The sequence below is a fragment of the Rutidosis leptorrhynchoides genome, chromosome 1 (genome assembly GCF_046630445.1).
Source record: "Rutidosis leptorrhynchoides isolate AG116_Rl617_1_P2 chromosome 1, CSIRO_AGI_Rlap_v1, whole genome shotgun sequence".
In the NCBI taxonomy this organism is placed as follows: domain Eukaryota; kingdom Viridiplantae; phylum Streptophyta; class Magnoliopsida; order Asterales; family Asteraceae; genus Rutidosis; species Rutidosis leptorrhynchoides.
In genome coordinates this window covers 202,873,039-203,017,217 of record NC_092333.1, presented here as the reverse complement: position 1 = coordinate 203,017,217, position 144,179 = coordinate 202,873,039, and the positions used below count along the sequence as shown (strand labels likewise).

General features: G+C 34.0%; 1 protein-coding gene across 1 annotated transcript; it reads left to right on the top strand.

Annotated features, from left to right (window-relative positions):
- The first annotated feature begins 62,056 nt into the window (after window positions 1–62,056).
- Window positions 62,057–63,213, top strand: LOC139867903 (uncharacterized). The gene is made up of 2 exons (XM_071856252.1): window positions 62,057–62,272; window positions 62,680–63,213. The coding sequence occupies exon 2, from the start codon at window positions 62,709–62,711 to the stop codon at window positions 63,057–63,059; it is 351 nt and encodes a 116-aa protein (XP_071712353.1). The 5' UTR covers window positions 62,057–62,272; window positions 62,680–62,708; the 3' UTR covers window positions 63,060–63,213.
- Window positions 63,214–144,179: the final 80,966 nt, after the last annotated feature.

Below are 144,179 nucleotides of genomic sequence, written 5' to 3'. Positions count from 1 at the left end.
CGGGAAGAGGAAAACAACAGCATCGAGCTCTGAAATATAAGGGAGAATATAAATCCCGATAACCACACATAAATTACAAACCGTGTATATCAATGTTTATTGCAACATAAAGATACGGGAAAATTAAAAACACTATAACTCCAAGGGCGAAATAGAAGTATACAGATTCCTCCGGTGGAAGTTGGAAAAGGAGAATGATTGTTGCGATAGTCATGATAAGGACAAGGATCAGAACTGGATTAAGCATTTTCACAATCTTTTGAATTTGGGAATTGGTTATAGGAGCGGTAAAAGTAATGGAACGGAAGAAGTTAATTTATAGTGAAATATCTGAAAAAGAAATCAAGGCAGATTTTCGCATTTAATTAGAGAGATCCTAATTTCCTTAATTACCGAAGAACCAAATCTTATTACGAATATTTCCTCTAAATCCCTTGAATTACGGAATTCAACAGTGACTACGTCAAAAGATATAATGAAACTTTATTTTCTAATTTCACTCTTTTACGATAGCTTCACTCGTATTCATCGAGTAATCGAATTATCTTACCCATATTACTCAACAGTAATAAAACTCTATTTATCAGCTCATATTCGTCATGAAAACATTTTTATTGTTAGCCATGACGACCTCAATCAAATTTCGGGGACAAAATTTCTTTAACGGGTAGGTACTGTGACGACCCAGAAATTTCCGACCAAATTCAAACTTAATCTTATTATGATTCCGACACGATAAGCAAAGTCTGTAATGTTGAGTCTCAGAATTTGTGAACTATTTACATGGATATCATTTAACCTTTGACCAATCCCGACGATTCACGAACACTAGTTTGTAAATAAATATGTACATATAAATATAAATATATGTATATATACAATATTTTGAATTAATAAAGTATACTTTAAACATTAGAATCAAAAATGTAAAGTATGATACAAAAACAATTATGCTGTTATTATAATGAATCTATGTATATATATATATATATATATATATATATATATATATATATATATATATATATATATATATATATATATATATATATATATATATATATATATATATATATATATATATATATATATATATGTATATGTATATATGATTTTTATACAGAATTAAGATACTATATATATTGTATTAAATATTTGAACATGTTATATGAATATTACATAATTAATAATAGGTAATGTAATATATTAAATGTAATTACAAGTTAAACATATAATATTAATATTGTTACTTCCATTACTATCAGTAATATCAATATGAATATTAAAATCAGCGTTAGTCATATTATTATTTTCAATAGATAATATAGGAAAGTTGATACATATAAATTGTTATGATATTATTGTTATCATTAATAATATCATTATTATATTATAATGAGTAATAAAAGTTTGATTAAGATTATTATTATTTTTTTATTTATCAGTATCATTAAAATCATTACTATCATTATGGATATTATTAGAAAATAATACAATTTATTATTTGTATCATTAATATTATTAATATTATTATTTTTATTATTATTATTATTATTATTATTATTATTATTATTATTTTTATTATTATTATTATTATTATTATTATTATTATTATTATTATTATTATTATTATTATTATTATTATTATTATTATTATTTACTCATTACACTTATTATATTATTATTAATACTTTTATTATTAATATTAATTAAATAAATTAACAATCTGATGGAATCAAATAATCGTACGATTTTGTTATACATCACAATCAAATTCTATATCTTCTGTCACTGATTTGGATTACATGAAAAATTCGATTCATTACAAACAAATTCTGTTAGCCATCCTTTTCTGTTCTATTCTTGATTGGTACTTCCTGTCGATAACCATCATCACTTTTCTCTTCATATATGAATATACATACATGTTACATTGGGGAGAGAGAGATAGATCACCATGGACTAATACAACTTCATCCATCTTTATCATCGAAAAACCAACTTCCATCTTCAAATAAACATCATCGTTCTCTTCTTTTCTTCAACACCAACATATAAACGTTATCGAGAGATTCCCCACGTCAATCAAACAACATATCATCACCACCCTCACTATTGTAACCGATCACCAACCAAGATCATTACGAACTACTGCATAATCATGTGTTAATGCGAGACACAATCATGTTAAACCACCACATGTAGTTGATCACAAACCACCTCACCATTATCATTAATAATTGAGAACTGCTACATGGTTTTACTTCTGTTTCCACAGCCATCCACCATCAACCATCGTCTGCATCTCTCTCTTCTCTCTCTCATCCAATCTTGTTTGAAACCCATAACTATCCACTTTCTTCTTTGATAAAAAAATCACCTTTACCAAAAAAGACCGCAACCACCATCGTATGACTGCTATACATGACCTTTATGTTCCCGTTCAAACACCATGAAAGCTACAACCATTGAGCACCTCTACGCCTGCTGTTATTATTATTTTTTTTCTTTGAACGAACACTCTAAAAACCGGAGGCTAGGAAAACCCTCGTTTGATTTTATTACTAAGTATATTTTTCTGTAATCAATTATATACAACGCTGATTGCTTCCTTTTGAACCAAAAGTCACCCTCATGACCCACTTAAAGAGATAAAGAATTAATAAAGGTTGAAAATTGAATAATTCGGTTCATGTACCAAATCAAACACCGACAGTTTTGTTTCTTTTTATTTATTGGGTTGTTTTCTCTATATTGGGCTCGTATGGTAATGGGGAGGTCTAAATGTGTTGGGCTTCCAAATTGGTCCGTTAGTATCACTGTTTTCCCATCTTTCCACTCGAGTAAAAGGCTGATATGGCAGCTGTATTTGCATCGATGAAATACGGTGACAAGGGATGAGATGATACGATGAAGAATTATGAAAATAGAAACAAAACATGTATGATAAAGATGATACACGATCATGGATATGATGTTGATAATTAATCATGATGATGTGTGATGTTAGACAATGATGATGATCATGATACAGTGATTGATGATGATCGAGAAAACCATGATTGTGTTAGGATTATGATACATGTACGTGATTAGTATTATTGCAATTTACAAACGATTATGAGTGATGACGAATTAAGATGATGATTAAGCTGTAGTAAATGAAGATGAGGATCGTTGATGGTGATGTACTAATGATAATGATAAGGATGATGGTGATGATTAATGATAAAGATGATGATTGTGATCCTGTGATGGAGAATAATGATGATGATTAAGATGATGCCCGATGATGATGTATTAAGGATATGATGATGATTGATATATAATGATGTCGTTTTGTTTTTAAAACAAATACTGGAGGAAAGTGTTAGCGAGAACAGAAGTTGGAAGTTGGATTTTGGGCCTTGTCCTATTTTTCTGTTGGGCCGAGAAGTGTGTTCGGCCGAGAAGTGTGTTGGGCTGTGGTTGTTTTGCTGTTGGGCTAAGATAAAAGAGTTATATGGACTTAGTTAAGGCATAATTCAGAAAAAAACTGAATTGGTTAATTGGTGTTGAGTGTTTGTGTGCTATAGAGAGGTCGCGGGTTCGAGCCCGGGCGATGGCATTTTCTTTTTAAGAGCTTGTTTTAAGGTAGAATTCCATTTTTATTATTATTATTATTATTATTATTATTATTATTATTATTATTATTATTATTATTATTATTATTATTATTATTATTATTATTATTATTATTATTATTATTATTATTATTATTATTATTATTATTATTATTATTATTGTTATTGTTATTATTATTATTATTATTATTATTATTATCATTATTATTATTATTATCATATCATTATTAGGAAAATAAGTATTATTATTATCGTTTTTATTAATTAAAATTACCATGTTATTAAGATTAACATTATTAGTTAAATTATTATTTTTATCATTATTATCATAATTAGTATTATTATTACTCATTATTAGTATTAGGTATTATTATCAATATTATTGTTTTCATTATAAAAATAAAATAACTTATTATTATTATCAAAGATTATCATTATTAATAAAGTTGTTATTATTATTATTAGTAAACCATTATTTTCCAAAACTATCATTTTAATGAATAAATATATATAACATATGATTAAAGATATAATATAAGTATTCGTATTTTTAAATGGAATTTAGTAAAAATTCTATATAACCACAAAAATATAAATAATATATATATTAATAAATGAAATTATGTGATTTCCATTATATGTTTTAATATATATACAAATAATATAGGTTCCTGAATCCTAGGCCAACCCTGCATTGTTCAATGCCATCATATGCTTAATTACTACAAAATACAGTATTGTGAGTTTCATTTGCTCCCTTTTTAAATGCTTTTGCAATATATATTTTTGGGACTGAGAATACTTGCGCTGCTTTTATAAATGTTTTATGATATAGACACAAGTAATCGAAACTACATTCTATGGTTGGATTATCGAAATCGAATATCACCCCTTTATAGCTTGGTAACCTGAGAATTAGGGAACAATACCCCTAATTGACGCGAATCCTAAAGATAGATCTATAGACCTAACAAACCCCATCCGAGGTACGGATGCTTTAGTACTTCGATTTTTATACAGACGAGAGGATTATGTTATACAGACGAGAGGATTCTATTTTGGAGATATTCTATATGCATTATGTTAATGTCGGTTACCAGGTGTTCACCATATGAATGATTTTACCTATAATCAGACGAGAGGATTCTGCTATGGGAATTATATTTATAAAATGAAAATCTTGTGGTCTATTATATTATTGGAAATGATTGAATATGATAAACTAATGAACTCACCAACCTTTTGGTTGACACTTTAAAGCATGTTTATTCTCAGGTATGAAAGAAATCTTCCGCTGTGCATTTGCTCATTTTAGAGATATTACTTGGAGTCATTCATGGCATATTTCAAAAGACGTTGCATTCGAGTCGTTGGGTTCATCAAGATTGATAATAAACCATTCATAGTTGGATATATTATGAGATAGTATGCATGCCTGTCAACTTTTGTTGAAATGAAAGTTTGTCTTTTAAAAACGAATGCAATATTTGTAAAGTATATCATTTAGAGGTCAAATACCTCGCAATGTAATCATATGTTATTGTATTCGTCCTTATGGATTAGGACGGGTCGCTTCACCCAGGAGCCTGATCAAACACTAAAAACAGAAAGAAATTGCTCCGGTAGGTTTCTTAGTGTTTGATGCTCATCACGGTTCTCATCCTTGATGCGTGTAAGCCTCAAGTGTACAACTCTTGATGTTTTATCAGCACTTTAACCAAGGTTTAACCATCAACTCACAAAGTTAAGACTAGAAAACAAAGTATAACTCATGTAAGAGTTTGAGCAAGATGATGAACCAAAGTTACATCAATTTCCTAGTTTCAATACAATCACAAGTTCTATTAAGGTATAAACTTTGAATCAAACTAAATAAGCAAGACCTTAAGCTATAGAACTTAGATCTTAGCTAAAAATTAAAGACCTTAGACTAAAAAGTCTAGATCTCATATCCTTGGTGAAACCCTAAGTCATAATACTTAGAACCTTCATCTTTTACACAATCATAAGTTATGAAACTTAGATCTTGTAAGTGAACATAAGCTAGTGAGTTTGTTTGGACAAAGTAGAAGACCATAAGTTACATAACTTAGATCAAACACAATAATGAAACCCTAAGCTAAAGAGCTTAGATTACTAACAATAATTATGAGATCTCAAGCTAGTAAGCTTGTATCTTTTGTTTCATACAAACACAAGTCACAAATCTAAGCTACAACAAACTAAAGAAGATCATAAGTTAGTAGACTTTTGATCTTAAATAACTTTTGGTAGAAACATCAAGCTAGTACGCTTGTATTTCAAACTTTCTTGAAGATCCATAAAGTAAAATGTTGGATCTTACAAGTTATATGAAGATCATGAACATAGGTTTTGATCTTTAAACATAAATAAAGAGATCTTAAGTTTTAAACTTAGATCTTTCATAAGTAAAGAAGATTAAAAGCTAAAAATCTTTAATCCTCCATGTTCTTGCACTTTATTTAAATTAAAGTTTAAAGTCACAAGATATATAATGATTCACGTTACAAAATATGAATCTTGAATTATGATGATGATGATGATGATTCATGAATTAAAGTAAGAAAAGAAAAAAAAAGTTAAGAACTTACAAGTTCTTCAAAGTTTGAGAGAAAACTTTAGAGTGAGAAAGTAGAGAGAAGTGTGTGTGTTTGAATGAAATGAAATGAGAGAATGAAGTGAGATTTAAAATAAATGAAGTGGTGGTGTGGGTGGTGGGTTGGCAGACGGTTTCAAGGGGTGGGGGGACCATTTTGGCCTTATGTGGTGGTGGCATGGTGTGGTCTATGGTGGTGGTACAAAGTGGTGTTGGGATGTTGGGTGGTTTGTGTGAAGAACCGTCCTAATCCATCCGGACGAAGTCCATATCGATTATAAACGATTCACAACAGTTGATTACATCGCGAGGTACTTGACCTCTATATGATACATTTTACAAACATTGCATTCGTTTTTGAAAAGACAAACTTTCATTACATCGAAAGTTGACAGCAGGCATACTATTTCATAATATATGTAACTATAATTGACTTTAAATAATCTTGATGAACTCAACGACTCGAATGCAACGTCTTTTAAAATATGTCATGAATGACTCCAAGTAATGTCTCTAATATGAGCAAATGCACAGCGGAAGATTTCTTTTCTAACCTGAGAATAAACATGCTTTAAAGTGTCAACCAAAAGGTTGGTGAGTTCATTCGTTTAACATAAATAATCATTTCATAATTTTAATAGACCACAAGATTTCATATTTCCATTTCTCATAAACACACGTCCCATGCATAGAGACAAAAATATCATTCATATGGATTGAACACCTGGTAACCGCCATTCACAATATGCATATAAGAATATCCCAATCATTGCGGGATCCTCCTTCGAACATGATATAAATTTCAAAGTACTAAAGCATCCGGTACTTTGGATGGGGCTTGTTGAGTCCGATAGATCTATCTTTAGAGTTCGCGTCAATTAGGGTGTATGTTCCCTAATTCTTAGATTACCAGACTTAATAAAAAGGGGCATATTCGATTTCGATAATTCAACCATAGAATGTAGTTTTGATCACTTGTGTCTATTCCGTAAAGCATTTATAAAAGCAGCGCATGTATTCTCAGTCCCAAAAATATATATAAAAAGGGAGTAATGAAAACTCACATACTGTATTTTGTAGTAAAAATACATATGACGTCATTTAACAAGTGTAGGGTTGACCTCGGATTCACGAACCTATATCAAGTACACATATAATTAACATGTAATAATAATCAAACTTGTTTATATATATATATATATATATATATATATATATATATATATATATATATATATATATATATATATATATATATATATATATATTCCTTATTTAATTTAGTACTGTATTTGCTATTTAAAAAGTTGTATATATTTAGGGTTGTAATTATATAAAATTTATTTTAGATTGCAATTAGAATATATATTTTATTTATTATATCTTAACTTATGTTTTATTTACATTTATTCTGTATATACAATTAAAGTAATTAAGGTTTATAGTAATACCAATGTATATATACATATATAATTAGTATTATATCAATAATTTGTTATATGTATCAATTTATATAAAACTATGTTTTTTTATATATATAATTATATAATATATAATAAAAATATGTGTTTATATGTATAATATTTATTTGTCATAAAAATAATGATAATAATAATAAGTTTTAATAAAATGATAGTTTTAATAATATACTCAATTTTATTAAAAATGATAATTTTTAATGATAATAATAATAGTAATAACAATAATAATAATAATAATAATAATAATAATAATAATAATAATAATAATAATAATAATAATAATAATAATATTTTAATTCAAATTCTATATAAATAAAAGAAAACCTACGCGTGCCTTTTGATGTCTCCCCCAAATCAGATCGATGAAACCCTAGCCCAAAACAATTCGCAGAAAGAAAAAAAAATGGCATCACCATCGCACAATCACTCATCAATCATCATCTTCATCAACAGATAAATCGAACGGTAATCGTCCCTAGATAGCAGATCAATCGATTCGCCATCATCCTTGTTCAACTTCATCATCGATCTTCTTCACCATCGTTCTTCATCACTCTTCTTCAATCGATCAAGTAACTGGTATTGATTGATCAAATAGGTGATTAATTCATTTATATTTTCTTAATTCATTATCTCACTATATATATCTATACTTATATATATTCTGTAAATGTATAAATCTTTATTTTTATTTTTATTTCTCTTATATATAAAACATAAACGATTGTGTTCCTGATGGGTTTTGATTTAGTGTATTAACACCAAAGGGCTCGATTTTTCCTCATTCTAACAGGATTAAAAAAATGAGTAGCAATATTTTGTTATAAATTAGAGGTGACTGTGATAAATTATTTCTTGTTTGTTCTTGTTATTAATAATAGATATAGGTGTTAGGGAAAAGGGTGTTTTGATGTTTTGTTTCAAATTAGAAGTAGAAATGTACCACAATAGTTGGAATGTTTTTCGTTGATGTTGCAGGTTATACAGGAGTCTGAATGATGGTAGCAGCAGCAATATTTATTTCACCAGGAATTTATGGTTGCATCCATATTAGATTCTCGAATTAGAACAGAAATATGGAGTACAAGTGTAGCAGTATTCAGTGTGGTTAAGTTGAGAAGGATGGTGGTTTTAATTTGATGATAGAAGGTGATCATGGTTTGATCAAAACTGAAAACAGAAAGGTATTGTAGTGGTTGCAGCAGTTTGAATTGGGTTTGGGTAATTGTTTATAGCGATAGCAGCAGATTATATATCTCACGTACTTGGTGGTTTAGGTGATGGTTTGGTGATCAAAAGATTGTGGTTCGAGGTGGTTTCAAGGTGGTTTCGAGGGGTGGTTTTAGGCTGCAAATTAGAAGCAATAGCAACCCCCATTTAGTCTGGTTTTGATTGCTGTTTGTCGAGAAAGAAACTATAAAGAAAATAGAAGGATGGATCGAGCTGCAGTAATGGTTTGATAATGACAAGGTTATGATGGCTCTTCAGCTCGTAAATGGAGCTAAAACGGACTGCAGTAGCAGGTAAGTTTAATCTTTGTTGGTATTGTCTGTTGCAAAAATAATTAGCAACTCACTTGATTTATATATCGTGTTTGAATGAGGTTGTTGATTATCAAAATAGAAAGGTTCAAACTTGATAGCAGCAGCATGAATGGTGATGGTTGTCGGTTTGAATCAGAAACAGAAAGGAGAGTGCAACAGCAGTAGTTTAGGAAAGTTTGCAGATTGGTTCGAAGTTTAATTGTAAAACAGAAAAAGAATTGTAGAAGTATGAATTTATCAGTCCTTGATTCCAGTAATGAGATTGCAGGTTGTAAGTGAAAGTGTTTATGTGATACTGGATAATATTTGCTGAGACAGGAACATATTAAATTTTATGTTATTGTGAAGATTTTAGTCGTCAACAATAATGAATAAAGGAAGAAAAAGGTAGAAACAAAAGGAAGAATACAAATTTTGATTCTGCTTTAAAACAGATTTTGTAACTTACCTAATTGATTAATTCGTAATTGGTACAAGTTTCTCAATCTACTACAGTACGAAAACAACATCAAACTAAATTGATTCCTAATCTTTACTTACTTCAAATATAATAGATTTTAATAATTAATAATTATAATTTGATTAATAAAAATTAACATACTAATAATAATAATTATTATACTAATATTGATATTATTAGTAGTAATAATATTGAAAGAAATAATATTACTAATACATCTATACTTTTAACTTGTTATTACATTCAATATATTATCACTTCTTTTTATTAATTATATCATATAATATCATATAATATCTAACATATAACAACATGTATTGAATATTTAATTTATTATAACAAACATACAATTAATAAATATGTATATCCATCATATATATATTTCAACTACTACGTATTTAATTATATTTTAATATCAATATATCAATTATAAATAATCTTAGAGTTTAATATTGATATAGTATAACAAGTTTTAGTTATTTTAAATTACATTTCATAATAACTAAATTTCATATTATTTCATTAATATATTTAATTTATCATATATATTTATTTGTATATAATTATTTATATTCTTGTTTACAACTAAAGGTTTGTGAATCGTCGAAACTAGTCGAAGGTTAAATGAATGTACGAAACTGTTCAAAATTTTTGGGATTCAACATTACAGACTTGCTTATCGTGTCGAAATCATATTAAGATCAAGTTTAAATTTGGTCGGAAATTCCCGGGTCATCACAGTTTGAGACAAAATGCAAGTATTAGTACATAAGCATGCATGATACTTATCTCATTATTTACATGGACTAAATTATAATTACATGGGCTAATTAACCCATTAAGTGGTCCACTAAGTTAAGTAGGTTGGGCCATGGAAGTCCATTAAGGTGTTAAGTCCATTAAGGTAACTAGTGAGTCTTAGTAAACACTAAGCATAATTAAGGAACTATAAAGCCAAGTAATTGTCATTAATAAATAACAATTATGTTTACGTAGTCATGATGTTCCAATTATGATGAAAGTTTAACGTGTACCAAATATGTAGCTCGTTTTAAACAATAAGTGGCACTAACGCTCGTAAATGTATTCAAGGATCATGTTAAGCAATTAAGCACTTAAAACACATTGTAAGGCATTAACGAAAGTAATTAACATGATTAATGATCCCAGAATAAGATTTTAATCAATACGCAAAAATACGCAGTTTCGTGAAAGTAATAAATGTAATTAAAAGTCAAAAAAGTCGGGTCGTTACATTACCCACCTGTTAAAGAAATTTTCTTCCCGAAATTTAAGCCGAAGTAGATGGTGAAGTTGGGAAAAGGTGAGGATACTTCTGTATCATTTGATCCTCTCGTTCCCAAGTAAACTCGGGTCCTCGTTTTGCATTCCATTGGACTCGGACGATAGGAATCTTATTGCATTTCAAGGTCTTGACCTCACGGTCCATAATTTCAATGGGTTCTTCCATAAAGTGGAGTTTGTCATCAATCGTAAGCTCTTCTAGTGGTATGACAAGTTCTGGTTCAGCAAGACATTTCTTTAGATTCGACACGTGAAAAGTAGGATGAACGAAGCTCAATTGTGTCGAAAGATCCAGAAGGTAAGCAACGGGTCCAATACGCTCCAAGATTTCAAAAGGACCAATGTATCGCGGGTTTAACTTCCCACGCTTTTCGAAACAAATTACACCTTTTCAAGGTGCGACTTTCAACATCACAAGGTCACACACTTGGAATTCAAAATCCTTACGTTTAAGGTCGGCATAGCTCTTTTGACGATCACGGGCCGTCTTGAGCCTCGCTTAAAACACTCTTCTCGATTGTTTCATGAACAAGTTCGGGTCTGGTGATTTGCTTTTCGCCTACTTCGGCCCAACAAATAGGAGAACGGCACTTGCGGCCATACAACGCTTCGAAAGGTGTGGCATTAATACTCGAATGATAGCTGTTGTTATAAGAAAATTCGGCTAGCGGCAAATGCTTTTCCCAAGCCTTTCCGAAATCAATAACACATGCTCGCAACATGTCCTCCAAAGTTTGAATCATGCATTCGCTTTGTCCGTCGGTCTGCGGGTGATATGCGGTACTCATGTCGAGACATGTTCCCAAGGCTTCTTGCAAAGAACGCCAAAATCTAGAAGCAAAACGGGTATCTCGGTCTGAAATAATCGATAAGGGTACACCATGACGAGATATAATTTCTTTATGTTTAATTGGGTGAGTTTGTCCATCGTATCAGTTTCCTTCATGGCTAGGAAGTGAGCAGATTTGATAAGATGGTCGATAATAACCCAGATGGTATCATATCCGTCTACCGTCTTCAGTAGTTTCGTAATGAGTTCCATCGTTATCCTTTCCCACTTCCATTGCGGGATTTCTGGTTGATGAAGTAACCCAGATGATCTTTGATGTTCGGCCTTAACCTTCGAACAAGTCAAACACTTCTCAACGTAAGTAGCAACATCCTTCTTAAGATTAGGCCACCAATACCGTTCCTTGAGATCATGGTACATCTTATCGGCTCCTGGATGAATCGAATATCTTGACTTGTGGGCTTCGTCTAGAATAAGGCTTCGTAAATCCCCATAACTAGGCACCCAAATCCTTCCGGCAAAATATCGGAGTCCAGTCTCCTTGACTTCGAATCAAGAGAAAAGAATGTTCAAGTGCTCATGAGAAATATTCTCCTCCTTGAGAGCCTCATCTTGAGCTACGCGGATCTGGCTATTGAGATTCGAATGGAGGGTGATGTTCAAGGCTCGGACACGAAGATGTACCATTCTCTCCTTTCGGCTTAAGGCATCGGCTACAACATTTGCCTTGCCAGGATGGTAACGAAGTTCATAATCATAATCGTTCAACGTATCGATCCACCGTTGCTGTCTCATGTTCAGTTGCTTCTGATCGAATATGTGTTGGAGGCTTTTATGGTCAGTGAAGATAGTGCTCTTAGTTCCATACATGTAGTGTCTCCACAGTTTAAGTGCGACGAAAACAGCTCCAAGTTCAAGATCGTGTGTTGTGTAATTTCGCTCGTGAATCTTCAGTTGTCGGGAAGCGTAAGCAATAATCTTTGTTCGTTGCATCAATACACAACCAAAGCCATGTTTCGAGGCGTCGCAATACACAATGAAGTCATCACTCCCTTCGGGAAGGGACAAGATAGGTGCGGTGGTTAACTTCTGCTTCAGGGTTTGGAATGCCAACTCTTGTTCGGTTGCCCAAACTAACTTCTTACCCTTGTGAGTCAAAGGAGTTAATGGTCGTGCAATCAGAGAGAAACCTTCAATGAACCTTCGGTAATAAACGGCGAGGCCTAAAAATTGGCGAATATGAGTAGGAGTAGTGGGGGTTTCCCACTTGCTGATGACTTCTATCTTTGCGGGGTCGACTTTGATACCTTGGTCGCTTACAACATGGCCCAGAAATTGAACTTCCTTCAACCAAAATTCACACTTGGAGAATTTGGCGTAGAGTTACTCTTGTCTCAAGAGTTCAAACACAAGTCGAAGATGTTGTTCGTGTTCTTCTTCACTTCTGGAATAGATGAGGATATCATCTATGAAGACGATAACGAATTTCTCCAGGTACGGCTTGCATACGCGATTCATGAGATCCATAAACATGGCAGGTGCGTTGGTTAAACCAAATGGCATCACAAGAAACTTATAATGACCATAACGAGTTTGGAATGCAGTCTTAAGTACATCGCTCTCCTTCACCCTCAGCTGGTGATAACCTAATCGCAAATCGAACTTAGAGTAAACGCTTGATCCTTGCAGCTGATCGAAAAGATCGTCAATCCTGGGAAGGGGATACCGGTTCTTGATTGTCAACTTGTTGAGTTCACGGTAATCAATACACATGCGGAATGATCCGTCCTTCTTCTTTACAAACAAAATAGGTGCGCCCCAAGGCGAAGAGCTTGGTTGGATGAATCCGCGGTCTAATAGATCTTGTAGTTGGCTCTGCAATTCTTGCATTTCGGAAGGTGCGAGTCGATAAGGTGCGCGAGCTACAGGTGCAGCTCCCGGTACTAGATCGATCTGAAATTCTACTGATCTTGGTGGGGGTAATCCTGGAAGTTCTTCTAGAAAGACGTCGGGAAATTCTTTCCCAATTCGTACATCATCTACGCTTTTCCCCTCGGTTTCTAACTTCTTCACATGCGCTAAAATAGCAAAACGCCCTTTTCTTAAGAACTTCTGCGCTTTCATACAACTAATAAGTTTCAGCTTCGGGCTACACCTCTCTCCGTAAACAATCAATGGCACACCGTCTTCACGGGGTATACGAAGAATCTTTTCTCCACAGATAACTTCGGCTTTTACTTTGGACAACCAGTCCATACCAACTATCACATCAAGACTTTCCAACTTAATGGGTATCAAATCAATCTCAAAATCTACGCCAGCTAAGTTTATTATACCTCCTCGACCAATTTGGTCAACTTTCTCAAGTTTCCCATTGGCTACCTCAACAAGCATACTCTCGTCCAAAGGAACTAATGACCAATCTATCTTAGAGCAAAAGTGTCTACATACATAACACCTATCCGCACCAGTATCAAACAAGAGAGAAGCTAATAGTTTATTGACAGTGAATGTACCTGTAACCAAGTCAGGATCCTCGCGGGCATCTCTGTCGTTCATGTTGAAGACTCTTCCACGTGCTAGCCCGCCATCCTTCTTCTTGTTAGGACATTCATTCTTAAAGTGACCTTGCTGGCCACATTCAAAGCACTTCTTTGGCCCGTTCGGATTTGTTCTCACAGCTGGGGTGGTGATCTTACAATCTTTGCCGATGTGTCCAGTCCTCTTACACTTTTCACATACCACGTTGCAGTACCCAGTATGATGCTTATAGCATCCCTTGCACTGCGGGAGGTTACCTTTGTAGTTAGGGTTTGAGCTAGGGTTCGGTTTTGGGTTCCTTCAGTCGTTGTTTCCCTTAAATTTCTCATACCTCTTAGCTGGGTTTTGATCGAAGACTTTTCCCTTGTTTCTGTCCCACTTACGTTTCCCATTACTAGCTCCTGATTCCGATCTCACCTTTTCTGGCTCTTGTTGGGTAATTTGAGTCATTAGGGTGTGCGCCATGCGCATAGCTTCCGGGACATTTGCTGGTTTCGAGGAGGTGACATTTCCCTGAATGGTCTTGGGAAGTTCCCACAAATACCATTCCATTCGCTTAAATTCAGGAGTAACCATCGTGGGGCACATCAAAGCCAACTCCAAGTACCTTCAGTTATAGCCATCAAGGTCAGTTCCTACAACCTTCAATTCCAAAAACTCCGCTTCCATCTTCTGAATTTTGGTTCTGGGGCAGTATTCCTCCATCATAGCATTCTTAAACTCCGCCCATGGTGTAGCATAAGCCTCGTCAATTCCATGATCCTGGGCGAGTATGTTCCACCAGGTTAAAGCACCATCCGACAGCGTGCAGGAGGCGTACTTAGTTTTGTTCACTTCGGAGCAGTTACTCACACGGAACACAGACTCCAATTTCTCAAACCATCTCGTCAGCCCAACTGGCCCTTCAGTACCACTAAAATTGTGCAGCTTGCAGCTCTGAAATTCCTTATAAGTGCACCCGTTCTGAATGTTCTGGTTAGCCAGTGGAGCTTAGGGGTTGGCATCTGCCATAGCTGCGGCTACTCGAGCAGCTATCATCTCCTCAATATGTGCTACTGTGGGCAAGTCCCTTGGAACTCTTCCATTTGCCATTGATCTTCTAAACAAAAATTTTGACTTAAGTCAAAATCCAGCATTCAATATTTCATAATGCTATAGTATAAGGTAATCGATATGGAAATAACACAATACACGTTAACTAAGCATGGCAACCTAGTTGCAGATAGCATGAAAACCGTCATGTAATAACTTAAATAGAACATCGTATAATAATTAAACAACAATAAGTTCCATTCATTACTTGGCTTTATTTATTGAGGCAACACCAAACATCGATTAAGTGGCGTCTTAACTGCCGCTTAGAGCCTAAATTGATTTTCAGGCAGGCTTCTAAACCCATGAAAATTTGATTCTACCATTTTCATGGCGTCTCAATTTTTATGTATTTATTTATTTATTTATTTATTATTTTATTTTACTATTTTTTTTTAAAAAGGCCGGAGGTCCACTCGGAAGCAATCTCTTTATCCGCCGAATAAAGAGAGGGATGACTTTCTCTACTTTTCTGGGTGGATAAATGACTTGTTTTTATTCTCGGATAAAGGAAGGATTGTTTACATCTCACCTCCCCTATACACCACTCAAGTGGTATTGGGTACTGTTGTTGTTGTTGTTGTTGTTGTTGTTGTTGTAATAAGTTCCATTCATTAATAAGAAAGTTGCATACATCTTCATAAGGTTCGTACAATACTTGAATAAAACATGAAACTACTAACGGAATTACATAATGAAATCTAATACAATAGCCCTATGGTGATGGTGGGTAAATGATGTCCATTATGTGGGACATCTGGTCCTCGAGCTCAGTCACTCGAGCACGGAGGGTATGCACTTCTCTCGTCAGCTCCTCGACGGTGGGAGATGCTGGTGGGGCAGGTGGTGCAGACGGTGCAGACGGTCCAGCACCAGAAGTAGATGGCACATAACGGTCAACCTTACGCACGAATGGATCAGTGAGATAGGGCACAACCCGCTTGCGGGCGATGACCCTAACCAACAGTCCACGTGCGTTCATGAATTGCTTACCTCCGTTAACCCCTGAAATAATAGTACCATCGAAGTGGTACCGCTTCTTCGACGGGGTAGAGGGTGGCTGAACGGGCTCCTCCTCGGAGTCCTCCTTAGAATCCTCCTCGGGATCCTCCTCGCTGAAGTCGTCGGATGATGAATCGCCTAAATCATCTGAGGGTGGATGTGCCTGGCCAGTGGTTGTAAGTCGATATTTGAAAGGTGGAATCGGCACGACTTGCCCATCAGCAAGGCGTCTGACCTAATGTCTACGCTCATTAAGGAAAGGACCATCCCCATTTCCCTCAGGAATCACAGCATCACCGGAATGGTGCTGTGCTCCCAGGAGTCCAGCGCTGGGTGGAGCTAGAATCTCCTCTGGATCCTCATCTCCGTCTGAGATGATCATCAGGTCAGGTGTGTGACTACTGTCCCTAGAGGGCAAATTGTAAGAGTCGTCGGAGGGTAGCGGTGACGGGATCTGTGTGTCAGCAACAATAGTAGGCGAAGTAGCAGATGAATCTGAGTCACTCTCCAAATCAATGATAATGGGCGGTATGTCTGACATCTGAAAAAGGAAAAATAACTTTTTCCATGTCAGTAAGACATATAGCAAGCACATAATAAGGCAAAATATCTACAGCAGCCTAGATCGTCTACAGCAGTATATAGCATGGCAATAAAAACAATATCATACCGAAGTAACATGCAATCAAAAGCAGATAGTAGCATGTAGTAACGAGAATAAACTGTAGCATACAGTGAGTTCATATAGCAGTAAAAGTAAGCAGTAGCATGCAGCAAGTTTCGCAGAAACTAGTAAACAAGCAAGTTGTAGATTAGTCCTATTAGCGAATCCTACTCGGCTTGGTCAAGACTCACTAATGCAACCTAATTCCCTACAACCAATGCTCTGATACCAAATGTGATGCCCCGTACAAAATCAACATGTACGGATCATCAACAACAGGATCATTACACAGTTACAATACTATATGCTGTTTTAAAACAAGTTTGCATTCATGAAAAGATAACGTTTTACAAAAGATAGAGCGCTTCTACGAATAGAAAGCATTAACATAAGTACGTGACACAAGGTCATTACAAAGCCATTGTTCAAATGTAACATAAGTTATGAATGCAAGATAAAAGTTTCATAATTGAGACATCTCTAAGCAAAGCAGCGGAAGTCTAACACCGAGAGTCTAATACAGCGGAACCAACATACGTCTAAGCACCTGAGAAATAACATGCTTTAAAATGTCAACACGAATGTTGGTTAGCTATAGTTTAGTTGTAACAGTAATGTAATGTAGGCCACGAGGTTTCATATTCAAAACAGTATGAAAAGTATATTCTTAACTCTGGGCACTTGGTAACTAACTTAACGTAAATATCACCCCCTAAAAGTACACTTGGCGAGTGCGTATGTTCTCAAAGTATTAAACACCCGTTAAATGCTAGCGCGACTAGCCCGAGTGGGGATGTCAAACCCTATGGATCCATATCTAAGATTCGCGTTCACAGGTTCAAAAACCAATGACTAAATGTTACCAAGCTAAGGGGAAAGTTTATGCCGTTATATCACCCACACATACATAAAGTTTAAGTACTCGTGCCTAGTAAGTAAAACATAAAAAGCGCATGTATTATCTGTAACACCCTGTTTTCTTCATATGTGTCTTAAGGTACTTATTTAATCGTTAGAACATTTATATTTCACTTGTTTATGTGATTAAACGATATAAAGTGTTAACTCGATGTATACGAGATATATTCATATATTACGTTTGAGATTGGATGCATGTATAAGTATATGCATAGGTTTTGATAGCGTTAGGTCATGTGAGACTTAAAGACGAAGTTTAAACGAATATAGGAAGCATAAACGAGGTGTACAAGTCGAATAAATCATTGTTGATTTAAAATAGTCGAAATGACCAGTTACAGGCCATTGCCGTGCCGCGACAAACAAAGAAAATCAAAGTCAGGAGTGGATTAAGACAGCTTGAAAATCTAGTGTATTGCCGCACTGCGACAATTTAGGCCGCGACGCGACAAAGCTGCAGATCTGATCCGTTTTTCCTATTTAAAAAGGGGTGGTTCAAGGGTATTTTCATCTTTTCGCATATGGATCTGATTGGAGCTTTAAACGTCAACCACTTATCTCATTTATTCAATTTCTTTTCTCTTTTCTTCTTCTAATTACTCTCAAAACATAAAACCCATTTAAATTAAAAGTAAGATTCGAGAGTGAAGAATTGTGAATCGATCTTTGGAGCAAGAAGTAAAGTTGTTCTCCTTGTTCTTAGCTACGACCCAATAGTGTTGGTAAGACTTAACTCCATGTTTTAAGTTTTAGTTAATTTATGGCTAGGGTTTGGGCCATTTAAGACTTGTAAGACCCATTTGGGGGTTAAATGGGTGAATTTGGGTTATATTGACGAAAGGAAACCCTAAATAGCTATAATCTTGGGTTTGGTCTTATGATTTGAGGTTGTAAGTGTTAGATGGTGTTGTTAGTCACTAATACACTTGTAAATGATGAAAGAATTGTTAATGGGTCATGTTTGACTAAAATTTCAAGTGTAAGTGTCAAAATGAGTCAAATGAGTAATAGTTGATCTAATTGGGTGAAATGGGTATGAAATGCCCATAGTTTGGGTTAGTTGGTGTTAGTAGACTTACATCACTTGTTCTTAGTGATTTATGACAAGTCTTGGAAATTAATGGGCGGTTTTGGTGTAGTTGAGCCATTTAATGCAAATTGGGTCATTAAATGCTCAAGAGTGAGTATTGTGGTTAATTCCACTAGTTGTGTATTGAATGTGTACTTATTGTATTAGGTACTTCACTTCGAAGCTTGCGGAGTTGTTAATTCATTACCTAGCCTATAAGGTGAGTGGAATAATTATATGCGTAAGTATATAATGTATTTATTTGTTGTAGCGTGATATGTAAAGTGTCGAAGTATTAAGACACCACGTTTCATGTGACGAGTGAAGCGTCGAGGTGTTAAGATGCCACTCAGGGTGAAGCATCGAGGTGTTAAGATGCCACCTAGGAGAGAAGTGCCGAGGTGTTAAGGCACCGCTCCATAAGGTAAAGGGTGAAGCGTCGAGGTGTTAAGATTCCACCCGAGGGTTTAGTGATACGAGGTGTTAAGTACACTAACGGATGTTATGAACACCGATGGCCTTTCGTGAGTGCCATTCCCTTGTACGATTGGTTAACCATGGTTATTGCGTTGTAGCGTAAGCATATTACATTGTTCGAGTATATATATGCTATTGTTATGCTAGCTTGGGGCATTGGAGGTTAATAGTTTTGTATTGAGGTGATAAGCTAATTGTATTGCTAGTATGTATGCGGTATGTGTGTAAGTGTTTGCAAGTAGGTATATTATATATGTATGTGTATAATTATTGCATTCACTAAGCATTTTGCTTACCCTCTCGTTGTTTACCTTTTTAGGCTCCAGCTTGGATAAAGGAAAGGGTATTCGGTTGGATTAGTGGCGTTCCGCTTTGTTTTGATAGGGGATGCTTTGGATGAAGCTTTTGGGAAGTTGACCTAGTGTTACGGGTAGTTTAGCCTCAAACCATGCTCAAGTGTCGTTTGGATTAAAACTATCATTTTGAATGGGTCGAACTTGTGTTACATTTGTTAAGGGCCTTTGTGCCGTTTGTAAACATTAAACTTGTGATATTGTTTAAATGGGTTATATGTAACCATTTAATTCGGCCCTAATGGTTAGTTAATTTTAAAAAAAAAATGTCGTACTGATTACGGGTTGGGTTGTTTCAAGTGGTATCAGAGCATGGTCTAAGGGATTTAGGCGACTTGAGATAGATGCCTAGACTTAGACTTTATTGTGTATGCACTTAACGCGGGACTTGTAGGAGACGGGTCGGACCAGGTGTGGTTAGTGCTTAGGTTATGTGATCTAACCTGATACTAATTGTTTTGTGTTGTGTCTTGAAATCATCAAGCGAGATAGACGTTGTACTAGTGAGTTAATGCGACGTGCTCGCGTAACAATGATTAGCTACCACTGTTACGGGTTCAAGTCGTGTCAAGCAAGCGATGTACGACGATTGTTGAGCAAGATGGAGCGGTGTGGTATATTTATGACTTGTCCTTTGTTTCATTGTTTAACCTATTCCGTTTTGTAGAATGAAGATGAGAAATGGTCATGATACAAATGAGGGAGGCACGAGCGAGAACGTTGAACTCACGGCCAAGGTAGAGGCCATCTTTAAAAAGCTAAAAGCAGAATTTCTCGATGATGTCTGAAAGGTTTTCCAAGAATCGGTTGATGGGCAAGTAACCGAAATGATCAATGAGCGAATGAATGCCGCGATCGAAGAGGCATTAGAAGCTAGAAATATTCATCCTCGGGGCGAAGGGGGTGATGGTAATGGTGGTTATGGGAGGCGAGACTTCCACTACAAAAATTTCAAGGATGCTCAACCTCCTATGTTTAATGGAGTGAGAGATCCATTGAAAAGTACATGTTGGATCTCCGACATCAAGGGGGCTTTCCGTACCGCGGAATATCCTCCCGAGAAGAAAGCGAGGTACGGTTCTAGCATGTTGCGTGAAGAGGCGAAGATGTCGTGGGATGATAAAATCCAATTATATGGGGAAGAGCAATGCATGAGCTTGACGTGGGAAGAGTTTAAAAAGGAATTTTACAAAGAATACCGAACTCCTTCCGACCTTGATAAAATTCGGGACAAGTTGCACAATTTTCCACAAGGTTCAATGGACTTGGTTACTCTCAAGTCTACTTTCTTGGCAAAGACTCGTTTTTATCCGGAGTATATTGGTGATGATCACAAGTTGAAGCAAGATTTCTACCGTACCATGAACGATGAGTTGAAGGGTAAGATTATTCGGGGAATGGCTAAGTCTTTTGACGAATTATTCGAATTGGCTCGGGGTTTCGAACCGAAAGTTCCAAAAAGAAGTGATTTCTCTTTTTCCAAGAGAAAGTTTGAAGGTTCTAGTCATTCTAACTTTCCGAACAAAAAGAACAAGAACAAGAAAGGTTTCGAAAGTGTTAATAGCGTGAAGAAGGGCGCTTCCGGGGATTTTTCTTATACGTGTTACAACTTTCAAAAACAAGCCCACTTGTTTCAATTGTAATAAAGAAGGGAATCGAAAGTGGGAGTGTCTCGATTTGCACAATGATAATGTTAAGCGGCTAGAGAAGGCGGCAGGTACGGCTAGGGGTCGCAACTACCTAATGACTAATGATGAGGCCAAGCAATCCAACGAAGTTGTCTCAGGTACTTTTATGGTTAACTCTAATCCGGCAAGGATACTTTTTGATAGTGGAGCTAATTTGTCGTTTGTGTCTCCAAGATTTGTGCCTAAGTTAGATAAACCACTAGCTAAGCTAAGTCATCCGGTAGAAGTCGAAATAGCGGATGGTAAGACGGTGCTAGGGGTTGATGTTTGTAAAGATTGTGATATTGTGTTTAGTTCCAAAATGCTTAAAATTGATCTTATCCCGATGACGTTGGGTGAATTTGATATTGTCATTAGCATAGATTGGCTCGATCGTTATAGAGCCGATATTGCATGCCATGAAAAATTTATCTGTGTGAAGACCCCAAGTGGGGGAGAGTTAATTATTCATGGCGAGAGATGGATAAGACTTGTGCCACTATGCACTATTGCTCGGGCACGTCGTTTTCTTACTAGTGGGGGCATGGCTTTTCTTGCTCATGTAGTTGATACTCGCGATGAACCACCATCCATTTGCGAAATTCTGGTAGTTAATGAATTCGAAGATGTTTTTTCGGATGAATTACCGGGTGTTCCAGCGCAAAGGCAAATTGAATTTCGCATTGAGTTGGTTCCGGGTGCTACTCCCATTGCTAAAACTCCTTATCGTTTAGCGCCGACCGAAATGCAAGAATTGTTAAATCAAACCCAAGAGTTGCTCGAGAAGGGTTTTATTCGACCGAGTTCTTCGCCATGGGGCGCTCCGGTTTTATTCGTGAAGAAGAAGGATGGTAGTATACGGATGTGCATCGATTATCGGGAGTTGAACAAAGTGACGATCAAAAATCGTTATCCATTACCTCGGATTGACGATTTGTTTGACCAACTCTAAGGTGCAACGTATTTCTCTAAGATTGACCTATGATCCGGCTATCACCAAATGCGGGTCCGTGAGGAAGACATTGAGAAAACGGCTTTCCGAACGCGTTACGGGCATTTTGAGTTTGTAATTGAAATGTCCCGTTCTTATTGATTAAAAACGTTCCATATTAATTGATTTCGTTGCGAGGTTTTGACCTCTATATGAGACGTTTTTCAAAGACTGCATTCATTTTTAAAACAAACCATAACCTTTATTTCATAAATAAAGGTTTAAAAAGCTTTACGTAGATTATCAAATAATGATAATCTAAAATATCCTGTTTACACACGACCATTACATAATGGTTTACAATACAAATATGTTACATCGAAATCAGTTTCTTGAATGCAGTTTTTACACAATATCATACAAACATGGACTCCAAATCTTGTCCTTATTTTAGTATGCAACAGCGGAAGCTCTTAATATTCACCTGAGAATAAACATGCTTTAAACGTCAACAAAAATGTTGGTGAGTTATAGGTTTAACCTATATATATCAAATCGTAACAATAGACCACAAGATTTCATATTTCAATACACATCCCATACATAGAGATAAAAATCATTCATATGGTGAACACCTGGTAACCGACATTAACAAGATGCATATATAAGAATATCCCCATCATTCCGGGACACCCTTCGGATATGATATAAATTTCGAAGTACTAAAGCATCCGGTACTTTGGATGGGGTTTGTTAGGCCCAATAGATCTATCTTTAGGATTCGCGTCAATTAGGGTGTCTGTTCCCTAATTCTTAGATTACCAGACTTAATAAAAAGGGGCATATTCGATTTCGATAATTCAACCATAGAATGTAGTTTCACATACTTGTGTCTATTTTGTAAATCATTTATAAAACCTGCATGTATTCTCATCCCAAAAATATTAGATTTTAAAAGTGGGACTATAACTCACTTTCACAGATTTTTACTTCGTCGGGAAGTAAGACTTGGCCACTGGTTGATTCACGAACCTATAACAATATATACATATATATCAAAGTATGTTCAAAATATTTTTACAACACTTTTAATATATTTTGATGTTTTAAGTTTATTAAGTCAGCTGTCCTCGTTAGTAACCTACAACTAGTTGTCCACAGTTAGATGTACAGAAATAAATCGATAAATATTATCTTGAATCAATCCATGACCCAGTGTATACGTATCTCAGTATTGATCACAACTCAAACTATATATATTTTGGAATCAACCTCAACCCTGTATAGCTAACTCCAACATTCACATATAGAGTGTCTATGGTTGTTCCGAAATATATATAGATGTGTCGACATGATAGGTCAAAACATTGTATACGTGTCTATGGTATCTCAAGATTACATAATATACAATACAAGTTGATTAAGTTATGGTTGGAATAGATTTGTTACCAATTTTCACGTAGCTAAAATGAGAAAAATTATCCAATCTTGTTTTACCCATAACTTCTTCATTTTAAATCCGTTTTGAGTGAATCAAATTGCTATGGTTTCATATTGAACTCTATTTTATGAATCTAAACAGAAAAGTATAGGTTTATAGTCGGAAAAATAAGTTACAAGTCATTTTTGTAAAGGTAGTCATTTCAGTCGAAAGAACGACGTCTAGATGACCATTTTAGAAAACATACTTCCACTTTGAGTTTAATCATAATTTTTGGATATAGTTTCATGTTCATAATAAAAATCATTTTCTCAGAATAACAACTTTAAAATCAAAGTTTATCATAGTTTTTAATTAACTAACCCAAAACAGCCCGCGGTGTTACTACGACGGCGTAAATCCGGTTTTACGGTGTTTTTCGTGTTTCCAGGTTTTAAATCATTAAGTTAGCATATCATATAGATATAGAACATGTGTTTAGTTGATTTTAAAATTCAAGTTAGAAGGATTAACTTTTGTTTGCGAACAAGTTTAGAATTAACTAAACTATGTTCTAGTGATTACAAGTTTAAACCTTCGAATAAGATAGCTTTATATGTATGAATCGAATGATGTTATGAACATCATTACTACCTTAAGTTCCTTGGATAAATCTACTGGAAAATATAAAAATGGATCTAGCTTCAATGGATCCTTGGATGGCTCGAAGTTCTTGAAGCAGAATCATGACACGAAAACAAGTTCAAGTAAGATCATCACTTGAAATAAGATTGTTATAGTTATAGAAATTGAACCAAATTTTGAATATGATTATTACCTTGTATTAGAATGATAACCTACTGTAAAAAACAAAGATTTCTTGAGGTTGGATGATCACCTTACAAGATTGGAAGTGAGCTAGCAAACTTGAAAGTATTCTTGATTTTATGAAACTAGAACTTTTGGAATTTATGAAGAACACTTAGAACTTGAAGATAGAACTTGAGAGAGATCAATTAGATGAAGAAAATTGAAGAATGAAAGTGTTTGTAGGTGTTTTTGGTCGTTGGTGTATGGATTAGATATAAAGGATATGTAATTTTATTTTCATGTAAATAAGTCATGAATGATTACTCATATTTTTGTAATTTTATGAGATATTTCATGCTAGTTGCCAAATGATGGTTCCCACATGTGTTAGTTGACTCACATGGGCTGCTAAGAGCTGATCATTGGAGTGTATATACCAATAGTACATACATCTAAAAGCTGTGTATTGTACGAGTACGAATACGGGTGCATACGAGTAGAATTGTTGATGAAACTGAACGAGGATGTAATTGTAAGCATTTTTGTTAAGTAGAAGTATTTTGATAAGTGTATTGAAGTCTTTCAAAAGTGTATAAATACATATTAAAACACTACATGTATATACATTTTAACTGAGTCGTTAAGTCATCGTTAGTCGTTACATGTAAGTGTTGTTTTGAAACCTTTAGGTTAACGATCTTGTTAAATGTTGTTAACCCAATGTTTATAATATCAAATGAGATTTTAAATTATTATATTATCATGATATTATCATGTATGAATATCTCTTAATATGATATATATACATTAAATGTCTTTACAACGATAATCGTTACATATATGTCTCGTTTAAAAATCATTAAGTTAGTAGTCTTGTTTTTACATATGTAGTTCATTGTTAATATACTTAATGATATGTTTACTTATCATAGTATCATGTTAACTATATATATATCCATATATATGTCATCATATAGTTTTTACAAGTTTTAACGTTCGTGAATCACCGGTCAACTTGGGTGGTCAATTGTCTATATGAAACATATTTCAATTAATCAAGTCTTAAAAAGTTTGATTGCTTAACATGTTAGAAACATTTAATCATGTAAATATCAATCTCAATTAATATATATAAACATGGAAAAGTTCGGGTCACTACAGTACCTACCCGTTAAATAAATTTCGTCCCGAAATTTTAAGCTGTTGAAGGTGTTGATGAATCTTCTGGAAATAAATGCGGGTATTTCTTCTTCATCTGATCTTCACGCTCCCAGGTGAACTCGGGTCCTCTACGAGCATTCCATCGAACCTTAACAATTGGTATCTTGTTTTGCTTAAGTCTTTTAACCTCACGATCCATTATTTCGACGGGTTCTTCGATGAATTGAAGTTTTTCGTTGATTTGGATTTCATCTAACGGAATAGTGAGATCTTCTTTAGCAAAACATTTCTTTAAATTCGAGACGTGGAAAGTGTTATGTACAGCTGCGAGTTGTTGAGGTAACTCTAGTCGGTAAGCTACTGGTCCGATACGATCAATAATCTTGAATGGTCCAATATACCTTGGATTTAATTTCCCTCGTTTACCAAATCGAACAACGCCTTTCCAAGGTGCAACTTTAAGCATGACCATCTCTCCAATTTCAAATTCTATATCTTTTCTTTTAATGTCAGCGTAGCTCTTTTGTCGACTTTGGGCGGTTTTCAACCGTTGTTGAATTTGGATGATCTTCTCGGTAGTTTCTTGTATCATCTCCGGACCCGTAATCTGTCTATCCCCCACTTCACTCCAACAAATCGGAGACCTGCACTTTCTACCATAAAGTGCTTCAAACGGCGCCATCTCAATGCTTGAATGGTAGCTGTTGTTGTAGGAAAATTCTGCTAACGGTAGATGTCGATCCCAACTGTTTCCGAAATCAATAACACATGCTCGTAGCATGTCTTCAAGCGTTTGTATCGTCCTTTCGCTCTGCCCATCAGTTTGTGGATGATAGGCAGTACTCATGTCTAGACGAGTTCCTAATGCTTGCTGTAATGTCTGCCAGAATCTTGAAATAAATCTGCCATCCCTATCAGAGATAATAGAGATTGGTATTCCATGTCTGGAGATGACTTCCTTCAAATACAGTCGTGCTAACTTCTCCATCTTGTCATCTTCTCTTATTGGCAAGAAGTGTGCTGATTTGGTGAGACGGTCAACTATTACCCAAATAGTATCAAAACCACTTGCAGTCCTTGGCAATTTAGTGATGAAATCCATGGTAATGTTTTCCCATTTCCATTCCGGGATTTTGAGTTGTTGAAGTAGACCTGATGGTTTCTGATGCTCAGCTTTGACCTTAGAACACGTCAAACATTCTCCTACGTATTTAGCAACATCGGCTTTCATACCCGGCCACCAAAAATGTTTCTTGAGATCCTTGTACATCTTCCCCGTTCCAGGATGTATTGAGTATCTGGTTTTATGAGCTTCTCTAAGTACCATTTCTCTCATATCTCCAAATTTTGGTACCCAAATCCTTTCAGCCCTATACCGGGTTCCGTCTTCCCGAATATTAAGATGCTTCTCCGATCCTTTGGGTATTTCATCCTTTAAATTTCCCTCTTTTAAAACTCCTTGTTGCACCTCCTTTATTTGAGTAGTAATGTTATTATGAATCATTATATTCATAGATTTTACTCGAATGGGTTCTCTGTCCTTCCTGCTCAAGGCATCGGCTACCACATTTGCCTTCCCCGGGTGGTAACGAATCTCAAAGTCGTAATCATTCAATAATTCAATCCACCTACGCTGCCTCATATTCAGTTGTTTCTGATTAAATATGTGTTGAAGACTTTTGTGGTCGGTATATATAATACTTTTGACCCCATATAAGTAGTGCCTCCAAGTCTTTAATGCAAAAAAAAAACGCGCCTAATTCCAAATCATGCGTCGTATAATTTTGTTCGTGAATCTTCAATTGTCTAGACGCATAAGCAATCACCTTCGTTCGTTGCATTAATACACAACCGAGACCTTGCTTTGATGCATCACAATAAATCACAAAATCATCATTCCCTTCAGGCAATGACAATATAGGTGCCGTAGTTAGCTTTTTCTTCAATAACTGAAACGCTTTCTCTTGTTCATCATTCCATTCAAATTTCTTCCCTTTATGCGTTAATGCAGTCAAGGGTTTTGCTATTCTGGAAAAGTCTTGGATGAACCTTCTGTAGTAACCAGCTAGTCCTAAAAACTGGCGTATGTGTTTCGGAGTTTTCGGGGTTTCCCACTTTTCAACAGTTTCTATCTTTGCCGGATCCACCTTAATACCTTCTTTGTTCACTATGTGACCGAGGAATTGAACTTCTTCCAACCAAAATGCACACTTTGAAAACTTAGCGTACAATTCTTCCTTCCTCAATACTTCTAACACCTTTCTCAAATGTTCACCGTGTTCTTGGTCATTCTTTGAGTAAATAAGTATGTCATCAATGAAAACAATGACAAACTTGTCAAGGTATGGTCCACACACTCGGTTCATAAGGTCCATGAACACAGCTGGTGCATTAGTTAAACCAAACGGCATGACCATAAACTCGTAATGACCGTAACGTGTTCTGAAAGCAGTCTTTGGAATATCATCTTCTTTCACCCGCATTTGATGATACCCGGAACGTAAGTCAATCTTTGAATAAACAGACGAGCCTTGTAGTTGATCAAATAAGTCATCGATTCTCGGTAGTGGGTAGCGGTTCTTGATGGTAAGTTTGTTCAACTCTCGGTAGTCGATACACAACCTGAATGTACCATCTTTCTTCTTGACAAACAAAACAGGAGCTCCCCACGGTGATGTGCTTGGTCGAATGAAACCACGCTCTAAAAGTTCTTGTAATTGGCTTTGTAGTTCTTTCATCTCGCTGGGTGCGAGTCTGTAAGGAGCACGAGCTATTGGTGCAGCTCCTGGTACAAGATCTATTTGAAATTCAATGGATCGATGTGGGGGTAATCCCGGTAATTCTTTCGGAAATACATCAGGAAATTCTTTTGCGACGGGAACATCGTTGATGCTCTTTTCTTCAGTTTGTACTTTCTCGACGTGTGCTAGAACAGCATAGCAACCTTTTCTTATTAGTTTTTGTGCCTTCAAATTACTAATAAGATGTAGCTTCGTGTTGCCCTTTTCTCCGTACACCATTAAGGGTTTTCCTTTTTCTCGTATAATGCGAATTGCATTTTTGTAACAAACGATCTCCGCTTTCACTTCTTTCAACCAGTCCATACCGATTATCACATCAAAACTCCCTAACTCTACTGGTATCAAATCAATCTTAAATGTTTCGCTAACCAGTTTAATTTCTCGATTCCGACATATATTATCTGCTGAAATTAATTTACCATTTGCTAATTCGAGTAAAAATTTACTATCCAAAGGCGTCAATGGACAACTTAATTTAGCACAAAAATCTCTACTCATATAGCTTCTATCCGCACCCGAATCAAATAAAACGTAAGCAGATTTATTGTCAATAAGAAACGTACCCGTAACAAGCTCCGGGTCTTCCTGTGCCTCTGCCGCATTAATATTGAAAACTCTTCCACGGCCTTGTCCATTCGTGTTCTCCTGGTTCGGGTAATTTCTAATAATGTGGCCCGGTTTTCCACATTTATAACAAACTACATTGGCATAACTTGCTCCGACACTACTTGCACCGCCATTACTCGTTCCGACACCATTTGTTCCTTTCGTTCTATTAACCCCTGGTCCATAGACCTCACACTTCGCCGCGCTATGACCATTTCTTTTACACTTGTTGCAAAATTTGGTGCAGAACCCCGAGTGATTCTTTTCACACCTTTGGCATAGCTGCTTCTGATTGTTGTTGTTGTTGCGGTTATTATTGTTGTTGGGATGATTGTTGTAGTTGCTGTTGTTGTTGTTATTGTTGTTGTTGGGCCGTTTGTTGTAGTTGCGATTGATGTTGCGATTGTTGGGATAATTGTTGCGATTATTGTTGTAATTGCTGTTGTTGTTGTATTGGTGATTCTTATCACCGTTTTCCTCCCACTTTCTTTTGACTTGCTTCACATTGGCCTCTTCAGCAGTCTGTTCTTTAATTCTTTCTTCAATTTGGTTCACGAGTTTGTGAGCCATTCTACATGCCTGTTGTATGGAGGCGGGCTCGTGTGAACTTATATCTTCTTGGATTCTTTCCGGTAATCCTTTCACAAACGCGTCGATCTTCTCTTCCTCATCTTCGAATGCTCCCGGACACAATAGGCACAATTCTGTGAATCGTCTTTCGTACGTGGTAATATCAAATCCTTGGGTTCGTAACCCTCTAAGTTCTGTCTTGAGCTTATTGACCTCGGTTCTGGGACGGTACTTCTCGTTCATCAAGTGCTTGAATGCTGACCACGGTAGTGCGTACGCATCGTCTTGTCCCACTTGCTCTAGATAGGTATTCCACCATGTTAACGCAGAACCTGTGAAGGTATGCGTAGCGTACTTTACTTTGTCCTCTTCAGTACACTTACTTATGGCAAACACCGATTCGACCTTCTCGGTCCACCGTTTCAATCCGATCGGTCCTTCGGTTCCATCAAATTCCAAAGGTTTGCAGGCAGTGAATTCTTTGTAGGTGCATCCTACACGATTTCCTGTACTGCTAGATCCAAGGTTATTGTTGGTATGTAGCGCAGCCTGTACTGCGGCTATGTTTGAAGCTAGAAAAGTACGGAATTCCTCTTCATTCATATTCACGGTGTGTCGAGTAGTCGGTGCCATTTCCTTCAAAATAGTTAAATGGAACAAGTTAATCATACAGAATATTAAGAGTAGTTAATAGTATTTCGTAGCATAATATGAACTCATTTATAAAAGCTTTTTCTTCATATTAGCGTTTTATAAGTTTAAATTCGGGTAGTACCTACCCGTTAAGTTCATACTTAGTAGCTAATATACAATTCAACTACTACAATTCTATATGAAAAACTGATTATAATAATATTTCGCGTTCAAACTTTTATACAATATTTTACAAACTTACAATACCGCTTATTTTACATAAAGCATGAAATATAGCACACAATAACTTTGATACAAGATAGTTGTGAAGATAATTCTAGCTAGTACACAAGTCGTTCAGCAAAGGCAATAAAGACACGTAATTCATACGTCCAGAAACAAGTCATGCATTCTGGTTTTACTAGGACTACTTCCCATCCTTGGTCTTGTGCAACATAACCGTTATGGCCGTTGATAAGACAGCGTGTTGTAACGTCGTCAAAGGGACGAGGGTTACGTAATGTCCAACAGTCCCGTAATAATCTAAAAACCTCATTTCTTACCCCAATTACCGACTCCGTCACTTGTGGAAACGTTTTGTTTAATAGTTGTAGCCCGATGTTCTTGTTCTCACTTTGGTGAGAAGCGAACATTACTAATCCGTAAGCATAACATGCTTCTTTATGTTGCATGTTAGCTGCTTTTTCTAAATCACGAAGTCCAATATTCGGATATATTGAGTCAAAATAATTTCTTAACCCGTTGCGTAAAATAGCATTTGGGTTCCCCGCAATATATGCGTCAAAGTAAACACATCATAACTTATGGGTTTCCCAATGTGATATCCCCCATCTTTCAAACGAAAGTCTCTTATAAACCAAGACATTCTTGGAACGTTCTTCGAATGTCTTACAAACTGATCTCGCCTTAAATAGTTGTGCCGAGGAATTCTGGCCGACTCTAGACAAGATTTCATCAATCATGTCTCCGGGTAGGTCTCTTAAAATATTGGGTTGTCTATCCATTTTGTGTTTTTAAACTGTAAAATAGACAAGAGTTAGATTCATAAAAAAATACTTATTAATATAAGCAATTTTTACATATATCATAAAGCATAAGAACACTATATTACATATATTACACCACAAGAATACAACTATCTTATTCCGACTCGCTCGTTTCTTCTTCTTCGGTTTTGGTTCGTTTTGCCAAGTTTCTAGGGATATATGATGTTCCCCTAATACGAGCCGTCGTTGTCCACATTGGTTTAGAAAAACCTGGTGGTTTAGAGGTTCCCGGGTCATTGTTACAACTTAAGGACTTCGGGCGTTGACGATACATATAAAGTTCATCGGGGTTGGAATTAGATTTCTCTATTTTTATGCCCTTTCCCTTATTATTTTCTTTTGCCTTTTTAAATTCAGTTGGGGTAATTTCTATAACATCATCGGAATTCTCGTCGGAATCCGATTCATCGGAGAATTGGTAATCCTCCCAATATTTTGCTTCCTTGGCGGAAACACCATTGACCATAATTAACCTTGGTCGGTTGGTTGAGGATTTTCTTTTACTTAACCGTTTTATTATTTCCCCCACCGGTTCTATTTCTTCATCCGGTTCCGATTCTTCTTCCGGTTCCGATTCTTCTTCCGGTTCCGACTCTTCTTCCGGTTCCTCTTCGGGAACTTGTGAATCAGTCCACGAATCATTCCAATTTACATTTGACTCTTCATTATTATTAGGTGAGTCAATGGGACTTGTTCTAGAGGTAGACATCTATCACATAATATCAAACGCGTTAAGAGATTAATATATCACATAATATTCACATGTTAAAAATATATAGTTTCCAACAAAATTTGTTAAGCAATCATTTTTCAAGTAAACACGGTCGAAGTCCAGACTCACTAATGCATCCTAACAAACTCGATAAGACACACTAATGAAAAATTTTGGTTCTCTAAGACCAACGCTCGGATACCAACTGAAATGTCCCGTTCTTATTGATTAAAAACGTTCCATATTAATTGATTTCGTTGCGAGGTTTTGACCTCTATATGAGACGTTTTTCAAAGACTGCATTCATTTTTAAAACAAACCATAACCTTTATTTCATAAATAAAGGTTTAAAAAGCTTTACGTAGATTATCAAATAATGATAATCTAAAATATCCTGTTTACACACGACCATTACATAATGGTTTACAATACAAATATGTTACATCAAAATCAGTTTCTTGAATGCAGTTTTTACACAATATCATACAAACATGGACTCCAAATCTTGTCCTTATTTTAGTATGCAACAGCGGAAGCTCTTAATATTCACCTGAGAATAAACATGCTTTAAACGTCAACAAAAATGTTGGTGAGTTATAGGTTTAACCTATATATATCAAATCGTAACAATAGACCACAAGATTTCATATTTCAATACACATCCCATACATAGAGATAAAAATCATTCATATGGTGAACACCTGGTAACCGACATTAACAAGATGCATATATAAGAATATCCCCATCATTCCGGGACACCCTTCGGATATGATATAAATTTCGAAGTACTAAAGCATCCGGTACTTTGGATGGGGTTTGTTAGGCCCAATAGATCTATCTTTAGGATTCGCGTCAATTAGGGTGTCTGTTCCCTAATTCTTAGATTACCAGACTTAATAAAAAGGGGCATATTCGATTTCGATAATTCAACCATAGAATGTAGTTTCACGTACTTGTGTCTATTTTGTAAATCATTTATAAAACCTGCATGTATTCTCATCCCAAAAATATTAGATTTTAAAAGTGGGACTATAACTCACTTTCACAGATTTTTACTTCGTCGGGAAGTAAGACTTGGCCACTGGTTGATTCACTAACCTATAACAATATATACATATATATCAAAGTATGTTCAAAATATTTTTACAACACTTTTAATATATTTTGATGTTTTAAGTTTATTAAGTCAGCTGTCCTCGTTAGTAACCTACAACTAGTTGTCCACGGTTAGATGTACAGAAATAAATCGATAAATATTATCTTGAATCAATCCATGACCCAGCGTATACGTATCTCAGTATTGATCACAACTCAAACTATATATATTTTGGAATCAACCTCAACCCTGTATAGCTAACTCCAACATTCACATATAGAGTGTCTATGGTTGTTCCGAAATATATATAGATGTGTCGACATGATAGGTCGAAACATTGTATACGTGTCTATGGTATCTCAAGATTACATAATATACAATACAAGTTGATTAAGTTATGGTTGGAATAGATTTGTTACCAATTTTCACGTAGCTAAAATGAGAAAAATTATCCAATCTTGTTTTACCCATAACTTCTTCATTTTAAATCCGTTTTGAGTGAATCAAATTGCTATGGTTTCATATTGAACTCTATTTTATGAATCTAAACAGAAAAGTATAGGTTTATAGTCGGAAAAATAAGTTACAAGTCGTTTTTGTAAAGGTAGTCATTTCAGTCGAAAGAACGACGTCTAGATGACCATTTTAGAAAACATACTTCCACTTTGAGTTTAATCATAATTTTTTGATATAGTTTCATGTTCATAATAAAAATCATTTTCTCAGAATAACAACTTTAAAATCAAAGTTTATCATAGTTTTTAATTAACTAACCCAAAACAGCCCGCGGTGTTACTACGACGGCGTAAATCCGGTTTTACGGTGTTTTTCGTGTTTCCAGGTTTTAAATCATTAAGTTAGCATATCATATAGATATAGAACATGTGTTTAGTTGATTTTAAAAGTCAAGTTAGAAGGATTAACTTTTGTTTGCGAACAAGTTTAGAATTAACTAAACTATGTTCTAGTGATTACAAGTTTAAACCTTCGAATAAGATAGCTTTATATGTATGAATCGAATGATGTTATGAACATCATTACTACCTTAAGTTCCTTGGATAAATCTACTGGAAAAGATAAAAATGGATCTAGCTTCAATGGATCCTTGGATGGCTCGAAGTTCTTGAAGCAGAATCATGACACGAAAACAAGTTCAAGTAAGATCATCACTTGAAATAAGATTGTTATAGTTATAGAAATTGAACCAAATTTTGAATATGATTATTACCTTGTATTAGAATGATAACCTACTGTAAGAAACAAAGATTTCTTGAGGTTGGATGATCACCTTACAAGATTGGAAGTGAGCTAGCAAACTTGAAAGTATTCTTGATTTTATGAAACTAGAACTTTTGGAATTTATGAAGAACACTTAGAACTTGAAGATAGAACTTGAGAGAGATCAATTAGATGAAGAAAATTGAAGAATGAAAGTGTTTGTAGGTGTTTTTGGTCGTTGGTGTATGGATTAGATATAAAGGATATGTAATTTTGTTTTCATGTAAATAAGTCATGAATGATTACTCATATTTTTGTAATTTTATGAGATATTTCATGCTAGTTGCCAAATGATGGTTCCCACATGTGTTAGGTGACTCAAATGGGCTGCTAAGAGCTGATCATTGGAGTGTATATACCAATAGTACATACATCTAAAAGCTGTGTATTGTACGAGTACGAATACGGGTGCATACGAGTAGAATTGTTGATGAAACTGAACGAGGATGTAATTGTAAGCATTTTTGTTAAGTAGAAGTATTTTGATAAGTGTATTGAAGTCTTTCAAAAGTGTATAAATACATATTAAAACACTACATGTATATACATTTTAACTGAGTCGTTAAGTCATCGTTAGTCGTTACATGTAAGTGTTGTTTTGAAACCTTTAGGTTAACGATCTTGTTAAATGTTGTTAACCCAATGTTTATAATATCAAATGATATTTTAAATTATTATATTATCATGATATTATCATGTATGAATATCTCTTAATATGATATATATACATTAAATGTCTTTACAACGATAATCGTTACATATATGTCTCGTTTAAAAATCATTAAGTTAGTAGTCTTGTTTTTACATATGTAGTTCATTGTTAATATACTTAATGATATGTTTACTTATCATAGTATCATGTTAACTATATATATATCCATATATATGTCATCATATAGTTTTTACAAGTTTTAACGTTCGTGAATCACCGGTCAACTTGGGTGGTCAATTGTCTATATGAAACATATTTCAATTAATCAAGTCTTAACAAGTTTGATTGCTTAACATGTTAGAAACATTTAATCATGTAAATATCAATCTCAATTAATATATATAAACATGGAAAAGTTCGGGTCACTACAGTAATTATGCCTTTTAGTTTTACGAATGCACCGGCGGCATTCATGGATCTTATGAACCGAGTGTGCCAACCTATGTTGGACAAGTCGGTAATCGTGTTCATTGACGACATACTTGTCTATTCGAAGAGTATGAAGGAACATGAACCCCATTTGCACGGTGTGTTGAAGATGTTGCGGAAGGAGAAGTTGTATGCTAAACTCTCCAAATGTGAATTTTGGCTAAGGGAAGTTCAATTCCTTGGTCATATTGTGAATAAAGAAGGTATACAAGTAGATCCGGGGAAGATAGAGACGGTGAAGAGTTGGGGAAAACCGACTATGCCTACGAAAATCCGGAGTTTTCTCAGATTGGCCGGTTATTATCGTCGGTTTATCCAAGACTTTTCTAAGATTGCTTCTCCATTGACGAAATTGACGAGAAAGAATGCTAGATTTAATTGGAAGAATGAGAAAGAAATTGCTTTTTAATTGTTAAAAGAGAAGTTATGCCAAGCTCCAGTGTTAGTATTGCCGGAAGGTGTAGAAGACATGATGGTTTATTGTGATGCGTCTTTAAATGGGCTCGGGTGTGTTCTAATGCAAAGAGGTAAAGTCATCGCTTATGCCTCTCGACAATTAAAGGAACACAAAACGAGATATCTGACTCATGATCTATAGTTGGCGGCGATTGTGCATGCGTTGAAAATTTGGCGCCATTACTTGTATGGTGTTAAGTGTACGATTTATTCGAATCATAAGAGTTTGAAGCATCTTTTTGATCAAAGAGATTTGAATTATAGTCAACGTAGATGGATGGACGTAGTAAAAGATTATGATTGTGAAATACTTTATCATCCGGGCAAGGCAAATGTGGTCGCGGATGCGTTGAGTCGAAAGAGTCAACATCCGGCGATACGAGTAGGATCGTTACGCATGATTATTACTAACGATTTTCTTATGAAGCGTGGTGAGATTCAAATCGAAGCTTTTGTTAATAACAAACATGAGGAGCGAATCGTGGGCCAAACGGAGTTCATTACCTTAGGCCCGCATGTTTTGTTATCCTTTCAAGGACGAGTGTGGGTGCCTAAAATGGGTGAAAACCGTCGAGTGCTACTTGATGAAGCGCATAAGTCAAAGTATTCCATTCACCCGGGAGCAACAAAAATGTATCTTGATTTAAGAAAGGAGTATTGGTGGTCGGGCATGAAACGTGATGTTGTTAAGTATGTTGAACAATGCGTCACGTGTTTACAAGTTAAGGCCGAACACCAAAATCCGTATGGTATGTTACAATCGTTAGAAATCCCGAAATGCAAATGGGAGCACATTACCATGGATTTCATTACAAAGTTACCAAGGACGGCGAGAACCCAATTTGATTCTATTTGGGTGATAGTTGATCGGTTGACAAAGAGTGCCTTGTTTCTTCCCATTCGGGAAGCGATATCATCGGAGACTTTGGCTAATTTGTTCATCAAGGAAGTGATATCAAGGTATGAGGTTCCTATATCTATTATTTCTGATCGAGATACCCGTTTCACATCTCGGTTTTGGGAAAAGTTTCATGAAGATATGGGTACACAATTGAAATTGAGCACGGCGTATCATCCTCAAATGGACGGTCAAACCGAACGTACGAATCAAACATTGGAGGATATGTTAGGGGCGTGTATTATCGATTTTGGTGGAAGTTGGGATGAGCACTTGCCTTTGGTGGAATTCTCGTACAATAATAGTTATCATACTAGTATTGGAATGCCACCGTATGAGATGATTTATGGGCGAAGGTGTCGAACTACCATTTGTTGGGGTGATGTGGGTCAAAAAGAAATCGGGAGTACTGATTTGGTTTTAGAGACGAATAGCAATATCGATATGATTCGGGCTCATTTGAAAAAGGCTCAAGATAGACAAAATTCGTATGCCGACAAACGAAGGAGACCGATCGAATTCCAAGAAGGCGACATGGTGATGCTTAAAGTTTCGCCATGGAAAGGTGTTATTCGGTTTCGAAAACGAGGAAAGTTAGCTCCTCAGTTTATTGGCCCGTTTAAGATTTTAGCTCGTGTTGGTGAAGTTGCGTATCATTTGGAATTACCCGAAGAGCTTGCGGGGATCCATAATACATTTCATGTTTCCCATCTCCGTAAGTGTCTTGCGGATGATTCTTCATGGGTACCATTAGACGAGATTGAGCTAAACAACAAGTTAGAGTATGTTGAGAAGCCGATTGCTATACTCGATGAAAAAGTAAAAGGGTTGAGACATAAAGAGGTGAGAACTTTTAAAGTTCAATGGAGTCGTAATAAAGGTTCCGAGTTTACATGGGAACCCGAAGAGTTTGTATTGGTGTATCTTTCGGCTTGTCATGCGGCTTGGATCGCGAGGACGCACTCCGATTCAAGTGGGGGAGAGTTGTAACACCCCATTTTCTTCATACATGTCTTAAGGTACTTATTTAATCGTTAGAATGTTTATATTTCGCTTGTTTATGTGATTAAACGATATAAAGTGTTAACTCGACGTATACGAGATATATTCATATATTACGTTTGAGATTGGATGCATGTATAAGTATATGCATAGGTTTTGATCGCGTTAGGTCATGTGAGACTTAAAGATGAAGTTTAAACGAATATAGGAAGCATGAACGAGGTGTACAAGTCGAATAAATCATTGTTGATTTAAAATAGTCGAAATGGCCAGTCACAGGCCATTGCCGCGCCGCAAGGATTTTGGGCGCGCCGCGACAAACAAAGCAAATCAAAGTTAGGAGTGGATTAAGACAGCTCGAAAATCCAGTGTATTGCCGCGCCGCGACAATTTAGGCCGTGACGCGACAAAGCTGCAGATCTGATCCGTTTTTCCTATTTAAAAAGGGGTGGTCCAAGGGTATTTTCGTCTTTTCGCGTATGGATCTGATTGGAGCTTTAAACCTCAACCACTAAGCGTATGGTCCAAGTAGGTATATTATATATGTATGTGTATAATTATTGCATTCACTAAACGTTTTGCTTACCCTCTCGTTGTTTACCTTTTTAGGCTCCGGCTTGGATAAAGGCAAGGGTATTTGGTTGGATTAGTGGCGTTCCACTTTGTTTTGATAGGGGATGCTTTGGATGAAGCTTTTGGGAAGTCGACCTAGTGTTACGGGTAGTTTAGCCCCAAACCATGCTCAAGTGTCGTTTGGATTAAAACTATCATTTTGAATGGGTCGAACTTGTGTTACATTTGTTAAGGGCCTTTGTGCCGTTTATAAACATTAAACTTGTGATATCATTTAAATGGGTTATATGTAACCGTTTAATTGGGCACTAATGGTTAATTAATTTTTTTAAAAAAAATTATCGTACTGATTACGGGTTGGGTTGTTTCATTATCAGTCCTGTGACGACCCGAAAATTTCCGACCAAATTTAAACTTGATCTATATTTGATTTCGACACAAGAAGCAAAGTCTATTTAATTCAATCTCAAAAACTTTGAACTGTTCCATATATTCATTTGACCTTTGACTGTTCCTACGATTCATGAACGTTTATTTGTAAATAGCAATGTATGTACTTAAATATATATTATATATATATAATGGTAAATGGTAATATGACAAAAATTAGTTATTTGAATTAATTATGTAAATAAAGTAATAGTATATGATATCATAATTTAAAATGCATCTATATATGTAAATAAATTTTATTGAATATATATATATATTTGATTTTGAATTTATTTAGTAAACAATAGTAGCACTCATTTATCATTCAATTGATAGTAAACCAGTTAAAAACAAACTTATGTGATTTAAAAGAAACAGTGGTACGAAAATGAGTTCTATAAATTTTAGGCTTATTAAAAATGTATTTAGGAACTATTTGTTAAGTTTTAACATTTTTTATATTTTATCCATAAATGAGAGGGACAGTTGATGTAATTTTTATTTAAAAAATTAAGGATCAAATTTTATACCATAATGACCAAAATAAATAAATATATTTAATTTAAAATTTTGGAATTTTTCTGAGAACTTTTAGTCCACCACTGAGTAACCACGGAGTACGAAATAATAGTCCGTTAAAACTGTCGGTAAGATATTTAAATTAGAAGCACGTTTATTACTATTAATATTATTATATTATATTTATTGAATCCGTGAATCAAATTAATTGAATTAGGATTACTGTATTTGATTGAATGCGTAACTGAATTGAAATATTTAAATTAAGTTTACTGTTACTGATTGCCAGTTACACATTTTGATCTTGGAATTTAGTATCTTATTAAAATTATTAATTCCTTTATGCGCTGTAAAGTTTCTTCTTATGAGTTGGATAATGGATTCCTTGAATCGGATGTTAGTAGTATTACTATTATTTGACCTTATGCACATATATATCTTACACTTACCAACAAAAACCCATGTAACCTTCCTCAATTTAACATTAACAAATTGCTTCACAAAAACATATATGTTTCTTCTATATTATCCTATTAGTTTGATCATTCGTTGAAGTTATAAACCCAAGTTAACCATCGACTTCTAATGAGTCACAACGCTAATCGATCCAGCCATCATCTATCACATTCGATAAACCCATCTCAACTCAAATACCATCAACACTACCACCTCGGCTCACCTTCACGATCAACAAACCATCGATATAACCTCATCAAATTAAACCCACTCGGATTACAACCACCTTAAACCAACTTAACCTCCATCTTCTTATTTTTTCTTTGTATACAACGGAACACCCATCAACATCCATCACCCTCTCATCGTTGAACCCTCATCACCCTTCTTTTTATTCGACCACCATCTTTACACAAACCTAAAGCTAGCTGCTCTTGCTTTAGTTATTGGTTGAACAGACACCATCATCATCTATCCGGTTTCTATTTTGATCACCCTAAAACTATCTTAAACGAAAACCACTCCACAAACGCCACCAAGAAAATCACCAACACTTTTTATTTTCCTGCTATAGCACCGTAAACCATCACCCAAAACCACCATCATCATCATTAACGCTGCTGTATACTACTGATGTGACTCTTTATCAATTTCTAATTCGAACCAAACAAAACACCATCGACCTTGATAACTTTCTTGAACAACCACCATCGAACCTCACTTCACTTACTGCTGTATATTCTGTGTTGTAACCCATGAAACCACCCAAAACACCACTGCCAATTCTGCTGTATATTATCTGTTTCTTTTCAATCATGAACGACCCAAACAACCCACCAAAACAACCCTCAAACCGCCATCTTTTTCACTGTGTTGCTGCCATACGATCCCTTTTCTGTTTATGTTTTAAACGAGACAGTGATGGTGAAGTTTTACTACGAATAGAATGATGATCGTAATGATGATTGTGAGGTTGTTCCTATTACCTTTCGGTTTCAAACTACACACGCATATTATTACTATTACTATTAAACGGACCAATTGTGTTTCCCCTTTTGAGCTATTTCAGTGACTGGGATATGTGTTGGGTCATCTCACATTTATTTAAGAGGGATTAAGTTATTAAATAAGAAAATAATGATAATAAAGTGAACTCATCTGTCCTACAATGCATGCTTCTGTTCCTGTTACTTTTCGCGTAAAAAAAATAATAATAAAAGAAGAAGAACCGTGAGTTTACTGCAATCCGAACCCCAAACCACGATATGTACAGCTGATGTTTCATATGACTGGCTTGTACAACATGTTCCTGGATTGATCAAATGCTGTTACGTACAACTACAGCTTGTTCTATTCGTTTAAAAAAATAATAATAATAAGAAACGAAACCCTTTTAATAATCGATTAATTCAACTGGTTCATTTACACTGATATGGGATTGGGCCGTTATTGGTCTGAGATCCAACCATTATGTTCTGTGGGCTGGACTTTCAAGTAATCTAATTGTATAAGATATAGAAGATGATGGATAGAATCAAGGGTTAAAAAGAATTAACCTGTGGGTAATTTCAGAAAAACGAAACAGCCTAGATGGTTAGGGGTATGGTTGAGGAACGAGAGGTCGCGGGTTCGAGCCCGGTCTGAGGCATTTTATTTTTAGGAAAAGCTTGAAGGTAGTTTACTCATTTTAATTATTATTATTATTACAATTATTATTATTATTATCATTATTGATATTATTATTATGATTAAGATTACATGACTAAAATATAAAAAGATGACTAAAAGATACTATATAATATGTTTATGAAATGATAAATTTAAGTATTATGATTTAGATAAAATATTATTATTATTATTTATTATTATTATTATTATTATTATTATTATTATTATTATTATTATTATTATTACTATCATTATATTTATTATTATTAGTGTTATCATCATTAGTAAAATAATTATTATTATAACTATTATTATTATTATTATTAACATTAATGATATAACTATTACATATAACAAATTATTGATTTTTGATATAATACCAACTACAAATTTTATATATATATATATATATATATATATATATATATATATATATATATATATATATATATATATATATATATATATATATATATATATATGTATGAATATTGATTATTTTATAAAATAACTGTATATAAAATATAACTGAAGATATAAAATATAAAGAAAGTATATATATATTTATATAACTACAACATTTAATATATATAAATATTATATAGAAAGAATTATGTGACTATATGTGTTAATATATATACTTGATATAAGTTCGTGAATCTAAGGTCAACCATGCATTGTTCAGTTCGTCGTATGAATATTTTTACTACAAAATATTGTATCGTGAGTTCATTTGCTCCCTTTTACTCTTTACATTTTTGGGACTGAGAATACATGCGCCGTTTTTATAAATGCTTTATTTAAATGCTTTTGAAATATATTTCGAACTGCGGATACATGAAATGCTTTTATAAATGTTTGACGAGATAGACACAAGCAAAACATTCCTCGAATGAATTATTATACAGACAGAAGTTCTGTGGATTATTATTGAATTATGTGAACATGATAATTGCCACCAATTGATGTGAATATTTTCCCCTGATTTATATTGCTTGGTAACCTAAGAATTAGAAACGGGTATGACCCTAATTCACGCGAATCCTAAAGGTAGCTACCTGATTTAACACCCCACCCAGAATGTTCACTAGACGGAAGAGCTAGTGGGCGTGGTGTTTAGTACTTCGAAGTTTATATATTATACAGACGAGATGTTCTATTTTGAGGATATTATTGATGCGCATTATATGTTAAGGTCGGTTACCAAGACAAGCAATGAAAGTAAAGTGAATGTTATGTATCGAGAGAATGATTTTATACACATGTTATGTAGTGACCCGAACTTTTCTATGTTTATATATATTAATTGAGATTGATATTTACATGATTAAATGTTTCCAACATGTTAAGCAATCAAACTTGTTAAGACTTGATTAATTGAAATATGTTTCATATAGACAATTGACCACCCAAGTTGACCGGTGATTCACGAACGTTAAAACTTGTAAAAACTATATGATGACATATATATGGATATATATATAGTTAACATGATACTATGATAAGTAAACATATCATTAAGTATATTAACAATGAACTACATATGTAAAAACAAGACTACTAACTTAATGATTTTTAAACGAGACATATATGTAACGATTATCGTTGTAAAGACATTTAATGTATATATATCATATTAAGAGATATTCATACATGATAATATCATGATAATATAATAATTTAAAATCTCATTTGATATTATAAACATTGGGTTAACAACATTTAACAAGATCGTTAACCTAAAGGTTTCAAAACAACACTTACATGTAACGACTAACGATGACTTAACGACTCAGTTAAAATGTATATACATGTAGTGTTTTAATATGTATTTATACACTTTTGAAAGACTTCAATACACTTATCAAAATACTTCTACTTAACAAAAATTCTTACAATTACATCCTCGTTCAGTTTCATCAACAATTCTACTCGTATGCACCCGTATTCATACTCGTACAATACACAGCTTTTAGATGTATGTAATATTGGTATATACACTCCAATGATCAGCTCTTAGCAGCCCATGTGAGTCACCTAACACATGTGGGAACCATCATTTGGCAACTAGCATGAAATATCTCATAAAATTACAAAAAATATGAGTAATCATTCATGACTTATTTATATGAAAACAAAATTACATATCCTTTATATCTAATCCATACACCAACGACCAAAAACACCTACAAACACTTTCATTCTTCAATTTTCTTCATCTAATTGATCTCTCTCAAGTTCTATCTTCAAGTTCTAAGTGTTCTTCATATATTCTACAAGTTCTAGTTACATAAAATCAAGAATACTTTCAAGTTTGCTAGCTCACTTCCAATCTTGTAAGGTGATCATCTAACCTCAAGAAATCTTTATTTCTTACAGTAGGTTATCATTCTAATACAAGGTAATAATCATATTCAAACTTTGGTTCAATTTCTATAACTATAACAATCTTATTTCAAGTGATGATCTTACTTGAACTTGTTTTCGTGTCATGATTCTGCTTCAAGAACTTCGAGCCATCCAAGGATCCGTTGAAGCTAGATCCATTTTTCTCTTTTCCAGTAGGTTTATCCAAGGAACTTAAGGTAGTAATGATGTTCATAACATCATTCGATTCATATATATAAAGCTATCTTATTCGAAGGTTTAAACTTGTAATCACTAGAACATAGTTTAGTTAATTCTAAACTTGTTCGCAAACAAAAGTTAATCCTTCTAACTTGACTTTTAAAATCAACTAAACACATGTTCTATATCTATATGATATTCTAACTTAATGATTTAAAACCTGGAAACACGAAAAACACCGTAAAACCGGATTTACGCCGTCGTAGTAACACCGCAGGCTGTTTTGGGTTAGTTAATTAAAAACTATGATAAACTTTGATTTAAAAGTTGTTATTCTGAGAAAATGATTTTTATTATGAACATGAAACTATATCCAAAAATTATGGTTAAACTCAAAGTGGAAGTATGTTTTCTAAAATGGTCATCTAGACGTCGTTCTTTCGACTGAAATGACTACCTTTACAAAAACTACTTGTAACTTATTTTTCCGACTATAAACCTATACTTTTTCTGTTTAGATTCATAAAATAGAGTTCAATATGAAACCATAGCAATTTTATTCACTCAAAACGGATTTAAAATGAAGAAGTTATGGGTAAAACAAGATTAGATAATTTTTCTCATTTTAGCTACGTGAAAATTGGTAACAAATCTATTCCAACCATAACTTAATCAACTTGTATTATATATTATGTAATCTTGAGATACCATAGACACGTATACAATGTTTTGACCTATCATGTCGACACATCTATATATATTTCAGAACAACCATAGACACTCTATATGTGAATGTTGGAGTTAGCTATACAGGGTTGAGGTTGATTCCAAAATATATATAGTTTGAGTTGTGATCAATACTGAGATGCGTATACACTGGGTCGTGGATTGATTCAAGATAATATTTATCGATTTATTTCTGTACATCTAACTGTGGACAACTAGTTGTAGGTTACTAACGAGGACAGCTGACTTAATAAACTTAAAACATCAAAATATATTAAAAGTGTTGTAAATATATTTTGAACATACTTTGATATATATGTATATATTGTTATAGGTTCGTGAATCAACCAGTGGCCAAGTCTTACTTCCCGACGAAGTAAAAATCTGTGAAAGTGAGTTATAGTCCCACTTTTAAAATATAATATTTTTGGGATGAGAATACATGCAGGTTTTATAAATGATTTACAAAATAGACACAAGTACGTGAAACTACATTCTATGGTTGAATTTTCGAAATCGAATATGCCCCTTTTTATTAAGTTTGGTAATCTAAGAATTAGGGAACAGACACCCTAATTGACGCGAATCCTAAAGATAGATCTATTGGGCCTAACAAACCCCATCCAAAGTACCGGATGCTTTAGTACTTCGAAATTTATATCATATCCGAAGGGTGTCCCGAAATGATGGGGATATTCTTATATATGCATCTTGTTAATGTCGGTTACCAGGTGTTCACCATATGAATGATTTTTATCTCTATGTATGGGATGTGTATTGAAATATGAAATCTTGTGGTCTATTATTATGATTTGATATATATAGGTTAAACCTATAACTCACCAACATTTTTGTTGACGTTTTAAGCATGTTTATTCTCAGGTGATTATTAAGAGCTTCCGCTGTCGCATACTTAAATAAGGACGAGATTTGGAGTCCATGCTTGTATGATATTGTGTAAAAACTGCATTCAAGAAACTTATTTTGTTGTAACATATTTGTATTGTAAACCATTATGTAATGGTCGTGTATAAACAGGATATTTTAGTTATCATTATTTGATAATCTACGTAAAGCTTTTTAAATCTTTATTGATGAAATAAAGGTTATGGTTTGTTTTAAAATGAATGCAGTCTTTGAAAAACGTCTCATATAGAGGTCAAAATCTCGCAACGAAATCAATTAATATGGAACGTTTTTAATCAATAAGAACGGGACATTTCAGTTGGTATTTTTAGCGTTGGTCTTAGAGAACCAGAATTTTGCATTAGTGTGTCTTATCGAATTTGTTAGGATGCATTAGTGAGTCTGGACTTCGACCGTGTTTACTTGAAAAATGATTGCTTAACAAATTTTGTTGGAAACTATATATTTTTAACATGTGAATATTATGTGATATATTAATCTCTTAACGCGTTTGATATTATGTGATAGATGTCTACCTCTAGAACAAGTCCCATTGACTCACCTAATAATAATGAAGAGTCAAATGTAAATTGGAATGATTCGTGGACTGATTCACAAGTTCCCGAAGAGGAACCGGAAGAAGAGTCGAAACCGGAAGAAGAATCGGAACCGGATGAAGAAATAGAACCGGTGGGGGAAATAATAAAACGGTTAAGTAAAAGAAAATCCTCAACCAACCGACCAAGGTTAATTATGGTCAATGGTGTTTCCGCCAAGGAAGCAAAATATTGGGAGGATTACCAATTCTCCGATGAATCGGATTCCGACGAGAATTCCGATGATGTTATAGAAATTACCCCAACTGAATTTAAAAAGGCAAAAGAAAATAATAAGGGAAAGGGCATAAAAATAGAGAAATTTAATTCCAACCCCGATGAACTTTATATGTATCGTCAACCCCCGAAGTCCTTAAGTTGTAACAATGACCCGGGAACCTCTAAACCACCAGGTTTTTCTAAACCAATGTGGAAAACGACGGCTCGTATTAGGAGAACATCATATATCCCTAGAAACTTGGCAAAACGATCCAAAACCGAAGAAGAAGAAACAAGCAAGTCGGAATAAGATAGTTGTATTCGTGTGGTGTAATATATGTAATATAGTGTGCTTATGCTTTATGATATATGTAAAAATTGCTTGTATTAATAAGTATTTTTTTTATGAATCTAACTCTTGTCTATTTTACAGTATAAAAACACAAAATGGATAGATAACCCAATATTTTAAGAGACCTACCCGGAGACATGATTGATGAAATCTTGTCTAGAGTCGGTCAGAATTCTTCAGCACAACTATTTAAGGCGAGATCAGTTTGTAAGACATTCGAAGAACGTTCCAAGAATGCCTTGGTTTATAAAAGGCTTTCGTTCGAAAGATGGGGGATATCACATTGGGAAATCCATAAGTTACGATGTGTTTACTTTGATGCATATATTGCGGGGAACCCAAATGCTATTTTACGCAATGGGTTAAGAAATTATTTTGACTCAATATATCCGAATATTGGACTTCGTGATTTAGAAAAAGCGGCTAACATGCAACATAAAGAAGCATGTTATGCTTACGGATTAGTAATGTTCGCTTCTCACCAAAGTGAGAACAAGAACATCGGGCTACAACTATTAAACAAAACGTTCCCACAAGTGACGGAGTCGGTAATTGGGGTAAGAAATGAGGTTTTTAGATTGTTACGGGACTGTTGGACATTACGTAACCCTCGTCCCTTTGATGACGTTACAACACGCTGTCTTATCAACGGCCATAACGGTTATGTTCCACAAGACCAAGGATGGTAAGTAATCTTAGTAAAACCAGAATGCATGACTTGTTTCTGGACGTATGAACTACGTGTCTTTATTGCCTTTGCTGAACGACTTGTGTACTAGCTAGAATTATCTTCACAACCATCTTGTATCAAATTTATTGTGTGCTATATTTCATGTTATATGTAAAATAAGCGGTATTGTAAGTTTGTAAAATATTGTGTAAAAGTTTGAACGCGAAATATTATTATAATCAGTTTTTCATATATAATTGTAGTAGTTGAATTGTATATTAGCTACTAAGTATGAACTTAACGGGTAGATACTACCCAAATTTAAACTTATAAAACGCTAATATGAAGAAAAAGCTTTTATAAATGAGTTCATATTATGCTATGAAATACTATTAACTACTCTTAATATTCTGTATGATTAACTTATTCCATTTGACTATTTTGAAGGAAATGGCACCGACTACTCGACACACCGTGAATATGAATGAAGAGGAATTCTGTACTTTTCTAGCTTCAAACATAGCCGCAGTACAGGCTGCACTACATACCAACAATAACCTTGGGTCTAGCAGTACAGGAAATCATGTAGGATACACCTACAAAGAATTCACTGCCTGCAAACCTTTGGAATTTGATGGAACCGAAGGACCGATCGGATTGAAACGGTGGACAGAGAAGGTCGAATCGGTGTTTGCCATAAGTAAGTGTACTGAAGAGGACAAAGTGAAGTACGCTACGCATACCTTCACAAGTTCTGCGTTAACATGGTGGAATACCTATCTAGAGCAAGTGGGATAAGACGATGCGTACGCACTACCGTGGTCAGCATTCAAGCACTTGATGAACGAGAAGTACCGTCCCAGAACTGAGGTCAATAAGCTCAAGACAGAACTTAGAGGGTTACGAACCCAAGGATTTGATATTACCACGTACGAAAGACGATTCACAGAATTGTGTCTATTGTGTCCGGGAGCATTCGAAGATGAGGAAGAGAAGATCGACGCGTTTGTGAAAGGATTACCGGAAAGAATCCAAGAAGATATAAGTTCACACGAGCCCGCCTCCATACAACAGGCATGTAGAATGGCTCACAAACTAGTGAACCAGATTGAAGAAAGAATTAAAGAACAGACTGCTGAAGAGGCCAATGTGAAGCAAGTTAAGAGAAAGTGGGAGGAAAACGGTGATAAGAATCACCAATAAAACAACAACAGCAATTACAACAATAATCGCAACAATTATCCCAACAATCGCAACATCAATCGCAACTACAACAAACGGCCCAACAACAACAGCAACAACAACAACAACAACAACAACAACAGCAACTACAACAATCATCCCAACAACAATAATAACCGCAACAACAACAACAATCAGAAGCAGCTATGCCAAAGGTGTGAAAAGTATCACTCGGGGTTCTGCACCAAATTTTACAACAAGTGTAAAAGAAATGGTCATAGCGCGGTGAAGTGTGAGGTCTACGGACTAGGGGTTAATAGAACGAAAGGAACAAAGGGTGTCGAAACGACTAATGGCGGAGCAAGTAGTGTCGGAGCAAGTTATGCCAATGTAGTTTGTTATAAATGTGAAAAACCGGGCCACATTATTAGAAATTGCCCGAACCAGGAGAACACGAATGGATAAGGCCGCGAAAGAGTTTTTAATATTAATGCGGTAGAGGCACAGGAAGACCCGGAGCTTGTTACGGGTACGTTTCTTATTGACAATAAATCTGCTTACGTTTTATTTGATTCGGGTGCGGATAGAAGCTATATGAGTAGAGATTTTTGTGCTAAATTAAGTTGTCCATTGACGCCTTTGGATAGTAAATTTTTACTCGAATTAGCAAATGGTAAATTAATTTCAGCAGATAATATATGTCGGAATCGAGAAATTAAACTGGTTAGCGAAACATTTAAGATTGATTTGATACCAGTAGAGTTAGGGAGTTTTGATGTGATAATCGGTATGGACTGGTTGAAAGAAGTGAAAGCAGAGATCGTTTGTTACAAAAATGCAATTCGCATTATACGAGAAAAAGGAAAACCCTTAATGGTGTACGGAGAAAAGGGCAACACGAAGCTACATCTTATTAGTAATTTGAAGGCACAAAAACTAATAAGAAAAGGTTGCTATGCTGTTCTAGCACACGTCGAGAAAGTACAAACTGAAGAAAAGAGCATCAATGATGTTCCCATTGCAACAGAATTTCTCGATGTATTTCCGAAAGAATTACCGGGATTACCCCCACATCGATCCGTTGAATTTCAAATAGATCTTGTACCAGGAGCTGCACCAATAGCTCGTGCTCCTTACAGACTCGTACCCAGCGAGATGAAAGAACTGCAAAGCCAATTACAAGAACTTTTAGAGCGTGGTTTCATTCGACCAAGCACATCACCGTGGGGAGCTCCTGTTTTGTTTGTCAAGAAGAAAGATGGTACATTCAGGTTGTGTATCGACTACCGAGAGTTGAACAAACTTACCATCAAGAACCGCTACCCACTACCGAGAATCGACGACTTATTTGATCAACTACAAGGCTCATCTGTTTATTCGAAGATTGACTTACGTTTCGGGTATCATCAATTGCGGGTGAAAGAAGATGATATTCCATAGACTGCTTTCAGAACACGTTACGGTCATTACGAGTTTTTGGTCATGCCGTTTGGTTTAACTAATGCACCAGCTGTGTTCATGGACCTTATGAACCGAGTGTGTGGACCATACCTTGACAAGTTTGTCATTGTTTTCATTGATGACATACTTATTTACTCAAAGAATGACCAAGAACACGGTGAACATTTGAGAAAGGTGTTAGAAGTATTGAGGAAGGAAGAACTGTACGCTAAGTTTTCAAAGTGTGCATTTTGGTTGGAAGAAGTTCAATTCCTCGGTCACATAGTGAACAAAGAAGGTATTAAGGTGGATCCGGCAAAGATAGAAATTGTTGAAAAGTGGGAAACCCCGAAAACTCCGAAACACATACGCCAGTTTTTAGGACTAGCTGGTTACTACAGAAGGTTCATCCAAGACTTTTCCAGAATAGCAAAACCCTTGACTGCATTAACGCATAAAGGGAAGAAATTTGAATGGAATGATGAACAAGAGAAAGCGTTTCAGTTATTGAAGAAAAAGCTAACTACGACACCTATATTGTCATTGCCTGAAGGGAATGATGATTTTGTGATTTATTGTGACGCATCAAAGCAAGGTCTCGGTTGTGTATTAATGCAACGAACGAAGGTGATTGCTTATGCGTCTAGACAATTGAAGATTCACGAACAAAATTATACGACGCATGATTTGGAATTAGGCGCGGTTGTTTTTGCATTAAAGACTTGGAGGCACTACTTATATGGGGTCAAAAGTATTATATATACCGACCACAAAAGTCTTCAACACATATTTAATCAGAAACAACTGAATATGAGGCAGCGTAGGTGGATTGAATTATTGAATGATTACGACTTTGAGATTCATTACCACCCGGGGAAGGCAAATGTGGTAGCCGATGCCTTGAGCAGGAAGGACAGAGAACCCATTCGAGTAAAATCTATGAATATAATGATTCATAATAACCTTACTACTCAAATAAAGGAGGCGCAACAAGGAGTTTTAAAATAGGGAAATTTAAAGGATGAAATACCTAAAGGATTGGAGAAGCATCTTAATATTCGGGAAGACGGAACCCGGTATAGGGCTAAAATGATTTGGGTACCAAAATTTGGAGATATGAGAGAAATGGTACTTAAAGAAGCTCATAAAACCAGACACTCAATACATCCTGGAACGGGGAAGATGTACAAGGATCTCAAGAAACATTTTTGGTGGCCGGGTATGAATGCCGATGTTGCTAAATACGTAGGAGAATGTTTGACGTGTTCTAAGGTCTAAGCTGAGCATCAGAAACCATCAGGTCTACTTCAACAACCCGAAATCCCGGAATGGAAATGGGAAAACATTACCATGGATTTCATCACTAAATTGCCAAGGACTGCAAGTGGTTTTGATACTATTTGGGTAATAGTTGATCGTCTCACCAAATCAGCACACTTCCTGTCAATAAGAGAAGATGACAAGATGGAGAAGTTAGCACGACTGTATTTGAAGGAAGTCATCTCCAGACATGGAATACCAATCTCTATTATCTCTGATAGGGATGGCAGATTTATTTCAAGATTCTGGCAGACATTACAGCAAGCATTAGGAACTCGTCTAGACATGAGTACTTCCTATCATCCACAAACTGATGGGCAGAGCGAAAGGACGATACAAACGCTTGAAGATATGCTACGAGTATGTGTTATTGATTTCGGAAACAGTTGGGATCGACATCTACCGTTAGCAGAATTTTCCTACAACAACAGCTACCATTCAAGCATTGAGATGGCGCCGTTTGAAGCACTTTATGGTAGAAAGTGCAGGTCTCCAATTTTTTGGAGTGAAGTGGGGGATAGACAGATTACGGGTCCGGAGATTATACAAGAAACTACTGAGAAGATCATCCAAATTCAACAACGGTTGAAAACCGCCCAAAGTCGACAAAAGAGCTATGCTGACATTAAAAGAAAAGATATAGAATTTGAAATTGGAGAGATGGTCATGCTTAAAGTTGCACCTTGGAAAGGCGTTGTTCGATTTGGTAAATGAGGGAAATTAAATCCAAGGTATATTGGACCATTCAAGATTATTGATCGTGTCGGACCAGTAGCTTACCGACTTGAGTTACCTCAACAACTCGCGGCTGTACATAACACTTTCCACGTCTCGAATTTGAAGAAATGTTTTACTAAAGAAGATCTCACTATTCCGTTAGATGAAATCCAAATCAACAAAAAACTTCAATTCATCGAAGAACCCGTCGAAATAATGGATCGTGAGGTTAAAAGATTTAAGCAAAACAAGATACCAATTGTTAAGGTTCTATGGAATGCTCGTAGAGGACCCGAGTTCACCTGGGAGTGTGAAGATCAGATGAAGAAGAAATACCCGCATCTATTTCCAGAAGATTCGTCAACACCTTCAACAGCTTAAAATTTTGGGACGAAATTTATTTAACGGGTAGGTACTATAGTGACCCGAACTTTTCCATGTTTATATATATTAATTGAGATTGATATTTACATAATTAAATGTTTCCAACATGTTAAGCAATCAAACTTGTTAAGACTTGATTAATTGAAATATATTTCATATAGATAATTGACCACCCAAGTTGACCGGTGATTCACGAACGTTAAAACTTGTAAAAACTATATGATGACATATATATGGATATATATATAGTTAACATGATACTATGATAAGTAAACATATCATTAAGTATATTAACAATGAACTACATATGTAAAAACAAGACTACTAACTTAATGATTTTTAAACGAGACATATATGTAACGATTATCGTTGTAAAGACATTTAATGTATATATATCATATTAAGAGATATTCATACATGATAATATCATGATAATATAATAATTTAAAATCTCATTTGATATTATAAACATTGGGTTAACAACATTTAACAAGATCGTTAACCTAAAGGTTTCAAAACAACACTTACATGTAACGACTAACGATGACTTAACGACTCAGTTAAAATGTATATACATGTAGTGTTTTAATATGTATTTATACACTTTTGAAAGACTTTAATACACTTATCAAAATACTTCTACTTAACAAAAATGCTTACAATTACATCCTCGTTCAGTTTCATCAACAATTCTACTCGTATGCACCCGTATTCGTACTCGTACAATGCACAACTTTTAGATGTATGTACTATTGGTATATACACTCCAATGATCAGCTCTTAGCAGCCCATGTGAGTCACCTAACACATGTGGGAACCATCATTTGGCAACTAGCATGAAATATCTCATAAAATTACAAAAATATGAGTAATCATTCATGACTTATTTACATGAAAACAAAATTACATATCCTTTATATCTAATCCATACACCAACGACCAAAAACACCTACAAACACTTTAATTCTTCAATTTTCTTCATCTAATTGATCTCTCTCAAGTTCTATCTTCAAGTTCTAAGTGTTCTTCATATATTCTACAAGTTCTAGTTACATAAAATCAAGAATACTTTCAAGTTTGCTAGCTCACTTCCAATCTTGTAAGGTGATCATCCAACCTCAAGAAATCTTTGTTTCTTACAGTAGTTTATCATTCTAACACAAGATAATAATCATATTCAAACTTTGGTTCAATTTCTATAACTATAACAATCTTATTTCAAGTGATGATCTTACTTGAACTTGTTTTTGTGTCATGATTCTGCTTCAAGAACTTCGAGCCATCCAAGGATCCGTTGAAGCTAGATCCATTTTTCTATTTTCTAGTAAGTTTATACAAGGAACTTAAGGTAGTAATGATGTTCATAACATCATTTGATTCATATATATAAAGCTATCTTATTCGAAGGTTTAAACTTGTAATCACTAGAACATAGTTTAGTTAATTCTAAACTTGTTCGCAAACAAAAGTTAATCCTTCTATCTTGACTTTTAAAATCAACTAAACACATGTTCTATATCTATATGATATGCTAACTTAATGATTTAAAACCTGGAAACACGAAAAATACCGTAAAACCGGATTTACGCCGTCGTAGTAACACCGCGGGCTGTTTTGGGTTAGTTAATTAAAAACTATGATAAACTTTGATTTAAAAGTTGTTATTCTGAGAAAATGATTTTTATTATGAACATGAAACTATATCCAAAAATTATGGTTAAACTCAAAGTGGAAGTATGTTTTCTAAAATTGTCATCTAGACGTCGTTCTTTCGACTGAAATGACTACCTTTACAAAAACGACTTATAACTTATTTTTCTGACTATAAACCTATACTTTTTCTGTTTAGATTCATAAAATAGAGTTCAATATGAAACCATAGCAATTTGATTCACTCAAAACGGATTTAAAATGAAGAAGTTATGGGTAAAACAAGATTGGATAATTTTTCTCATTTTAGCTACGTGAAAATTGTTAACAAATTTATTCCAACCATAACTTAATCAACTTGTATTGTATATTATGTAATCTTGAGATACCATAGACACGTATACAATGTTTCGACCTATCATGTCGACACATCTATATATATTTCGGAACAACCATAGACACTCTATATGTGAATGTTGGAGTTAGCTATACAGGGTTGAGGTTGATTCCAAAATATATATAGTTTGAGTTGTGATCAATACTGAGATACGTATACACTGGGTCGTGGATTGATTCAAGATAATATTTATCGATTTATTTCTGTACATCTAACTGTGGACAACTAGTTGTAGGTTACTAACGAGGACAGCTGACTTAATAAACTTAAAACATCAAAATATATTAAAAGTGTTGTAAATATATTTTGAACATACTTTGATATATATGTATATATTGTTATAGGTTCGTGAATCAACCAGTGGCCAAGTCTTACTTCCCGACGAAGTAAAAATCTGTGAAAGTGAGTTATAGTCCCACTTTTAAAATATAATATTTTTGGGATGAGAATACATGCAGGTTTTATAAATGATTTACAAAATAGACACAAGTACGTGAAACTACATTCTATGGTTGAATTATCGAAATCGAATATGCCCCTTTTTATTAAGTCTGGTAATCTAAGAATTAGGGAACAGACACCCTAATTGACGCGAATCCTAAAGATAGATCTATTGGGCCTAACAAACCCCATCCAAAGTACCGGATGCTTTAGTACTTCGAAATTTATATCATATCCGAAGGGTGTCCCGGAATGATGGGGATATTCTAATATATGCATCTTGTTAATGTCGGTTACCAGGTGTTCACCATATGAATGATTTTTATCTCTATGTATGGGATGTGTATTGAAATATGAAATCTTGTGGTCTATTATTATGATTTGATATATATAGGTTAAACCTATAACTCACCAACATTTTTGTTGACATTTTAAGCATGTGTTATTCTCAGGTGATTATTAAGAGCTTCCGCTGTCGCATAGTTAAATAAGGACGAGATTTGGAGTCCATGCTTGTATGATATTGTGTAAAAACTGCATTCAAGAAATTTATTTTGTTGTAACATATTTGTATTGTAAACTATTATGTAATGGTCGTGTGTAAACAGGATATTTTAGATTATCATTATTTGATAATCTCAGTAAAGCTTTTTAAACCTTTATTGATGAAATAAAGGTTATGGTTTGTTTTAAAATGAATGCAGTCTTTGAAAAACGTCTCATATAGAGGTCAAAACCTCGCAACGAAATCAATTAATATGGAACGTTTTTAATCAATAAGAACGGGACATTTCATGTTATGTGTATGTTATTTTCGTGCACGAGATATGTGTACGATTATTTAAAAATCGCGAGGTAACCTACGGGGGAGAAAAGGATACGAACCTACTCTGCTAAGCATTATGAAAAATGTTTTTGTACACGAGATAGGTGTACTGTATTTAAATTTTGTGGTCTATCAAAATGATGAATTTTATTATTTTATGATAAACTTATGAACTTACCAACCTTTTGGTTGACACTTGAAAGCATGTTTATTCTCAGGTATGAAAGAAACCTTCCGTTGTGCATTTGCCCATTTTAAAGACATTACATGGAGTCGTTCATGGCATATAGAGTTCAGTACCTCGCAATGGGACCATATGTTAAAGACTTCTTCCAGGTGGATTAGGACGGGTCACTACAAGTCCCAAAAATAGTAAGGTAAAAAGGGAGCTATAACTCACAGTGAAAATGCGGTAAAAGTCGATACGAGGTAAGTAAGCAAGTAAGTCGGTCCAAAATATCCTCAACCTAAGTCAAAAGTTACTAAGTCAGTAAGTCATCCCAAAAGGGTTTAAAATTACGTAAGTTAAGTCTTAAATATAATCATCATCAACATCATACGTAAAAAGTAAAGTAAGTTTTCAATCAAGAATAGAGATCGAAACAAAGGCTGACTTCGTTCAGCTGCTATGACCTCTATACAAACTGAAATTACGTGAGACCAGTGGCCAAGGCTACGTATGTGAGTCCTCTAACCGCTGACCAATTTTCAGAACCTAACTCATCTTCGTTTGACCGAGGTGACGGTTTAAGTGCGAGTAGGTCAGTATTTTCAGCACAACGTTACAAAGGCGTAGTGACTTTCGGAAGGCTATAAATCCTAAACCTTAAATCGGATTAAGACGAGTCTTAAACGAAAAGTCATCTACTCGAACCGAGATATCTAGAAATTAAATTTTCCAGAAGCCCAGGTGCCTGATCAGACCCTGAAAACAGAAAGAAAGTGCTCCGGTGGGTTTCTTGGTGTTTGATGCTCATCACGGTTCTCATCCTTGATGCGTGTAAGCCTCAAGTGTACAATTCTTGATGTTTTAGCATCACTTTAACCAAGGTTTAACCATCAATACACAAAGTTAAGACTAGGAAATAAAGTACAACTCATGTAAGAGTTTGAGCAAGATGATGAACCAAAGTTACATCAATTTCCTAGTTTCAATACAATCACAAGTTCTATTAAGTTATAAACTTTGAATCAAACTAAATAAGCAAGACCTTAAGCTATAGAACTTAGATCTTAGCTAAATATTAAAGACCTTAGACTAAAAGGTCTGGATCTCATGTCCTTGGTGAAACCCTAAGTCATAATACTTAGACCTTCATCTTTTACACAATCATAAGTTATGAAACTTAGATCTTGTAAGTGAACATAAGCTAGTGAGTTTGTTTGGACAAAGTAGAAGACCATAAGTTACACAACTTAGATCAAACACAATAATAAAACCCTAAGCTAAAGAGCTTGGATTCCTAACAATAATTATGAGATCTCAAGCTAGTAAGCTTGTATCTTTTGTTTCATGCAAACACAAGTCACAAATCTAAGCTACAACAAACTAAAGAAGATCATAAGTTAGTAGACTTTTTATCTTAACTAACTTTTGGTAGAAACATCAAGCTAGTAAGCTTGTATTTTAAACTTTCTTGAAGATCCATAAAGTAAAGTGTTGGATCTTACAAGTTACATGAAGATCATGAACATAGGTTTTGATCTTTAAACATAAATAAAGAGATCTTAAGTTTTAAACTTAGATCTTTCATAAGTAAAGAAGATTAAAAGCTAAAAAGCTTTAATCCTCCATGTTCTTGCACTTTCTTCAAATTAAAGTTTAAAGTCACAAGATATATAATGATTCAAGTTACAAAACATGAATCTTGAATTATGATGATGATGATGATGATTCATGAATTAAAGTAAAAAAAGAAAAAAAAGTTAAGAACTTACAAGTTCTTCAAAGTTTGAGACAAAACTTTAGAGTGAGAAACTAGAGAGAAGTGTGTGTGTTTGAATGAAATAAAATGAGAGAATGAAGTGAGATTTAAAAAAAATGAAGTGGTGGTGTGGGTGGTGGGTTGGCCGACGGTTTCAATGGGTGGGGGGGGACCATTTTGGCCTCATGTGGTGGTGGCATGGTGTGGTCCATGGTGGTGGTACAAAGTGGTGTCGGGATGTTGGGTGGTTTGAGACAAAATGCAAGTATTAGTATATAAGCATGCATGATACTTGTCTCATTATTTACATGGACTAAATTGTAATTACATGGGCTAATTAACCCATTAAGTGGTCCACTAAGTTAAGTAGGTTGGGCCATAGAAGTCCATTAAGGTGTTAAGTCCATTAAGGTAACTAGTGAGCCTTAGTAAACACTAAGCATAATTAAGGAACCATAAAGCCAAGTAATTGTCATTAATAAATAACAATTATGTTTACGTAGTCATAATGTTCCAATTATGACGAAAGTTTAACGTGTACCAAGTATGTAGCTCGTTTTAAAAAATAAGTAAGGATCATGTTAAGTAATTAAGCACTTAAAACACATTATAAGGCATTAATGAAAGTAATTAACATGATTAATGATCCCAGAATAAGATCTAAATCAATACGCACAAATACGCAGTTTCGTAAAAGTAATAAATGTAATTAAAAGTCAAAAAAGTTGGGTCGTTACACAAACCGGACTCGAACCCGTGACCTCTCAAAACCCGATAAACATCCTAACCATTCCTCTGTCACGTATCATCTATCTATACCCAGATCCGAATTTAATTAAACCTACTTTTCTGTTTCCCCTTTTTCCTTCTTCTTCATTAACCCGTCGACCGGGATCCTCACTCTTATAACCATAAATTTATGTTCGATTAAGACTCGTAATATGATGTATAAATGAAACAGAAAATGATTTGTGTGATAGTTGTTTGATTACCAGAAAACGAAAAAATAAAAAAATAAAAAGGATCATAACAGACCTGTCGAACATCTTAATGAATTCAAATTCCAATTTCAAATTCTAGGACATTTTAGATCATGATTTCTAAATGAAATTAATTCTAAATCATTCCTTGAAACTTTCTAAATCATTCATTTTAACATAAACACTAAAACCAATACGAATTTTGTGATGAACACATAGTTTATCTTTTTGGATTTAAAGTTTGACTCGAAAATTCAGGTTTGATAGGACGAATTGGAATACGAAATTTTGCAGAAAGATTGACTAGTTGAAACCTAACTTAACTGCATTCTTAGATTTTGAAATTGTATTTGAAATCAAGGTTTTGGTACTTTGAGTTCAAGCACAGTGTCGACTTCTTTAATTTCTATTTTTTCTGTTTTAAATGATGAATTACAGTAGTGCACTAGCTGTATATAAGATGATGTTCGAGTAAATGGATCTAGTGAAAATAATAGGATCAATTTTGTTTTATACCAATTGAAATCGACAAAAAAAAAAATTCAATCAGGAAGAAACAAATAAAAAAATAGATAAATAAAGTGGATATCGACCTACAACTGATTTTGTTGCATTCTGTTATTTTAATTCGATTTGCTACTAATCTAGAGACAGAAAACAAAATCCAATACAGGACGATCGTGACATAAAATGGAATCTGTATGTATATGTATTATTTTTCAAATAAATAATAAATATAAATATTATATTAATAATACTTTTAATATTAATAATAATAATTAACAATGTTAATAATAATATAAAGAATAAATAATTTCAGTTAATAAAAATAATATTAAAAATAATAAAAATATTCATAATAATAATAATACCAAAATAATACTAAAAAATGTTACTAACAATAATGATATTTAATAATAATAAAAATGATAATAATAATATTATTGATAATAATCATAATACTAATTATAATAATATTAATATTATTAAATGTAATAATAATACTATAACAATTTATATATATCAAATTCATATTTATAGATTATATATTTAAGGTAATAATATTAATAACACTAGTATTGATATTAACTTTGAAAGTAATAACAATATTATTACAATAAATATAATTAAATTTAATATATTAGTATTACATATCATTGATTATGTAATATAACTATATAATATATTATATAATAATGAGTATTAAATTTTTATATAATAATATCTAATAATAATATAAATCATTATAATTTTACTACTAGTTATAATAATAATGATATTAACAATGATAATAATAATATTAGTAACAAATCAAATGCATCAAATTTCATATATGTAATATTATTAATAATACTGATATTAATATTAATGTTAATATTTATAATGATAATGAAAGTAATAATATCAATATAATAACTATATTTTAACTTGTATTATATATATTTTTAACTAGGTAATATTTAATAATCATATATTATATGATAATCTTTATTGAATATTTATTATTTATAAATTTTATATGTTACAATATACATAAATAGAGATCATATATATATATATATATATATATATATATATATATATATATATATATATATATTCATTTTAAATTACACTTAATTATTTTGCATCCTATTTTAAATATTTAATTCTAATTCTAATGTTAACATTATATTTTATAATTTCAAATTATTATATATCCTTACATTTATATATATATATATATATATATATATATATATATATATATATATATATATATATATATATACATACATATTTATTTACAAACAATTGTTCGTGAATCGTCGGGAATAGTCAAAGATCATATGATTTAATAAAATAGTTCAACCATTTTGAGCCTCGATTTAATAGACTTTGCTTATCGTGTCAGAATCTTATAAAGATAAAGTTTAAATTTGGTCGAAAATTTCCGGGTTGTCACAGTATCCTAAAATACGAATTCAAGGAACTTTCTCAATCGTATCATCACTCATGTATCCGTCATCGGAACTACTCAGGTTCTTGTAAAAAGGATGGAAATTTTCATCTAAGAATTCAAGATACAACTCAATTTTGTTTTCATGTATCTTGACTTTTCCTACGATTTCATACTATTTTTGCGGATATTCACGAAATTCAAATTTTTTTGAGTAGTCACTGAAATACAAAACTTTCATGTGGAGGAAAGGTATTTCTTCTTCAAGAAATGCACACAATGTCGATAAATCAAAGCAATGGACGTTTAAATCATTAAACGGTCGTTTCGATCCATATGCGTACATTTATATCTCGGAGTCAAATTCACCCCAAAAATAAACTTCGATTGCAATGATATCGTTGTTTGATTGAGACAAATTTTTTTTTATAATCAAAGGAAATTGTTGAAGTTCGGAATGTGTATTTGGAGAGAAATGATATATAAGTGTTTGAAATGGTGGGTAAAAATGTTAATAAGTTGGTAGTATTTTATTTATAAAAAAAACAGAATAAAAGTAAAAATAAAATATGTGAACGAATATAAATTTTAAAAATTTGAGCCCACTCAAATGGATCAAACCAACGTTGCTTGCTAGACTGTGAAGACCAAAACGCCGAATAGACGCTAGTGCGATGTCGGTCGCCCGTCGGTCATTGCCGATGCCAGCACCGGAGCCGACCCTCAGTACCGCGTGCTCATAATTTAAGACGACACAAAATAAAATTGGGTCTATTAATACATGACTGAGAGAGTAAATAAACATAAATGGAAAACATGAGATACCTTTTTCCAAAATTTTACCAAATCTACCCTTAAACCATGTCTTTGATTTGGATTATATTTTAGATTTTAGATATCTTCGCTCTTAACAAACACAGATCCCTTTCACTTTCCATACTAAATTCCCATCTACATTAACCAATCAAACTACCAATTTCTCCTTCTTTTTGTTACTTTCATTTCTTCATCATCTTCTTTTTCAGCTACTTTCCTTGTATGGACCATTTTCTCCTTTTATCCCCAAATCACCATCTTTCTTGATCTGTGTTTTCTGTTTCTTGTTATTCAATAAAAAAAGAGATTATTTTCTTCCTTTTTTCATATCAAGATGTTGCTTTACAACCGAATCACTGCAGAGGCTTTTTTAATACTTCACATGGTAATTTAATGCTATTTTTTACTACATTTAATCTGATAATGTTTTCTTTGACTACTATTAGTTGTTTGAACATAAATTTAGTGTTATGTTTTGTATACAAATTCTTTGTTGTTCAAGTTATGTTTTTTATGGATCTAGTCTTTTAGCTGGTTTATGCTTCTTTTATGGATCTTATGCATAACTTTAGTGCCAATTATATACTCTCTAGGGTTACTACACCTAATTTTGGTCAATCTTTATCTGGGTTGTTATAAAGTTTTCATCTTTAGGGTTCTTAGTGTGTTATATTCAAATGTAGTCAATACCCACGATCCGTTTATGTATTACTTTTGCCTTTTATGTTTATTTCTAGAAAAAAGGATTTAGGTACTCCTTATTTATTGATTAAATTAAAATTAAATTGGCAGAGTTTGTAAGATTCTTGATTGGTGCAAGCATGGGTAAGAGTAAAGGAAAAGGGAAGAAATTTACTTTAACAAACAACAATGATGATGTTGCAAATGGCGAAGAAGAAAAAATCCCTGTTCAGAAACGAAGGGGTAGGCCTCAAAAGCCATTAACCGATGAAATCGATGAAGGTTTTGAAAAGATTAAAGATGATGATGAGAATGCAAGTTCTGATGTTGAAGGGAAAAAAAGGAGAAGAAACAAAGAGACAAAGGAAAACGGTACTTTACTAAAAGAGGACAGCTCAAATGGAACCCGGTCTAATGGATTTCGTCATATCGGGAGTAGGAGGAAAAACAAACCTCATCGAGCGGCTGAAGCTGGTGTTGAATGCAAGTAGGAAGTGAGAAATTTGCAGTCCATTTGAGTGATAATCTGTCGTTTTCTAGTCCGTTTGGTGTTAATGTTTTTTATTCGGTTTGATCATTTAAAAGGCTGTTAATCAAAACATTTTGAGCCTCGAATTGGCTTCTTGTATTATATAGTGGTATCAAAATGTGTTTGCTCTTATGTTAATGGGAACAATGTGAATCTCTCATTATCTATTTTGGATTCTTTACCATTTTTATTCAAAACGTCCCATGACGGTACTACCGGATATGGGTATTGAGTATGTGTAAGATGTGCACTTGCTCCTAGTCCTTAATCTAAAATGGTCTATAAGTTATTTTAGTTGTATGTAACCTTTGTTTAAAACTAGAAAAAGAGCTCGCGCGATGCCGCGGGGCCTTTGGGTTGCGTGCGTATTCATAATTAACGGAGCGTATTATAGGTGTGTATATGTATTGAATATAGTCCGAGGTATTGAGCGCTTTTTTTTGAAGTGTTCGTTTCGCGTATAGTTAGTCCCGTTGTATTCGTAAGTTTTTTTTGAGTTGAACGGTGGGCTCGGAAAAATTTAACTCGCACCGAGCTAGAAGATAGGACCCTCTTCTTTTATTTTAATAAAATTGTATATATACATTCTTTACCCCTGGAAAAATGTAAATTTGAGAGGTCGTTGTGTAAATTAAGGCAAATGTGAGGGGCCGATTGTAGTGTAAGCAAAAACTCAAAATTACAATCCAAAACCATTGAAACTACAAAAACATCGGCGATTTTTAGTAGATAAGGATAATAATAATAATAATAATAATAATAATGATGATGATGATGATGATGATGATGATGATGATGATGATGATGATGATGATGATGATGATGATGATGATGATGATGATGCTCATAATCCAATATATAAGTAAAGTTTTTGTATACAAAAGACTACTTTTTGTCTATTGCAAATGACCCACAATACTTTCATATAGAAAATAGACGGTTATATTTGGTGAATGACCCACAATACTTTCACCCAGCGAATATGTTGCTAATTATTTTAGTCCAACCACATGAGAATTTCAAGAGTTATGAGATAAGAATTATAACATTTAAATGAGTTATTTTGGTGTAAATTAGGCGAGTAGATACAAAACTATTCATAGTGGTGACGATGACATGATAAGTGATGGAGGTTTTATGGATTGATGGTTGTGACGTGGAAAAGGTGAAGGAAAAAATTGGAAGTAGTGAAGATTGTGTTGGGGGATGCTAATTGGTGATATGCCCATATATAATTGGAAGTTGATTGAAAATATAATGATAAAAAGTTGAAAAAATGATGAAATAATATTTAAAAAATAAACACGACCGTGATTTACCCGAGCTTCCATCCAACGTGCCTCAACAAGTGCTCCCAGCAGTCCATAACTTTCTAGTAAGCCACCGAGGCATTTTCTGAGTGGTAGAGGGGGGGGGGGGGGGGGGGGGGGGGGGGGGGGGGTTTGTCCTCAACGAGTAGGCGAATGTTCGATTTCAAGGGCAGAGATTCAATTGGTACTACCAGCAATTAGGCTTTTTGGAGGGGGTTTTCCAAACCTTCAACCATACTGTCAGGGTTGTTGCGATTTGAGTTTCCTTCTAATACGTGTGTGTGTGTTGCATATGATCGCGAAGGTGGTTAAGTCCTTCTGGGTGATGACGATACTGCCGTTTAAAAATAGAAAAGAAAAAACTTTCTAGTAATTTCATGTTTCATAAACTTGATTTTTTTTTTTGCTCTCATAAGCTATTTTAAGTAGCTTATATTGGTAGAGGTTGTGTATTCAATAACTTCTTAACAAGTTTTTATGATTTTGTGTACCAAAGCTAGCTTTTGAGCTTATGAATATAAGCATAAATTATACTAAGCTTCTATAAGTTTGTCATCTAAACACGCTATCAATATGACCCAAACTAGTTGTGGTGAGACCCTTTTATTTTACTAATTGAACTATTGTGGTGGAACACTATGTAGTACTTAAGGTAGCCCAACCCATTGTACTTGATGCTCAAACTCAATAGCAATTACAGAGCCATTTAAAGTTTCATAATAAATAATGAGAGGTCTATTATGATATGATATGATATTACATGTTTTAAAATTTTAGTATTGTATGTCTTGTCAATTTTAAGTAAGAGACTTCTTTATGTTGGGGTGTCTGCATAGTGGACCGATTACGTGAGCTATTTTTTTCTTTCTTCCATTGCAAAACACGAAAACAATATGTAACCTAGGATCTTTCAACAAAAGAAAAATTCTTTCAAAACGAGGCAGACTCCGCAACTAGAAAGCATACAAACAACCGAAATAAACCTAGCTAACTGTTTGTACAATAACCGGCGATTAGTATTGATATGGGGATATACAAGTCACAAAGATTGAGATTGAGTGATTGTGGTTTTGGATATATTCGCTGGCGATTCCCCGAAGGTAACAGTCAGGAGACTGTTTTACGCCACCGAAGCAAATGGTATAACATGATTGTGTTATTATGTGTGTATGGATTGAATGTGGAATGTTTCCTGCATTCTATACCATTTATAAATGGGATGGAACGGCTTTCCATACCAGTTCGCTAGTTCCCAATGATTTTGGATCACTAGTTGACTTTCCCTTTTGGTAAACCTGCAGAGGAAAGTGAGTTTGTCCCATTTCCTTTTGTGGTACAGGCTTGCACCGAGCTAGGAATAGATTCGCTAGTCATGACTTTGTAATTGACCGAGGTTTTATGGGCTCTAAGCTCACTGTTGTTGCTCTGATTCCATGACCTCGTTCACCGTAGCTGAAGTTTCCTTCGTTCCATATATTGTAGCCGTATCCTCCGAAGCAAACTTTGAAGCTGATAAATGGGCCGGAGGTGGGGTACACTATCAAGCCCCCCAGTTTAATTTTACGAAGCGTTAATATCGACATATGAGCTTCGTTAAGTTAAACTTAGTAATAATTACTTTTGCTGCATTGATTTGACAATTAACTGCGCCGTTTAATACTCTTGCCCCCGAAATTACCTTTTTACCCTTAATGGGAGAATCTTGTCTGTTTTGGAGTTGAGGGTACGATCGTCCAAAGGCTTGCGGTTACCGAGGGTACCCTGCAGCTTGATTTGACAGCCAACCTTCTCTTTTGAAACGACCCGTCCTAATCCATCTGGACAAAGTCTTCAACAGTTGGTCCCATTGCGAGGTTCTGACCTCTATATGCCATGAACGACTCCATGTAATATGAGCAAATGCACTGCTGAAGATTTCTTTCATACCTGAGAATAAACATGCTTTAAAGTGTCAACCAAAAGGTTGGTGAGTTCATAAGTTTATCATAAAACAATAAAATTCATCATTTTGATATACCACAAGATTTAAATTCTGCATTGTAACGACCCTGACTTTTCCATCTTTAATTAATAATGGATATTATTAATACTTGTGATTAAACGAATGTATTGTTATATACATTTACTTGTTACCATACTTGACTTTTAAATGCCCGAAACGTCTTTGTGACACACGAACTTTCACGAATAATATTTTCAGATATTATTTACATTCATGATTAATTTTTATTAATCATTTTAATTAACTATGGTTACTAGTTAATTACTTGGGCTTTGTTGGATTAATTTGTCAATTAATGGAACTTGGGCCTTTATTAGTGTTAATGGACTTAAGAAGCCCACCCTACTTCTTTAATGGACTTATTAGCCCATTACACATGTAAGTATTATTTTAGAAATAAACTAGATGGATTAACTTGTAAGAATCTAGTTACTTGTACCTTTCCCATGTAAACACCTTTATTAACCATCTTTTTAGTCAAATACATGAAGTAACCTTGTGGACTTTTCTCTCCTCCTTTCCCCTTGTAGAAACCAACGGCCATAGTGCCTTGGAGGATGTTTTTGTTTTCAAATTTTGTCAACTTATTCTACTAGTATTATCTTGCATATTTCATTCACTTCACACATACTTACACACACTTCATTTACTACCTTTCTTTCTCTCTTTTTTTTCTCTCAAATACTTGTAAGTAGCAAGCTTCATATATTTTTTTTATTAAACCGTAGCCCAAGTCACTCTTCATCATTATCTTTGCTTGTTGTTTATTACTAGTTCTTTGTTGTAGTTACTTACTTGTTGTTATTACTTACTAATTATCAAGAATCAAACTTGCTAGTATGTTCTTCATTTATCTTGTATTTACAAGAACACTCAAGAACATAAACTTACTAGTTTATGTTCTACCTTTAAAGTCTTAAAGATTGTAAGTTCATGGTTGTAAAAATCATACTTGTGAATCATGTTTGTAAACTTAAAAGTTTACTTTCTTAAAGATCAAGACTTAGGCTTGAATCTTTAAAGTATGAAATCCATGAACTTATTTACTTGGTTACTTAGTTTATTTCTTTATATTATATACTTTAATTTCATGTTTGTAGGTTTAAATGGTCAAGTATTACAAGTTAGTCTTGATCTCATACTTCTTGAAACTAAAAGTTAACTTTAAGATTTCAAGAACATGGAAGTGTAACTCTTTAGTTATGACTTCATACACTTGTGTTAGATTTAACTTAATAACTTTAGATCTAGACTTTTGGGTCTTGGATCTTCAAGATCTAACTAAGAACTATGTTCTACATCTTAAAATCTTGATTAGTTAGTTTAGTTTCTAGTTTGTAGTTCAATATTACTTTTATAGTTCATGTATGTGTTAAATCTAAGACTTTGATGTAACTTTGGTTCATCAAAACACTTGCAACACTTAAGTGAGTTGTGCTTCATGTCTTAGACTTACACTTGGGTTATGATGGTCAAACCTTGGTAAAAATGATGCAAACACATCAACGAGTTGTACACTTGAAGCTATATTGTGATGACCCGGAGAATTTCGACTTATTTAAACCAATTCTCTATATGATTTAATATTTTCGACATGATAAGCAATGAATTTTGAAACTTTTGAAAATGATTTTTTATATATAACGGTTGACCACCCTGTTTGTCCAACGATTCACGAACGTCATAACATGTATTATATACATATTTTAATAAATATAAGAGTTTTCGATATATATGGAATCATGCGAATAATATTTATATACGAAATGATTAAAAATTTACTATTAAACGATGCTATTTCAAATAAAATTTTTTACGTATTAAGTCATTTTATTTTTATGATATAATTTTTGTATTTTTTTTAAGAAACAAAGTTAAATTAATAATGTACAATTTGTAAAGCACAACGTACAACGTGTAGCTTAAATAGTTGAATTTAAATTAATTCATTTACTATTCACATGAAAACGACATGATAGAAATTATTAATTATAAATTACATAGAATACCCCTGAAGTATTTAATAAATACGACTTTTTAAAATTTTAAATTCAATTTACGATTATAATATATGTCGACGAGTTACACGATAAAACATTATGAGCTGTAAAACCAATCCATGCGATCGCATGGGAATTGGTCATGGGAGCCATGCGATCGCATGGTGACAGATCCCAGCAAACATCTATAAATTTCGACGATTTTTGTTCATTTGTTGCACAATTACTCCCTCTGTTATATTATTATTATTATTATTATTATTATTATTATTATTATTATTATTATTATTATTATTATTATTATTATTATTATTATTATTATTATTATTATTATTATTATTATTATTATTATTATTAAGATTAATATTATTATTAATCTTATTATTATTAGTATTATTAATAATTAGTATTATACATAAAATACTACGACGAGGTTATGAGCGTGTCACTTTCAAAAATGGGTTTTCGAGAGGGATAGAGCTAAGGAAAATATGGGTTATTACTAAGGAGGTTATGGGTATTGTTCAAGGGTTTTGTTTGCAAGTCAAAACTAGTGTTTATCATCTCCGTTACGTCTACGTACTTTCCTACAATATTGAATCTCAATATTGATATGTAAGTACTTATATTTTATCTTTTACATAATAATTGTGTATCCATGTCTAGTGCTCGAGTATATATATATTTATACATGCTTGTATGCTAAATTTCGTCGCTAAACAGTTTATAATGAATCACGAATTAAATACATATATTACTGGTAAAAGGTATATGATATACATATTTTTGGAAAGCTAGCGAAAAATCAATAACTTTTCATTTAGATATCGAATAGTTTCGATGAACGGATTAAAAGATATAAGCAACTGAATTTTGATTGACGTTAATTGAAATTGCTTTTGAATCTACAATTATGATTTAAACAACTTGTTTACGAGATTGATAAAATGGATTTTTAAATATTACCAACCGAGTAAATGAATCCTTATATAAGGCACGTCTCGTTTTGTTGAACTAAAGTCAGAATGACTTTTTGAAATGACTTTTGATAAACTTTTGTATGTCGATCTCGAGCATTAGGGTTGTGATACACTATGACCAGACCTAGCTTGATAGACATTTATTGACCAACATATGTTCTCTAGGTTGAGATCTACGATTATTTGATATTCCGGGTTTCGGTCACATTACGATGAACAACTTTATGTGCTGCTAAGGTGAGTTTCATTTGCTCCCTTTTACTCTTTATGTTTTTGGACTGAGAACACATGCAAATGATTTAATAACTGTTTTACAATATCTATATGCGTGAGTTTCATTGATCCCTTTTTAATTGCTTTTGCAATATATATTTTTGGGCTGAGAATACATGCACTTTATTTAAAACACAATGGATACAAGTACATACTAAATTCTACACTGAGTTTGAACCGAAAATCCCTTAGCTTTGGTAACTGTTAACTACCAGTTATAAGAACTGGTGGGCGCGAGTAGTAGTATATGGATCCATAGGGCTTGATATCCCCGTCCGAGCTAGAGCACTAGCCTTTTAACGGACGTATGCTATTTGAGAAGCGTACACGTTGGTTTGCGTGTATTATTAGGATGATTATACAAAGGGTACAAATTATATATACGTTAAGTTTAGTTACCAGGGTGCTCAATTTCGTAGAATATTTTGATAAACGTTTCTGGATTGAACAACTGAAATCTTGTGATCCACCTTTATATACAGATTATGCGCAACATTAAAACTATGAACTCACCAACCTTTGTGTTGACACTTGTTAGCATGTTTATTCTCAGGTTCCCTAGAAGTCTTCCGTTGTTTGCTATTATGATATACAAGTTATGTGCATGGAGTCTTACATGGCATATTTTTCAAGAAAACGTTGCATTCACCAATTCATCACCATGTACCTTATTTTGACTGCATTGTCAACGAAAGTACTATTGTAAACTATTATATACGGTGATTGTCTATATGTAGAAATCATCAGATGTCGAAAACCTTTGATTTAAATATACATTTATGGTGTGCCTTTTCAAAAGAATGCAATGTTTACAAAACGTATCATATAGAGGTCAAATACCTCGCAATGAAATCAATGAATGACGTGTTCGTCCATATGGATTTGGAGCGATCGTCACCGTTGGTATCAGAGCGTTGGTCCTAGTGAACCAGGTCTTGCATGAGTGTGTCTAACTGATAGTTGTTAGAATGCATTAGTAAGTCTGGACTTCGACTGTGTCTACATGTCAAAAGTTTTACTTATCATTTCTTGTCAGAAATTACATGCTTATCATTCTTAAGTCTAGACACGTTTACCTGCAGTTATTGCATGAATAGTGTGTAGATAAAATTCATATCTCAGCGTATCTGCTAATACATATCTTAGCATATCGGATACTGTAAACTTTTCCTGACATCTTCCGAAAATTTCTCCGTGATTTATGGAATTTGATATTATATATACATATGTAAATTATGTATTGAAGAATACCAAACTAAATTCTATAATCTAATTCATATCAAAAATAATCTCCCTAATTATACAAGATGGATCCCGTATCTAGTTCAAATTCCTTAAATTCCGACAGCTATTCCGATATGGATATTCACCTGAACTCCGAAGACAGTGTAACCGGAATGGATCAACCAATTAGCCATCATCTATTCTGGATGAATTGGGGATGGGTTCGTAGCCTCCTCAATCATTGGAGACAAGAAGAAGGTGATCCCTTTCATCCACCACATTGCCCTCTTGGCGAAGAACCTGAAGCACTTACCGGCGAACCTGTTCGAGACACCATTTTCTCTCTCATTTCCAGAGTGTCTCGTCACGATTATATATTATCTCAAATTCTAGATCTTATTCGTCCACTCGTCCGAACCGACAATCACCCCGGTGTAATAGAAGAAGTCAACGAGCTTCGCACTCGGGTAGTGGCTTTGGAGAATGTGGTGCAAAGGTTACAAGCACCACCAGCAGCACCGACAGCAACAGTACCACCATCAGCAACACCAACAGTACCATCACCACCACCAACAACAACATCCGCATCCCACACATTAACATCACAATCTGTACCTCGAACATCAACGTCATACGCACCATAGATACCAAGGAATACCAACAACAACAAACGATGAAGTATTGATTCATAACTTCATCGAAGAAATATTCTGCAGAGAATATGTAGCTTCTAAAAGTTTTAGAGATTATATATTCTAGTCCTAGTCAAAAACCAGATGAGATTAATATTATGTTAACTCATTAAATCCATGATTACATCTAAAGAAAATATATATGTAGGTATATTTTCATAAAGATTGTAATTAAGAAAATTCTTTTGTATAAACTGTTAATGGTGAGAATATTTTAACGGGTAGGTAATACCAGAGAGATATATAAATTCACAATTAACACGTTATATTTTTCGATTCTGATTCATCCAATCATCAACTACTTTCATAACGAGAAACATTCTTTCATAGAAATCAAAACAACCATACTCATTCAAAATCAATTACATATTCTGATTTTAACATATCAGAATCCAAGTAGAGATATACCCGATATCATCACTTTTAGATCCCTACATCTTTCAAAGCTATACTTTGATTTCAAAACTGTGCTAGAACATCATATGTATATTAACGATTACAATATGTGTTCAAACCATCCGAAATTTCTGAAAAACACTTCAAACAATGAACCATCGAGATGATGATCCAACCACATGTTACTCACAGTTATGCACCTGAAAAACTCTCGAAACCAAGGTCATAGTTTAACACGTAATCGTGTCAGACCATTTGGCATTTATTAGCAAAAATAACTTTTCAAACCCTTTTCAACATAGACAGTTTTGTCACAGCTCCAACAAATCAACTTCAATTATTCATTCGAATAAGCCTTATTATAACTTTGATATATAAGTTCGCAATTAATATGTTACACTGTACATTCTTCAACTTTGATTCAAAAATTATTAACAATGCTCACAACGATATACAATCGTTTTCATACAAATTTACATATTGACGGATCAGAATCCAAGTCATAACTCTGAACCGGTGACATCATTCTTAGATCTCGATATCTTTCAAAGCTATATTTTGACTTCATAAATGTGCAAGATCCTTTAGCGTTGTTTTTACCGAAAATAATCTTGCAATCCTTTTCAAAGTATCCAGTTTTATAACACTTCCAACCAACTTCGACTTTTCATATTAGCCTTATTGTGACTTTGATATATACGTTCTTGTTACTGGGAAACCTTTCATGTTCCACCACATTAGCAGTAAATTTACTAACAACTCCATTGATCATTGACCTTCCGAAAAATCATAATATTCATTGAAACCCTATCATGTACTCATCCACATTTTGTAACAATAATTTCCATATCAACTACTGGGAATTAGCAATCAGTATTTCGAATATCGCAGCAATTCTACGTCAACAGTTATATATACATATAATGTCTATCTTTTAGACTTACATACTTCGAATGTGAAGTTTCTAAAAAAAAACATCCCAAACTATGAACTAGTTCGCTGAAATTGGAACAATGCTGATGAAGCAGCAAAAACTGTAAACGACCTTAACAGTCAAAAGTTTAATGATAAAGAATAGTATGGTGGTAAAGCTGAGAAAAAGATAAGGTTTGGAACTGGAAAACGGATTGAGCAAAGTATGAAGGAGGCTGTGGATAAATCACAAAGACTGAACCTGCCTTCAAAGAATCCAAATGATTCAGTGTCTGCTGAAACCATTAGTAAGAACCTTACTTCTTATTCTAAACCTTCACAGACAGATTTTTTGCATCATCCTCTGATATTAGAAATTCTAAGATATCATTGTATCTTCCATTATAAATATCCTCCATATTTCTGAAGATATTTTTTTATAACCATTCTTATCTGAAATCATTCATCTCTTCGCTCTATCTGTTTTACATCATAAAAGAAACTATTTTAGTTTCTAAAATCTGAAAAATTCGAAAAATAGATGTTTTGAAGTAATGTTAGGAATTGAAGCATGCGTTAGTATAATATAATGACACTTGATCAACGTGATTATATTACAGTAAGTCATGCTGAGTTTCTAGTGGAATGCGATAAAGGTTCACAGATCACACCCTCATCATGAACCATGTTACATAACTCTTTCATTCTATTTAACCTCTAAACATATCAAGAAAATATTTTTCTTGATTATTCGGTTTTTTCGAGGTATTCTGGTAATTTGACAAGTCAGATTGTGCCATTACCGTTTCTTTCTTATAATATTAATTATGTTCATTTCAAAATCTATACCTACGAATTTTGGACTATTATTCGCTTGACTTAAAGTCGGGAAGAGAAAACGAAAGCATGAAGTTCCGAAATATAAAGGAGAATATAAGCCCGATAACAACCCCGAAATTACAAACCGTGTATATCAATACGTATAGCAATATAAATACACGGGAGAATGAAAAACACTATAACCCCAAGGTAATAGTAGAAGAAAATAACTTCCTCTGGTGGCAGATGAAAAAGAAGAATGAAGGATACGATAGCCAGGAAAATATCAAGAATCAGAACTGGATTAAGCATTTTCACAATCTATTGGGATGTATGAAATAAGAAAGAAGATTATAGGAGTGGTGAAAATAAATGAAACGGAAGAGGTCAATTTATAGCGAAATATCAGACATAGCAATCGAGGCAGATTGCGCATTTAATCAAAAAAAAAAAATCTTAATTTCCGCAAATTCCGAAGAATCAAATCTTATTTAGATTAAGAAGATTTTCTATTCTTTAAATTCCGGAAATCAATCGTTACTATGTCAAGAGATAAGATGCATCTCTATTCTTCATTTCACTCTTTTACGATAACTTCCCTCATACGCTTCGAGTAATTGGATTGTTTTATCCATATTATTCAACGATGATAGAAATTCTATTTATCAACTCATATTCGTCATGAAAACATTTTTATTGTTAGCCATGACGACCTCACTCAAATTTCGGGACGAAATTTCTTTAACGGGGAGGTACTGTGATGACCCGGAGAATTTCGACTTATTTAAACCAATTCTCTATATGATTTAATATTTTCGACATGATAAGCAATGAATTTTGAAACTTTTGAAAATGATTTTTTATATATAACGGTTGACCACCCTGTTTGTCCAACGATTCACGAACGTCATAACATGTATTATATACATATTTTAATAAATATAAGAGTTTTCGATATATATGGAATCATGCGAATAATATTTATATACGAAATGATTAAAAATTTACTATTAAACGATGCTATTTCAAATAAAATTTTTTACGTATTAAGTCATTTTATTTTTATGATATAATTTTTGTATTTTTTTTAAGAAACAAAGTTAAATTAATAATGTACAATTTGTAAAGCACAACGTACAACGTGTAGCTTAAATAGTTGAATTTAAATTAATTCATTTACTATTCACATGAAAACGACATGATAGAAATTATTAATTATAAGTTACATAGAATACCCCTGAAGTATTTAATAAATACGACTTTTTAAAATTTTAAATTCAATTTACGATTATAATATATGTCGACGAGTTACACGATAAAACATTATGAGCTGTAAAACCAATCCATGCGATCGCATGGGAATTGGTCATGGGAGCCATGCGATCGCATGGTGACAGATCCCAGCAAACATCTATAAATTTCGACGATTTTTGTTCATTTGTTGCACAATTACTCCCTTTGTTATATTATTATTATTATTATTATTATTATTATTATTATTATTATTATTATTATTATTATTATTATTATTATTATTATTATTATTATTATTATTATTATTATTATTAATATTATTATTAATCTTATTATTATTATTAGTATTATTAATAATTAGTATTATACATAAAATACTACGACGAGGTTATGAGCGTGTCACTTTCAAAAATGGGTTTTCGAGAGGGATAGAGCTAAGGAAAATATGGGTTATTACTAAGGAGGTTATGGGTATTGTTCAAGGGTTTTGTTTGCAAGTCAAAACTAGTGTTTATCATCTCCGTTACGTCTACGTACTTTCCTACAATATTGAATCTCAATGTTGATATGTAAGTACTTATATTTTATCTTTTACATAATAATTGTGTATCCATGTCTAGTGCTCGAGTATATATATATTTATACATGCTTGTATGCTAAATTTCGTCGCTAAACAGTTTATAATGAATCACGAATTAAATACATATATTACTGGTAAAAGGTATATGATATACATATTTTTGGAAAGCTAGCGAAAAATCAATAACTTTTCATTTAGATATCGAATAGTTTCGATGAACGGATTAAAAGATATAAGCAACTGAATTTTGATTGACGTTAATTGAAATTGCTTTTGAATCTACAATTATGATTTAAACAACTTGTTTACGAGATTGATAAAATGGATTTTTAAATATTACCAACCGAGTAAATGAATCCTTATATAAGGCACGTCTCGTTTTGTTGAACTAAAGTCAGAATGACTTTTTGAAATGACTTTTGATAAACTTTTGTATGTCGATCTCGAGCATTAGGGTTGTGATACACTATGACCAGACCTAGCTTGATAGACATTTATTGACCAACATATGTTCTCTAGGTTGAGATCTACGATTATTTGATATTCCGGGTTTCGGTCACATTACGATGAACAACTTTATGTGCTGCTAAGGTGAGTTTCATTTGCTCCCTTTTACTCTTTATGTTTTTGGACTGAGAACACATGCAAATGATTTAATAACTGTTTTACAATATCTATATGCGTGAGTTTCATTGATCCCTTTTTAATTGTTTTTGCAATATATATTTTTGGGCTGAGAATACATGCACTTTATTTAAAACACAATGGATACAAGTACATACTAAATTCTACACTGAGTTTGAACCGAAAATCCCTTAGCTTTGGTAACTGTTAACTGCCAGTTATAAGAACTGGTGGGCGCGAGTAGTAGTATATGGATCCATAGGGCTTGATATCCCCGTCCGAGCTAGAGCACTAGCCTTTTAACGGACGTATGCTATTTGAGAAGCGTACACGTTGGTTTGCGTGTATTATTAGGATGATTATACAAAGGGTACAAATTATATATACGTTAAGTTTAGTTACCAGGGTGCTCAATTTCGTAGAATATTTTGATAAACGTTTCTGGATTGAACAACTGAAATCTTGTGATCCACCTTTATATACAGATTATGCGCAACATTAAAACTATGAACTCACCAACCTTTGTGTTGACACTTGTTAGCATGTTTATTCTCAGGTTCCCTAGAAGTCTTCCGTTGTTTGCTATTATGATATACAAGTTATGTGCATGGAGTCTTACATGGCATATTTTTCAAGAAAACGTTGCATTCACCAATTCATCACCATGTACCTTATTTTGACTGCATTGTCAACGAAAGTACTATTGTAAACTATTATATACGGTGATTGTCTATATGTAGAAATCATCAGATGTCGAAAACCTTTGATTTAAATATACATTTATGGTGTGCCTTTTCAAAAGAATGCAATGTTTACAAAACGTATCATATAGAGGTCAAATACCTCGCAATGAAATCAATGAATGACGTGTTCGTCCATATGGATTTGGAGCGATCGTCACATATATGCATCAAGGATGAGAACCATGATAAACATCGAGCACCAAGAACCACCGGAACCTACTGACCCTACTGTTTTACTGTTTCTGTGTCTGACCCGTATGACCTGGGCTGCTGTAACCTTGATTTTCAGTTAGCTCAGTTCGAGTAGATAACTTTTCATTTAGGACTCGTCTTAATCCGAGTTACGGTTTAGGATTTATGGCCCTCCGATCGTCACTATGTCCTTTTAACGTTGTGCAGAAAATTCTGACCTACTCGCACTTAAACCGTCGCCACGGTCAAACGAAGACGAGTTTGCTTCTGGAATTTTTACCACAACTAAAGGAATCATATACGGAGCCATGTCCACTAGTATCACCTTATTTCAGTAAGGTTAGAGGCCGTGGTGACTGACCGAAGTCAGCCTTTGTTTTAAACTACTTTCATAAATGAAACTTACTTTACGCCTTTTGTTGATGATGAATGATGATGACCTTTAAGACCTTATTTACATAATTTTAAACCTATTCGGACGATTTACTGACTTAATACTATTTTACTTAGGTTGAGGACTTCCCGGACCTACACACTTGCTTATTTCCCGAGCCATACTTTACCGCTACTTATCATTGTGAGTTATAGCATTCCCTTTTTACTTTAACTATTTTGGGAACTGAGAATACATGCGTTTTTTATGTTTTACATACTAGACACGAGTACTTAAACTTATATATGTGTGGGTTATACAGCGGCATAAACATTCCCTTTAGCTCGGTAACGTTTAATCATTGGTTTTTGAACCGTGAACGCGAATCTTAGATATGGATCCATAGGGTTTGACATCCCCACTCGAGCTAGTCGCGCTAGCTTTTAACGAGTGTTTAATACTTCGTAAACATACGCACTTTCCAAGTGTACTTTCAAGTGTAACATCCCGCCTTTTTCCGTTTACTTTTCCGTTATACTATTTTAAACTCCGTTATATGTTTATAACATCTCCCGTTAATACGCGTTTTAAATTATCTTATTTAGGTAATTCATGCACCCGCAACCGAACTAGAGGGACCATTGTTGCCAAGAGAGCAAAGAGGTGACTAGGTCAACTAGTCAACCCTTCACTCTCATCAATTCATTAATCCCTTTTCTTTTTCCATTTTCTCTAATACTTTCACCAAATCTCTCAAACACCACTTCAAGGATTCATCATCCAAATCAAATCGAGCAAGCATCCATCTAAACAAATTGCATATTCGGAATCCTCTCATCTTCACCTTCGATTCCATACCGATTTCATCAAGTTTGGGTAACTTTCTAAAATCACTAGATTTTGTGTTCTTGATGTTTTTAACTTATAAAGTTGTTAATTAGTGTCTATGGCTCAAGTCTAACATGATTATATGATTTATATGCTCGATTTCGTTATTTGAAGTAACTAGCTTGAATATGAACTTTGGTGTGTTTGATTTGGTAAGTTGGTTGCTTAAATGTTGTTGTTATGGTAAAGTGCAAGTATTAAATGTGTTACTAGTAGCACTAGCTTCAATTTGATGTGTAGGTTGTTTTAGAAAACTTCATAAACTTGATTATTGGTTTTGGTGGATTTGGGTTAGGGTTTGATGAACTTGAAATGAACTTTTGATGCTTTGAATGACATGAAATGTTATTTGTAAGTGTTAGGTTGTATTGTATGCTTGATCACCTTCGAAACAGCATGTCATTCATGTAAATTGGTTGCCGAATCATCGAATTTCATTTATGAACTTGCGTGCATTTAATGAGGAGCTTTGAATGTGATTTTGGTTGTTGTAAAAGTAAATGTGATGGATGAAATGTGTTTAGTTGTTTTCCTTGTCAAAATACCTTTCCGATGATATAAGATACATGCTTTGGTTGTTTGCGGGTCATAAATGGTGATTGGTTGAAGTTAGGTTCGTGCATAAAACATAAAAACTGCCAGAATTCTCTGCACAGGTAATGGCGCGGCGCGCCATATACCCGCGCGGCGTGCCAAAGTGGTCTGTCCAACTTTGTCGATTTTCGAATAATGTTTGCTATGCTACGCACCTCCGATTCACATGTAACTTGTTCTAACATGCTCATATATGATTAAAAACCACAGAAAAATAGTTCGGGACCCGACCCGAACGTGTTGACTTTTTCGTTGACTTTGACCGACCAAAGTTTGACTTTTTGTCAAACTTAACCAAATGATTATGCAACCTTCCTAACTTGTTTCTATACTTGTATCTTGCATGAAACTTGACAATTTGATTTCACATGCTACATAATCGAGTCGTAACGAGCCATAGGACTAATTGAACATCTTTGACCTATCGTGTTTACCGTTATTGATACGACCTATTTGTTTAGGTCAAGACTAGCTCTATTCTTTGCACACGTTATTTTGTGAAGTACTCTTCGTACGTGCACTCAAGGTGAGATCATAGTCCCACTTTTACTCTTTTGCACTTACATTCGGGATGAGAAAACACAAACGTTTCTTTTTACTAAGTGAACACAAGTACAGGAAAACAAACATTCTACATACGAGTTTGAAGAAAAATCCTCAATTCGATTATCATTAGTTACACTTGCCGAGTGTAAGCAAGAACTTATGTTATATGGCCATATGGGTTTGACAAACCCTCATTCAAACGGTTCGCTACCGTTTACGAATGAAATGTATTTTCGAGAAACAGTGTATGTTCTAACACTATTGTGATGGGGTTCTATGGAAGGAATATTAAGCATTGATAATTGGGTGCTCGTGAAACAAACTTTTGGAATGTATTACTATTATATCGATGTTACAAATCTTGTGGTTCATTTGTACTTACTTACTCAAACCTATGATTTCACCAACGTTTTCGTTGACAGATTTCTATGTTTTTCTCAGGTCCTTGAACATTTGTGTGATACATGCTTCCGCTCATTACTTTTGATACTTGCTTGGATGTCGAGTATACATGCATAGTTGGAGCGCCTTTTGGCTACTTTAAATTGTGTCGCATAGGTTTCATTCGTACGTTAAACATTGTAATGTAACTAGTCTTTTGAACTACATTTGTAAACTTGAAACATCCTTTTACTTATGAAATAAATGCGACATATTTTGGTCAAACGTCATGATAAAGACTTATGACCACGTAACGGGACCTAAGTAGTCGGCGCCGTCAAACATGTTTTGGTCGGGTCGCTACAGATGGTATCAGAGCTTTGGTTGTAGGGATTTAGAGTTCATTTGTGTCTACCCCGCGTCATAGGGTACATTAGTGAATCTAGACTACAACCGGCATATAGACTTGAAGTAGGAATTATTTGACTACTTGTGCATCATACTCGAATTCTCCTATCATATCTAACTCTTGTTCGATCTTTATCTTACGCTGATAAATTTTGTTGACGCGCCACCTTGACCTTATGAAGTAATGTTAAATGCACATGTGAACCAGGGTAGTATAATTTCCGGGATTATATTACGGTGATTCCCATGGACGTTCCGACATTTCGACATAAAGAATTTAAGGCGAGTCAAGGAAAATTTCTCTCTATCCTTATTTCATATCACAGTTAGTATTATTAAGGATACTAATCAACGATATTCATGTGTTTTCAAGGAACAATGGCCCCTCGCCGTGTACGAAGCAATGAAACTCCCGAACAAGCCTTACAACGCATGATAGCCACCGCCGTGGATGCGGCCATGGCCGGTCACCCATCCAATAACAACAATAACAACAACCACAACAACAACAACAATGGAGCCGGTAACTCAAACGAAGGGTGCTCCTACAAATCCTTCATGGGGTGCAAACCTCACACTTTTGATGGAACCGGGGGACCGGTCGTGCTCACCCGATGGTTTGAGCAAACGGAAGCCGTCTTTAGCATAAGCGGTTGTCGGGACCAAGACAAGGTCAAATACTCCACTCACACCTTCGCCGGTGTCGCTCTTACATGGTGGAATACTTATGTACAATCGGTGGGTACCGATGAAGCTCACGCCCTCTCTTGGGCCGACTTGAGGGAAAAGATGATTGTCGAATATTTCCCTCGTGAAGAAACCCGAAGGCTCGAACAAGAGCTAAGAACTTTAAAGGCGATCGGAAATGATCTCAAGGCTTATAATCAACGATTTTCCGAACTAGCCTTGATGTGCCCAAATCTTGTGAACCCCGAAGCTTTAAGGGTTGAACTTTACATGGATGGTCTTCCAAAGAGTATCAAACACGGAGTAATGTCATCCAAACCCACTAATCATCAAGAAGCTTTGAACATGGCCCGCAAATTGATAGAAATGGTTGACGAAATCGTAGTTCCGGCACCTAAGGCCGAGGATAAATCGGGCGGCAACAAAAGAAAGTGGGAACCCTCCCAATCAAGCAACAACAACTTTGCTAAGAAGCCTTACCCCTCCGACGGCAAGAAGGGTTATGCCGGGAACCTACCTCTTTGCAACAAATGCAACAAGCATCACTTTGGTGAATGTGGCAAGTTAATTTGCCACCGGTGCCAAGGAGTTGGTCATAAGGCCAATGAGTGTAAAAGTGTTGCCCCCATCGCTCGAAAGGGGCCCAATACACCAAAGACGGGCACTTGTTATGAATGTGGCCAAACGGGCCATTATAGAAATGCATGCCCGAAGAGGAAAGATAACCCCAATACGCGCGGCCGAGCTTTCAACATCAACACCGATGAAGCCCGAGATGATAATGAATTAGTCACGGGTACGTTTCTTCTCAACAACACTTATGTTACTTGTTTATTCGATTCGGGTGCCGATAAGAGTTTTGTATCCAAGACTTTGACTCATTCTTTTAATACTCCACCACGTTCACTAGATACCACTTATACCATTGAAGTGGCCAACGGAAAACTATTGAGTGCCGACACATATTACCGGGGGTGTACGTTAAACATTTTGGGTAATGAGTTTGAAATCGACTTGATACCCATGGAACTAGGTAGCTTCGATGTAATAATCGGTATGAATTGGCTAGCCAAAACGAAATCTCACATCCTTTGTGATCTTAACGCAATCCGAATCCCTATCGAGAATGGTGAACCTTTGATCGTCTATGGCGATAAGAGTTGCACCGGACTCAACCTCGTTTCGTGTATTAAAGTTAGAAAACTACTCCGTAAGGGTTGTTTTGCGATCCTTGCTCACGTTAAGAAAGTCGAGTCCGATGAGAAGCACATCGATGATGTGCCAATTGTTAGTGACTATTCCGATGTATTTCCCGACGAATTACCGGGTCTTCCACCTCATCGACCGGTTGAATTCCAAATCGATCTTATTCCAGGAGCCACACCCGTAGCACGTGCACCATATAGACTCGCTCCATCCGAAATGCAAGAATTGCAAAGTCAAATCCAAGAACTACTTGATCGTGGTTTTATCCAACCTAGCCTTTCACCTTGGGGCGCTCCGATTTTGTTTGTTAAAAACAAAGACGGATCCCTACGAATGTGCATTGATTATCGTGAACTAAACAAACTGACAGTTAAGAACCGATATCCTCTTCCTCGCATCGACGACCTCTTTGATCAACTACAAGGGTCTTGTGTATATTCGAAAATCGATCTCTGCTCGAGTTATCATCAATTAAGGGTTAAGGGGGAAGATGTCTCCAAAACTGCTTTCCGAACTCGTTATGGTAGTTATGAATTCCTTGTCATGCCATTTGGTCTCACTAACGCACCGGCGGTGTTCATGGATCTTATGAACCGCGTGTGCAAACCGTATCTTGACAAATTCGTTATCGTGTTCATCGATGATATTTTAGTCTATTCAAAAAGCGAAGAAGAACACGAGGAACACCTCCGACTTGTGCTTGAACTTTTAAGACAAGAACAACTCTATGCAAAATTCTCCAAGTGTGAATTTTGGTTAAAGGAAGTTCAATTTCTTGGTCATGTTGTAAGTGACCAAGGTATTAAAGTCGATCCAACGAAAATCGAAGCCATTAGTAAATGGGAGACTCCTACTACTCCTACTCACATCCGTCAATTCTTGGGTCTCGCCGGATACTACCGTAGATTCATCAAGAATTTTTTTTGGTTGCTCGTCCTCTAACCACGTTAACTCATAAGGGAAGAAAATTCGTTTGGGCAACCGAACATGAATCCGCATTCTAAATCTTGAAAACGAAGCTAACCACTGCTCCTATCTTGTCACTTCCCGAAGGCAATGATGACTTTGTTGTATATTGCGATGCCTCGAAACATGGTTTTGGGTGTGTATTGATGCAACGAACAAAAGTCATTGCTTATGCTTCTCGACAACTCAAAATTCATGAACGAAACTACACGACACATGATCTCGAACTCGGAGCCGTTGTCTTTGCACTTAAAATGTGGAGACACTATCTTTATGGAACCAAGAGTACTATCTTTACCGATCACAAAAGTCTCCAACACATTTTCGATCAAAAGCAACTAAACATGAGACAACGAAGGTGGATTGAAACCTTAAACGATTACGATTGCGAGCTTCGTTACCATCCCGGAAAGGCAAATGTAGTAGCCGATGCCTTAAGTCGAAAAGAAAGAGCGGTGCCTCTTCGTGTCCGAGCCTTAAACATCACCATCCACACAAACCTTAATAGCCAAATTTGGGTAGCCCAAGATGAGGCTCTCAAGGATGAAAACCTTTCACACGAGCTCTTGAACATTCTCTTCTCTCGATTCGAAATTAGGGAGACCGGACTCCGATATTACGCCGGAAGGATTTGGGTGCCTAGTTATGGGGACCTACGAAGCCTTATTTTAGATGAAGCCCATAAGTCACGATACTCGATTCACCCCGGTGCCAATAAGATGTACCACGACCTTAAACAACTATATTGGTGGCTAAACATCAAAAGGGACGTAGCTACTTATGTTTCAAAGTGTTTGACATGTTCTAAAGTCAAAGCCGAACACCAAAGACCATCCGGACTACTTCAACAACCCGAGATCCCGCAATGGAAGTGGGAAAGGATAACGATGGATTTTATCACCAAGCTACCAAAAACGACGGGCGGTTATGATACCATTTGGGTTATTGTTGACCGTCTCACCAAATCCGCACACTTCCTTGCCATGAAAGAAACGGACAAAATGGAGAAACTTGCACAACTTTACATTAAAGAGATCGTAGCCCGACACGGTGTACCTTTATCGATTATCTCTGACCGAGATGGCCGTTTCGTTTCTAGATTTTGGCGTACATTGCAAGAAGCGTTGGGAACGCGTTTAGACATGAGCATCGCATATCATCCTCAAACCGATGGACAAAGGGAACGTACAATTCAAACCTTAGAGGACATGTTACGAGCTTGCGTGGTTGATTTTGGAAAAGCTTGGGACAAGCACTTACCTCTCGCCGAGTTCTCTTACAACAATAGTTATCACGCGAGTATTAAAGCCGCACCTTTTGAAGCACTATATGGCCGAAAATGTCGTTCACCTCTTTGTTGGGCCGAGGTAGGCGACGTGCAAATCACCGGACCTGAACTCATTTACGAAACCACCGAGAAGATCGTACAAATCCGAGATAGGCTTCGGACGGCCCGGAGTCGTCAAAAGAGCTATACCGACAAACGACGCAACGAACTTGAATTCCAAGTCGGTGACCGAGTAATGTTAAAAGTCGCACCTTGGAAAGGTGTAATCCGTTTTGGGAAACGCGGGAAGCTAAATTCGCGGTATATTGGTCCTTTCGAAATCTTGGAGCGTATTGGAACCGTTGCTTATCGTTTAGATCTTCCGCCTCAATTGAACTCCGTTCATCCTACCTTCCATGTATCTAACTTGAAAAAGTGTCTTGCCGAACCCGATATCGTCATCCCTCTCGAGGAACTTACTATTGATGACAAACTCCATTTTGTGGAAGAACCGGTTGAAATTGTGGACACCTCCGTCAAGACGTTGAAACAAAGCCGAATTCCGATTGTCAAGGTTCGTTGGAATGCCAAAAGAGGACCCGAGTTTACTTGGGAAAGGCAAGACCAAATGCAAAAGAAATACCCTCACTTGTTCCCGGTTCCGGAAACGCGAGATTCCGAGGAAGCAACAACGACTACTACGCCTACTTAAATTTCAGGACGAAATTTCTTTTAAGGAGTAGGTAATGTAACATCCCGCCTTTTTCCGTTTACTTTTCCGTTATACTATTTTAAACTCCGTTATATGTTTATAACATCTCCCGTTAATACGCGTTTTAAATTATCTTGTTTAGGTAATTCACGCACCCGCAACCGAACTAGAGGGACCATTGTTGCCAAGAGAGCAAAGAGGTGACTAGGTCAACTAGTCAACCCTTCACTCTCATCCATTCATTAATCCCTTTTCTTTTTCCATTTTCTCTAATACTTTCACCAAATCTCTCAAACACCACTTCAAGGATTCATCATCCAAATCAAATCGAGCAAGAATCCATCTAAACAAATTGCATATTCGGAATCCTCTCATCTTCACCTTCGATTTCATACTGATTTCATCAAGTTTGGGTAACTTTCTAAAATCACTAGATTTTGTGTTCTTGATGTTTTTAACTTATAAAGTTGTTAATTAGTGTCTATGGCTCAAGTCTAACATGATTATACGATTTATATGCTCAATTTCGTTATTTGAAGTAACTAGCTTGAATATGAACTTTGGTGTGTTTGATTTGGTAAGTTGGTTTCTTAAATGTTGTTGTTATGGTAAAGTACAAGTATTAAATGTGTTACTAGTAGCACTAGCTTCAATTTGATGTGTAGGTTGTTTTAGAAAACTTCATAAACTTGATTATTGGTTTTGGTGGATTTGGGTTAGGGTTTGATGAACTTGAAATGAACTTTTGATGCTTTGAATGACATGAAATGTTATTTGTAAGTGTTAGGTTGTATTGTATGCTTGATCTCCTTCGAAACGGCATGTCATTCATGTAAATTGGTTGCCGAATCATCGAATTTCATTTATGAACTTGAGTGCATTTAATGAGGAGCTTTGAATGTGATTTTGGTTGTTGTAAAAGTAAATGTGATGGATGAAATGTGTTTAGTTGTTTTCCTTGTCAAAATACCTTTCTGATGATATAAGATACATGCTTTGGTTGTTTGCGGGTCATAAATGGTGATTGGTTGAAGTTAGGTTCGTACATAAAACATAAAAACTGCCAGAATTCTCTGCACAGGTAATGGCGCGGCGCGCCAAAGTGGTCTGTCTAACTTTGTCGATTTTCGAATAATGTTTGCTATGCTACGCACCTCCGATTCACATGTAACTTGTTCTAACATGCTCATATATGATTAAAAACCTCAGAAAAATAGTTCGGGACCCGACCCGAACGTGTTGACTTTTTCGTTGACTTTGACCGACCAAAGTTTGACTTTTTGTCAAACTTAACCAAATGATTATGCAACCTTCCTAACTTGTTTCTATACTTGTATCTTGCATGAAACTTGACAATTTGATTTCACATGCTACATAATCGAGTCGTAACGAGCCATAGGACTAATTGAACATCTTTGACCTATCGTGTTTACCGTTATTGATACGACCTATTTGTTTAGGTCAAGACTAGCTCTATTCTTTGCACACGTTATTTTGTGAAGTACTTTTCGTACGTGCACTCAAGGTGAGATCATAGTCCCACTTTTACTCTTTTGCACTTACATTCGGGATGAGAAAACACAAACGTTTTTTTTTACTAAGTGAACACAAGTACAGGAAAACAAACATTCTACATACGAGTTTGAACAAAAATCCTCAATTCGATTATCATTAGTTACACTTGCCGGGTGTAAGCGAGAACTTATGTTATATGGCCATATGGGTTTGACAAACCCTCATTCAAATGGTTCGCTACCGTTTACGAATGAAATGTATTTTCGAGAAACAGTGTATGTTCTAACACTATTGTGATGGGGTTCTATGGAAGGAATGTTAAGCATTGATAATTGGGTGCTCGTGAAACAAACTTTTGGAATGTATTACTATTATATCGATGTTACAAATCTTGTGGTTCATTTGTACTTACTTACTCAAACCTATGATTTCACCAACGTTTTCGTTGACAGATTTCTATGTTTTTCTCAGGTCCTTGAACATTTGTGTGATACATGCTTCCGCTCATTACTTTTGATACTTGCTTGGATGTTGAGTATACATGCATAGTTGGAGCGCCTTTTGGCTACTTTAAATTGTATCGCATAGGTTTCATTCGTACGGTAAACATTGTAATGTAACTAGTCTTTTGAACTACATTTGTAAACTTGAAACATCCTTTTACTTATGAAATAAATGCGACATATTTTGGTCAAACGTCATGATAAAGACTTATGACCACGTAACGGGACCTAAGTAGTCGGCGCCGTCAAACATGTTTTGGTCGGGTCGCTACATCAAGGGGTATAAACGTTAAGTTAGTTACCAAGTGCCCACGGTTAAACATATACTTTATCATACTGATTTGGATTACTGTTTGAAACACTCTTTGTAGCACTGAAATCTCGTGGCCTACCTTACATTACTGTTATACTTAAACTATAGCTCACCAACCTTTGTGTTGACGCTTTTAAGCATGTTTTTCTCAGGTGCTTAAGGTTGTTTCCGCTATTATACTAGTCTTGCTGTAGACACCAGCTGCTTTAGAGATGTCACTGCATGAACGCTTACTTTTGCATTCAAACTTTAGTACTTTTGAAACGATGATTTGTAACGACCATTGGAGTCACTTTCATTTGTTAATTGCTTCTACTTAGTGAAGCATACTTTTGATGTAAAACATTTGACGTTGGTTATGACGTCACTTTTATTACGAATGCAAACTCTTTTTGAAATCGCATATAGTACTTAACCTTGTAATGATCCTGTTGTTGATGGTGCGTAAATGATGATTTAGTACGGGGCATCACATTTGGTATCAGAGCATTGGTTGTAGGGAATTAGGTTGCATTAGTGAGTCTAAGACCGACCCGAGTAGGATTCACTAATAGGACTAATCTACAACTTGCTAGTTTACTTGCTTTCGCTGAACTTACTGCATGCTGCTGCCTACTTTTACTGCTATATGCCGTATGCTGCTACATGTTTTCGCTACTGCATGCTACTGTGATATATTACTGCATGTTACTGCTTACTTCTACTGCTGTAATGAATTTACTGCATACTACCGTCCCCTTTTACTGTTATGTAAACTCGCTGTATGCTTTTGCTTACCCTCGCTACTGCATGCTACTATCTGCTTTTAACATATTATTTCGGTATAATACTGTTACTATTGCCATACTACGTGCTGCTGTAAACGATCTAGGCTGCTGTAGTTGCTATGCCTGATTTCACTCTTGCTACCTGCCTATTACTCGCTGTACCGACGTAGAGAACATATCCTTCCCAGTTCAGATGTTTTCCTGAACTATTTTCCCACTCGTCTAACCCTAAGAACTATTAGTGTAATCCACCTGTTACTACTGCTCCACCATTCCAGAGATCGAAACATTACTTCACGCGATCTAAAAGATTGTTCAGTTGACACATATCCTGTACTCTTTCATGACCATCACTTAACTCTTTCATTCTTTACCACTGCTCGACGATCTAACGACACTTCTGGACTTAGGTCCCTAACACTCCTAGACATTGGAGAAGCCAGGAAGGCATCCCCTTTAACAAGGTCATAGTGTCTTCTACTGATGCTCAGCCATACCCAAAGACTTGGGAGTCGCCTCGAGACATATCGTATCACTACTTGCTACACGTACAACTCGACGCGAGACCTGGATTGAATATTTAGAAGGAACCTAACAACGTTACCTGGATCCGAACCTTTGAAGAAACTTCGGGACATTTAGGCATTAATGCATGATCTACGGAACCTACGCACCCACATCGAGAAACTGTGAGATTAGTTATGTAGATTCTGTTTTGAGATGGCATAGATAAAGCACCGTTAGATGAAATTGAGTAGAGCTTGAAGTGATCACGTTACATTGACCATATGAAGTGATATTGGAATGAACGTACGATTTAGTACAATATAATGACGCCAGGCCAGCTTGATTATATTGAAGTAAATCATGCAGAGGTTCCAATGTTACTACATGAGGAATATGGAGTGATCCAGGGAAAATTTTGGCAGGGATCGTTTGAGCATACGCATTATAGCCTGTTAAAGGTAAGGGATGAATAAACACGTAGCCCAGATACTATACAAGAAGGGCTTTGATTGCAGAACTGATAACCCAAAAATTTGTTATAGATAATGACACCCTGGACATTTAAGGAGAAAGTTCTCATATAGGAAAAACTTTAAAATTACTTGCGGTAAAGCAATCGTTATGGAGACTTGCATAAATCCTGGTTCTAGTTAGGGTACGTTTCGTCACAACGTTTTATTGTTTCGAAGTTGATTAATACTAGAACGATAGAAACCTTATATCTAAGAACCTTAGCGTTAAAAATAATAAGCCATTAACAACCATGAGAGTTAAGTATTCTATAGGACCAGCAAATGGTAAGCTGGCAGAGATAGAGGAATAATTTAAGGTAGAACTTTAAGATTAACAGGTGGGTCATTTGAAGATGACCTCATATTAACCAAACTTGGGAGTTTTAATGTAGTAGTTGAAAAGGATTAGTTACCTATGCACAGACATATTTTATTTGAGAAGATTGATAAGATTTTCACGACAGTATGATAAGATTGGTTGGAATGAACCTTAGGATTAACCTAACACCCATCAATTTGGGAAATTGGACGCAATAGTGGGGATGAACTTTAAGATTAACTTAATACCCATCAAGTTAGGAAACTTGATGAAATAGTGGAACGAACTGACTTTCAAGGATGAAAGCGGAATTTATTTATAATGAGGAAAATTTATTCGTATACCTCGCGAGAATGGTGAAACTATTATGGGAAGAGATGTAGCCCGAAAACTGAACCTTATTAGTTACATGACAACAACTCGAAATCCCACAATGGAAATGGGAAGAAATTCATCACTAAGCTACCAAAGATGGTAAGGCGGTTAGGACACTATCTGGGTTATTGTTGACCACCTCACCAAATCTGCTTACTTTCTAGCCACGAAAGAAACCGATACAATGAACAAACTTGCACAACGATAGATAAAGGGAATTTTATCCCGTCACTTCAGCGATGGCTACCCAAGAATCTTATTTTGATACTAATTCTTACACGACTCTAAACCCTCACCTATTCCGAGAGATTCCTTATTCGATGATAACCACAACATCATCCTTCGTACTTCGATATTAGTCATACCAGTTCGAAGTTTCCAAAATTAATGGGTAGTTAACTCCCATTCTCATACTCTCCCTTTCATACCTCACTTATAAGCAACAGCTCCACACTTAAGCATTTTTGGTCGAAGAACTTATGCCCTACTAATAGTTGTCAATCACATCCAAATTCAATGGTTTTTATTACCTCAAATATCACTCGAAATTTTCAAAAGTCTTTTACTCGATTCTCATCAATCTTTTCCAACTTGTAACCTCCGAAATATGAAAATTTTGTTTGCCAAAATTTTACACACATTATTTTACTGTGCTATCCTCTCAAAGCTTTATAAAAATAAATTTATTTTGTTGCCATTCATGAAAAATTTTGAAATCGTACCCGTTATATAAAATAAAGTAAATGATTACTTATTCTTGATAAATACATATGAAACTTTACTTTCACTTTTACAAATCAAATCTTTCATTCAAAAAATATTATACTTTGAACGGTACGTGTTGTACATAACCCCAAATTTACTAAGAACTTCGTTTCTTCTCTTACATTATCACCATAAACAATTTCTATAAAACTTTCGTTGCTTATTATATAAAACTTTTCGTGTTGTTCGTATCCAAGACATCATAAAGGCATCACAACCGTCGAAATCGAGAGATTCATGTATGAATGTGTTGAAGACACTTCTGCCACGTCATTCAGAGCCTTTGGGCATCCACTGACACTTAAACCATTTAAAAATCATTGCGTTATCCTAAGGATCTTATTTGCCACGCCTGTTGGAGCAATGCTCTTTCTTACATAACTCTAAGTCCTGACTTATTCCAAGGGATTCTCATTTAGTGGCATTAATACCATCATTATTCCTACTTTAATACTAGTCATAACCTATTTGGCACTTTGCAAATTCAAGAAGCAACTAACTTCTCATCCTAGTGCTTTATCCTTCGTACCCCACTTTTAGCAACGGCTTCGCACGTAAATATTTCTGGCCCAAAGACTTGTGTCCTGATAATTACCAAAACTACATTTATGTCATTAGTTTTCATTACCTAGTAACTGGTCACCCGAGAATTTCAAGCTTTTTCACTCAATCTTTTTCAACTCGTAACCTTTGAAATACGAAAAACTATTTTATCAAAATTATTACACGTTGTTTATTTGTGCAGTTCTCACAAGATTTACAGACAATGAAAGTACTAAAAACTTTTTGGTCACTTAAACGATTTATAAAATCATATATGTATAAATTTATACTTACTTATTTTGATACTAAGTTATATCTTCAAATTATTTAAAAACCGCTCCCTTACCGAGTTATTCAACTTAAGTCAAATAGTTTTGTGCAAAATGGTACACGTTGTACCTACTTCTAAATTTACTAGGAACTTCATTCCGTTTACGTTGTCACGACAAGCGTTTAAAGGTTTTGATTTTCAACACTCCCTTAGTTGATTTTATTAAAGGTTTCCGTATTAGACTACACCATGTATGGATCACACTTTTTCTCGCCCCCTGTTAGAAGATAAAACTTACTATTAAGATCTTTGTTAAAAACTCTTGAGCCACTTTGGATGGCGGTTTTATAAAATCATAAAGGATTCTTTTTAAAGTTAGACATGATAAAAACGCAGACCGATAAATCAGTTTTCCAGGGTACACTCAGTAGTCACCCCATCGTAGGACAGGAACTAGGTGAGTTTCTACTCTCAAAATTTCACGGCTAAATGCAACACCCTCGTAAATGAAAGGACCCGTCCTAATCCATCTGGACGAGGTCACCAACAACTGGTTCCATTGCGATGATCGAATCCAAGTACTGTCTTTAAAATGAGCAAATGCACAGCGGAATGTTTCTTTCGTACCTGAGAATAAACATGCTTTAAAGTGTCAACCAAAAGGTTGGTGAGTTCATTAGTTTATCATAAAGAATTTTCATAATTTTAATAGACCACAAGATTTCATACTTCCATTTCTCATAAACATACGTCCCATGCATAGAGACAAAAATATCATTCATATGGATTGAACACCTGGTAACCGACATTCACAATATACATATAAGAATATCCCCATGATTCCGGGATCCTCCTTCGGACATGATATAAATTTCGAAGTACTAAAGCATCCGGTACTTTGGATGGGGCTTGTTGGGCCCGATAGATCTATCTTTAGAGTTCGCGTCAATTAGGGTGTCTGTTCCCTAATTCTTAGATTACCAGACTATATAAAATGGGCATATTCGATTAGATAATCCAACCATAGAATGTAGTTTCGATCACTTGTGTCCATTTCGTAAAACATTTATAAAAACAGCGCATGCATTCTCAGTCCCAAAAATATATATTGCGAAAGCATTTAAAAAAGGAGTAATGAAAACTCACCTAATGTATTTTGTAGTAAAAATACATATGACAACGTTAGATAAACTGAACAATGCAGGGTTGGCCTCGGATTCACAAACCTATATCATTTATATATCTATTAAAACATACAATGGAATTCACAAAATTCCATTTATTAATATATATATTATTTGTATATTTGCAATTTTATAGATTTTATGCTAAATACAATTCAAAAACGTATACCTATATTACATCTTAAATTGTATGTTGTATTTATTTATTTTGCATTATTAATATCTATGTACTTAGTTGTATTGATATATCTATATATTTATATATATATGCTTAGTAGTATATTTAAGAAATATTATTAGTTTGTCATATGTTCTAAGTATGTTTAATGTTAAAATATTTATTTATTAAAATGATAATTTTGTTAACACTAATTTGCTAATAATAATAAGGATAACTTTATTAATAATGATAATACTAATAATAAGAATGATAATGATAATCTTTAATAATAATAATAATGATATTATTTTATTTTTTACAACAAAATCGTTAATAATGTCTAATATTAATAATGAGTAGTAATAATACTAATGTTGATAATAATAATGTTATGTTATTTATAATAATGATACTAACAATAATAATACCATAATAATAATAGTAATAATAATAGTAATAATAATAATAATAATAATAATAATAATAATAATAATAATAATAATAATAATAATAATAATAATAATAATAATAATAATGAAAATGAGATTATAAGTGTGTATACCCTTTGAAAAGTTTTCTAAAAAGAATAGCGCACGACGGGGTTCGAACTCCCGACTTCTCGTTAAACCACTAACACCCAAACCACTCTGCCAAACTCGTGTTTCTGTTTTAAATCGTAACTACAATCAATTTAACCCGTTTCTTCTTGTTTTCCTTTGTCGGCCCAAGTGTCATTTACGGCCCAATAACAAATAATCAAATTTGGCCCAAATGCTATTATTTATTTATTTATTTATTTATTTATTTTTTTAACTAAATCTGTTAACAGCCCAAGAAGGACTATGTTATATTCAAAAAAAAAATATATGCCCACGCCTGGTATCGATCTCGCAACCTCCTGATAACTCAACACCTCTCCTAACCACTCTTCCAATCTTACTTATCTGATAGAGTAGGGTTTTTAAATTTTTATTTATCCTAAATTATCTATCATCACTATCATCAGCTATCGACATCATCATCATCAAATGATATCACGTTACAATCAATATAATTATCATACATCGAAACATCCTTCTCGGTTATCAACACCATTTTAAGATCATCGTCATCGTCGTTAATGAATGGAAGTAGAAATATAAACGCGTCAGTTTATTAACAACAACATTCGATTTCATGGCATAACTAATCATCGTCTCTTTTGTTCACACAACTTCATATCACCGTACACCTCATTCTTGTATTCCAATCATCCCTAACACCACTTTATTGTTTAATACTAATTTAATAACACCATCATGTTCGCACATGGATAGCAAGTATCGACTAAAATGTAATATGATTGTGGGTGTAATATTTAATATATGTTGTCCCACCCCCATTATCAACAAATAAAGAAAATCGCTGTCTCCATTTTTTAATGATTCTGTCCCCATCACTCCTTTAATAACATCATTGTTTACTTAAAACAATTATGTACTGCATTAGAACAGTACGAACAGGAGGAAGTACAGAAGGAAAGAAAAAAAAATGTTTAGGGTGGTGGTTAGTTGTTCGATGAAAGGAAACAAAAATATTAAATGGCTCGAATAAAATAGATACAAATAGATGACGGTGTTTTACCAGGGTGGTGATCTTGGTTGTCAATGGAAAAGAACATCACACCTCTTTGATTTGAGTTCTTGGGTCACAAACTGAAAACAATAACATAAGAAATATTTGGTCATGGTGAAAAATGACGGTTGTGGTTCACGTGAAGTGGCAACGGTTGTTACTACTGCAGCAGGAAGGGAAATAAAGAAATGGTAATGATGGTGATTATCCGGTAGTGAAGGTGATCGATGATTGTGATGATCGTGGGTGAGGTGGTGGAGAAGTGTGGTAATCATGATTTATTGAAGAAGAATGAAGATTTAGGGAAAATAAGTGCTTCAAGATGTTGTAGTAATTCATGTTTAACAAGTGTATGTGTGTGATTAAAGTGGGGTGGTGATTTGTGTTTGTGGTCACGAAGATGGGAGGTGGCGATGAGTTGAAGAAAAATAAATGGTGAAAGGTGCGTGGGTGATTGAGTCGATGGTGGTGGCTCTTGGGTGGTCAAGGTGTCGTGGTTTATTTTAGTGGTGGTGATCACAAGTGATTATGTGGGTGTGGTTTACACTCAAGAAGAAGAAATAGATTGGTGATAGATATATATCTAGTACGTATATGTGATAATAAGTGATATATATTATTTATATATCTATATCTATGATGTAAGTTGTTTGATAAGAAGACAAATCATGGATTCAATCATAAGCACAGTAACATGTAATATAAGTCCACAATTAAACAGTTAGCAACCATAATTATTGTTCTCTTCCTACCGACGTTTTTCAAATGGTGTACTATCGTGTCTAATGCTAAACAGTTTACGCAATAAAGTGTTCCTAAAAATCTCAAATTTTTAGATTAAATGTAATTAATTAATTCACTCATTACTTGATTGAAACCTGATCAAAAAGGTTCTAAAAATATTTAATTTCTGTTTCAATTTATATGTACGGAGTACCAATATTCAAACTAAAAAGGGTAACAATATATTTAATAAATCTAAGATCTTCGAAATCAATTTGCAGTTCAACTTTTATTTCAATCCATCATGAACAAGTACTATATCTATATTAAAATTAACAAAACGTCAACCGAGTGTTACTAACGTTTACTAATTAAGCTCGAAATCATTTATTTTTAATATGTTCACATTCTATATAAAAACAGTTTTAAAATTAGTAAGTTTAATTACTAAAACAAATATATTATATATTTTTAAACAATTAGATTTAATATAACTTTATATATTTATAAATAATATTTATATACATAATTATATATATCTATATATTTATAAATATTGTTTTCATTACATCGCATGTTATTTTACATATTTAGTTCTAACAGTTTAATCATATATTATTTCAATAATATCTATATGCATCTATTTATATAGTTGTTCGTGAATCGTCGGGAATAGTCGAAGGGTAATTGATTACATTAACACAATTCAAAGTTTTTGAAAACATTAACATTACAGACCTTGCTTATCACGTCAAAACTATATAAAGATTAAGTTTAAATTTGGTCAGAAATTTCCGAGTCATCACAGTACCTACCCGTTAAAGAAATTTCGTCCTGAAATTTGAGTGAGGTGGTTATGGCTAACAATAAAAATGTTTTTATGACCAATATGAGTTGATAATTAGAGGTTTATCATCATTGAATAATAATGATAAAACAATTCGATTATTCTAAGAATACGAATGAAGCTATCGCAAAATAGTGAATTGCAGAAAATAAGATCTTTCCTTAGCTTTTGACGTAAACAGGGTTGAATTCCGGAATTCATAGGATTTATAGAAAATCTTCGAAATCAAAAAGATTTGATTCTTCGGTGAGTAAGGAAATTAAGATCTCTATAATTAAATACGGTGATCTGCCTCGATTACTCTGTCTGGTATTTCCATTATAAATTAAGCTCTTCCGTTCCATTATTCTCACCATTCTTATACTTTCTTTCTTAGTTTATTCATCCCAAAAGATTGTGAAAATGCTTAGTCCAGTTCTGATCCTTGTCCTCATTCTTACTATCGCAACAATCATTCTCCTTTTCCAACTTCCACCAGAGGAATCTGTCTTCTTCTACTTCTCCCTTGGGATTATAATGTTTTTAATTCTCCCGTGTCTTTATGTTGCGATAAACATTGATATGCACGGTTTATAATTTATGTGTTGTTATCAGACTTTATATTCTCCCTTATATTTCAAAGTTCTATGCTTTTGTTTCCTCTTCCCGACTTCAAGTGAAGCGAATAATAGTCCAGAATTTGTAGATATAGAGTTTCGAATGATTATAATGTTCTAAGCAGGAAGGAATGTGATAGCACGGTTTGATTTGTCAAATTACCAGAATCACTGAGAATAGAACTATCAAGAATATATTTTCTTGATATGTTCGGAGGTGAAGTAGAATGAACGAGTCGTGTAACATGGCACATGATGACGTTATGATCTGTGAATCATCACATTTCATTAGAAACTCAGCATGACTTACTGTAATATAATCACGGTGATCAAGTGTCATTATATTATACTCACTCATGCATCAGTTCCCAACACTACTTCAAAAACATTCATATTTTAAATTCGAAAGTTTACAGAATATAGAAACTAACAGTTTCTATATGATGTAACACTGATATCTCAAAGAGATAAATGATTTCAGAGAAGATTAGTTATGAAAATATATTCAAAAATATCGAGGATATTTATAATGAAAGATACGATAATATCTTTGAATATTTAAGATCAGAGGATGATAGAAACTATTATCTGCAAGGGTTTAGAGTAAGGAGCAAGATATTCACTAAAGACTTTAGCAGACATTGAATCATTTGGATTCTTTGTAGTCAAACTTATTCTTTGTGATTTGTCCACGGCTTTCTTCATAGTTTCACATAATCAGCTTTTCGGTACTAAATTTTCTATTGAATGTTTCCAATATAATGATACACAGGAAGCACGAGGAGGTATATAATTTTGGACGAGAATATTTATGAAAATATCCTCAGAAATATCGAAGATATTGATGATGATATTTTGGAATTTCTAAGTTCGATGGTTGATGAGGAAAAATTTTTCCGCAAGATCTTAACATGACTTTGGAGCAGGATATTCTCTAAAGATTTCATCGGATCCAGAATTACCTGGATTCTTTGAATATAGAGTTTGGTCCTTGTATTTGTCCTTGGTCTTCTTCATGGTTAGCTCAATCCGTTTTCCAGTTCCAACTTTTCTGAGCTTTTCCAACATACTATTCTTTATCATCAAACTTTCGATGATTATGGTCGTTTACGGTTATCTACAGTTTCTGCTGCTTCATTCAGATTTTTCAACATTCAGAGTATTGATTTGTGACTGAGTGTTTTTCAGAATTTCAGAATGAGAGATCATAATTCTAAGAGATAAATTTCATACATATAACTGTTGATGTAGATATGCTGTGAGTTTTCAAAGTACTGATTGCCGATTCCTCTACATTTACTACTACCCTATCTGAATCATTTGTTATCGATCCGAGATGATTTCAAGAAAGTTGTGTTTTTAGATGATTAAACGCTGACGGTAATATGGTGGAATATAAAAGGTTCCCGGTAACAATAAATGAACATACATATTAGTCAAGGTGATAATGAGGTTGTTTCGAACGAAAAGTCGAAGTTGATTTGCTGAAGCTGTGACAAAATTTGCTACTTTGGAAAGACATTACTAAGTTATTTTTGCTAATAAATGTCAAAGGATCTGACGCGGCTAAATGTTAAACTTTTACTCAGTTGCCGAGAGTTTCTCAGGTGCATAACTATATGTATCAATCTTTTCTTCCGTAGATGAAGTGCGGTTGTTTCAGCCTATCGATTGAGGTGTTTTCAAGAATCATGAAAGGTTTGAACGCAGATTGTAATTGTGATGATACGAATGGGGTTTAAAATGAAATCAAGTGGCAACTTGAAGAATTGTTTAGTTTCATATGTTATAATCAATATTTTAATTCATTTTAATTGTCCAGTGTTGGTATTCCACAGTTGATAGTATACAAATAATAATTCATATATAGTTTACTATATAATATTCGAATTAATTAATACGTTTCGTGACCCGTATACGCCTCAGACTTGATCACAACTCAAAGTATATATATTATTATAGAATCAACCTCAACCCTGTATAGCTAACTCCCGCATTACTGCATATAGAGTGTCTATGGTTATTCCAAATAATATATATAGATGGGTCGATATGATATGTCAAAACCTTGTATACGTGTCCCGATATTTAAAGTGCGTAAAAATAAATAACAGAAATTAAATGACGATAAATAAAGTGCGTAAAGTAAATAACAAAAATTAAATGACGATAAATAAAATTGCGAGAATGTAAATTGCGATAAATAAATTGCGATAATTAAATGGTAATACGGAATTAACAGTTAGCTAGGAACAGTTAGCTAGGATTTTGTCAGCGTGGATTCTTAATAGAATTTCATATTGTTAATTAATCTGTTTCTAATCAATTTTTATTGTGTCCATTATTTCTTCATTATGCCACTTGTTGAATTCTGATAGGTCAAAATCCAAATATGTATTTGGATGAATATGGTTATTCTGTGGTGAACGGATTTGTATATCGGTGGATGTAAGTAGGATAGTATATGATTGTTGAAACAGATTCGAAGAATGTACAATGTAACTTATTAATGTGAAATCTAAATATTCCTCGGGTATTACCTACCCGTTAAAATATTTTCACAATTAACACTTTGTACGAAAGAATTTTTAATTACAATCTTTATGAAAACATATATACATATATATTTTCTTCAGATGTAATCATGGATTCATTGAGTTAATATGATATTAAACTCATTTGGTTTACCGTTAGAACTAGAATACATAATCTCTAAAACATTTAGAGATTACTTAATCGTCATGAAGAACGAAGATAATCGATGTAGAACGATACGTAGAACGATGATTATACTCGAGGTACAGAATGAAATGTTGAGGCATGGATTGTTGATGGTACTGGTGCTATTACTGATGGTACTGTTGGTGTCGATGATGTTGCTGAAGCTGGTACATTTTGCACTACATTTTCCAAATTGATTACTCGAGCGCGAAGCTCGTTGACTTCTTCTATGGTTCCGGAATGATTGTTGGTCAGAACGAGTGGATGAATAAGGTTTAGAATTGTGGATAGAATATAATCGTTTCGAGGTACTCTGGAAATGAGACTGAAAATGGTGTTTCGAATAGGTTTGCCGGTAAGTGTTTCAGGTTCCTCGCCAAGAGGTGAATTCGGTTGACGAAAAGGATCACCTTCTTCTTGTCTCTAATGATTAAGTAGACTACGAACCCATCAAATGAATTGGTTGATTCATTCTGGTGACTCTACTATCGGAGCTTAGTTGAAACTCCATATCGGAATAGCTGTCGGAATAACTATCGGAATAGCTATCGAAATCTGAGGGACTCGAACTGGTTGAGGGATTCATCTCGTAAGATCAGATGAAGTATTTTCGATAGAAAATATATTATATGATGTAGATTAGTACCCTGCAATACATAATTTACATATGCATATATAATAATAAAATCCCATAAGTTACGGAGGAATCTACAGAAGATGTCAGGCAAGCCTACAATAACAGATACGCTAAGATATGAATTAGCAGATATGTTAAGATATGAATTTTGTCTATACACTAATCATGCAATCAATGCAATAAAATGTGTCTAGACTAAGGATGATAAGCAAGTGATTCTCTAAGAATGATAAGCAGGTAATTTTTCGACACGAAATGATAAGCAAAACTTTTGACATGTAGACACGGTCGAAGTCCAGACTCACTAAAGCATCCTAACGACTTATCAGTTAGACACACTAATGCAGACCTGGTTCACTAAGACCATCGCTCTGATACCAACTGAAAGGACCCGTCCTAATCCATCTGGACGAGGTCACCAACAACTGGTTCCATTGCGATGATCGAATCCAAGTACTGTCTTTAAAATGAGCAAATGCACAGCGGAATGTTTCTTTCGTACCTGAGAATAAACATGCTTTAAAGTGTCAACCAAAAGGTTGGTGAGTTCATTAGTTTATCATAAAGAATTTTCATAATTTTAATAGACCACAAGATTTCATACTTCCATTTCTCATAAACATACGTCCCATGCATAGAGACAAAAATATCATTCATATGGATTGAACACCTGGTAACCGACATTCACAATATACATATAAGAATATCCCCATGATTCCGGGATCCTCCTTCGGACATGATATAAATTTCGAAGTACTAAAGCATCCGGTACTTTGGATGGGGCTTGTTGGGCCCGATAGATCTATCTTTAGAGTTCGCGTCAATTAGGGTGTCTGTTCCTAATTCTTAGATTACCAGACTATATAAAATGGGCATATTCGATTAGATAATCCAACCATAGAATGTAGTTTCGATCACTTGTGTCCATTTCGTAAAACATTTATAAAAACAGCGCATGCATTCTCAGTCCCAAAAATATATATTGCGAAAGCATTTAAAAAGGGAGTAATGAAAACTCACCTAATGTATTTTGTAGTAAAAATACATATGACAACGTTAGATAAACTGAACAATGCAGGGTTGGCCTCGGATTCACAAACCTATATCATTTATATATCTATTAAAACATACAATGGAATTCACAAAATTCCATTTATTAATATATATATTATTTGTATATTTGCAATTTTATAGATTTTATGCTAAATACAATTCAAAAACGTATACCTATATTACATCTTAAATTGTATGTTGTATTTATTTATTTTGCATTATTAATATCTATGTACTTAGTTGTATTGATATATCTATATATTTATATATATATATATATGCTTAGTAGTATATTTAAGAAATATTATTAGTTTGTCATATGTTCTAAGTATGTTTAATGTTAAAATATTTATTTATTAAAATGATAATTTTGTTAACACTAATTTGCTAATAATAATAAGGATAACTTTATTAATAATGATAATACTAATAATAAGAATGATAATGATAATCTTTAATAATAATAATAATGATATTATTTTATTTTTTACAACAAAATCGTTAATAATGTCTAATATTAATAATGAGTAGTAATAATACTAATGTTGATAATAATAATGTTATGTTATTTATAATAATGATACTAACAATAATAATACCATAATAATAATAGTAATAATAATAATAATAATAATAATAATAATAATAATAATAATAATAATAATAATAATAATAATAATAATAATAATAATAATAATAATGAAAATGAGATTATAAGTGTGTATACCCTTTGAAAAGTTTTCTAAAAAGAATAGCACACGACGGGGCTCGAACTCCCGACTTCTCGTTAGACCACTAACACCCAAACCACTCTGCCAAACTCGTGTTTCTGTTTTAAATCGTAACTACAATCAATTTAACCCGTTTCTTCTTGTTTTCCTTTGTCGGCCCAAGTGTCATTTACGGCCCAACAACAAATAATCAAATTTGGCCCAAATGCTATTATTTATTTATTTATTTATTTATTTATTTTTTTTTAACTAAATCTGTTAACAGCCCAAGAAGGACTATGTTATATTCAAAAAAAAATATATGCCCACGCCTGGTATCGATCTCGCAACCTCCTGATAACTCAACACCTCTCCTAACCACTCTTCCAATCTTACTTATCTGATAGAGTAGGGTTTTTAAATTTTTATTTATCCTAAATTATCTATCATCACTATCATCAGCTATCGACATCATCATCATCAAATGATATCACGTTACAATCAATATAATTATCATACATCGAAACATCCTTCTCGGTTATCAACACCATTTTAAGATCATCGTCATCGTCGTTAATGAATGGAAGTAGAAATATATGTAACATCCCGTGATTTTTCCGTTAAATTTATTTTAACACCGTCTTTTTTTTTAGATAATATCTTTCGCTATTCAAATTTGTATCTTTCGTTAACTAGTGTTCATGATAATCCCGTTACTCGATTATAACATCTCTCGTTAACTTGCGTTTTAAAAATAGTCGTTTGGTTATTTCCCGCACCCGACAACAAACTTGAGGGACTAATCTTGCCACTCGGGTAAACTTGGCTAACTAGTGACTCCTCACCACCACACACTTCATTTCACCATCTTCTTCCTCTTTTTCTTTCTTCCTTTTCTCTCAAGAACACAAACACAAATTCATCATCTAATTTTGATCTTGGAAGCTCACAACAAATCCGACTACATATTCTTGATCCTCTCATCATCCTCTTCGATTTGATGCTAACCACTTCGATTTTGGGTAACATTTCTAAAACTCTAGATTTCTCAAATTCGTGTTTTTGACTTGATATGTTGTTAGTTAGTGTCTATGGCTCGTGTATAACATGAATATATGATTTGTATGCTCGATCTTGATGTTTTGGTGTAACTAGCTTGAAAATGAAAAGTGTATGCTTAATCCTTGATTTTGGATGATGAAATGTGTTTAGATGTTAATGTTTGTGTGTTCAAAGTGTTAGTTACTTCAATAGCTTCGTTTTGGTGTGTTGATTGACATGAAAACCTTACATTAACATGATTAGTGATTTTGAGGTTTGGTTAGGGTTTGACAACTCTTAAAACGAACTTTTGATGCGTTGAATGCTTATTAATGTTATTGATAAGTGTTTAGTCGAATTACATATTTCATTACCTTCAAAACGGCATATCATATGTATAAATTGGATTCCCGAAACTTGAATTGCAATTGATGAACTTGAAACCTTATTTTGGAATGTTTAACGAACTTTCGACGAGATTTTTGTTGTCTAAAATGATAAATTTGATTTAGGAAATGTATCTAGTTGTGTTCCTTGTCGAAAGAGCTTTCCGGTGATATAAAATACATGTCTTGATTGTTTGCGGATCATAAACTAGGATTGATTGAAGTTTGGCTCGTGCTTTGTGTTTTCTGCAAACAGGACCTGTAAGCCTTTTGGGACGCCGTCCCAACCTCCTAGACGCCGTCCCACCCTTCATATTGGGACGCCGTCCTGACAATTGGGACGCCGTCCCACTCTTCATATCAGGACGCCGTCCTGACAATTGGGACGCCGTCCTGATACACTAAAATGGGCTGTTTGGATTGTCGTTTGACGTAAAAATGTTTGCTATGCTACGGACCCCCGATTAACATGAAACTTGGCCAACATACTCATATATGATTATATAACTTAGAAAAATTGTCGGATACCCGACCCGACCCCGTTGACTTTGACTTTGACTTTGACCAAGTTTGACTTTTAACCAAACTTAACCAAATGGTTGTGCAATCGTTCTAACATGATTTTATACTTGTATCTTGCATGAAACATGACAACTTGATTCACATGCTACATTATTGAGTCGTAACGAGCCATAGGACTAATTGAACATCTTTGACCTATCGTGTTTACCGTTATTGATATAACCTATATGTTTAGGTCAAGACTAGCTTTGTCTTTGCACGCGTTTACTTGTCGAAGTACTTTATTAACTCTTGCACTCAAGGTGAGATCATAGTCCCACTTTTTCAATCACTTTTATTCTTTACATCGTGGGCTGAGAAACACATACATTTCACACTTATTTACTTTTCATGCTTTTACATTGTGAACAAATACGAATACAAGGATGCATACGAGTTTGAACGAAAGTCCTCAATCCAATTATCATTAGTTCCACTTGCAGGGTGTAAGTGTAAGCGTGTAATTATGTTGTGTGGCCATACGGGTTTAACAAACCCTCATTCAGACGGTTCGCTACCGTTAGTGAATGAAATATAATTTCAACAATGTATAGTGTAAGTTCTAACACTAAATTCAAAATTCAGAGGGAAGATTCGGTTAAGCCTTGATAATTGGGTGCTCGTGATACAAATACTATTTTGGAATGTGAACGATTCTGGTTGAGCAATTCTTAAAGAACCTTGTGGTTCAATACAATTTACTTACTAAACCTATGATTTCACCAACGTTTTCGTTGACAGATTTCTATGTTTTTCTCAGGTCTTGCACGATATGTGATACATGCTTCCGCTCATTATTTGATACTTGCATTGGATGTCGAGTATACATGCTTTTCATGGGGCGTCTTTTGACCTTACTTTAAACTGTGTCGCCTAGATTTCAATCGTACTTATAATGTTGTAACTTAACTTTTGGTTGAATAATTCTTGTAAACTTTGAAACAATCTTTATTTTGAAATGAAGGCGACATATTTTGGTAAAACGTTATCTTAAAGACTTATAATCAGGTAATGGGACCCACGTAGCCGACGCCGTCACTTGACGATTTGTCGGGGTCGCTACAAGTGGTATCAGAGCCTTGGTTGTAGGGATTTAGAGTTCATTTGTGTCCACCCCGAGTCATAGGGTACATAGGTGAATCTAGACTACAACCGGCATATAGACTGAAGTAGGAATTACTTGACTATTTGTGCATTTATACTCGAACTCTTCTATCATATCTAACTCGTATTCGATCTTGATCTTACGTTAATAAATTTTGTTGACGCGCCACCTTGACTTTATGAAGTAATGTTAAATGCACATGAGAATCAGGGTAATATAATTTCCGGGATTATATTACGGTGATTCACATGGACGTTCCGACATTATGACATAAAGAATTTAAGGCGAGTCAAGGATAATTTTCTCTTATTCTTTATTCCATATCGCGGTTAGTATTATTTAGAATACTAACCAACGATATTTTTGTGTCATGAAGGAACAATGGCTCGTCGACGCGCTCCTCCCGAAACTCCCGAACAAGCCCTCCAACGTATGATAGCCACCGCCATAGGTGCGGCTATGGCTAGTATCTCCTCCGACATCAATAACAACCACAACCACAACAACCATGGAACCGGTAATTCAAACGAGGGTTGCTCCTACAAAACTTTCATGGGGTGCAAACCTCACACCTTCGATGGGACCGGAGGACCGGTTGTGCTCACCCGATGGTTTGAACAAACAGAAGCCGTTTTTAGCATAAGCGGTTGTCGGGACCAAGACAAAGTCAAATATTCCACCCACACTTTTGCCGGTATCGCCCTCACATGGTGGAATACGTATGTGCTGTCGGTGGGTATCGATGAAGCTCACACTCTCTCATGGGCCGACTTAAAGAAAAAGATGATCACCGAATACTTCCCGCGCGAAGAGACCCGTAAGCTCGAACACGAACTAAGAACTTTAAAAGCGGTCGGGAATGACCTTAAGGCCTATAATCAACGATTCTCCGAACTTGCTTTGATGTGCCCAAACCTCGTGAACCCCGAATCTTTAAGGGTTGAACTTTACATGGATGGTCTCCCCAAGAGCATCAAACAGGGAGTAATGTCATCCAAACCCGCTAACCACCAAGAGGCTTTGAATATGGCCCGTCAGTTGATTGAAACAGTGGACGAGATTGAAGTGCCGGCACCTAAAGCCGAGGATGAGTCGGGTGACAACAAAAGAAAATGGGAAGCCCCCCAATCAAGCAATTACAACAACCTCGCCAAGAAGCCCTTCATCCCCAACGGCAAGAAAGGTTATACCGGACACCTACCGTATTGTAACGAGTGCTACAAACATCATTTAGGTGAATGTGGCAAACCATTTTGCTTGAAGTGTCAAAGAAATGGCCATGTAGCCCACGATTGTAGGAATACCGCTCCCGTCGCCCAAAAGGAGCACAATGCACCCAAGACGGGTGTTTGTTTTGAATGTGGCCAACCGGGTCATTTTAGGAGTGCGTGCCCAAATAAGAAAATCAACCCCAACGCACGCCGTTAAACTTTCAACATCAACGCCTAGGATGCCCGAGACGACGATGGACTAGTCACGGGTATGTTTCTTCTCGAAATTCTCACGTTTCATGTTTATTCGATTCGGTTACCGTTAGACGTTTTATAAACAAGTCTTTGACTCGTGCTCTTTACATTCCACTTTTTCCCCTAGATACTACTTAGACGATTTAAGTGACCAACGGAAAAATATTGTGTGTCTATAAATTTTATTGGAGGATATACATTAAGACTTTTGACTTGACACCTATAGAACTAGGGAGCTCGGAACATATTCGTTAAAAAAAAAAAAAAAAAAAAAAAAAAAAATGTTTCCCCATCGTCTTGTATAGATTATTGTGAACCGAGTAATTTTCGGTTGGAAACCGATACCCTCTCCCTCGCATCCATGACCTCATGATTTCTTGCATGAATCCTGTGTGTATTCCAAAACGACCTCCGTTCCGGTTATCATCAATTGGGGGTTAAGGGAGACAATGTCTCCTGAGTCTTTTCCGAACTCGCAACGTTAGTTGTAAATCTCTCTTAGTACCATTCGATTTATCCAAGGCTCGTCCGTATCCATAAACCTCCTAAACCACGTATGCAAACTTATCTAGACAAATCTGTTATCGTATTTATAGATGACATCTTAACTTATTCAAGTAAAGAAGGAAAACGAACAACATCACCATCTTACGCTCGAACTTTTGAGAAAAGAGCAACTCTATACCAAATTCTCCAAGTGAGAATTTCTGTTGAACGAAGTCCAATTTTCTAGACCATAATGTTAATGATCAAGCATTTCAATCAATCTCAAAATCAAGCCACATGTAATCAGGAAACTCTCCCCACTCAGACTTGTATTCGAAAAATCTTAGACCTCGTCTGTTATTACCGAAAATTCATTTCTGACTTTTCTCGTGTTACACGACTTTAATCTTTCCGCGATCGAACCTTGAGCGTGATTCTTCACACCAACATTTCTAGTTAAATTTGTTATCTTGCACGGAGAAGTCGAATACTAAATTGTGGATCCGATCAATTTTCTCGTCATCACGTACCACACTACATACCCCTGATATTTCACCATTACCGTCTGATATTACTGGAATTTAAGATAACACACAATCCAACGATACTTCACTCTTCTTTGACTTAACGCCCTTGTGTTTCTGATAATCGGCCAACTATTATTCAACCCCGAACTATACAATTACGTGTACTATCTTGTTTCTCTTCCAGACTTCAATTTTCGACAACTAGAGGCGCGTTATGGCAACCTCGAGATGTAAGCTCATCCTATTCTCAGTCCTCATTTCACTCCTATCTTTATCGCTCGCATTTCCGTTTAAGGAAACTCCTTGTAACATTTCTCCATGGATAGAGAAACTCCTCACATTACATTAGTATTCGCCACGAGGGTGAATAGTCCTAACGAACATTTTTTTTGTGAACCCTAACTGACTTGTTCAAACATATCTTAAGAGATTCTATTCCAACACGGTGTATCCTTGTCAATTATCCCGTATCGAAATACTCGTTTCACTTCTAGTTTTACAAGAAACCTTGGAGACCGCTTAGACATGAGTACCGCGTACCACCCACAAACAGACGAACCGAACAAACGAACGATTTACGTCTTCGAAAGACATGTTTCAAACTTGCATGGTCGCTTTTAGTAGATCCCTCTTACAACAGTAGTTACCACTCGTGTGTTCACACGCACTTTCCGAAACCCTATATGACCGCTAATGTCATACCCCTATTCGTTGGACCAAAGCATGTGGCAAACAAAACACCGAATCTTAACTCATCCAAGAAACAACAATTGAGATAATCCAAGTCCGAGAAGGGCTCGAGACGACCCGTAGTCGCCCAAAAGAGTTATACCAAACTTAGATGAAAACCTCACAAATCCCAGTGTGTAACCGCGTAATATTGAGAAACCGCACCTTGGAAAGGTGTAACTCATTTTGGGAAATCGAGGAAGGTTATATCCGCAATATTGAACCTTTTGAAACCTTGGGGCGTATTGGAGCCGCTTCCTACCATTTAGAACGGCCGACTCAATTAAGTTTCCGTTTACCCTACATTTCGTGTAACAAACTTAGAAACGTGTCCTGCGGAACAGGAACGTGCAATCCTTCTAGATGCACCAACTATTGATGACAAACTCCTCCTCATAGGAAAAACCGGCTGAACTTGTGGATCGTAAAACCAAGCCCTAATACAACGTAACACCCCGACTATCCGGATTCGTGGAATGTCTAAGAAAGTACCTTCAATCATTCGTAGAGTTACTACACTAGGTCTCGAGTAAGAGACATCGACTATTACTTCCAACTAAATTTCGGGACGAAATTTCTTTTGAGGTGTGGATAATGTAACATCCCGTGATTTTTCCGTTAAATTTATTTTAACACCGTCTTTTTTTTTTAGATAATATCTTTCGCTATTCAAATTTGTATCTTTCGTTAACTAGTGTTCATGATAATCCCGTTACTCGATTATAACATCTCTCGTTAACTTGCGTTTTAAAAATAGTCGTTTGGTTATTTCCCGCACCCGACAACAAACTTGAGGGACTAATCTCGCCACTCGGGTAAACTTGGCTAACTAGTGACTCCTCACCACCACACACTTCATTTCACCATCTTCTTCCTCTTTTTCTTTCTTCCTTTTCTCTCAAGAACACAAACACAAATTCATCATCTAATTTTGATCTTGGAAGCTCACAACAAATCCGACTACATATTCTTGATCCTCTCATCATCCTCTTCGATTTGATGCTAACCACTTCGATTTTGGGTAACATTTCTAAAACTCTAGATTTCTCAAATTCGTGTTTTTGACTTGATATGTTGTTAGTTAGTGTCTATGGCTCGTGTATAACATGAATATATGATTTGTATGCTCGATCTTGATGTTTTGGTGTAACTAGCTTGAAAATGAAAAGTGTATGCTTAATCCTTGATTTTGGATGATGAAATGTGTTTAGATGTTAATGTTTGTGTGTTCAAAGTGTTAGTTACTTCAATAGCTTCGTTTTGGTGTGTTGATTCACATGAAAACCTTACATTAACATGATTAGTGATTTTGAGGTTTGGTTAGGGTTTGACAACTCTTAAAACGAACTTTTGATGCGTTGAATGCTTATTAATGTTATTGATAAGTGTTTAGTCGAATTACATATTTCATTACCTTCAAAACGGCATATCATATGTATAAATTGGATTCCCGAAACTTGAATTGCAATTGATGAACTTGAAACCTTGTTTTGGAACGTTTAACGAACTTTCGACGAGATTTTTGTTGTCTAAAATGATAAATTTGATTTAGGAAATGTATCTAGTTGTGTTCCTTGTCGAAAGAGCTTTCCGGTGATATAAAATACATGTCTTGATTGTTTGCGGATCATAAACTAGGATTGATTGAAGTTTGGCTCGTGCTTTGTGTTTTCTGCAAACAGGACCTGTAAGCCTTTTGGGACGCCGTCCCAACCTCCTAGACGCCGTCCCACCCTTCATATTGGGACGCCGTCCTGACAATTGGGACGCCGTCCCACTCTTCATATCAGGACGCCGTCCTGACAATTGGGACGCCGTCCTGATACACTAAAATGGGCTGTTTGGATTGTCGTTTGACGTAAAAATGTTTGCTATGCTACGGACCCCCGATTAACATGAAACTTGGCCAACATACTCATATATGATTATATAACTTAGAAAAATTGTCGGATACCCGACCCGACCCCGTTGACTTTGACTTTGACTTTGACCAAGTTTGACTTTTAACCAAACTTAACCAAATGGTTGTGCAATCGTTCTAACATGCTTTTATACTTGTATCTTGCATGAAACATGACAACTTGATTCACATGCTACATTATTGAGTCGTAACGAGCCATAGGACTAATTGAACATCTTTGACCTATCGTGTTTACCGTTATTGATATAACCTATATGTTTAGGTCAAGACTAGCTTTGTCTTTGCACGCGTTTACTTGTCGAAGTACTTTATTAACTCTTGCACTCAAGGTGAGATCATAGTCCCACTTTTTCAATCACTTTTATTCTTTACATCGTGGGCTGAGAAACACATACATTTCACACTTATTTACTTTTCATGCTTTTACATTGTGAACAAATACGAATACAAGGATGCATACGAGTTTGAACGAAAGTCCTCAATCCAATTATCATTAGTTCCACTTGCAGGGTGTAAGTGTAAGCGTGTAATTATGTTGTGTGGCCATACGGGTTTAACAAACCCTCATTCAGACGGTTCGCTACCGTTAGTGAATGAAATATAATTTCAACAATGTATAGTGTAAGTTCTAACACTAAATTCAAAATTCAGAGGGAAGATTCGGTTAAGCCTTGATAATTGGGTGCTCGTGATACAAATACTATTTTGGAATGTGAACGATTCTGGTTGAGCAATTCTTAAAGAACCTTGTGGTTCAATACAATTTACTTACTAAACCTATGATTTCACCAACGTTTTCGTTGACAGATTTCTATGTTTTTCTCAGGTCTTGCACGATATGTGATACATGCTTCCGCTCATTATTTTATACTTGCATTGGATGTCGAGTATACATGCTTTTCATGGGGCGTCTTTTGACCTTACTTTAAACTGTGTCGCCTAGATTTCAATCGTACTTATAATGTTGTAACTTAACTTTTGGTTGAATAATTCTTGTAAACTTTGAAACAATCTTTATTTTGAAATGAAGGCGACATATTTTGGTAAAACGTTATCTTAAAGACTTATAATCAGGTAATGGGACCCACGTAGCCGACGCCGTCACTTGACGATTTGTCGGGGTCGCTACAATATAAACGCGTCAGTTTATTAACAACAACATTCGATTTCATGGCATAACTAATCATCGTCTCTTTTGTTCACACAACTTCATATCACCGTACACCTCATTCTTGTATTCCAATCATCCCTAACACCACTTTATTGTTTAATACTAATTTAATAACACCATCATGTTCGCACATGGACAGCAAGTATCGACTAAAATGTAATATGATTGTGGGTGTAATATTTAATATATGTTGTCCCACCCCCATTATCAACAAATAAAGAAAATCGCTGTCTCCATTTTTTAATGATTCTGTCCCCATCACTCCTTTAATAACATCATTGTTTACTTAAAACAATTATGTACTGCATTAGAACAGTACGAACAGGAGGAAGTACAGAAGGAAAGAAAAAAAATGTTTAGGGTGGTGGTTAGTTGTTCGATGAAAGGAAACAAAAATATTAAATGGCTCGAATAAAATAGATACAAATAGATGACGGTGTTTTACCAGGGTGGTGATCTTGGTTGTCAATGGAAAAGAACATCACACCTCTTTAATTTGAGTTCTTGGGTCACAAACCGAAAACAATAACATAAGAAATATTTGGTCATGGTGAAAGATGACGGTTGTGGTTCACGTGAAGTGGCGACGGTTGTTACTACTGCAGCAGGAAGGGAAATAAAGAAATGGTAATGATGGTGATTATCCGGTAGTGAAGGTGATCGATGATTGTGATGATCGTGGGTGAGGTGGTGGAGAAGTGTGGTAATCGTGATTTATTGAAGACGAATGAAGATTTAGGGAAAATAAGTGCTTCAAGATGTTGTAGTAATTCATGTTTAACAAATGTATGTGTGTGATTAAAGTGGGGTGGTGATTTGTGTTTGTGGTCACGAAGATGGGAGGTGGCGATGAATTGAAGAAAAATAAATGGTGAAAGGTGCGTGGGTGATTGAGTCGATGGTGGTGGCTCTTGGGTGGTCAAGGTGTCGTGGTTTATTTTAGTGGTGGTGATCACAAGTGATTATGTGGGTGTGGTTTACACTCAAGAAGAAGAAATAGATTGGTGATAGATATATATCTAGTACGTATATGTGATAATAAGTGATATATATTATTTATATATCTATATCTATGATGTAAGTTGTTTGATAAGAAGACAAATCATGGATTCAATCATAAGCACAGTAACATGTAATATAAGTCCACAATTAAACAGTTAGCAGCCATAATTATTGTTCTCTTCCTACCGACGTTTTTCAAATGGTGTACTATCGTGTCTAATGCTAAACAGTTTACGCAATAAAGTGTTCCTAAAAATCTCAAATTTTTAGATTAAATGTAATTAATTAATTCACTCATTACTTGATTGAAACCTGATCAAAAAGGTTCTAAAAATATTTAATTTCTGTTTTAATTTATATGTACGGAGTACCAATATTCAAACTAAAAAGGGTAACAATATATTTAACAAATCTAAGATCTTCGAAATCAATTTGCAGTTCAACTTTTATTTCAATCCATCATGAACAAGTACTATATCTATATTAAAATTAACAAAACGTCAACCGAGTGTTACTAACGTTTACTAATTAAGCTCGAAATCATTTATTTTTAATATGTTCACATTCTATATAAAAATAGTTTTAAAATTAGTAAGTTTAATTACTAAAACAAATATATTATATATTTTTAAACAATTAGATTTAATATAACTTTATATATTTATAAATAATATTTATATACATAATTATATATATATATATATATATATATATATATATATATATATATATATATATATATATATATATATATATATATATATATATATATATATATATATATATATATATATATCTATATATTTATAAATATTGTTTTCATTACATCGCATGTTATTTTACATATTTAATTCTAACAGTTTAATCATATATTATTTCAATAATATCTATATGCATCTATTTATATAGTTGTCCGTGAATCGTCGGAAATAGTCGAAGGGTAATTGATTACATTAACACAATTCAAAGTTTTTGAAAACATTAACATTACAGACCTTGCTTATCGCGTCAAAACTATATAAAGATTAAGTTTAAATTTGGTCAGAAATTTCCAGGTCATCACAGTAAACATCATCTCTATGAATCAATATGTTGAGACACAAGAATCATTTTGGAGATTCTTTTCACTCGGAATATACCATTCTTTAGGACCAAGAGTTCACGTATCTTCTCATCCGCTCATCCCCTTAAGTACACAGATAAATTCAGAACGAACCACTCGAAGAGTTCACTCTCACGCCTTTCGTGCGACTTTCTTTCGGAAATGTAATATAAGATACTTTGAGAACCCATGAATCTTGCTATCCTCTTGGAAGGGGACTGCTTAAGACATCTACGACACTGATGTGGTTACTCTACACATTCCTTCCTTCATTGGTTGCAACTGTATGTTGCTCTAGTTAACGTTAACCCTAACTTCAACATATAACTGAAAGGATGAAGTTACATTACGGAACTGTGCTTTTCATTTCATCCAAGGATAGGTTCACCTGCAGTATGGTAACTAGGTGATATCCCCCATTGTTCATTCAGACCGTCCTGAAGACACTATGAATAATTATGGCTTGCAAGTCCGATTGATCGCTTTTAGCTAAAATTTCAATTCACTTATTCAAACGAAACATTCTTAAATATCGTGTTCCTTATGCCTATGGTCTCCTTCCGAAATCAAGGGGTTAGTAAAATCCGTGGCTAACACTATCCAGACATCAAATCGCATGGTTGTGATCACCATGTTCTCCGTCCTACCTATCAGCTTTGTATTACGACATAAGTACACGATGTTTTAGATGAGTTTAGAAACATTCATGATACATTTCACGCGTCCAACTTACTGAAGATGCCTGTAAGGCTAAACACACCATTTTTCCTTTTATGGATATACATTCAGATGACATACTCATGTTAAGTAGAAACGAAATCGATCTCTTAGGATAAGAGACTTAAATTAATGGCATGTACCCATTCTTACTTTCATACACCGAAATACATTTCAGGGTAAATAACTTACTTCTAAGCCCTCGGGTCTCACGGAACTTTGATACACCCCTTCTTATTCGAATACGGTACCATTGTTTGGTCACTCCTTAAAATTTCGGGACGAAATTTTCTTTAACAGGTGGGTAATGTAACGACCCTGACTTTTCCATCTTTAATTAATAATGGTTATTATTAATACTTGTGATTAAACGAATGTATTGTTATATACATTTACTTGTTACCATACTTGACTTTTAAATGCCCGAAACGTCTTTGTGACACACGAACTTTCACGAATAATATTTTAAGATATTATTTACATTCATGATTAATTTTTATTAATCATTTTAATTAACTATGGTTACTAGTTAATTACTTGGGCTTTGGTGGATTAATTTGTCAATTAATGGAACTTGGGCCTTTATTAGTGTTAATGGACTTAAGAAGCCCACCCTACTTCTTTAATGGACTTATTAGCCCATTACACATGTAAGTATTATTTTAGAAACAAACTAGATGGATTAACTTGTAAGAATCTAGTTACTTGTACCTTTCCCATGTAAACACCCTTATTAACCATCTTTTTAGTCAAATACATGAAGTAACCTTGTGGACTTTTCTCTCCTCCTTTCCCCTTGTAGAAACCAACGGCCATAGTGCCGTGGAGGATGTTTTTGTTTTCAAATTTTGTCAACTTATTCTACTAGTATTATCTTGCATATTTCATTCACTTCACACATACTTACACACACTTCATTTACTACCTTTCTTTCTCTCTTTTTTTTCTCTCAAATACTTGTAAGTAGCAAGTTTCATATTTCTTTTATTTATTTATTAAAACCGTAGCCCAAGTCACTCTTCATCATCATCTTTGTTTGTTGTTTATTACTAATTCTTTGTTGTAGTTACTTACTTGTTGTTATTACTTACTAATTATCAAGAATCAAACTTGCTAGTTTGTTCTTCATTTATCTTGTATTTACAAGAACACTCAAGAACATAAACTTACTAGTTTATGTTCTACCTTTAAAGTCTTAAAGATTGTAAGTTCATGGTTGTAAAAATCATAATTGTGAATCATGTTTGTAAACTTAAAAGTTTACTTTCTTAAAGATCAAGACTTAGGCTTGAATCTTTAAAGTATGAAACCCATGAACTTATTAACTTGGTTACTTAGTTTATTTCTTTATATTATGTACTTTAGTTTCATGTTTGTTGGTTTAAATGGTCAAGTATTACAAGTTAGTCTTGATCTCATACTTCTTGAAACTAAAAGTTAACTTTAAGATTTCAAGAACATGGAAGTGTAACTCTTTAGTTATGACTTCATACACTTGTGTTAGACTTAACTTAATAACTTTAGATCTAGACTTTTGGGTCTTGGATCTTCAAGATCTAACTAAGAACTATGTTCTACATCTTAAGATCTTGATTAGTTAGTTTACTTTCTAGTTTGTAGTTCAATATTACTTTTATAGTTCATGTATGTGTTAAATCTAAGACTTTGATATAACTTTGGTTCATCAAAACACTTGCAACACTTAAGTGAGTTGTGATTCATGTCTTAGACTTACACTTGGGTTATGATGTTCAAACCTTGGTGAAAATGATGCAAACACATCAACGAGTTGTACACTTGAAGCTATATGCATCAAGGATGAGAACCATGATTAGCATCGAGCACCAAGAACCACCAGAACCTACTGACGCTACTGTTTTACTGTTTCTGTGTCTGACCCGTACGACCTGGGCTGCTGTAACCTTGATTTTCAGTTAGCTCAGTTTGATTAGATAACTTTTCATTTAGGACTCGTCTTAATCCGAGTTACGGTTTAGGATTTATGGCCCTCCGATCGTCACTATGTCCTTTTAACATTGTGCAGAAAATTCTAACCTACTCGCACTTAAACCGTCGCCACGGTCAAACGAAGAAGAGTTTGGTTCTAGAATTTTTAACACAACTAAAGGACTCATATACGGAGCCATGGCCACTGGTCTCACCTTATTTCAGTAAGGTTAGAGGCCGTGGTAACTGGCCGAACTCAGCCTTTGTTTTAAACTACTTTCATAAACGAAACTTACTTTACGCCTTTTGTTGATGATGAATGATGATGACCTTTAAGACCTTATTTAAATAATTTTAAACCTATTCGGACAATTTACTAACTTAATACTATTTGACTTAGGTTGAGGACTTCCCGGACCTACACACTTGCTTATTTCCCGAGCCATACTTTACCGCTACTTTATCATTGTGAGTTATAGCATTCCCTTTTTACTTTAACTATTTTGGGAACTGAGAATACATGCGCGTTTTATGTTTTACATACTAGGCACGAGTACTTAAACTTATATATGTGTGGGTTATACAATGGCATAAACATTCCCATTAGCTCGGTAACGTTTAATCATTGGTTTTTGAACCGTGAACGCGAATCTTAGATATGGATCCATAGGGTTTGACATCCCCACTCGGGCTAGTCGCGCTAGCATTTAACGAGTGTTTAATACTTCGTAAACATATGCACTTGCCAAGTGTACTTTCAAGGGGTATAAACATTAAGTTAGTTACCAAGTGCCCACGGTTAAACATATACTTTATCATACTGATTTGGATTACTGTTTGAAACACTCTTTGTAGCACTGAAATCTCGTGGCCTACCTTACATTACTGTTATACTTAAACTATAGCTCACCAACCTTTGTGTTGACGTTTTTAAGCATGTTTTTCTCAGGTGCTTAAGGTTGTTTCCGCTGTTATACTAGTCTTGCTGTAGACACCCGCTGCTTTAGAGATGTCACTGCATGAACGCTTACTTTTGCATTCAAACTTTAGTACTTTTGAAACGATGATTTGTAACGACCATTGGAGTCACATTCATTTGTTAATTGCTTCTACTTAGTGAAGCATACTTTTGATGTAAAACATTCGACGTTGGTTATGACGTCACTTTTATTACGAATGCAAACTCTTTTTGAAATCGCATATAGTACTTAACCTTGTAATGATCCTGTTGTTGATGGTCCGTAAATGATGATTTAGTACAGGGCATCACATGCATGGTACAAATGGGCCCGAATCCTATACCCACCTGTAATGTACATGTGATATCTTTTAAATACAGTACACCTTTTTCGTGTACAAAATCATCTTTCATAAATCTTAGTAACCGTACACATATCTCGTGCACAAAATAATATACACATAACCTGTGTATAAAATCATTCTCTCGATACATAACATTCACTTTTCATTTCTTTCATAGCTTGGCTTGGTAACCGACCTTAACATATAATGCGCATAATAATATCCCTAAAATAGAACATCTCGTCTGTATAATAATCATATAAACTTCGAAGTACTAAACACCACGCCCACTAGCCCTTCCGTCTAGTGAACATTCTGGGTGGGGGTGTTAAACCCGGTAGCTACTTTTAGGATTCGCGTGAATTAGGGCCATACTCGATTCTAATTCTTAGGTTACCAAGCAATAATAATCAGGGGAAAATATATTCATCAATTGGTGGCAATTATCATGTCCACATAATTCAATAATAATCCACATAACTTCTGTCTGCATAATAATTCATTCGAGGAATGTTTTGCTTGTGTCTATCTCGTCAAACAGTTATAAAAGCATTTCATATATTCGCAGTTCAAAAATGTATTTCAAAAGCATTTAATAAAGTAGTTGTAAAAACAGCGCATGTATTCTCAGTCCCAAAAATGTAAAGAGTAAAAGGGAGCAAATGAACTCACCATACTGTATTTTGTAGTAAAAATACATATGACAATATTGAACAAAGCAGGGTTGGCCTCGGATTCACGAACCTATATCATTTGTATATATATATTAAAACATATAATTAACATGTAATAATAATCAAACCAGTTTATGTATATATTATTTATTTAGTTTAGTCATATATTCGTTATTTTTAAAAGTTATATATATATTTATTTTGTATTTTAATATTTATACCTATAGGGATATTAATATATATATGTTTATATGTATAGTGTAAATCAATAATTTATTATATAAAGATAATACAAATTATGATATAGATCATAATAACTCTAATAATATTATTACCATGTTAATAAAAATAAAAATACTTTTAATATTAATAATATAGACAATATTACTAAAAATAAATAAAAAGTCATGTGTTAATAATAATAATAATCATATTTGTGATAATATTGTTAATGACATTAATAATAATAATAATAATAATACTTTTTCCAATAACAACACTAATAATAATAATAATAACACTCATAATCATAACAATAATAATAATTAATAATGATACTAATATTTGTTAGTAATAATAAAAATAATAATAATAATAGAAATGAAAATTAAAAGAGTTATACCCTTAAAAGCTTCAAGTAAAAAGAAGTGCTCAAGACAGGACTCGAACCTAAGACCTTACACTTAAACGAAACACCCCAAACCATGGCTCTGTCTACTGTTTTACTGTTTTACTACGCAGCCTAATTCTAATTAACCTTGATTTCCGTTTCTAGACTGCTAACAACCCAATAGAATTGGGCCCATCATAACTACTTGGATTATGGTCCAACCACACATACACAACCCAAGAATTCGTCCATTACACGGCCCAACAGCTTCTGTGATTAATTTTTAAAATTTTTTTTTTTACTGTAGCCAAGTTTCGAACCCCAGACCTCCAGCTCTTATCCACACTCGCAAACCATCTGAGCTATCTTGCCTTTCTGTTATATATTGTAACCACATTTGTTTAAAAACCCTTCGATAATATATCATAATAATAATAATAATATATAGATAATTTTAATAATTAAATTTATGATGATATTTATACCATTTATGGATCAACGATGGGTTGTTGGTTGCAGTTCGACAGAAATAAAAAAAAATCGATCCTCAATCTTCATCACTTATCATCTTCGATCGTTTCATCCTTACTATCATCGAACTTCCATCATCATTAACACCATAATCTCTATTTAATCATCATCATCTTCATAACATCATCAGCACACTTCATTATTATCATTACGGTCTACATCATCATGCTCATATATTACATTTGTTTGTCGTTGTAACAGTTCAAAAGAAGAAAAAAAAATTTCGCAACAGTGGGTACCATTGTGATGTAGTTTGGAAGTGATTTAATGGTGTCATTGTTGTTTGAACAGAACACTTATGCAGCAGTCCACGATGAATAAAAATATAGTTGTAGATGATGGATGTTAGCGGTTTATGGATGTCTTATGGTTAAGGTGGTGATGGTTGAAATGTCCCGTTCTTATTGATTAAAAACGTTTCATATTAATTAATTTCGTTGCGAGGTTTTGACCTCTATATGAGACGTTTTTCAAAGACTGCATTCATTTTAAAACAAACCATAACCTTTATTTCATCAATAAAGGTTTAAAAAGCTTTACGTAGATTATCAAATAATGATAATCTAAAATATCCTGTTTACACACGACCATTACATAATGGTTTACAATACAAATATGTTACAACAAAATAAGTTTCTTGAATGCAGTTTTTACACAATAGCATACAAGCATGGACTCCAAATCTCGTCCTTATTTAAGTATGCGACAGCGGAAGCTCTTAATAATCACATGAGAATAAACATGCTTAAAACGTCAACAAAAATGTTGGTGAGTTATAGGCTTAACCTATATATATCAAATCATAATAATAGACCACAAGATTTCATATTTCAATACACATCCCATACATAGAGATAAAAATCATTCATATGGTGAACACCTGGTAACCGACATTAACAAGATGCATATATAAGAATATCCCCATCATTTCGGGACACCCTTCGGATATGATACAAATTTCGAAGTACTAAAGCATCCGGTACTTTGGATGGGGTTTGTTAGTCCCAATAGATCTATCTTTAGGATTCGCGTCAATTAGGGTGTCTGTTCCCTAATTCTGAGATTACCAGACTTAATAAAAAGGGGCATATTCGATTTCGATAATTCAACCATAGAATGTAGTTTCACGTACTTGTGTCTATTTTGTAAATCATTTATAAAACCTGCATGTATTCTCATCCCAAAAATATTAGATTTTAAAAGTGGGACTATAACTCACTTTCACAGATTTTTACTTCGTCGGGAAGTAAGACTTGGCCACTGGTTGATTCACGAACCTATAACAATATATACATATATATCAAAGTATGTTCAAAATATATTTACAACACTTTTAATATATTTTGATGTTTTAAGTTTATTAAGTCAGCTGTCCTCGTTAGTAACCTACAACTAGTTGTCCACAGTTAGATGTACAGAAATAAATCGATAAATATTATCTTGAATCAATCCACGACCCAGTGTATACATATCTCAGTATTGATCACAACTCAAACTATATATATTTTGGAATCAACCTCAACCCTGTATAGCTAACTCCAACATTCACATATAGAGTGTCTATGGTTGTTCCGAAATATATATAGATGTGTCGACATGATAGGTCAAAATATTATATACGTGTCTATGGTATCTCAAGATTACATAATATACAATACAAGTTGATTAAGTTATGGTTGGAATAGATTTGTTACCAATTTTCACGTAGCTAAAATGAGAAAAATTATCCAATCTTGTTTTACCCATAACTTCTTCATTTTAAATCCGTTTTGAGTGAATCAAATTGCTATGGCTTTATATTGAACTCTATTTTATGAATCTAAACAGAAAAAGTATAGGTTTATAGTTGGAAAAATAAGTTACAAGTCATTTTTGTAAAGGTAGTCATTTCAGTCGAAAGAACGACGTCTAGATGACCATTTTAGAAAACATACTTCCACTTTGAGTTTAACCATAATTTTTGGATATAGTTTCATGTTCATAATAAAAATCATTTTCTCAGAATAACAACTTTTAAATCAAAGTTTATCATAGTTTTTTTAATTAACTAACCCAAAACAGCCCGCGGTGTTACTACGACGGCGTAAATCCGGTTTTACGGTGTTTTTCGTGTTTCCAGGTTTTAAATAATTAAGTTAGCATATCATATAGATATAGAACATGTGTTTAGTTGATTTTAAAAGTCAAGTTAGAAGGATTAACTTTTGTTTGCGAACAAGTTTAGAATTAACTAAACTATGTTCTAGTGATTACAAGTTTAAACCTTCGAATAAGATAGCTTTATATGTATGAATCGAATGATGTTATGAACATCATTACTACCTTAAGTTCCTTGGATAAACCTACTGGAAAAGAGAAAAATGGATCTAGCTTCAACAGATCCTTGGATGGCTCGAAGTTCTTGAAGCAGAATCATGACACGAAAACAAGTTCAAGTAAGATCATCACTTGAAATAAGATTGTTATAGTTATAGAAATTGAACTAAAGTTTGAATATGATTATTACCTTGTATTAGAATGATAACCTACTGTAAGAAACAAAGATTTCTTGAGGTTGTATGATCACCTTACAAGATTGGAAGTGAGCTAGCAAACTTGAAAGTATTCTTGATTTTATGTAACTAGAACTTGTAGAATATATGAAGAACACTTAGAACTTGAAGATAGAACTTAAGAGAGATCAATTAGATGAAGAAAATTGAAGAATGAAAGTGTTTGTAGGTGTTTTTGGTCATTGGTGTATGGATTAGATATAAAGGATATGTAATTTTGTTTTCATGTAAATAAGTCATGAATGATTACTCATATTTTTGTAATTTTATGAGATATTTCATGCTAGTTGCCGAATGATGGTTCCCACATGTATTAGGTGACTCACATGGGCTGCTAAGAGCTGATCATTGGAGTGTATATACTAATAGTACATACATCTAAAAGCTGTGTATTGTACGAGTAAGAATACGGGTGCATACGAGTAGAATTGTTGATGAAACTGAACGAGGATGTAATTGTAAGAATTTTTGTTAAGTAGAAGTATTTTGATAAGTGTATTGAAGTCTTTCAAAAGTGTATAAATACATATTAAAACACTACATGTATATACATTTTAACTGAGTCGTTAAGTCATCATTAGTCGTTACATGTAAGTGTTGTTTTGAAACCTTTAGGTTAACGATCTTGTTAAATGTTGTTAACCCAATGTTTATAATATCAAATGAGATTTTAAATTATTATATTATCATGATATTATCATGTATGAATATCTCTTAATATGATATATATACATTAAATGTCTTTACAACGATAATCGTTACATATATGTCTCGTTTAAAAATCATTAAGTTAGTAGTCTTGTTTTTACATATGTAGTTCATTGTTAATATACTTAATGATATGTTTACTTATCATATTATCATGTTAACTATATAAATATCCATATATACGTCATCATATAGTTTTTACAAGTTTTAACGTTCGTGAATCACCGGTCAACTTGGGTGGTCAATTGTCTATATGAAACATATTTCAATTAATCAAGTCTTAACAAGTTTGATTGCTTAACATGTTGGAAACATTTAATCATGTAAATATCAATCTCAATTAATATATATAAACATGGAAAAGTTCGGGTCACAACAGTACCTACCCGTTAAATAAATTTCATCCGAAATTTTAAGCTGTTGAAGGTGTTGACGAATCTTCTGAAAATAGATGCGGGTATTTCTTCTTCATCTGATCTTCATGCTCCCAGGTGAACTCAGGTCCTCTACGAGCATTCCATCGAACCTTAACAATTGGTATCTTGTTTTGCTTAAGTCTTTTAACCTCACGATCCATTATTTCGACGGGTTCTTCGATGAATTAAAGTTTTTCGTTGATTTGGATTTCATCTAACGGAATAGTGAGATCTTCTTTAGCAAAACATTTCTTAAAATTCGAGACGTGAAAAGTGTTATGTACAGCCGCGAGTTGTTGAGGTAACTCAAGTCAGTAAGCTACTGGTCCGACACGATCAATAATCTTGAATGGTCCAATATACTTTGGATTTAATTTCCCTCGTTTACCAAATCGAACAACGCCTTTCCAAGGTACAACTTTAAGCATGACCATCTCTCCAATTTCAAATTCTATATCTTTTCTTTTAATGTCAGCGTAGCTCTTTTGTCGACTTTAGGCGATTTTCAACCGTTGTTGAATTTGGATGATCTTCTCGGTAGTTTCTTGTATAATCTCCGGACCCGTAATCTGTCTATCCCCCACTTCACTCCAACAAATCGGAGACCTGCACTTTCTACCATAAAGTGCTTCAAACGGCGCTATCTCAATGCTTGAATGGTAGCTGTTGTTGTAGGAAAATTCTGCTAACGGTAGATGTCGATCCCAACTGTTTCCGAAATCAATAACACATGCTCGTAGCATGTCTTCAAGCGTTTGTATCGTCCTTTCGCTCTGCCCATCAGTTTGTGGATGATAGGCAGTACTCATGTCTAGACGAGTTCATAATACTTGCTATAATGTCTGCCAGAATCTTGAAATAAATCTGCCATTCCTATCAGAGATAATAGAGATTGGTATTCCATGTCTGGAGACGACTTCCTCCAAATACAGTCGTGCTAACTTCTCCATCTTGTCATCTTCTCTTATTGGCAGGAAGTGTGCTGATTTGGTGAGACGATCAACTATTACCCAAATAGTATCAAAACCACTTGCAGTCCTTGGCAATTTAGTGATGAAATCCATGGTAATGTTTTCCCATTTCCATTCCGGGATTTCGGGTTGTTGAAGTAGACCTGATGGTTTCTGATGCTTAGCTTTGACCTTAGAACACGTCAAACATTCTCCTACGTATTTAGCAACATCGGATTTCATACCCGGCCACCAAAAATGTTTCTTGAGATCCTTGTACATCTTCCCCGTTCCAGGATGTATTGAGTATCTGGTTTTATGAGCTTCTCTAAGTACCATTTCTCTCATATCTCCAAATTTTGGTACCCAAATCCTTTCAGCCCTATACCGGGTTCCGTCTTCCCGAATATTAAGATGCTTCTCCGATCCTTTGGGTATTTCATCCTTTAAATTTCCCTCTTTTAAAACTCCTTGTTGCGCCTCCTTTATTTGAGTAGTAAGGTTATTATGAATAATTATATTCATAGATTTTACTCGAATGGGTTCTCTGTCCTTCCTGCTCAAGGCATCGGCTACCACATTTGCCTTCCCCGGGTGGTAACGAATCTCAAAGTCGTAATCATTCAATAATTCAATCCACCTACGCTGCCTCATATTCAGTTATTTCTGATTAAATATGTGTTGAAGACTTTTGTAGTCGGTATATATAATACTTTTGACCCCATATAAGTAGTGCCTCCAAGTCTTTAATGCAAAAACAACCGCGCCTAATTCCAAATCATGCGTCGTATAATTTTGTTCGTGAATCTTCAATTGTCTAGACGCATAAGCAATCACCTTCGTTCGTTGCATTAATACACAACCGAGACCTTGCTTTGATGCGTCACAATAAATCACAAAATCATCATTCCCTTCAGGCAATGACAATATAGGTGCCGTAGTTAGCTTTTTCTTCAATAACTGAAACGCTTTCTCTTGTTCATCATTCCATTCAAATTTCTTCCCTTTATGCGTTAATGCAGTCAAGGGTTTTGCTATTCTGGAAAAGTCTTGGATGAACCTTCTGTAGTAACCAGCTAGTCCTAAAAACTGGCGTATGTGTTTCGGATTTTTCGGGGTTTCCCACTTTTCAACAGTTTTTATCTTTGCCGGATCCACCTTAATACCTTCTTTGTTCACTATGTGACCGAGGAATTGAACTTCTTCCAACCAAAATGCACACTTTGAAAACTTAGCGTACAATTCTTCCTTCCTCAATACTTCTAACACCTTTCTCAAATGTTCACCGTGTTCTTGGTTATTCTTTGAGTAAATAAGTATGTCATCAATGAAAACAATGACAAACTTGTCAAGGTATGGTCCACACACTCGGTTCATAAGGTCCATGAACACAGCTGGTGCATTAGTTAAACCAAACGGCATGACCATAAACTCGTAATGTCCGTAACGTATTCTGAAAGCAGTCTTTGGAATATCATCTTCTTTCACCCGCATTTGATGATACCCGAAACGTAAGTCAATCTTTGAATAAACAGACGAGCCTTGTAGTTGATCAAATAAGTCATCGATTCTCGGTAGTGGGTAGCGGTTCTTGATGGTCAGTTTGTTCAACTCTCGGTAGTCGATGCACAACCTGAATGTACCATCTTTCTTCTTGACAAACAAAACAGGAGCTCCCCACGGTGATGTGCTTGGTCGAATGAAACCACGCTCTAAAAGTTCTTGTAATTGACTTTGCAGTTCTTTTATCTCACTGGGTGCGAGTCTGTAAGGAGCACGAGCTATTGGTGCAGCTCCTGGTACAAGATCTATTTGAAATTCAACGGATCGATGTGGGGGTAATCTCGGTAATTCTTTCGGAAATACATCGGGAAATTCTTTTGCAATGGGAACATCATTGATGCTCTTTTCTTCAGTTTGTACTTTCTTGACGTGTGCTAGAACAGCATAGCAACCTTTTCTTATTAGTTTTTGTGCCTTCAAATTACTAATAAGATGTAGCTTCGTGTTGCCCTTTTCTCCGTACACCATTAAGGGTTTTCCTTTTTCTCGTATAATGCAAATTGCATTTTTGTAACAAACGATCTCTGCTTTCACTTCTTTCAACCAGTCCATGCCGATTATCACATCAAAACTCCCTAACTCTACTTGTATCAAATCAATCTTAAATGTTTCGCTAACCAGTTTAATTTCTCGATTCCGACATATATTATCTGCTGAAATTTATTTACCATTTGCTAATTTAAGTAAAAATTTACTCTTCAAAGGCGTCAATGGACAAATTAATTTAGCACAAAAATCTCTACTCATATAGCTTCTATCTGCATCCGAATTAAATAAAACGTAAGCAGATTTATTGTCAATAAGAAACGTACTCGTAACAAGCTCCGGGTCTTCCTGTGCCTCTGCCGCATTAATATTGAAAACTCTTCCGCGGCCTTGTCCATTTGTGTTCTCCTGGTTCGGGAAATTTCTAATAATGTGGCCCGGTTTTCCACATTTATAACAAACTATATTGGCATAACTTGCTCCGACACTACTTGCTCCGCCATTACTCGTTCCGACACCATTTGTTCCTTTCGTTCTATTAACCCCTAGTCCGTAGACCTCACACTTCGCCGTGCTATGACCATTTCTTTTACACTTGTTGCAAAATTTGGTGCAGAACCCCGAGTGATACTTTTCATACCTTTGGCATAGCTGCTTCTGATTGTTGTTGTTGTTGCGGTTATTATTGTTGTTGGGATGATTGTTGTAGTTGCTGTTGTTGTTGTTGTTGTTGTTGTTGTTGTTGTTGTTGTTGTTGTTGGGCCGTTTGTTGTAGTTGCGATTGATGTTGCGATTGTTGGGATAATTGTTGCGATTATTGTTGTAATTGCTGTTGTTGTTGTATTGGTGATTCTTATCACCGTTTTCCTCCCACTTTCTTTTGACTTGCTTCACATTGGCCTCTTCAACAGTCTGTTCTTTAATTCTTTCTTCAATCTGGTTCACTAGTTTGTGAGCCATTCTACATGCCTGTTGTATGGAGGCGGGCTCGTGTGAACTTATATCTTCTTGGATTCTTTCCGGTAATCCTTTCACAAATGCGTCGATCTTCTCTTCCTCATCTTCGAATGCTCCCGGACACAATAGGCACAATTCTGTGAATCGTCTTTCGTACGTGGTAATATCAAATCCTTGGGTTCGTAACCCTCTAAGTTCTGTCTTGAGCTTATTGACCTCGGTTCTGGGACGGTACTTCTCGTTCATCAAGTGCTTGAATGCTGACCACGGTAGTGCGTACGCATTGTTTTGTCCCACTTGCTCTAGATAGGTATTCCACCATGTTAACGCAGAACCTGTGAAGGTATGCGTAGCGTACTTCACTTTGTCCTCTTCAGTACACTTACTTATGGCAAACACCGATTCGACCTTCTCGGTCCACCGTTTCAATCCGATCGGTCCTTCGGTTCCATCAAATTCCAAAGGTTTGCAGGCAGTGAATTCTTTGTAGGTGCATCCTACACGATTTCCTGTACTGTTAGATCCAAGGTTATTGTTGGTATGTAGCGCAGCCTGTACTGCGGCTATGTTTGAAGCTAGAAAAGTACGGAATTCCTCTTCATTCATATTCACGGTGTGTCGAGTAGTCGGTGCCATTTCCTTCAAAATAGTCAAATGGAACAAGTTAATCATACAGAATATTAAGAGTAGTTAATAGTATTTCGTAGCATAATATGAACTCATTTATAAAAGCTTTTTCTTCATATTAGCGTTTTATAAGTTTAAATTCGGGTAGTACCTACCCGTTAAGTTCATACTTAGTAGCTAATATACAATTCAACTACTACAATTCTATATGAAAAACTGATTATAATAATATTTCGCGTTCAAACTTTTACACAATATTTTACAAACTGACAATACCGCTTATTTTACATATAGCATGAAATATAGCATACGATAAATTTGATACAAGATGGTTGTGAAGATAATTCTAGCTAGTACACAAGTCGTTCAGCAAAGGCAATAAAGACACGTAATTCATACGTCCAGAAACAAGTCATGCATTCTGGTTTTACTAGGATTACTTCCCATCCTTGGTATTGTGGAACATAACCGTTATGGCCGTTGATAAGACAGCGTGTTGTAACTTCGTCAAAGGGACGAGGGTTACGTAATGTCCAATAGTCCCGTAACAATCTAAAAACCTCATTTCTTACCCCAATTACCGACTCCGTCACTTGTGGGAACGTTTTGTTTAATAGTTGTAGCCCGATGTTCTTGTTCTCACTTTGGTGAGAAGCGAACATTACTAATCCGTAAGCATAACATGCTTCTTTATGTTGCATGTTAGCTGCTTTTTCTAAATCACGAAGTCCAATATTCGGATATATTGAGTCAAAATAATTTCTTAACCCATTGCGTAAAATAGCATTTGGGTTCCCCGCAATATATGCGTCAAAGTAAACACATCGTAACTTATGGATTTCCCAATGTGATATCCCCCATCTTTCGAACGAAAGCCTTTTATAAACCAAGGCATTCTTGGAACGTTCTTCGAATGTCTTACAAACTGATCTCGCCTTAAATAGTTGTGCCGAAGAATTCTGACCGACTCTAGACAAGATTTCATCAATCATGTCTCCGGGTAGGTCTCTTAAAATATTGGGTTGTCTATCCATTTTGTGTTTTTATACTGTAAAATAGACAAGAGTTAGATTCATAAAAAAAATACTTATTAATACAACAATTTTTACATATATCATAAAGCATAAGCACACTATATTACATATATTACACCACACGAATACAACTATCTTATTCCGACTCGCTTGTTTCTTCTTCTTCTTCAGTTTTGGTTCGTTTTGCCAAGTTTCTAGGGATATATGATGTTCCCCTAATACGAGGCATCGTTTTCCACATTGGTTTAGAAAAACCTGGTGGTTTAGAGGTTCCCGGGTCATTGTTACAACTTAAGGACTTCGGGGGTTGACGATACATATAAAGTTCATCGGGGTTGGAATTAGATTTCTCTAATTTTATGCCCTTTCCCTTATTATTTTCTTTTGCCTTTTTAAATTCAGTTGGGGTAATTTCTATAACATCATCGGAATTCTCGTCGGAATCCGATTCATCGGAGAATTGGTAATCCTCCCAATATTTTGCTTCCTTGGCGGAAACACCATTGACCATAATTAACCTTGGTCAGTTGGTTAAGGATTTTCTTTTACTTAAACGTTTTATTATTTCCCCCACCGGTTCTATTTCTTCATCCGGTTCCGATTCTTCTTCAGGTTCCGATTCTTCTTCCGGTTCCGACTCTTCTTCCGGTTCCTCTTCGGGAACTTGTGAATCAGTCCACGAATCATTCCAATTTACATTTGACTCTTCATTATTATTAGGTGAGTCAATGGGACTTATTCTAGAGGTAGACATCTATCACATAATATCAAACGCGTTAAGAGATTAATATATCACATAATATTCACATGTTAAAAATATATAGTTTCCAACAAAATTTGTTAAGCAATCATTTTTCAAGTAAATGTGACAACCCGGAAATTTTCAACTAAATTTAAACTTTAATCTTTATATGTTTCCGACACGATAATCAATATTTGTTAAGTTAAATTTCAAGAATTTTAAACTATGTTCATACATTCATTCAACCTCGACCAAGTTCTAACGATTCACGAACCATTAAACGAATATGAATATATATGTATATGTGTATATATATTATAACTTGAAACGTAAACAAAATATTAGATTAAATACTTTATATGATTGTATCTGTTTCAAAATGTTTATCAATGGAATTAGAAGATAAGATCAAATGATTGAATTATCAGATATATTGAATTATGATTACAAGTCTCTGTTGAAAGGCCCACGTTGATTTGAGAAATCTTTCCATTTTAACAATATTCGGAAAATGGTAAAGTGATTTATAAATAAGAACAAATTGCCAATCATTGAGAACTAGACAAAGGATAGTGGAAGATTGAATCTCATAAAGACTCGATTGATCTATTTAGTTTCAAACGTACAAAAACGTTTTCAGTTTAAAAAGAACTTTATTATTAAAACGTATATAACTTTTATAAATATCTAGAACCACTTTTGACAACTCGCTACTTAATCAGTATGATAAAGATAAAGATAAAGATATTTATATTTTATTTTATTAAATATATATAACGATTTAAATTAATATTATATATATTTATACGCGTATTATACGTACATAGTTTTATACTTTTACTATACTTAAACTTTACCTTTACTTTATTTTTACTTTACTTTACTTTAATAATTCATACTTTAATAATTCACTTTAATAATTCATACTTTAATAATTTACTTTAATAATTCATACTTTAATAATTCACTTTAATAATTCAAAAATCTATTATAAATAGAATTCAATAGGTTTCATTATTTTATAGAAACTTGAAAATATTTTTCTCTAAACTCTCTCAATCGATTTACATATATATATTTACTCCGTATTATTTCAAGATATTATTAGTATACATAAAATATTACGACGGAGTGCTGTCCGAGTGGTTTTGAAATTGTTTTTCGAGTAGGATTGGATTAAGGAAATTATGGGTTATAGCTATGGAGGTGATTGAGTATGGTTCATGGGTATGCTCGTGAGGTCAATATAGTATTTATCATTTCCGTTGTGTCTACGTACCTTTCTTGCAATATTGAATCTCAATATTGATACGTGAGTACTCATAATTTAACTTTTACATACTAATAGTGTATCCCTGACTAGTGCTCGAGTATTTAGGATTATGCATGCTTGTACTTTTGATATTGCCCTTAGACAGGTTAGGTTGAATCTTGAATTAGTTACACTTGTGGTTGAGAGAAGGTATAAGATATGCATGTCCTTGGAAAGCTAGCGAAAAATTAAGAACTTTTCCTTTAGATATCGAATGGTTTCGATGAACGGATTAGAAGTTAAAATCAATTGAATTTTTGATATTTTTATTAAAAATGATTATTATTATCGTCGTTTTTATCGTCGTTCTAGTTTTATCTTATTATTATGATTATTATTATCTTTATCAATAAAAGGGATTTATCATTAAAAATTGTAATTTTTTTATTATTACTATCGTTATTATTGTTAAAGTTATAATTAGTATTATTATTATTATCCAATTATTATTATTATTATTAGTATTATTATTATTATTATTATTATTATCATTATTAATATATATATCATTATTTAAAAATGGTTATTGTTATTGTTATTATTATTATTACTATATTATCATTAAGATAATTATTAGTATTATCGTTAATAATGTTATAGTAACTATCATTATTAATATTAGTGTAATTAAAACAAATATTTGTAACACCTAATTATTTTGATTACTATTATTATCATTATTATGAACACAATATAAAAGACGATTAAAAGCTATTAAACGAAACGATGAGGAAATAATGAGTAAGAGTATCATGATGAAATTAAAATATTATAAAATATTGATTTAGATAAAATTATCGTTCTTATTATTTTTATCATTACTATTATTATTAAAAGTATCGTTAGTATTAAAACTATCATTTTAACAAAAATTATCATTTTAATAGAAATGTCATTGTTACTATAAAATATCATTATTATTATTATTATTTTAAATAGAATTATTATTTTAAAGATAATATTAAAAATTATCGTAAATATTAAAGTTATCATAATTAGAATTATCGTTTTATCATAATGTCATCTTAGTGATTATAAATATTGATATTTTTATAATAATAATTATTATTACAAAATAATACAACTTTTACTTACTATCATTATAGATATTATTTTATCAAATAAATATGTGATACAAACATATTTTACTACGTGTAATAACTTACTTTATTAATACCTATCATATTATCTTTATGATATTAAATGAACCCTATAAATTTTATTACTTAATATATATAAAAGTATATTTTATTATATAAATTTAATATAAAATTTTATTTATTAATAAATAAATTATATTATTTACTCTAATAAATTTTTTAAAAAAATATTTAAAAATATAAAACGACGATATTTAAACTATATATTAATCATGTATAGATTTTTGGAAATTATTTTGAGTCAAATTTACTTTTGTTGACTTTTGCATATTAGTCTCGAGCATTAGGATTGTGGTACACTATGACTTGACCTAATTTGTTAGACAAATATTGACCAACACATAAATATATATAATTAATTTAGGTTCGTGAATCCGAGGCCAACCATGCACTTGTTCAATGATGTTATATGTATTTTTACTACGAAATACAGTATGGTGAGTTTCATTTGCCTTTTTACCCTTTATATTTTTGGGACTGAGAATACATGCGCTTTTATAAATGTTTGACGAAATAGACACAAGTAATTGAAACTACATTCTATGGTTGAATTATCGAAATCGAATATGTCCCTTTTTATTAAAGTCTGGTAATCTAAGAATTAGGGAACAGACACCCTAATTGACGCGAATCCTAAAGATAGATCTATTGGGCCTAACAAACCCCATCCAAAGTACCGGATGCTTTAGTACTTCGAAATTTATATCATGTCCTAAGGAGGATCCCGGAATGATAGGGGATATTCTTATATGTATCTAGTTAATGTCGGTTACCAGGTGTTCACCATATGAATAATTATTTTTGTCTCTATGCATGGGACGTATATTTATGAGAACTGGAAATGAAATTCTTGTGGTCTATTAAAATGATGGAAATAAATGATTATGATAAACTAATGAACTCATCAACCTTTTGGTTGACACTTTAAAGCATGTTTATTCTCAGGTGTTAAAGAAATCTTCCGCTGTGCATTTGCTCATTTTAAAGATATTACTTGGAGTCTTTCATAGCATATTTCGAAGAACGTTGCATTCGAGTCATTGAGTTCATCAAAGATTATTATTAAATCAATTTATAGTTGGATAGTGGATATTATGAAATGGTATGCATGCCTGTCAATTTTTGATGTAAAGAAAGTTTGTCTTTTAAAAACGAATGCAATGTTTGTAAAATGTATCATATAGAGGTCAAATACCTCGCAATGTAATCAACTATTGTGAATCGTTTATAATGTATATGAACGGGTCCTTTCAGTTGGTATCAGAGCGGTGGTCTTAGCGAACCAGGTCTGCATTAATGGGTCTAACTTATAAGTCGTTAGGATGCATTAGTGAGTCTGGACTTCGACCGTGTCTGCATGTCAAAAGTTTTGCTTATCATTCTAGTCAGAAATCATCTGCTTATCATCCTTATGAAATTACCTACTTATCATTATTAGTCTAGACACGTCTTGCTACATTAATTGCATGAGTAGTGTATAGACAAAATTCATATCTTAGCGTATCTGCTAAATCATATCTTATCGTATCTATTACTTTAAACTTTGCCTGACATATCCCGCAAATTCCTCCGTAATCTACGAAATCTTTTGATCTATATATATAGATATCCTATGTAAATAGAATATCACCCGATAGCCAGAAAAATCATTTTATATCGAAAAATCCTTTATCAAATCGTACGAAATGGAATTCGTCGTTAGTTCAAGTCACTCGGATTCCGAAATGGAATCTTACTCAAGCTCCGAAAGCAGTGTGACCGGAATGGATCAACCAATCAGTCATCACCTATTCTGGATGAATTGGGGATGGGTTCGTAGCCTCCTCAATCATTTGAGACAAGAAGAAGGTGATCCCTTCCATCCACCACATTGCCCTCTTGACGAAGAACCTGAAGCACTTACCGGCGAACCTGTCCGAAACACCATTTTCTCGCTCATTTCCAGAGTATCTCGTCACGATTATATATTACATCAAATTTTAGATTTTATTTATCCACTCGTCCGAACCGACAATCACCCCGGTGCAATAGAAGAAGTCAACGAGCTTCGCGCTCGGGTAGTGACTTTGGAGAATATGGTGCAGAGATTACAAACACCAGCAGCAGCATCAGCAGCATAACCAGTACCGCCATCATCAACACCAACAGTACCATTACCACCTACAACCACAACCACGTCGTAAACTTCAACTTCACAATCTGTCCCACGAGCATCAACGTCATACGCACCATAGATACCAAGGAGTACCAACAACAATAACTGACGAAGTATTAATTCATAACTTCATTGGAGAAACATTCCGCGGCGATTATGTAATCTCTAAAGTCTTAGAGATTATCTAATCTAGCCCTAACCATAAATCAGTTAAGCGAACCAAAATGATAGAAGGAAGAGTAGAAACCCTGACAAAAATGGTGTGTGATTAACAAGCTAAACTTGCTTTACCAACAGCATCAACAGTACCGTCAGCGTTACCAGCATCGTCAGTACAGTCAACATCCGAATCAACAACACAGATAACATCACAAACTCCGTCAGTTCAAGAATCACTGTGGACATCATTACGAATCAATAATGTGTATATTGTATCAACGAGTTATGAAGAATTAACTCATTCCCTCTGAAGAAATTATATGTATGTATGTATATATATATATATATATATATATATATATATATATATATATATATATATATATATATATATATATATATATATATATATATATATATATATATTGAAATAAATCTTTCCATGCTAAGCTATTGTGTGTGAATCTTAACTACTCGGTTAATTCATATTACAAATATGCAATAATGTACGTCCTTCGGCCGCAACTTAACCAGCGTTAACTACAATCTCTGTCGCAATTCAACAAATTCCAATTCATAATAAATCAAGTATATATTTGATTTTACACTTTCATCATCGATGTACCCGAAACTTTTCAGATAACATCATTCGTACTTTGCGAAATTCACAAGAATTCCACGAAACGAACATCATACATCAACAAATAACGAAGTATTGATTCATAATTTCAATGTCATTAAAGAAATACTGCGTAAAAGTTATGTACTTTTTAAAGCCTTTAGGGATTATTCAATTCTAGTTTCAACCGTAAATCAAATGAGTTTGATTTAACATTAAATCATTAAATCTATGTTACATCTGAAGAAAATAAACATATATATATTTTCATAAAGACTGTAATAAAATTCTTTTGTACAAAATATTAATTGTGAAATTTTTTTTAACGGGTCGGTAATACCCGAGAGATATATAAATTCACAATTAATATGTTACATTCTTCGAATCTGATTCAGCAAATCATCCATTATACTCTCTACTTTCACAACAATATACATTCTTTTATAGAAATCAAAACAACCATACTCATTCAAAATTTAATTACATATTCTGATTTTGAAATCTCAAAATTCAACTTGAGATATGACCAAAATCATCACTCTTAGATCCTTACATCTTTCACAAGCTATATTTTGACTTCAAAACTGTGTTAGAACATCAAATGTATGTTAACGATTACAATCTGTGTTCAAACCCTTCGAAAATTTCTGAAGACACTTCGAATGATGAGCAATCGAGATGATGATCCAACCACATGTTACCCACAGTTATGTACCCGAAAAACTCTTGAAACCAAAGTAAAAGTTTAAACAACGTATCCGCGTCAGATTCTTTGGCATTTATTAGCAAAAATAACTTTGCGACTCCAATTCAAAGTAGCCAGTTTTGTCACAGCTCCAGCAAGTCAACTTCGACTTTTCAGTCAGACTAACCTTATTATAACCTTGAGATATACACCATCGTTACCAGAGAACCTTTTACATTCCACCACATTATTAGCAGATGTACCAACAACTTCATTACCCTTTGACTTTAGCCTCTCCAAAAAAAAGTCATTATAATTATTCATTGAAACCCCATCATTTACTCATTCGCATCTTGTAATGAGAATTGCCATACGAATCATTGAGAATTAGCAATCAGTATTTTGAAATCTCGCAGCATGTCAACGCCAACAGTTATATGTGTATATATAACGTCTATCTTCTGGACTTAATTTGAATGTGAAGTTTATGAAAAACACTCCGAACTACGAATTGGTTCTCAAAAAAAAAAAAAAATGTTAATGAAGCAGCAAAAACTATAAACGACTTTAAACGGTAAAAGCTGGATGATAATGATGAAGTGTGCTGGCAAAGCGCAAAAAAAAAGAGAAGTTTTGGAACTGGAAAACGGATTGAGCAAAGTAGGAAGGAGGCTGTGGAGAAATTACAAAGACTGAACCTGACTTCAAAGGATCCAAATGATTCAGTACCTGCTGAAGTCATTAACGAATACCTTGCTCCTGACTCTAAACCCCTGCGGATAATATTCTTCATCATCCTCTGATATTAGAAATTCTAAAATATCATCATACCTTTCATTATAAATATCGTCCATATTTCTGAAGATATTTTCTTAATTTTTCTTATTTGAAATCATTTACCTCTTCGCGCTATCTGTATTACATCATAAAAGAAACTATTTTAGTTTCTAAATTCTGAAACATTCAAGTTTAAAATAGGAATATTTTGAAGTAGTGTTGGGAACTGAAGCATGAATTAGTATAATATAATGACACTTGATCAATGTGATTATATTACAGTAAGTCATGCTGAGTTTCTAAATGGAACGTGATGATTCACAGATCATAACATCATCATGTGCCATGTTATACGACTCTTGTATTCTATTTAACCTCTAAAATATCAAGAAAATATTTCTTGATGATTCAGCCTTTTCCAAGGTATTCTAGTAATTTGACAAGTCAAGATCGTACCATCACAATTTCCTTCCTAAAACATTAACAATGTTCATTTCGAAATTCATATCTGTGAATTCTGGACCATTACAAGCGGTACTTAATCGCAAGAAGAAGAAACAAAAGGACAAAACTCCGAAATAGAAATTGGGGTATAAATTGCAGCAAATAAAAGAGAGCATTAACTGTGAATGATAATGATTATAGAAGACAGAAGCAGAGACTATGAAATATAAGGGAACATATAAAGCCCAACGACAAACCAGAAATTATAAACCATATATATCGATGCATATAGCAATATAAAGACACGGGAGAACTAGAAACACTATAAACCCAAGAGTATAGTAGAAGTAAATAGATTCTTCCGGCGGTAGATGAAAAAGAAGAATGACCGATATGAAAGTTAGAAGTATATCGAGAATCATAACTGGATGGAGCATATTGATGAATACTTTAAAATATGAGTTGAGGGGGAAAGAATAGAAGGTGATGAAACATGACTAGGAACTTAGAAATCAACAGATTTAACTCACACAATGGCGGAATAAGTGAATCAAACCCTCTAGTGAATAGGTTAAGTTTTTTTTTTTTTGATTAATTTAGTCAAACCACAACTAAATCAAGTGTGATTAGATCAACACCTAGAGCTATTATTCACCACCTGGGTGATTTGGACTGAAAGAGAATCGGAGGAGCTCACCAGATCTGAGTGTGTGTAACAAATGAGAGGCTTAACCTAAAATGAAGAATATAAGACTTTATATACCCCTGCTGTTGACTCACCTGTACGATTCATCCATCACACGTACGAGTTGGCTTCATCAGCCGTACGGGTGATCACTCACTCGTGTCTTCTCATTTAGGTTGCAATTGTGACTTAGCTTAGCATCAACCGTGCGTATGAGCCTGCCAGCCGTACTAGTGAGGCTTCACTCGTACGTCTGACTAAGTCTAACATAGTCAAACATCCAAATCTCGTTCCTGCAGTTCCTGTAATCACATACAAACACGGATAGGATAATAACGAGCAATCATGGTGGCCTGTAAACTGTTGTACCTGCAATGGACGTGGGTAGATGTCTAGGGACTTGCATAAAATGCATCAACAGAAGGTGTGAGTTGTAAGGAAATGAAGGAGGTGAATTTATAAGAAAATCTCCGATAGAACAATTAAAATGGACGATTCAATTTAAAGCGGATCCTAATTCCCTTGATTACCGGAGAGTCAAATCTTATTAAGAAGATTTTCTTCAAATCCCTTGAAATCTAGGAATCAATCATATCTACGTCAAATGATAAGATGAATCTACACTTACTCATTTCACTCTTCTATGTTAGCTTCATTCTTACTCTTCATATAAATGGATTGTTTATCCAAATTATTCGCTGATGATAAAACTCTAATTTTCAGCCCGTATGCATCATGAAAACATACTTATTATCATTCACGACCTTTCCACTCAAATTTCGGGACGAAATTTCTTTAACGGGTAGGTACTGTGACAACCCGGAAATTTTCAACCAAATTTAAACTTTAATCTTTATATGTTTCCGACACGATAATCAATATTTGTTAAGTTAAATTTCAAGAATTTTAAACTATGTTCATACATTCATTCAACCTCGACCAAGTTCTAACGATTCACGAACCATTAAACGAATATGATTATATATGTATATGTGTATATATATTATAACTTGAAACGTAAATAAAATATTAGATTAAATACTTTATATGATTGTATCTGTTTCAAAATGTTTATCAATGGAATTAGAAGATAAGATCAAATGATTGAATTATCAGATATATTGAATTATGATTACAAGTCTCTGTTGAAAGGCCCACGTTGATTTGAGAAATCTTTCCATTTTAACAATATTCGGAAAATGGTAAAGTGATTTATAAATAAGAACAAATTGTCAATCATTGAGGACTAGACAAAGGATAGTGGAAGATTGAATCTCATAAAGACTCGATTGATCTATTTAGTTTCAAACGTACAAAAACGTTTTCAGTTTAAAAAGAACTTTATTATTAAAACGTATATAACTTTTATAAATATCTAGAACCACTTTTGACAACTCGCTACTTAATCAGTATGATAAAGATAAAGATAAAGATATTTATATTTTATTTTATTAAATATATATAACGATTTAAATTAATATTATATATATTTATACGCGTATTATACGTACATAGTTTTATACTTTTACTATACTTAAACTTTACCTTTACTTTATTTTTACTTTACTTTACTTTAATAATTCATACTTTAATAATTCACTTTAATAATTCATACTTTAATAATTCACTTTAATAATTCATACTTTAATAATTCACTTTAATAATTCATACTTTAATAATTCACTTTAATAATTCAAAAATCTATTATAAATAGAATTCAATAGGTTTCGTTATTTTATAGAAACTTGAAAATATTTTTCTCTAAACTCTCTCAATCGATTTACATATATATATTTACTCCGTATTATTTCAAGATATTATTAGTATACATAAAATATTACGACGGAGTGCTGTCCGAGTGGTTTCGAAATAGTTTTTTGAGTAGGATTGGATTAAGGAAATTATGGGTTATAGCTATGGAGGTGATTGAGTATGGTTCATGGGTATGCTCGTGAGGTCAATATAGTGTTTATCATTTCCGTTGCGTCTACGTACCTTTCCTGCAATATTGAATCTCAATATTGATACGTGAGTACTCATAATTTAACTTTTACATACTAATAGTGTATCCCTGACTAGTGCTCGAGTATTTAGGATTATGCATGCTTGTACTTTTGATATTGCCCTTAGACAGGTTAGGTTGAATCTTGAATTAGTTACACTTGCGGTTGAGAGAAGGTATAAGATATGCATGTCCTTGGAAAGCTAGCGAAAAATTAAGAACTTTTCCTTTAGATATCGAATGGTTTCGATGAACGGATTAGAAGTTAAAATCAATTGAATTTTTGATATTTTTATTAAAAATGATTATTATTATCGTCGTTTTTATCGTCGTTCTAGTTTTATCTTATTATTATGATTATTATTATCTTTATCAATAAAAGGGATTTATCATTAAAAATTGTAATTTTTTTTATTATTACTATCGTTATTATCGTTAAAGTTATAATTAGTATTATTATTATTATCCAATTATTATTATTATTATTATTATTATTAGTATTATTATTATTATTATTATCATTATTAATATATATATCATTATTTAAAAATGGTTATTGTTATTGTTATTGTTATTATTATTATTACTATATTATCATTAAGATAATTATTAGTATTATCGTTAATAATGTTATAGTAACTATCATTATTAATATTAGTGTAATTAAAACAAATATTTGTAACACCTAATTATTTTGATTACTATTATTATCATTATTATGAACACGATATAAAAGACGATTAAAAGCTATTAAACGAAACGATGAGGAAATAATGAGTAAGAGTATCATGATGAAATTAAAATATTATAAAATATTGATTTAGATAAAATTATCGTTCTTATTATTTTTATCATTACTATTATTATTAAAAGTATCGTTAGTATTAAAACTATCATTTTAACAAAAATTATCATTTTAATAGAAATGTCATTGTTACTATAAAATATCATTATTATTATTATTATTTTAAATAGAATTATTATTTTAAAGATAATATTAAAAATTATCGTAAATATTAAAGTTATCATAATTAGAATTATCGTTTTATCATAATGTCATCTTAGTGATTATAAATATTGATATTTTTATAATAATAATTATTATTACAAAATAATACAACTTTTACTTACTATCATTATAGATATTATTTTATCAAATAAATATGTGATACAAACATATTTTACTACGTGTAATAACTTACTTTAATAATACCTATCATATTATCTTTATGATATTAAATGAACCCTATAAATTTTATTACTTAATATATATAAAAGTATATTTTATTATATAAATTTAATATAAAATTTTATTTATTAATAAATAAATTATATTATTTACTCTAATAAATTTTTTAAAAAAATATTTAAAAATATAAAACGACGATATTTAAACTATATATTAATCATGTATAGATTTTTGGAAATTATTTTGAGTCAAATTTACTTTTGTTGACTTTTGCATATTAGTCTCGAGCATTAGGATTGTGGTACACTATGACTTGACCTAATTTGTTAGACAAATATTGACCAACACATAAATATATATAATTAATTTAGGTTCGTGAATCCGAGGCCAACCATGCACTTGTTCAATGATGTTATATGTATTTTTACTACGAAATACAGTATGGTGAGTTTCATTTGCCTTTTTACCCTTTATATTTTTGGGACTGAGAATACATGCGCTTTTATAAATGTTTGACGAAATAGACACAAGTAATTGAAACTACATTCTATGGTTGAATTATCGAAATCGAATATGCTCCTTTTTAATAAAGTCTGGTAATCTAAGAATTAGGGAACAGACACCCTAATTGACGCGAATCCTAAAGATAGATCTATTGGGCCTAACAAACCCCATCCAAAGTACCAGATGCTTTAGTACTTCGAAATTTATATCATGTCCGAAGGAGGATCCCGGAATGATAGGGGATATTCTTATATGTATCTAGTTAATGTCGGTTACCAGGTGTTCACCATATGAATAATTATTTTTGTCTCTATGCATGGGACGTATATTTATGAGAACTGGAAATGAAATTCTTGTGGTCTATTAAAATGATGGAAATAAATGATTATGATAAACTAATGAACTCATCAACCTTTTGGTTGACACTTTAAAGCATGTTTATTCTCAGGTGTTAAAGAAATCTTCCGCTGTGCATTTGCTCATTTTAAAGATATTACTTGGAGTCTTTCATAGCATATTTCGAAGAACGTTGCATTCGAGTCATTGAGTTCATCAAAGATTATTATTAAATCAATTTATAGTTGGATAGTGGATATTATGAAATGGTATGCATGCCTGTCAATTTTTGATGTAAAGAAAGTTTGTCTTTTAAAAACGAATGCAATGTTTGTAAAATGTATCATATAGAGGTCAAATACCTCGCAATGTAATCAACTATTGTGAATCGTTTATAATGTATATGAACGGGTCCTTTCAGTAAACACGGTCGAAGTCCAGACTTACTAATGCATCCTAACAAACTCGATAAGACACACTAATGCAAAATTCTGGTTCTCTAAGAGCAACGCTCGGATACCAACTGAAATGTCCCGTTCTTATTGATTAAAAACGTTCCATATTAATTGATTTCGTTGCGAGGTTTTGACCTCTATATGAGACGTTTTTCAAAGACTGCATTCATTTTAAAACAAACCATAACCTTTATTTCATCAATAAAGGTTTAAAAAGCTTTACGTAGATTATCAAATAATGATAATCTAAAATATCCTGTTTACACACGACCATTACATAATGGTTTACAATACAAATATGTTACAACAAAATAAGTTTCTTGAATGCAGTTTTTACACAATAGCATACAAGCATGGACTCCAAATCTCGTCCTTATTTAAGTATGCGACAGCGGAAGCTCTTAATAATCACCTGAGAATAAACATGCTTAAAACGTCAACAAAAATTTTGGTGAGTTATGGGTTTAACCTATATATATCAAATCATAATAATAGACCACAAGATTTCATATTTCAATACACATCCCACACATAGAGATAAAAATCATTCATATGGTGAACACCTGGTAACCGACATTAACAAGATGCATATATAAGAATATCCCCATCATTCCGGGACACCCTTCGGATATGATATAAATTTCGAAGTACTAAAGCATCCGGTACTTTGGATGGGGTTTGTTAGTCCCAATAGATCTATCTTTAGGATTCGCGTCAATTAGGGTGTCTGTTCCCTAATTCTTAGATTACCAGACTTAATAAAAAGGGGCATATTCGATTTCGATAATTCAACCATAGAATGTAGTTTCACGTACTTGTGTCTATTTTGTAAATCATTTATAAAACCTGCATGTATTCTCATCCCAAAAATATTAGATTTTAAAAGTGGGACTATAACTCACTTTCACAGATTTTTACTTCGTCGGGAAGTAAGACTTGGCCACTGGTTGATTCACGAACCTATAACAATATATACATATATATCAAAGTATGTTCAAAATATATTTACAACACTTTTAATATATTTTGATGTTTTAAGTTTATTAAGTCAGCTGTCCTCGTTAGTAACCTACAACTAGTTGTCCACAGTTAGATGTACAGAAATAAATTAATAAATATTATCTTGAATCAATCCATGACCCAGTGTATACGTATCTCAGTATTGATCACAACTCAAACTATATATATTTTGGAATCAACCTCAACCCTGTATAGCTAACTCCAACATTCACATATAGAGTGTCTATGGTTGTTCCGAAATATATATAGATGTGTCGACATGATAGGTCGAAACATTATATACGTGTCTATGGTATCTCAAGATTACATAATATACAATACAAGTTGATTAAGTTATGGTTGGAATAGATTTGTTACCAATTTTCACGTAGCTAAAATGAGAAAAATTATCCAATCTTGTTTTACCCATAACTTCTTCATTTTAAATCCGTTTTGAGTGAATAAAATTGCTATGGTTTCATATTGAACTCTATTTTATGAATATAAACATAAAAAGTATAGGTTTATAGTTGGAAAAATAAGTTACAAGTTATTTTTGTAAAGGTAGTCATTTCAGTCGAAAGAACGACGTCTAGATGACCATTTTAGAAAATATACTTCCACTTTGAGTTTAACCATAATTTTTGGATATAGTTTCATGTTCATAATAAAAATCATTTTCTCAGAATAACAACTTTTAAATCAAGGTTTATCATAGTTTTTTTAATTAACTAACCCAAAACAGCCCGCGGTGTTACTACGACGGCGTAAATCCGGTTTTACGGTGTTTTTCGTGTTTCCAGGTTTTAAATCATTAAGTTAGCATATCATATAGATATAGAACATGTGTTTAGTTGATTTTAAAAGTCAAGTTAGAAGGATTAACTTTTGTTTGCGAACAAGTTTAGAATTAACTAAACTATGTTCTAGTGATTACAAGTTTAAACCTTCGAATAAGATAGCTTTATATGTATGAATCGAATGATGTTATGAACATCATTACTACCTTAAGTTCCTTGGATAAACCTACTGGAAAAGAGAAAAATGGATCTAGCTTCAACAGATCCTTGGATGGCTCGAAGTTCTTGAAGCAGAATCATGACACGAAAACAAGTTCAAGTAAGATCATCACTTGAAATAAGATTGTTATAGTTATAGAAATTGAACCAAAGTTTGAATATGATTATTACCTTGTATTAGAATGATAACCTATTGTAAGAAACAAAGATTTCTTGAGGTTGGATGATCACCTTACAAGATTGGAAGTGAGCTAGCAAACTTGAAAGTATTCTTGATTTTATGTAACTAGAACTTGTAGAATATATGAAGAACACTTAGAACTTGAAGATAGAACTTGAGAGAGATCAATTAGATGAAGAAAATTGAAGAATGAAAGTGTTTGTAGGTGTTTTTGGTCGTTGGTGTATGGATTAGATATAAAGGATATGTAATTTTGTTTTCATGTAAATAAGTCATGAATGATTACTCATATTTTTGTAATTTTATGAGATATTTCATGCTAGTTGCCAAATGATGGTTCCCACATGTGTTAGGTGACTCACATGGGCTGCTAAGAGCTGCTCATTGGAGTGTATATACCAATAGTATATACATCTAAAAGCTG

Bases quoted from the DNA above. Each gene is read 5' to 3' on its own strand.
- LOC139867903 (XM_071856252.1), top strand. From the start codon at position 62,709: ATGGGTAAGAGTAAAGGAAAAGGGAAGAAATTTACTTTAACAAACAAC.